Genomic DNA, 144,179 nt, shown 5'->3' with positions numbered 1-144,179 from the left:
GGGAGAGAATTTAAATAGAACATTAAAATCATTTAAACAAACCAAACAGTCTTGCACTCAGACACTTAGCCAGCTCTTACTCTGCAGCCTTGGTACAGGAACAATAGGACACCTCACATTCACGGTGGGTGTGCCTACCACTTTTGCCTTGTCATTGTGTCTTCATGTGTGTCATTCCCCCCAATAGTTAAACTGCAGGCTCAATTCCTAAAGCATCATAGACAGACTAAAACAAAACAAGAATCAAAACCATTTATAAAAGGAAAAATAGGAAGGTTTACTGAGTAGAACAAATGACTAAAAATAATTGGTTCATCAATTGTGTTGTTTTACACCCAAACAATTTATGTAATGTTATATGCTTTAATTTGGAAGAAAGAGAAAGGTCCTTCATGTTTCCAAGCTCACACAATAGAGAAAAGAAACAAAACAGGGCTGAAAGACAGAGTCATTGTGAAGGCTAATTTTGCCTGTGACTTCTCCCTATATAATGTGTTGCTGTATATTCTAACCCTTGACTGTGCCTAATGATCCTCATGGCTTTATTTAAAACAACAAAATGAAAATTTAAAACCTGCATGTTTGGATTCTACCAGACATTTTCTGATTTTAAACTTGTCAGAACCTCCAGAGCGCAGTATATTTAAGATTGCACAGGTTGGGACCCCCATTGCAAGGCTTCTACTAAAGAGGCCTCAGCTGCAGAATGCCAGTTCCCAGCGAGATCCCCCTATCAGTGTAGAAACATCCTGAGTCCAGCATTTGTCCCCCATCTCCAGGCCTTGGCTATAGGTGGGTCTGGGACCAATTCAGGTGAACACCCCCCTACACCTTTCCCGGGAACTCCCTGGGTTGGCCCTGATCTCACTGCCCTGTGTCCTGTCCCCATCTAGAGCGCTCTTGGAGCTCTGATACTCCCTCACCCACTCCCACTGAGAGCCTGCCCTCCCCCTACCCTGTGCCCTACCCTGCCCACTGTCCCACCTCTCTGGTTGAGCACTGGGACAGAGGGTGGAGCCAACAATCCAGCCACATTCTCAGAACTTCCTGGAGCTGCTCTGAGCACACTAGACCTGCCTATCCATGATGGACCACCCGTAATTTCCACCTGCCTGGTCTCTGACCCCCACCACTGGTCCTTTACTGGAGTTCTGGGCCCATCCCAGAGATCCACCTATCTTCGCAGGGCCTCTCTGAGTTCTTGCAGGCTGGATCACTGACCCCCATCACAGGGCCTCTGCCAAAGAGGACTCATCTGGAGAGTGCCAGGCCCAGGCTAGATCTACTTACCAGCTTAAGGAACATCCTGAATCCCAGCCTTCAAGATCTTTGACTCCCATCAGCAGTCCTCTGCTGAAACCTGATCTTTGACCACCATCACTGGATCCCTGCCTGTGGAGAGACCTGGTAGAGAGTTTGGCCCACCCAAAACTACAGACATCTAACCTCTGACCCACCTAATCCCACGGGAGAAGTACCATAGATGGAGGGAGAGACCCAACCAACACCTGATGGAAGAAGCTCTGGGAGGAAGGCAATACAAGAAAACACATAACAATAGAAAGAAAAGCATAACACCACCAGAATCTAGGGAATCTACATCAACTAGACTGGAACACAACAAAGCAGATGAAGCAGAAGAGAACAATTTAAACATTATCATCATAAAAATGATAGAGGCCCTCAAAGAAGATGTGAGAAAATACCTTAAAGAAATGGAAGAAAAAACAAACGAAAAATTGGAAGAAATGAACAAATTTCTTAAAGTACAGAAAGCCAAGACAAAACAATTAAACAGGTGAAGGAAACAGTTCATGACTTGAAAACTGAAATAGAGACAATAAAGAAAACACAAACTAAAGGAATGCTGGAAAAAGAAAAATTGGGCAAACGATCTGGAATGACAGACACAAGCATAACCAAAAAATTCAAGAGATGGAAGAGAGAATCTCAGGTGCGGAAGGTAAACTAAAGGAAATGGATTCATTGATCAAAGAAAATCATAAATCCAACAAATCCTTAACACAAAACACCCAGGAAATGTGGGACACCTTTAAAAGGCCAAACCTAAGAATAATAGGCAAAGAGGAGGTTAAGGAAGCCCAGCTCAAAGGTGCCAAAAACATATTCCACAAAATCATCAAGGAAAACTTTCCCAATCTGAAGAAGGACATGCCCATGAAAGTACAAGAAGCATACCGAACACCAAATAGACTGGACCAAAGAAAAAAGACCCCTTGATATATAATAATCAAAACACCAAACATACAGAATAAAGAAAGAATATTAAGAGCAGCGAAGGAAAAAGGACAGAAACATATAAAGGCAGACCAATCAAAATTACACCTAAATTCTCCATGGAAACCCTCAAGGCCAGAAGGTCTTGGATATATGTTCTACAAGTACAGAGTCCACGGATGCCAGCCCAGGCTGCTATACCAAGCAAAACTCTCAATCAATATAGATGGAGAAACATGATATATAATGACAAAGCCAGATTTTCCCAATACGTATCTACAAATCCAGCCCTACAGAAAGTTTTGGAAGGAAAACTCCAACCCAAGGAAGTTAAATACGCTCACAAAGACATAGGCAACAGATAATCCCAGTTCACCAGAAAACAAGGGTAAAGAAAATATATTCACAATACCACTGCCAACAACAAATCTAAAACAAATAAGCATTAACAATCAATGGTCCTTACTCTCCCTCAACATTAATGGTCTTAACTCGCCTATAAAAAGACATAGGCTAACAGAATGGATACAAAGACAGAATCCATCCTTCTGCTGCATACAAGAAACATATCTAAGCTTCAAAGATAGACATTACCTCAAGGTAAAGGGCTTGGAAAAGATCTTCCAATCAAATGGACCCAAGAAGCAAGCAGGTGTGGCTATCCTAATATCTAACAAGTTACACTTCAAAATTAATCAAAAGAAATGAAGATGGTCATTTCATATTCTTTGCAGGAGAAATCCATCAACACAAATCTGAATTCTGAACATCTATGCCCCCAATACAAAGGCACCCACATTTGTAAAAGAAATGCTACTAAAATACAAACCTCACATGAAACCTCACACACTTATAGTGGGAGAATTCAACACACCATTCTCACCACCTAACAGAAACTCAACAAAGAAACAAAAGAAGTAACAGAAGTTATGTCTCATCTGGGCTTAACAGACATCAATAGAACATTCCATCCAAACACAAAAGAATATCCCTTCTTCTCTGCTCCACATGGAACCTTCTCTAAAATCAACCACATACTAGGTGGCATAACAAACCTCAGTAGTTATAAAAGAATTGGAATAGTCCTCTGTATCTTATTAGACCACCATGCTTTAAAATTGGAATTCAACAACACAAATCGCAGAAAACCTGCAAACTCATGGAAAATGAACAATGTGCAATTGCCCCCCACCTAGGTCAAAGAAGAAATAAAGAAAGAAATTAAGGATTTCCTAGAATTCAACGAGAATGAGGACACAACATACCCGAACTTATAAGACATCATGAAAGCAGTGTTATGAGGGAAGTTCATTGCACTAAGTGTCATATAAAGAAAACAAAGGATAGCCACGTTAGAAAATTAATAGTGCAACTGAAAGCCATAGAACAAAAAGAAGCAAACTCACCCTTTAGGAGTAGATGCCAGGAAATAATCAATTTGAGGGCTGAAATCAACAAAATAGAAACCAGGAAAACAGTACAAAAAAATCAATGCAACAAAGGGTTGGTTTTTTGAGAAAATCAACAAGATAGACAAACCTTTATCCATATTAATAAAAAAGGAGAGAGAACATGCAAATTAACAAAATCAGAAGTGAAAAGGGGGACATAACAACGAACACAGAGGAAATCCAGACAATTTTCAGGTCATACTTTGAAAATCAGTATTCCACAAAAATTGAAAATTCAAGGGAAATGACAAATTTCTGGATAACTATCACTTACCAAAATTAAATCAAGAACAGACAAACAACTTAAATAGAACTATAACCTCTAAGGAAATAGAGGCAATCATCAAAAAGCCTTCAAACCAAAAAAAGTCCAGGGCCAGATGGCTTCAGTGCAGAATTCTACCATTAATTGAAGGAAGAGCTAATAAGAATACTCCTCAAATTTTTCCACATAATAGAACAGGAGTTTCATTGCCAAACTCTTTCTATGAGGCCACAATCACCATGGTATGCAAGCCTCACAGAGACACAACTAAGAAAGAAAACTACAGACCAATATCCCTGATGAACATCGATGCAAAAATACTCAATAAAATACTGGCAAACCGAATCCAAAAATACATCAGAGAAATCATCCACCATGACCAAGTAGGCTTCATCCCTGGTTTAACATGTGAAAATCTATCAACATGATCCACCATATAAACAAACTGAATAGAAAAATTACATCATCATCTACCTAGATGCTGAAAAACCTTTGAAAAAATTCAACTCGTTTTCAGGATAAAGATCTTGTAGAAGTCAGGGATAACAGGAACATACCTAAACACAGTAAGAGAAATATACAGTAAACCAATAGCCAACATCGAATGGAATGGAGAGAAGCTTAAGGCAATTCCTCTAAAATCAGGAACAAGACAAGGCTGCCCTCTCTCTCCATATCTCTTCAATATTGTACTTAAAATTCTAGCTAAAGCTGTAAGACAACAAAAGGAGATCAAGGGGATCCCAATTGGGAAGGAAGAAGTCAATCAGTCTCTATTTGCAAATGATATGATAGTTACATAAGCGTCCCAATAAACTCTACCAGGGAACACCTACAGCTGATAAACACCTTCAGCAAACTAGCAGAATGCAAGATAAACTCAAAAAAATCAGTAGCCCTACATTATTCAGACAACAAAGAGGCTGAGAAAGAAATCAGAGAAACATCACCCTTTACAATAGCCACAAGCAACATAAAGTATCTTGGGGTAACACTTACCAAACAAGTGAAAGACTTATATAATAAGAACTTTGTGACTTTAAAGAAAGAAATTATACAAGATACCAGAAAATGGAAAGCTCTCCCATGTTATTGGATAGGTAGGATAAACATAGTAAAAATGGTAATCTTGCCAAAACCAATCTACAGATTTAATGCAATCCCCATTAAAATCCCAGCACAATTCTTCACTGACTTTGAAAGGATAATAATCAACTCTATATGGGAAAACAAAAGACCCAGGATAGCCAAAACAACCCTGTACAATAAAAGAACTTCAAGAGGCATCTCCATCCCTGACTTTAAGCTGAAGTACAGAGCTGTAGTTCTGAAAACAGCCTGGTATTGGCACAAAAATAGACAGGTAGAATCGAAAATCCTGATATAAACCCACACACCTATGAACACCTGATTTTCGACAAAACAGCTAAAAGAATACAATGGGGGGAGGAAAGCATCTTCAACAAATTGTGCTGGCACAATTGGAGGATGGAGTGTAGAAGACTACAGATAGACCCATGTCTATCACCACTCACATAAGTCAAGTCCAAATGGATTGAAAACCTTGACATAAATCCAGCTACACTGATCCTCTTAGAAGAGAAAGTAGGAGTAACCTTGAACAAATTGGTATAGGAGACTGCTTCCTGAACATAACCCCAGTAGCACAGACACTGAGATCAACAATTAATAAATGGGACCTCCTCAAATTTAGAAGCTTCTGTAAGGCAAAGGACACAGTGTACAGGACCAAATGGCAGCCCACAGACTGGGAAATGGTTTTTACCAATCCTACATCTGACAAAGGGCTGATCTCCAAAATATACAAAGAACTAAAGAAACTAGTCAACACAACACCAAATAACCTTATTAAAAAATGGGGTACAGAACTGAAGAAAGGATTCTCAGTAGAGGAAATCAAAAAGGCTGAATGACACTTAAGAAAGTGCTCCACATCCTTAGCTATCAGGGAAATGCAAATCAAAACGACTTTGAGATAACATCTTACTCCTGCCAGAATGGCTAAAATTAGAAACACCAATGATGACTCATGTTGGAGAGGATGTGTAGAAAGGGGAATACTCCTCCACTGCTGATGGGAATGCAAACTCGTACAGCCATTTTGGAAATCAGTATGGCGGTTCCTCAGGAAAATGGTAATTAGTTTACCACAGGACCCGGCAATCCCCTCTTAGGCACATACCCAAATGATCCACATCCATGCAACAAACAAAGACATGTGCTCAACTATGTTCATAGCAGTATTATTTGTAATAGCAAGAACCTGGAAGCAACCTAGATGCCTCTCAACTGAAGAATGGATAAAGAAGATGTGGCACATCTACACAATGGAATACTCTCTGCAGAAAAAAATAATGGAATCTTGAAATTCGCAGGCAAGTAGATGGAACTCGAAGAAACCATCCTGAATGAGGTAACCCAGTCACAAAAAGAGGAACATGGTGTGTACTTGCTCATATATAGATTTTAGACCTAGATCAAAGGATCACCAGCCTATAATTCACACCACCAGAGGAACTAAGATACAAGGTGTATTCTAAGTTATTCCTATAAGGTCTCTCACAAAAGGGGGAAGGGGCAAGTCCCCCAGAGCACATGGGAAGTGGGAGGCAGTGAATGGAGAGAGAACTAGGAGAAAGAGATGGGGAGGAGAAGAAATCACATGTGACTAGGAATATTGAGTTAGGGTAGGAATAGAAGTCAGGAGAGAAACAGGGGGGAGGGAGAGAGGGAGGGAGAGAACATAAAAAAGGGAGCCATTATTGGTTTTAAGAGAAAACTGAACCTAAAGAAAGGTCTAGAGACTTACAACAGTAACTCCAACTAATAATTTGATTAACCCTTCCCTGATAGTTAGATCAACAACTAAGTTATACACTATCATGGAGCCCCCATCTAGTACCTGTTTGAAACAGAAGCAAACACCCATAACTAGAATACAGATGCAGAGAGAGAGGACAAGATCAGGTTGCAGAAACACATAAAGACAGTTGTCCTGAACAAGGAGGAGCTAATGGGCCCACCAGACTGATACCTGTGAATCCAGCATGGGACTGACTCAGACCCCTGAATATGGGTCTCAGCTAGAATGACTGAGTAGTCTAATGGACTTCAGTCAGTGGAATAAGGATGTATTCCTGGTGCACAAAAGGAGCTTGTGGACACATCCCCCATGGGGGGATACTCCCTTACTTAAAGACAGGAGAGAAGTCCTAGTCCCTACTTCAAATGACTTGACAGATTTACATGACCCCACCTGGATGGCATAGCCCTACATGTGGAATGGGTGGAGGGATGGGAGGGGAGGGTGGTCAGGGTGCATGTGAGGGGGAGAGAGGGTAGGAGGGATGGAGGGATCGAAGGAAGGAAGGAGCAAGAGGGAAGGAGGGAGGGAGGGAGGAAGAGGGAACTGGATTGGGTATGTAAAATAAGAAAAATAAATAAATAAATTTAAAAAAAGATTGCACAACTTGCCTCAAATGTGCCTTGTGCAGATGATCCCTGGCTGAGGACCAGCTGTCCTCCATTCTGCAGAAGAAATGCTGGCTTGGTGTCCTTCACACCTTCTCCCTCTTGTTTCAATCTACAGCTTAGCTGAAGGAGTAGAAGAACCCAAATGAGGTACCTCACCCAAAAGGAACTGGCAATAAAGTTACACACACTAAAACTGTAAACTGTAAACTCAACTCTCCTGAGACAAGGCCATCCAGAGCCCATCCTCAAGTTCCTTCACTGTCCCTAGCCATGTCCTTGTATGTGCATGAGTGCCCTGCCTCCCTTCTTTCTTCTTTTTTTTTTTTTTTTTTTTTTTTTTTTTGTCTTCAAGTGATTCCCAATTTACCCCTCATCTAGTGACAGACCTGTTTTTTTCCTCTCCATTCTCTATTTCTTCACTCTTTAGACAATGGGTTTTTGGTCAATTTTGGACTCTTATTTCTGCTTTTCAGGTTCTATTTCCTCCTGATCCATGAAAATTGGCATAGCTCTTACCCTGGTAACCACACCATCTCATTAATTTCTTAGCTATAAAAAGAGCTTCTGATTGACTCATCACATCTTTTCTCAAATGGCTACATCTTGGTTTACTGATAAAACATCATGAGTCATGTTCTCTTCTTAGCACAGTCATCTAGGATTTGGTTCTGGGGGGTCAAGATGGGCAAAATCTGACTACTTTAGAAGCATCTCTTTGGCATCTTGTATACCATATCTTATCATCTACTCTGTTTTTGAGTGATAGACAGACATTTAAATGGTTTATCTTCTATTTTTGCAACCCTAAGACTACAGTGCATTTTTAGATTACAAATAATATAGCTGTCAGTATAAATGCCATACTTTTTGTGTTCAACACATGCCTGTTTCATTGATATGTATACTTATATTCATTGTCTTTTCCCCTCGTTATCCTTCCTTCTCCATACCCTCTTTCTCTTGGCTCTTTTTTCCATAAGAGGTTTATTATGTTGGGGACTATATCAACTGTTATCACATGTCATATCAAAATTGAAAAGACATATTTAGTGCCACCAAGAGGCTCACAGTCTAGAAGGAAGGCATTAAAATAAAAATGTGCTTGTTTCTCAAGTGACTTTTCCTTCCTCTGTTTCAGTTTGCTTATTCCTTATTTCTTCCTTATTTTGGTACTATTTTTTCTTTCAGAGTGGAAAACATAAGAAGAAGATGCTGATGCTTCCTTTTGCCTTTTGTAAATGCTAAAACTCATTACACTAAGGTTTGTGTAGGCAAGAAATTGAGAGCAGAGGAGGTATGCCCCTGAAAAAATGATAGAAAAGAGAGTCTCTGACAGCTGAGGAAATTATGTGTTTGGTGTGTGTGGTATACTGGGAGGCATGGAGAGCTTGTCTTTTCTGGGAAGCTACCCAGGGAAATGAGCCATCTCAGAACAAATCACTGTGTACTATTCCCCAGAGGTTTCCACTCTCACCATTTTCCAGGAAAAAAAAAAAAAAAAAAAAAAAAACATAGTCCTTCTACCCAAGATTCAAGATTCTCATTTATGCTAGGGCATTTGTGAGGGCCATGAAATGATTGTCTAAGGAGTACATTTTACAGAGACATTAGGTTTCCCCAAAGCAACAAGTGAGAAGGATTTCTGTTGAGGAGTGGGATAGAATTTTATAGCTGCTGGGTAAGGAGGTGGGGATTACAAAGAAAATTTAGGTAAATGTAAAGGAGAAGACAAGTGTACCAGATCTTGTAAAAATAGGATGAACTATTGCTTGGATGTGGATCATTTGGGTATATGTCTAAGAGTGGGATTGCCAGGTCCTGTGGTAAACTGATTCCCATTTTCCTGAGAAACTGCCATACTCATCTTCAAAATGGCTGAACAAATTTGCATTCCCACCAGCAGTGTAGGAGTGTTCCCCTTTCTCCACATTCTCTTCAGCATAAGTTATAATTGGTGCTTCTAATTTTAGGCATTCTGGCAGGAGTAATATGGTATTCAGAGTGTTCAACTATGTTAATAGCAGCATTATTTGTGGTAGCCAGCAACCTAGATGCCCCTCAACTGAAGAATGGATAAAGATGTGGCACATCTACACAATGGAATACTACTCTGTGGGGAAAAAAAACAATGGAATCTTGAAATTCCCAGGCAAATGGATGGAAGTTGAAGAAACCATCCTGAATGAGGTAACCCAGTCACAAAAAGAGGTACATGGTAGGTACTTACTCATAAATGGATTTTAGACATAGTGCAAAGGATCACCAGCCTATAATTCACACCACCAGAAAAACTAGGATACAAGGAGGATTCTAAGAGATTTATACAAGGTCCCTCACAGAAGGGGAAATGAACAAGACCTCCTGAGCATATTGGGATGTGGGGGTGTATGTCAGTGAGTAGAGAGGAAGCCAGGAGAAAGAGAAGGGGAGGAGAGGATAACACGTGGGACTAGGAAGATTGAGTCAGGGGAGGAATAGATGAGAGAAAAAAGAGAGAGACAGATATCATAAAAGAGGAAGCCATTATAGGTTTGAAGAGAAAACTGACTCTAGATAAATGTCCAGAGACCTACAAGACTGACCCCAACTAACAATTTGAGCAACAATGGAAAGGCTACCATAAATGTCCTTCCCTGATAATGAGAACGACGACTAACTTATCCACCATCATGGAGTCCTCATCTAGTAACTGATAGAAACGGAAGCAGACACTAACAGCTAAACACTGAGCCAAACTGGAATCCAGATTCAGAGAGGGAGGACAAGATCAGGCTACAGAAACCCACAGAGACAGATGACCTGAACAAGGAGGAGCTAATGGACCCCCAGACTGATATCTGGGAATCAAGCATTGGACTGACTCAGACCTCCTGGACATGGGTCTCAGTTAGAAGGTCTGGGCATTCTAAGGAACCTCTGACAGTGGAACCAGGATGTATCCCTGGTGCAGAAAAGAACTTTGGGAGCACATTCCCCATGGAGGGATACTCCCTTAACCCAGAGGCAGAAGGGAGAGCCTAGTCCCTACTCCAAATGACTTAACAGATTTAGATGACCCCTCCAAGTAAACATCACACTACATGTAGAGTGGTGTGGGGGTGGGATGGAAGGGTGGTTGGGAGCATGGAGGTTGGAAGAGAGGGAGGGGAAGGTAACTGGGATCGATATGTAAAATAAGAAAAATAAATAAGTAAAACTAATAAAAAAATTAAAATGAACTGTTGTTTATGAACTCTGATATCCAAATTCTGACCCAAAATCTGAAAGTTTTCAATCCTGGCATGATGGCATAAAAGTCTGCCTGTGAAACTATCTGATATATATGATTAAAGACATCATATACTACATCAACCATGTGTATAAATAAGTTTATAATCAAACTTTGGTCCTATCTCTGAAATATCTCATTTTGTATAGACATATATTCAAACATCTGAAAAGTAGCCCATTCTGAAAGCATTTCCAGTCTGAAGAATTTATGTAAGGGCTGTTCAAATTGTTCATGCAAAGGACACAACTGAAATGCAATAATTTCTAACAATCCTCACTCTAATGTAGCCACCATCCCTGTGAGGCTGGGTAATGAAGTCTAACAGAAATGCTGGCTTCTAGTATGAACGTGTACAATGTTGCTATGGCATTGCACTTAAGGTAGCACCAGATACTAGAAAACATAAACTGAAGGGCCAAATGCTATGGGAGGCACTTTTGATGCTGCAGGAGAGAGGCTGTTGAGCCTTGAGGGTTGGGCCTTGTTGTCTCAAACTTTTTGTTGTCTGTCTAATTTACATCCTTTGGAATCTCACTTTGCTACTTCTTTCAAGAAATGAAGAGACTACTCTACCAATATTCTGGGTGGGTTGAATTTGTACATGGAAAGGGATTCATAATTTATTAAGTAGTCTGTTAAATATATATGTTATCATTAATTTACCTTTACAAAGTGTATTGTGTATGTTTTAAAATAGCCATGACAATGACTATTTTCTATAATGTATGAAAAATCATTCATATATGTACTATTGAATACAAAGACAGAGGTAGGCTCTGTGGATAAAGGATGAATAATCCAGAGAGAATAAGTACCATCTGGGAGCCTGTTATCACACAGATTTGCAAAAGTTGTGAGAAATGCTACCAATCTTAAGAACAGAATATTGAAGGCTATGAGGATTTTCCATCCAGAATATGTCATTTGTCATGAAAATAATTCTGAATTGGAGGAATCTGTTGTAAAATATTTTAAGGTGTGTGACTTTTGTTTATGCTGCATCTGTTTAATTCTGTGAAGCTGTGATGCTTTGCCTGTCTAAAACACCTGATGGTCCCAATAAAGAGCTGAATGACCAATAGTGAGGCAGGAGCAAGGATAGGTGGATAGGCAGAGCTGGCAGGCAGAGAGTATAAATAGAGGGGCAATGAGGAAAGAGGAAGAGCAAGAGAACAAAGGGAGGACATCAGGGGCCAGCCAGCCACAGAGTAAGAAGGAAAGTAAGATATGCAGACTAAGAAAGAGAAAAGCACAGAGGGCAAAGATAGATGGGATAATTTAGATTAAGAAAAGCCGGCATTAAACAAGCCAAGCTAAGGTGGGGTATTCATACCAATAAGCCTCACTGTTTGACTCATTTTGGAGCAGGGTGGTGGGTCCCCCAAAAGAGAAAAAAATATTCCTACAGGAACCTGAGCATCAACAGGGGCAGGAATGGTCCCAGCTCTCCCTTTTATTTGTAGCAAAACAGTGCATAACACCCCCACCCAAACCAGGTGAATACCTAGCTCTTTACCAACTATCCCAAGGAAAAGAGAGTGACTCTTTATCACCAAAGACAGGGGTTCTCTGCCAAAGCCTCTTGGCCCAAACTAGTCATTACTAAATAGCTTTTTCCTTTCACAGTATTCTAACACCTTTTCTTTCATTTCCCCAAGCTTACCATTTCCCAAAACCCAAACTTTCTTTTATTTCTTTGAACCTACATGCATGTAAATCCAAATAAAAACTGTGACCTCTTTTCCGTTAATCTGTCTTTTGATACCTGGATTTGTAAGGAGCTAGAGATAATGTTAGGAGCTAGAAAACATTGCCCCCTTGACAGACAGTATTTTGTGATACAATAAAAGCAGTGAGCTTGCTATTATACTGAGAGTAAGCTCAAGTCATGGAGATACTCCATGAGAAACAAAAAGTTAAGCAGTCCTAAAGGATGAACACAAGTCAATCTGATCTCTCTCTCTCTCGATCTCTCTCTCTCTCTCTCTCTCTCTCTCCCTCCCTCCCTCCCTCCCTCCACCCCCTCTCTTTGTGTGGGTGGGAGGTGGGTGGGTGAGTGGTAGGAAATACCAGTTAGAGATGCTATGTATATGTAGACATCTTTGAGGTAAGGAAACTTTTGATGTCCTAAAAGAACACAGAAATAACACTCATGTCTTCCCTAAGTGACTTTCTTGTTGAGGCATTTTTTTGAGGGTTAACATTTTAAGACCCTTACCAATGACAGTCAAAGCATGATTGCATACAGCACTTCAACACTAGCAAAGGCAAGGGAAATAAAAGCAAGCGATATAATATATGCCATGTAGATCAAATGTAGAATTTTGGACATGCCTTATATATGAAGTGCTACATTATGATGTGTATGGCATTAGAATAATTATGGTAGCTAGCTTTCATCTGGTTCAATACAAATCTTTCTACCAAGATCCATCCCTATATCTAGAATTCTTCTCCTTTCTCGATCATAAAAGTTAAAGTATCTAGCTGGGTGGTGGTGGTGCACACCTTTAATCCCAGCACTTGGGAGGCAGAGGCAGGTGGATCTCTGTGTGTTTGAGGATAGCCTAATCTACAAAGCTACACAGAGAAAACTTGTCTTGAAAAAAAAAAGTTAAAGAATCTATACTGTTTACAAACCTAATTTCTCTATTTGATTAGTTCACTGTACTTAGTGGTTCCCCTGCACATGCACAACTATGGACTATAGTCTAGTATCTTCATTGTTTTAATGATAAAAACATAAAATTATTGACTCTCATCATGTTACAACAAGTAATAGTCAAAACCAATGTGTATGTTGCATCTTATTTGGGAAAGATCCATGCATGTACATACAGGCTCCAAAGCACTGTCACCTGAATCACAAGCTCATGAAGACAAAGTATGAATCTAAAGTGATCAATGCCAGCCAAACAAAGCCAGCTCTCTCTGCTTTCTGCTGTACGAGATGCCATACTCTTTTATTACCTTCACTAAGGCATCTGAAATATGGCCACCAACCTCACTCACTCTCAAATGCTCATGCTTCTCTTCTATAGCTTTTGACTATCCTACTATCCTATGGTTTGGATGTTTTGCTTTTATTTTTTCTTTGTCTTTTTGTCTGGTAGAAATAGGCTTATAATTTATTTCTACTTGGTTTTGATTATTGCAATTATTAAAGACCCACAGCCAAAGATGAGTTTGAACAACAAAGTAAGATTTAATTAGATTATGGTCCAAACATAGTATAGACATTAAGACATACACAGACATATATATGGATCTATTTGAATAAAATGAACACTCAGAAGAGAAAAAGTAACAAATATTTATAAAAGAATATGGTTTGGTTCTTTCTTCCTTTTTTGGGGAGGGGTTACAGGCATAGAATTTAATTTTCCTCATTTACATTTGAACTAGACTTGGCAACTTGATTTCTAACATCAGTATTAAAATGGAAAAATAGCCACTTTACAATGGAGAAACTAGCAGTATTGTCTTAATTGCTGTGAACCTTGCTAGGATTAAAGCCTGTTGATATGAAGAACCTTCAGGTATGTGATGGGAATATGCTGAACACCTGTGATGTTCTTTCTCAAACGAACATCCCTGGTTTAGGCTTGAGAATAAAACAACAGAAAAAAATGCCCTTGGGAATCTCATAAAAGAAACCATCTTCAAAAGGCCAGTATTATTCAAACAAGGTAAGTCTGGAGTTTAGGCAGTAGTAACCATCAATGTCAGTTTCTTGGGTTTCAGAGATGTGGTGTAGAATATTTGTACACTGTGTGAAGATTATTACTGTGATTGGTTTAATGAAGAGCTGAATGACCAATAGCTAGGCAGGAGGTATAGGCAGACTTCCAGGCAGAAAGAAAGGAAGGAGGAGATGAATCGAGGTGCACAGGAGATACCAACAAGACATGGAGGGAGTTGGACATATAAAATGAAAGAGAGGTTAAAAAGCCATGAGGCAAAATGTAGATTGATATGAATGGGTTACTATAAGTTATAAGAGTTAGTGGGACATGCCTAACCTAAGGCTGAACTTTTATAATTAATAAGAAGTCTCTGTTATTTGGGAGCTGATGGTACAGAGAAGGACTTGTCATATAGATGTATGGTAATTAAGTTAGATGTTAATTGGGAGATCTAGGCCAAGCATGTTTCATTGTGATGTCTGCATGTTTTTTGTTGTTGTTGTTGTTTTTGTTTTTGTAAACCTAAAGTTGTTCCAATTTAAATGTATTTTAAATTAAAAAAAAAGATGTTCCTATTATTTCTAACAACCAGGTTTCTTATTAATAAAAGGTTTCACAAGATTATGCAGAATGTAGTATGTAAGTCTTGGCTGTTTGCATTATGTCAGGTACTGTATTAAGTCCTTATGTAACACTACTTCATGATTACAGTACAGAAGCTAAATATGATGCCTATTGCCAGTTAACACTTGACTGGCTAGATGTGCCACTACTGATAAATGCTACAAAACACAAGTCATACAGTTTTCTAAGAGACTGGGGAACTTTTAAAACTGTATCATTGAATGTTGAAAATCTAGAGTTTTTACTGTATAGCATATTCAATTGCAAAGAGAACCCATTTTCTATATTACTGTACTGTGTGTACTTACTATAAAAAGTGTTTTGGTGCCTGTGATTTCCATCAGTTCTCCCCCATCAGACCCTTGGTTTCTGATGCAGGAACTCAAATAATGGTGTATTATCTCCAGCAAGTGCTTCAGCCTGGTTCCCAGTTCAGGTCTGTTCTGTGCACAGAGGGGGCTCATTGTACACTACAGCACCCCCACAGAAGCTGTAGACGTTTGCTCCAGCAATGTGGGTCTGAATCAGTCACTCCTGATGTTGAATTTACATTTGAAAAAGTGGATTCCAAGTGTCAGGGAAGCAACTCTTAAAAGAGAAGCAGCCCAGAGAAATGTTGGCTTTCATTGTTATGAGCCTGATGGTGATAGTGTATTGTTTTGAAATTTAATATTTGGTTTAAGTATTTTCATCCTGAACAGATCCAAATCCAATTACTTAATTCAGTTATCTTTTATCTTTGGCTAAGCACTTTCAGAAAGGAAATAAAACACAAACACACACATTCAGAGAATTGGGGGAGGGGAGAATGAATTTACAGAAAAGACAAAACAGATCCATGTGTGTTCACACCTTATGTATTTCAGCTCCAGATTCCCCCAGCTCCCATCTTTTGTGAGCCTCTGATTGTGGTCCATGAATGTTTGCCAGATTCGCTATAACTGCAAGACTCTTCAAATACAACCCTGCTGTTCGCCTCACTGACTTGCAGGAGCTGTTTACACAACATGCAGATAAATAGAAAACCCATTCTGCTTATTTCCAGCAAACACATTAGCAAAACAGAAGCTAATGAGGGACACCAGCAAAGGAAGACAGTGTGTTTAAGAAAATGCTTTCAGCAGGAGAGGAAAGAAGCGTTGGCCTGTGGGACTGGCTGCAGCTTATCACTAATGCAGTCTCCCTCCAGCCTGGGACTTTGTCTTCCTCCCTCCCACTAGCTGCTCTTTCAAGCCTGATGGTTTGCTTTGTAGTCTTCCCTGCTCTGGAAGGGAGTGCAGAGGCAGAGCGGAGCTGGAGAGTTCATTAGGGGTATTTCACAGTCACTCAGATCCCAGGGCCTCTGTCTCATCTTCTCAGATCACACTGCTCATGGAGGGTCTTTCTTTATTTTGTTTCTTATCCCTGCACTGCCAGAAGTCTGCAAAGCCCAGCCTCCTGCCTGTCTCCATTCACACCAGTGGAATGCCAGCACAATTCAAAGTATGTCCCTTGCCCGTGGGCAGTCTTGGACTGCAAATCAGCTTATTGTATTTAAAAATTCAACATATTCTTGAAAATGTGGCATTGAAGATGAAAATTTTAATTCTAAGAAGCATGTTACAAAAAGAAAGGCTAAAATAAAGAGACAAGAGAGAAAGCAGGAAGGGAGAAGGGAACAAAGAGAAAACAGACAAACGACAAAAGAGATGGTCAGATAGAATAATGTCCAGGGAGCTGACTGGTGGGAACCAAATCTTGCTTAAGGATTTAATTGATTTCTATGCATTTGTTTCTTTTCAGAAAACTTTCCTCAAAGCCAATCAGCATTGCTAATGTATCAGTGCTGTCTCTTTAGCCTCAAGAAGTCAAGCTGAGCCAAGGGTTGTCAGAGCTTTGCAAATCAGGAGTCAGGACCCATTCCCCACCACAGGGCCCCTTCTCTCTCAGCCTTTCTGAATGTGGGCCCTGGATTATAGCACCTTCTTTTAATTAGCCCTCTACTTCAAACTTACTGCTTTCTGCCTGGTAAACCAATGAATGGCCAGTGATGCTTTTACCACTTATTTTCTGTGGTCAGAGACGGGCATTTGCAGTTTTCACACAAGCCGTCCGCTCAAAGAGCACATGATTAATACCATTTAATGAGAACTGTACATTTTTATGGATTCAGAGAGGGATTCATCTCATTTTCTACCGATGAAATGAAACTTCTGAGGCTCCCCAGGACATTTGAATGAAAAGTGAACTAAACTCTCTTCGTTGGAAACCTCTAAGTTTCCAATGCCTGGATAGAGCATTTGGTTCGTGGAATCTTCATTATATTCAATTCACACAGAGTCCAAGACGATCTCAGGGCAGGTGATGTAGAAGCTGGCTTAGCAGATCCTTCTCAAGAGAGCTTGTGAACGCCTCTTGGACAGCTGATTCCCTGCTGCAGTGATTGGCATTTGCACATCCAGTTGTATAGTTACTACAAGAATTCATGTGAGGACAGCCAAAAGTAAGGACATATGTATCTTTCCTTGATACTATAAAATCCGAAGAGTATTCATTCAACATCAGCATCACTGTAACTATGGTTAAGGGTTTTCTTTATCCCCAGGCCACTGGAGCAATTCTACAAATTTTAGATTGTCTGAGAACACTTGATGGCATCAAATTAACAAATCTTTACTCAGTCCCTACCAAAACCATGGCCATGACTGCAGGGATACCATCAAGTTCCTGGGAAGGGTTTCTTTAGAGTGTCAGTGCAGTGGTATCGATGCCCCCATTGTGTAAGGAATTGGGGAAAGTGCTGCAGAAATGTATGCCACTGTCTTTGACCTCATATCGTGTAGACCTGAAGTACAAAGACAGACATAAATAAGAATAAAATGAGACAATTACCTAAGAGCTGACCTTCAATACATGAAAATACATGTGCTACAGGCTTTGTCATCAAATGTTTGCAGAAGAGTTATTCTACAGCACCTTGGAGCAGTCAGTCCCCATTTCTGACAGTCTCTCTCCCCTGGAGCCAAATGTGTACTCACAGAGCCCACTGGCATCCTGCTGCAGTTTTAATATGCCAGCTTGCTTCGTTCCAGCCACTCTGCTTCTCTGTAATTGCCCCCTCACCTTACTTCTGCTTCAAAAGCCCGACTTAGACCCTAAGCTTTAACTCTGTGCATTTGCAATTCTGTTCGTTTTCTCCGAAGCCAAAGAAGCCAAATGTACTCACATTCTTATTCACCCAGTATTAATAAAAAGGGATGTCTGCACAGCAGGGAGTCACATTCCCATTTATCTCTGAGCAGAAATGTGAAGAATGGAATGGTCTGATGGTCATTATCTTAACCTTGTGTGACTGCAGACATTCTGAAGTCCTGGGAGAGACAAGTGGACCAGGAAATCCTCATTAAAGGTTTCTTTGAGCACCAGACTGTAGAGCAGGTCCCCAGTCCATTTCTTATATAGAACACTTTGCAATAAATAAATATAAGGTTATTTTGTAGTCAAGACAGTCGAGTCTCCTACCTCGAAGGACTGAGAGACTTACAAGTTCAGTGCTGTCGGTGGGAGTTACCGACTCCAGTATCCTGCTCTGAAATCCCTCCCACACTCCATCCCATTAAAGGGAAACATTAAAGGTCACCATGGTGCTCCTCTCCTGTGATATCCTACCCTTCCTGTGAGAGGAGGCAAGCCCTGCATAGCTGCTTCTAGTATGTCTTCACGGACGGGACTTTCATATTTTCTTTTCTGCAAACCAAATTCAAACAGAAGGGAAAGAAAAGGGATGTGTCTGTTGATAATATTCCCAACATGATTATAAATAATTCTGAGACTTTACTCTTGCAAGAAAAACCTCAAGAACAATGTGAGCAGCAATCACACACTTGCATGACTGGCAAGTATTTCTAACCAAACTGCAATAAATGGAAGATAGGCAGAGAATAGCCAAGTTCTCTCTCTCTCTCTCTCTCTCTCTCTCTCTCTCTCTCTCTCAAATGTCTAGTTACAGACTTACAAAATCTTTCCAGCATTTTTGGATCCGAATTTCAAAAATAAACAGCCTAGATTCTTTTTATACTAAAAATTCTAAAATAATAAGATGAGTCAAATTAATCTGGCTACTCATTCATTACTATGTATCTAAACTCAGCAGAAAAGGAAAGGGAAAGGGAAAGGGAAAGAGACACTGCCTTGCTCACCATCTCATATCCTGAAGAGCCTGGCAGCTAGCAAAAACAGCCACTGAACGCTGACCCTAAGGAGGGGCTAAGCATTGGGCCAGTGCAGGAAGGGTATGTGGCAACTTGCAAACATGGAGCAGAAAAGATGCTAGAAACTGCAGCATTGGAGGCACTGTTTATACAGCTTAAGAGATGTGAGAGGGTAGGCAGGGTAGGCAGGCACAGTTAGGGACCTTTGTTAAAATGCCAAAATAGCTGGTACTATGAGGGTACTTCTCATGGGAGTAATGCTGGCACTCTGGGTTACGATGCAGCTCTTTCTTGCTGTTGGAAGGGTTGTCTTCAGAGAACAGGGAGAAGTGGAGTCCCTGGTCTCTCTCCTGGCCTGCAGGGACTTTGTCTCTACCATCAGAGGACCTCCAGACTCTTCTGGTCATTGTAGGTCAGTAGATGCCTCAGTTTTCAGGCTACAAAGCTGGGCCAGGCTTCTCTGCTCTTTAGGAAATGTTGAAAGTTAAAGTCAAACTGAGAGAGGTTCCTCACATCAGAAAGCAGAACATAAAAGGAGATAATGAAAACAGGGACTTCAATAAACAAGAGAGGCCAGTATGTGTTTGTGTGTGTATGTGTGTATGAGTGTGTTTGTGTGAGTGTGTATGAATGTATGTGAGTGTGTGTTGGGAGTTGTTGAGTGCATAGTAAAAAGCAAGGTGAGAGAGATGCTAAATTTGTTTTAGACTAACTAAAGCAGGAGTGGCACATTCTATAGGCAGCTATAGCTTGGCTTCTGATGCCAGGACCTAGCAGAATGCCCAAAGCCCAGCCTTGTTGGAACTCTGCCTTGGGTCTCAGGGCACTGCTTTGCAGTAGTCAACATGAAGTGATGATTCCAGAACCACACAAAGTTCTGAATACCCTTGAACAATCCCACATTTCTCTGCTGTCTCTATCACAATGGGTCCAGAGTGGTGGGCAGGGAAAGTCTGGATGCTAAATGAAGTTCATAAAGAAGTTACACCTATTTGTTTCTATGTTTGTGTGTTACACAGGTGTTAGTATCACCTAGAGATTTTCTCCAAATGGAGTCTTGTACCTCAGTTCAACACAAACTGAGACACTAATGGCCACACTATGAAAAAGACAAGGTCATGGTTTTTGTTCAATGGTATATGAGAATTTTGATCCTGCCCCTTTATTCTCAGTCCCTGCTGTTATTGGGAGGCTTTCTAGAAAGCCACTAGCTCTGGTTTACTTAGAGTTGTTTGCCCTTGCTGCTAAGGAGTTGAAGGTGTGGTTAGGAGAGCAAGGTTGCAACTTGGATGTATAAACAATCAATAACATGCGGTAGCCATTGAAGTGATCACAGAACCATGCAGCCTCAAGCCAGCAACCCTGGGATATGAAATGTTTCAGAATATCCAATGGAAGAAATGGGGTGGGGTGGAAGCTTGTTCTTTACCTACAAAGATATAAGGAGGGAAGGAAATACAAACATGGGTGGCCTTAGTTTATCCAAGGCTCAAGACAAAACTCCTTCTTTCAGGAGTTTGCAGGGGCTGTCTGTTTATGCTCCTTGAGTCATTAGGTACTGTGAGCTATAGAGCAGCCATCAGCACTGCAGCCACTGTGTGGTGAAACTGCTAGAACCTTCTTGGTTGAAGTTTACCCTGATAGCTGGATGTTTCAATGTCTCTGAATAGCAAGACTGCTACTGATCATCTGTGGAGTTAAGTTTGGTGTGCAGATCCCTGGGCCTACTAGGAGCCATTTATCACACTTGTAAGCTGTTTCTCACACTCCCTCCTCAGAAGGGACCATTTGATAACAATTAGGACAACAATGGGAGCTTTGAATCCTGCAGTTGACCCACAGCGGCACATGTGGGACCTGAGCCTGGGGCTCCACACTGTCCAGAGGAATGTGGCCTTCTTATTTTCCATCCTCTGTACAATGTGGCAGGTCCACAGAGATGAGAGACACCAACGGAACAAGCCAATCAGCTGTCAGAGCTAGAAATTCAGTAACATTCCCCTAGAGATGAAAGCTATAGACAGAGATGGCCCACCCAGATGAAGGCTCTTGCCTTGCTTTAAGTTTTAAGTGGTCCATGAACCACTTAAATAGATGTTTTTCAAGAGACTACAATCAGGGACATAACATTTTCTTTTTTCTTTTCTTTTCTTTTTTTTCTGAAATAGGGTGAGGGGGAATTGATTAAAAGTAAAGTTTTCAATTAATGTATTTAAAAATTCTTTTTATTTAGCCAGGCATTGGTGGCATACACCTTTAATCCCAGCACTTGGGAGGCAGAGGCCTCTGTTAGTTCAAGGCCAGTCTGGTCTATAGGGCTAGTTCCAGGACAGTTTCCAAAGCACTACAAAGAAACCCTGTCCTCAAACACCAGATAAAAAGGAAAAATTATTTTTATTTTTAGAGTTTATATTTTTATGGAAATTCTTATTTTATTAAAACAGATTTTCATTTTAGGTATTTAAAGTAATATCCTTAATCATCAAGACAACTACAAATACTGAATAGTCGCCACCCAATTGTTGGTTGGCTGATGCCAGGATAATTCACATGGCCAAAGTGCAAGTCAGGTCAGTGGAGCTATTGAGCAATTGTCAAGTTTCCTGTTTACCTGGCTCTTTTGGCTCAGCAGCTGCTACCTGGCTAATGAGGTGGACTTGAAAAGCGTTTCTGTCTTTACTGCAGGAGACTGTATAGGATTTGCTTGACTGGTCAGCTTAATTTAGCTAAGCATCATATTTGCTCAACACATTGTGAAGAGCATGCACAGGTTACAAATGAGATGAGGGAGCCAAAGCTTGCTCAGCTTGTGTACCAGTTTCACGTCCTTGCCTTCTGTGATCCCTTCAGACTACCACAGCAGCTCTGTGCTTCTCTGGGAGAGATGCAGGACAGAATGTTGGAAACAGGCAGGCTGTGTTCCAGGGAGGGCAGAGGTTGTGAAGGGAGGAACTTGTCTGAGAGCACACTTCATGTGAGCCTAACTGTGTCCACCAATCACTCAGCTCATTGCCACCGTTGTGTAGGGGACAGGTCTGGTTTACCACATCTGGCAATAAAAGCACAGAGGTAGTACCCCTTAGAATAGGAACTCCCCTTATGACTTCCAGTTACATACATCAAACAAACTAAATCTTGTTCCTGCCTGGTTTCCAGAGATTCCTGGGGCTTATAAGACCCGCAAGCACTTCCTCCAGAAACGTGACCAATGGGTCAGCAAATGTGCATCACTTGTTCCTGTAAACAGTGTTTCTGTGTGCCAATTGAATTCCAAATGATAATGTTGGCAGTGCTCTTAAGGTCCCCTGCTATTTTAAAATGTAGTCATGGTCCTGAGACCTTCGTAGATTCCCCCTCAGTCAAGCTTTAGCCACACTCTTCTGATATTAGAAGCAGTATGCAGTTCCTCAAGAACACCTGATGAGAGATGAGAGGGGGCAAAACAACAAAGATGCTTGCTTTATTTATAGAGAAGCCAATATCCCCACTATGGTTTGAAAGTGTCACTCAAGTTCACACAGTGGAATTTGAATCCTCAGGGTAACCATGTTGGAAGATGAAGCTTAAGGAGGGATGTTAACTCACAAGGGCTCCTCTCATGGATGGTTTACTGTAATCATAGAGGTGGGTCAGTCAGTGTAATAGTGATTCGGCAGCATCTTGTTTCTCCTATATTTGCTGTCTTGCCATGTGATGTATGCTATAATGCTGTGAACAGGAAGATCATTGCTTGATAAAGCCTGATATATCACCCACTTCTCGGACTCTAGAATTTCAATGCTGAAAATTATTTCTGAATCTTCAGAAAAGGGAAAGGAGACTAAGTATTATCAGTCCTTGTTTTCCTGGTCCCTTTGTTTTACTATTCTATTTTCAATCATGGCTGGGCCATTAATCCTTTTGCTCAGGTCAGGGTTCTTACTACAGGATCTTGCCTGATCTACTGTCTACTTAACTATGTAAAACAGAGTGTAAACTCTATTAATATATAAACAATATAACTCCCTGTTTCATGATGACCTCATGATTTGACTCATTCACATAGAACCAATGAAGAATGTAACAGGCCCTCAGACCTTATCACAGCTAATGCCATGTTAAAGGCACCATTCTGACCTTAAAACCCAGCACATAGGCCTTTATACCTGCCAAATGGGAACAAATATCTCATACATCATAGACCTCATCCATGGCACTAGGATCCAGAAAAGTCCTCAATTGTACTAACCTTGCTTTTTGGCTTCTGCAGTTCTGCTCCTTGCTAACTGAAGTGTGCCAACCAGGATGAGGGTTTTGTGCATAAATGACAAGGAACTGTGGGTATCAGGGCTGCATGATTTGGGCAAGTTCCAGTACAGCTGTTGCTAGTAATAAAGACTTTCTCTTTGGTTTTAAGGATGTCTGTGTGGCATCTGGTAGGCTTACCTTGCAACAATAGCTCATTGTGAACCTGAGATGACAATGATATACTTCCTAATATGTACAGTCATCTTAACTGGTTAAAGTATCTGAAAGACACTAGAGGAAGTACATATAACAAATTATTTCTTATGAAGAAGCATCTTTTTCACTGAAATTTCTAAATTCCCTACTCTTGGTTTTATTCACAGGACCCTAAAGTCACCTGAAATCAACAAAGTTGGGAATGATGTCATCTTAGACTTCCCTTCAGGACGTTTAAGTTTGACTTTTCTTGCTTGAAAAGATTCCTTTCTTTTCTTTACCTTTTATTTACTTATTTATTTAGTTAGTTAGATAGTTGTGTGTGAAATTATGATTCAGTCCTTAGGGGGAAAAGGGAGGGATGAGATAAAAATGACCAAATGCATGCTCAAACTTACAAAAACTAGGTCAATACATCTAGATTAGAACTAGGAATCCTTCCAATATTTACATTGGATTTGCTTTCAAATGTTTGCCATCTTAATGGGTTGTAAATAAGTCAGGAAGAACACAGTGCTGGATCATTTTAAACATGAAAGATGCTAACATCTTAAGACAAGAACTGAGGGAATATGTAGGGACAAGCCAATTCTCAGTTTTTTTTTTTTTTTTTTTTTAAATGCATAAAGTGGCGCACACTTAATCTAATTTGGGTACATAAAAAGGGACTGCAGGCTTGCATTAGTGTCCCTGGCTTCTAGAGAGACAAGAGCTAGATGCTCCCAGGATGTTTAAATTCCTGAGCATACCACTTGTTTATATGTCTAGAAATTATTAGCATCAGAGCCTACTGAGATTGGGCTTCCTGAAAGCAGCAGGAGGAGGTGAGGGGAAAAGGGGAGGGGGAAAGGGAGGGGAAGAAATTCTTCTGTTGGAGTGATCAATTGAAGAATGGAAGTCAGTTGGACCATGGAGGACAAAGGGTGTTTTCAAATGTCCCTAAGATGGGAATCGCGACCATCCACACCGGATCTTTCATATTCTAATTTTTTTATCTAGAAATTTTATCCAAGTCAATGTTAGAAGCCACTGAAACTATAATTTCCTTTCATGTTGAGGCTGTCATACTTCATGCAGATGCATATAAGTTAGGGGAGCCTTGGTTGCATGAGTAACAAAGAGAAAATACAAAAATAAAAGTACAGAGATGTGAAGCAGTTTTGTATTCTATTCACAGATTTGCCACATCATTAGAAGTGACTTTTCAAATAATTATCAAGAGAGGAAAGTTCATGAAGTGAGAGTTGGACACTTTTTGTCCCCTGTGGACTCTGTGCTAACTACAAACTTCCTCACTTGGAACTATTGCTGGTAATAAAACGCCCAGTAGAAGTCACATTGAGTATTTGTGTTTATTAAATTTAACTTTTGTTTTTTTTTTGTAAGAATGAGTATATGTTGCATGTGTGCATGTTTGACCCGCATGTATTCCTGAGCACTGTTTGTGTGCAGTGTCCTTGGAGGCCAGAAGAAGAAATCAGATCACCTGGAACTTCAGTTACAGATGTTTGTAAACTGCGGTGAGGGTGCTAGGAATATAACAGAAGGTTCTGTATGAGAACAGGCAGGGTTCTTAACCACTGAGCCATCTCTCCAACACCAATGAAAACCATTTATTTTCTAAAGAAAATAAGCCTTGTGGAATATCTGTCACTGGAATGCTTGATGGCTGAGGTCTCTATTTTGCTACATATGTGAATGAATGTACTGCTTACATTTATTCCTGAAGGTTCACCTGAGGCAGGGTGAACTTATTCAAGTCAATAACTAGTATAATTTTTAATTCACTTTTCTGATGTAGAATGCGTGTAATTATCTCACTAGAAACAATCCTAATGATTAATGTTTTAGTGACTATTTTAGAGCCAAAAAGGTACATAAAACAACAATACATTCATACATATAGATGTATATTTTGTCTATTTACTTCATTTCAATAGTTTCTTTTTCAAAATATTATATGGTTCCCTTAGATATAGTATCTGAATCCTTTCACTGAATGATAGTGAACAGGAATATTGAATAAAAACGCAATAAGGGCAAATTTTTTGAATAATATTTTTATTTATTCTTTGGAAATTTCATGCATAAACAAAACATTTCGATCATCTCTTCCTTTTCCTTGCAATTCACTCTAGTACCCCAATATATCTCATTACCAATTTCATGCCAAGAAAGGCAAAATTTACATAATGATTTTTTTATCTTTTTCTAGGTACAGATAATGATTTGGAGTAACAAAGAGAAAATATAAAAATAAAAGTACAGAGATGTGAAGCAGTTTGTATTCTATTCACAGATTTGCCCCATCATTAGAAGTGATTTTTCAAATAACTTACTTGCTGATGAATATTCAGGTCTGTATTTTAAAATTTGGTACCATGGCACATTCAAATAAAAACTTCCTTGAAGCAGTCATTGTTTCACTAAGAATGTATGACCACCCTACACTCTGAGGACTGTGTAAACACCAGCTGTCTCTAAGTTCATCTGTTAAACCAAGCTACTTAGAGACAGGGACAAAGAGTCATTGCTTTTAAAGGATACACTGATTCTTACAAAAAGTATCCACAAACTTCCCAAGTGACAAGCTAATGCTGTTGTGTTTCAGTTTTTGTTTGTTTGTTTGTTTGTTTGTTTTTCTTTGTCCTTTAGCTAGAAAGTTTTTAGATGGAAAGGCATTATTGAAAGCATAAAAAGCCATTCTTCATTTGCTCCTTGCTAAATTTGCTCCTGGAGTAATTTAGTTAGACTAAAAACATGAAAACTTAAAATAAGATCATCTTTCAACAAGAGATAAATTTTCAACATGTTTCCCAAATGATTTTTAGTGTTGTATTCTTTCTGAAAAAAATCACATCATGACATCAGAACACCAGTGAAACAAAAAAGGTTCACAGAGGCATGCTCCCTTAGAAATCTGCTATTTGCTGATATCTACTTATCTATCTATCTATCTATCTATCTATCTATCTATCTATCTACCGATCAATCTCTATCGAGATAGTTACATAAATACAGATATAGATATACATCAATAGATGATATAAAAATATATCGATGATAGGCAGTTAAATAGGCATAGATATAGCTACTCCTTTCTTTCTAAAGTTTACCACAAGTTATTAAAATCTCAACATAATACGATTAAAACAACATACTACATACTACCTAGGAATTGATAATCAGTAATTGGTATTGATGGAGAACAAACTTTATTTCCTCACCATGTAGTGAATATGTCCTGTCTGACATTTTTTGGTGATAGAAAAGGAAAAAGTCACAAAACTTTGGGTGACAAGTAGACATGATTCCATGAGTAAAGAAAGGTTCCTGACATACCCAAGTGTAATTCCTGGACTCCTCAAGGAGGAAGAAGAGAACTGGCTTCTTCAATCTTTCCTCTGGTCTCTATATACATGCCATGAATGTGTGCAAATACATGCACATGTGAGCATAGACACACATTAAATATAAACAATTATTTTAAAATCACTTAAGACAAATCTCAATACAAAGGGACGCTGGAGATGAAAAGTTCCCAGAGTCCTGAGTTGACCTCCAAAAACCCTATCAGTTCGTGCTTTCTCCTGTAGGAAACATCCCATTTCAGGAACTGTGCTTTCTATCTTTTCCTCAAGATACAGCAAAGGCAAACACAAAGTGTGACGTTTGTGAGGAGAGGAAGTTTGGAGTCACATCAAAAAGGGAGCAGGAAATCTGTGTGTCTCTTCCCACAGTTTTCAAGACATGAATAAGGAGCAAGTGAATAAACTGCAGGTTTAGATGAAACAGAGGCCAATAATTATTGCTGTGCATGCAGAAATATAGAATCAATCTCTGTGGGGGGTTTGCATGGCTTTAACTGTTTTGCAATGACATCAAACATCCAATTTCCTCATTGAAATGACTGTATAGAGAAGCCAAAGAAGTAACTTTTGCTTTTTCCACTGAAAGGAAATGGTGAGACTTGCATTGTCTCTTGGGGGTGGGGGAGAGTTGATGGAGGTTAAGTGAAGGATACCAGTGTTTATCTTTACCTGCTTTTCTAGAACATTCTGCAGACAACAATGTCCTGTCTGCATGAAAGAATGAAAATAGCAACAAGTGCATCCTAAGAACAAACCACACACTCTTTCCATTGGCATTGTCGGCATTGACTCAGAAACATGTGGAATGTACTTTGGAGTATCCTTCCCTTTGTATGAGGAAACCTACTCAGTTTCATCATGGCCAAAGTCCCACAGGATCAGCCTTGAAATGGAGTCATAGTCACCACCCTACTCTGTACCTAGTGGTTTGCCCACGTCCCTCCCCCCAGGCTTATCTCTATAGTACATTGGAGATGGCCACTGGTGCAGCCTCACAGAGCACTTTTTCCAACACATGCTCTCCAGGGCATAGCTGCAGTCCCCAGCCAGGGATGTCTCCTCAATCTAAGTCAAAGAGTCAGCCTGCAGCCTTGTCCTGCTCCATGAAAGAATTGTGAACAGAGCTCAGTGTGTGAAGGATAGCATCAGCCCTGGGGCTGGCAGAAGGCGGGGAAGTGGTACCATTAGCAAATGGGAAACGTTCTCTGAAGCACAGAGAGAGCGTTTCTACAGCCAATTAGACATATCACCCTAAAGGGGAAACATATTTCCCTATTAAAGCCTGCCAGGATCCAATATTTCCCAATTAGTTCAAAGAACACAGCCACAGATGAGGGCGGCACTGTGCTCCATCCTTTGGAAGCCACATTATCAATGGTTAAAATGGCTTTGATTTTATGAATCAGTCTAATGCTGTATAAGAGTATGCATTTCCTTGAAAAAGCAAAGACCCATCAAATGGAACACTAAAGAGCAAGTCCTCCCACTGAAAACACACAGCAGGGCAGATGTTCAACACCAGTGTACCAAAATGGGCAAAATAATGAGCACAAATTGAAATGTCATAGTTTCAATTTGCCACACCTTTGACCTATATCCCACCCAAAGTGCTATGTAAAATCTCCTTTCTTTCACAAGAGAGGTTGCTGTGTTTAATAAATAAGACAAGACCCTGATTAAATATGAATGTCAGATGAAAAAGGAACAAGCTGTTTGTGTAAGTGTGTCTCAAGTAACTTGGATCACACTCAATTTGCTCCTCATTTGCATGAAACTCCATTTTAACTTGTGCATTTTTATCTGGCAGCATAACCTATGAAAGGTCAGGTCACAAAAGCACACTCATATAAATAATTAGCACTGCCTAAAACACATCCCACTTGGAATTTCTGACTTGGAAGGCAGATCACTAGAAGAGCTGTCACCTTCAGCTGCAGATTCCATCTAGAAGTTCTAAAGCAGTAGTTCTCTACCTATGGTTTTTGACCCCCTTAGAGGTCAAATGACCCTTTCACAGAGGTTGCCTAAGACATTGGGAAAGCACAGATATTTACATTACACTTCATATTAGTACCACAGCATGAGGAACTGTATTAAAGGGTCACACCATTAGGCAAGTAGAGAACTACTGCACTAGAGGCTTCATCTGGAGCAAGAAAGGAGCTGAAGACATGGGCACTGCTTCATGAAGAGAACATACTTCCTTCTCCTTTTCTAACTCCCCTCTATTTCCAACTCACCTCTTTTGCCAAGTAGCTAGCCGGTGTGGTATTGCTTCTTTTTGGTTAAAGTCTGTTTACAAAACACATGTTGAGCCAGATGGTGGTAGTGCACACCTTTAATGCCAGCACTTGGGAGGCAGAGGCAGGTGGATCTCTGTGAGTTCAAGGCCAGCCTGATCTACAGAGTTAATGCCAGAATGGGCTCCAAAGCTATACAGAGAAAACTTGTCTCAAAAAAGCAAAACAGAACAAAACAAAAACCAAACAACAACAAAAAACACCACATGTTGGTTTTAGGCAAGTGACATCAGATTTTCACAGAATATCCTGTAAATTATTTCCATACATAATAGTTTTAAGTGTGTGTATATGGGGGTTTCTCGTTTTCATAAACCCTTTATATCCTTCATGTGTTGAAGCTAGAAAACCTTGTCATCCTCAAAACCACCAAATTCTTTCATGTTACAGTTTCAGAGGAGTCTTGGGTCCAAGGATACTCTATGGTTGATTTGTATAATGATGCACAGCAGGACCTAGAGTAAGTCGTGGGATGATGGCTCTGGCCTTTCACTGCTGTGCCCTGCCTCCACTAGAGTCTTGTGTGACTACAAATTGACCACGATCTGCTTCATTAGTATTTTCAACACAGATGGGCCTCCTATCTTTTCTGTCATTTCACTGGGCATCCATGATAACTACAGTAGTGCAGGCTGTGTTGACAGCCTTACTTAAGCAGGACAATGTGGGGAACAGATTCAAATAGACTTCTAGGTCTCTCCAATTTCTGTCTTGACTTTTTACTCAGGATGAGTTCTTAGGTAATTTCTCTTGGAACATCCCTTTCTCATTTGGGAAATTGGGATGATGATGGTACCTATCTCCAATGATGACTGTGACAATGTCATAAAATGCATAGGCAGAGTTTGCAGCACAAGGTCCAGCATGAAATAAGCCCTTGGTGACTATCCCCAGCCATAAAAGAAGAATGAGTTGCTGTTTTCCCTGCTCTTGGATTTCAACTACAAGCCACACACTCAGTTGTCTCTACTTGGAAAGAAATATTTCAAGCATTTCCTGTTAGAGGAAGATACAATATTCCATGAAATAAACAGATGATCTGGGCCAATTATCTTACAAAGACTGCAAAACAAGCCTGTTCTTCTTGCTCAGGACTCAAGTTCAGTTTGTTCAGCAGTCTCCAGCAGTGGTGAGGGGAGTTAGAGCACATAGTGTGTATGCATGCCCTCTCTTTCTTTCCTGCCTCTCTAAAATATTCAAATGTGCCTGGGCTATTTAAACAACTGTATCCAATTATACTAGTGAGTCAATTAATGATGATTAAATGCTTCAGAAGCAAAGGTACAGCAGGATTTCTCCCTTACGCTGTCTCATTTGTATTCTCCAACCTTCTCTCACTAATCTACACCCTCAGTTTTTGGTGTCTTTTAGTCACTCTCTGACTTTAGAAAAAAGAATCATATTCTCTTTATACACTGGATAAGCCACCAAGGGACAAAATGAACTTTCTCTATAATCCTTCCCTATACACCCATTAAACTTTTCCTTTCCTAGGACAGCTCATCAGTTGTGGAATTAGTGAAAATAAATTCAAGTATTTCAGTAGAAAGTTTGCTGGACTGATGGCCAGCGGAATCTAGGCAATGCTTTCTCTGGGCCTTGGCTCCAGTCTCCAGTGGTGGGGAGAAAAGGAAATCTCGGCCCATTAGACAGCAGAGTCTTCTGAATTTTTACTCTCCTTTGAAGTGGGATTGTTTGGGAGAATTTTAAGCCATGTGAGTCAGAGAGAGAAACCTAAATGTCCCAAATTCTCTGGGCTTCAGGGATCACTCATTTATTTAATAGCAACTGACGTGGAATGAACCCTGTCTTGTATTGCAATGGCTGAACAGCTTTCCCCTTCTGTTTCTACAAATCCTGTGGAATGTGGACATGTGGGAGAAATCCACCCAGCAGTGAGGCCTGGTGTTCCCTCTTTGATCTGCTTCTCTGACTGACTTCCCTAGGTACTCTATGTTTGGTAATCACACCCTGAACTGTAGTCATCTTACCTTACTTATAAGGTCAGAAACCAAAGGTCAAAGCAAAATCTTCTCTAGTTTCCTCAAACAACAACAGCAAGGTGTTTTTTAAAATTTTACTAGGAATGGTACAATCAGAATTGAATTGCTAATATGAACTAAACAGGTTGTTTTGTTTTGTTTGTTTTTGTTTTTCAAGACAGGGTTTCTCTGTATTGCTTTGGAGCCTGTCCTGGAACTTGCTCTGTAGACCAGGCCTGCCTCTGCCTCCCAAGTGCTGGAATTAAAGGTGTGTGCCACCAACCCTGTTGAATTTTTAAAAAATTCAACATATAAAATCACAACTCAGTATCCAACCCAATACACTTTCCAAAAAGACGTGTTGTCCTGTCCATTACAAGTCTCTCTATACAAGTCTATATGCCAAGACCCAAGTTTCAGCTCCTTTCCCAAGTCTATGAGTTTGACAGAAGTGCATCAGCCAGGTAGTCCCCAAAGCCAGCTGGATGAGCTGAGCTGTGGAATGAAAGGACATGTGTGTCAATCAGGGGAGAGATTGATGTGAATTTATTATTATTATTATTATTATTATTATTATTATTATTATTATTATTATTATTATTTTGGCCAGAGGAATCCTAGAATATGTTGGCCACTGGGTGATGTTCAGATCCAGACAACAAAATCTTCCAGAATCTCCTTCTTGAGTGCATTTTACTGGAGGGGGTGATTTTTTCTCTCAGGTTAGCTCTCACCTCAAGAGCTGTTCATTCACTCATTCACTCAGTTTGCTTCCTCCTGCTTCCCCCCATGAAAAGGAAACAGCCATGTAAAGTGAATGTGAAGGCATGCACATAGGTGGAAGGTGGATGGAGATGGAGTAAGAATACGGAGAAAGAAGAAAATCATTCAGCTAAAGAACCAACACAAATAAGGTTTCCCGGTGCATTTCATAGGGATGCAAAGAAACAGCAGCCCAATCCAACCCAACCACCCAAGCCACCAACAGATAGACTGCCAGGGATATCAGGTAGTGTAGTGAGATATTTACCTTGTCTCCTTCTGTGGCACTGACCACGCCCATTGGGGGTGGAGCCATGGGCGGGAGTGACCTGTGGAAGGAGGTCTGAGGAAGAGTGGGGAACAGGAATGCTCTCTTGCTGGTGAGACTGGGACAGGAGAGGGACTGGGACAGGAGAGCTTCCGAACACTTGCTGGTGTTCAGCTGTCTAAGTTGTAAGTTATTTCTCCCTGAATAAACATCTATTCGGCCTATTTGTTTAACCTGATCCTTATTTAACTGCAATAAGGTAGAAAGTAGAGAAAGGTGAGACTGGGCATGACAGGGGCTTCCTTTGGAGACATTTATTATTAAGGCTCAACCTTGAGTATCATCTTCCCCTAAGTATTAAGCAAAATTACCAATGAAGGGGGGGGGGAATATTGGGTTATGGTGTTTCATATATTACTCTGAAGAGATAGTAAATTGGCAAAAGTAGAAGTGAAGAGACAGTCACTAAGTCGTACTGGTGAAGGATGATGGGTCAAAAGCAGCAGATGAAAAATGTGAAAGGCTCAGGGTTAGGTGTGAATAGCAGCCAGAAGAAGACTGGGTGACACCTAGGCTTCAAAGAGCCTTCTGCCATCTTGAAAGTGGCCTGGGTGCTGGTGGTGTGGAAACCCCTGTGCAGAAGCTAGTTCAATGGTGTGCTGCAACTGCCTACCCCTGGTTCAATGGTGTGCCACATCTGCCCACCCCTCATGCTCTTTATACCCCATGGACCACATTAAAAGAAAATGTTAAAGCCTCGTTTGTACCTTGGCAACAGCACAGGGATCTGCAACTGTTTTTCAGCGAGGAAAACGTAGGTGAAAAGGGAAGCATGGGGAGTCAGGTGACCTGTTTTGGTGTGTGAACACCAAGGTTCCTGAGTCATCCAGGGGCCACATCACGTGCACAGCTGTGTTTGTGCATCTGGGCCATACAGGGGAGACCTAAGGATTAATGTTAGGGACTCTTTTCACTTTTAGAGTTTTAGGGCTGCTTCCTGAGAGAAATCAAATAGGAAGAAATAAACATACCTTCTAAAACAACAAATTGTAGGAAGTTGAACAGGTTTATAAAATCTTAAGAAGTTTTTACACAAGCTGATTTTAGTTTCTGTGGAAATTCCAAAGGTCCAACGCTAACCAGAAGGGCTATTGCACTTTCACTCAATGTAATACAGTCTGTTTTTCTGGCAGAAGAGAAAAAAATACCCATAAGGAGCTTAAATTTTTAAAGATTTATTATTTTTAATTAACCATACATCTGTGATCTGTGTTTCTCTCCCACCATCCCCCACTGTGTGTGTGTGTGTGTGTGTGTGTGTGTGTGTGTGAGAGAGAGAGAGAGAGAGAGAGAGAGAGAGAGAGAGAGAGAGAGAGAGAGAAATCCCTTGGAAGCAAGAGGAGTTGTATTTCTTGGAGCTGGATGGGCAGATGGTTGTGAGCCACCCAACACAGGTACTTCGAATAAACTCCAATCCTCTCAAAGTGTAGTACACTCTCTTAGAGCCTTCTCTCCAGACCCAAGGATCTTTGTGAATTTATTTTTGTTTTGGTTTTGTTTTTCTGTTTTAGTTTTAGGGTTTTCTTTTTTGTTTGTTTTTGAGAGTTTCTCTGTGTAACACTGGCTGTCCTAGAACTTACTCTGTAGACCAGATAGGCCTCAAACTCAGAGATCTGCCTGTCTCTGCCTCCCGAGAGCTGGGATTAAATGTGTATGCCACCAAACCCAGAAGATCTTTGTTTTTAGAGTCATAATTAACTCAGAATTTATCACTCTACTTTTCAGAAGGTAATACTACCAGGCACAATAACTATATCAGTACTCCTGCTTGTGACATTGAAGAACTAGATGAAATGCAGAACAGGACTATGCCTTACAAACTTTTGGAAAAGTAACTAGGAAAAACATTCAATCAAAATGTTCTAGGATCTAAATGGTGTACTCAATTATAATAACAGTTGCCAACCAATAGTAATTTATGCACCTACATATTCCATGTTGGTACTTTTAAAAATGGACATGGAAAGATTACCCCTGGAAGCATTTTTATAGCTTATTGAAATGCACCCAGGTTAAAACTGTGATTTAAAATTATATTGCAGATGATTAAAACAAAAAAAAATCATCTTTTATTAATTGTAGGAACCCATTTTCCTTTAAATTATATCATCAACGAATTTCTGATTATGTAATTCTTTGTGTCACTGTGCTTTTCAAGACATGGGAACTTCAAATGATACATCAAAAATGAAAATATATACATTCTCTCTCTCTCCCTCTCTTTTTCACATGCATGCACGCACACACGTGCATGTGCGCGCACACACACACAGGCACACCTTTTGCTATTGGTATGCATATGCAATATTGAGAGATAATATTTACATGAAGAATAGTTAAGAACTACAGCCCTGCTAGGAATCCGTTGATGCAGAAATGCATTCAGACACCGATTTGCCACCCACTGAACAGAGTACACAGACAATCTGTGGACTATTATAATTATTTCAGAATGAGTTGACAGCAAACTGTGTGGAGAGTCAATCACAACATTTTAGCTGCCTCTGAGTTCATCATGGTGAGATATACACAGTCATTTCTGCAGCTCTGGAAGAATAATTTTCTGGCCCATCACCATCCAGTTTACACCAAGCCACTAGAGATATGAAAACATTTTTGAGACTCCTATATCCCAATAAATTATACAAATTATCTGTCAAAGACAAGTTTGATTTAGTAGGCACAAGTGCCAGACACCACACCCAGGGGAGCAAACTAAAACCACTGATAGAAAATGCAGGAAGACTGTAGAGCACAAATTCAATAGGAAAAGATACAAAGTCCCTATGACAGCATCCAGTGCATGTGACAGTCACTTCCTTGTGTACACACATTGTGTACATGCTTTTAAGAGCCTGGCCAGAGTCCTTTAGAGAAAAGGGTAAGAATAACATAGCTTGGAGATATGGAAGATAGCTTGTGGGGCAAGGGATGTAACAACAACAACAAAAAGAGAGGTTATTGACATTTTCTTTCTAAATAGTTATTCAAGACTGTAAGCACAGGGAAAAAAACATCCAGACTCAGTGTATTGGCAGCAGGCAGAAGAGTCAGCTGTATAGAAAGCAGCTGTAGAGTAGGATGGACCAAACAAATGAATGGGGCTGCAGAGCCAGGCTCAATACACATTCCGATAGGACCTTTTATGCAAGATTATTTTGAGGATTGAGTTCATTCCGGCAAAGCATATGAAATGATGTTTGTAAAGTCAGTAGGTCCTTAACAAATTTCAGAAATTCTTCTTTGGAGACAACGAGAAAACTTAGCTTAATAACTAACTTTCCTCTGAACAACGTATTTCATGTTTTGAAAGGTAGCAATAAGCAATTGTCAAGTATGTCCATGAGTTCCCTAGCTACACTTTTATGTTTTATTGAAATTAAGGCTGGCTGTGTGCTCCAAGACAGCTCAGTTTCTTTTCTACTCACAAACCTTAAATAAAAATCTTGTTGTTTTTTTTTCCTCTGAGAGCCAGGAACCGATTCTAGAGACACAAATATTTATCATATTAATTTCTTTTTCTTTTACATATCATATGCCAAACTATCTATGATCTATAAGGTATAGGTTACAGGCTATATATGTAATCTATTAAATCTTTCCCTTGGGCCCTTCCTCTCTGGCATAGAATCCATCCAAGGCAGAGTGTTGAGGACGAAGAATGAGAAATGGTGGGCTATACTGACATCCAATGTGCAGTGTAAAAGCCCTCTTCCCATGCCTGTCTCACTTCATGGTAGAACACTTTCTGATTTCTCCAGTCTGTCATAGTTAGAGCACAAAAAAGTAAGCCAAATGTGCAAGATAATCATTTCAATTGTCAAGTTCTGTTTCTTAGTGTTTTAATAAATTGGAAAAAGATCTGCTTCCTATTGTACTAAAGATGTTCTTCGGTGGTTCCCCAAAAAAGGAAGTGAGATGCACTGACGACCTATTATGTCATCCCACAGCTGTGCTCTGCTTACATAACTTGGTCCCCATACAACAGTCACCCACCTAGCTGGAACTGACTCACACTGCCATCTTCCTTCTGCTGGTTCTAAAACTTCAAATGATGTAGACTTTGTGATTAAGAAATTTTGCCCATTTAGGTATTGAATCTATTTCATAATAAAATAGTAATTTTCAGTTATGAAAAGCTTACTTCTGGGGCTAGAGAGAAGCCTCAGTGACTAAGAGAATTTGGTCTCCCAAAAGACTTGGGTTTGATTTCCAGTACCTCTGTGACAGCTCACAACCATCTGTCTACAGCTGCAGTCCCTGGGGATCCAACAACTTCTTCTGGTCTCAGTGGTCACTGCATGCATACAGTGGTTATACATACATACATGTAGGCAATACATTCATGTGTGTAATAAATAAATACAATCTAAAAACTCCCACCAAACTCATTTCTATAAGGCAGAAACAAAAATAGAAATATAAGTAGAAACTTCTTTGTAGATACTGTTTTTGCTCTGTCAATCTGAATGTGCCTTCCCACCCTGTCAGAAAGGCAAAAGGTTTCTCTTTGTCACCATTTACCTATTGCAGGTAATGAAGGTCATAAATCACATATTTAGCATTTTTTTTCAAGGAAAATCATAGCAAAGAACTAGTCAGAGGGGGAGTAAATGAATATTCTGTGCTGGATGGAAACACTTTCTCTGTTCTTACATTATACACACAATACTGGCTGCATGTTGGGTCTGAAGTGGTTTCTAAAGACTTGCTGCTCTCCAACTTGGAGGGAGGGAACCTTAGGGAGTTGAATCCTTGTATATATATTCTTAAAAGTTCTCTGTCTGTCTGTCTATCTCCTTAGACACTAAAATCTAAGCAGCTTTATTCCCAATACAGAGCCCATCTCAAATCAACAGGGCCAAGCAACCTCAGTGAAACCCTCAGAATAAATGAATTTTTATTACTTTTAGGCTGTTTTGTCACAAAACCAGGAAATTTACCAACATAGTACTTGAAATTTAAAACATGGTAACTATCAGACTTACTTAAGATTTGGTCATGTAAAACTCTTACAAGTAATAAATTTATACTGAGGACATGTTTTGATTTTGCAAAGTAAAACGATTTCCCTTGGGTTTTCTAGCTTGTGCTGTCTACTGATAAAGACCACTCATATTTCTGAACATGTGCATTCACTCATGCATTAATTTATTCATCAGGCATATTGTCTACCTGGACCTGGCACTGTAGTGGAAGTTGGAACTGCAGAAGGGAATGGGGTAGAGTATAACATTTTCCCACTGGGAGCTGGCATCCTGGCTCCTGAAACAGCTTAGAACTCGGCAGGCAACACAATGATTCCTCCACAATTGGGTCTTGTGAAGAATAGCCATGGTGAAAAGCATAGACACATGTCTTATGTGTCTCCACATATTTACAATGAAAAAATTATCTATAATAGGCACTTCTGTCATTTACTGAACACCTACTAGGCTTTCGATCACCAGGTAACATTTTATTTATGATACCTTCCTTCTTTAATTGTGGAATCTGATGAATCATATGATAATTATTACCACTGTACTTATATATGTGCAATATGTTTTACCCAAACTCAACAGCTCTTAAACGAGGATGGATGTAATATAGGTCTAGGATCCAAGTCTGGGCCACACATTATTACAAGATGCTCAATAAACTGTAGCTGATGCAAGACATCATTGCAACATAAAACATTTCTAGGAAATAAAACCCATCCAGAGCAAAGGCTGCTGAGATATTAAAAAAAAATATGTAAATATTTAAACATTCACTCTTAGCAATCTGACTTCAACATTACAAAATTAACATTTGCAAAGAAGCTCAGGGTGGTGCTCTAGGGTCTTACTCAGACATGTGATCATAATGCATACCACATGGAAAGATTGGGTGGCCCAAAGAGAAAGAGAACATCCTTCAGAGGATGAAAAGAGGATGCAACATTCCTGTGTGCTGTCTCACTTTGGCTTTCGCAGTCAGCTACATTATTGCATGGCGTATTTCGAAATATCCAAAGATCATTTGATTACAGAATTGTTTTCTCCATCTTTTTGCAGGCAACTCCCAGTCATATAGTTAATGAAGCTCATTCTCTGTCCCCAAGTAAAGAAAGGATAGAAATAGCCTTAACCAGTGGAGATCAGTGATGCAAAAGAGGACAGGGCAGCTGTGGAACAAGTGACAGGTGCCTCATGTGTGTGTGTTAGTAATAGCAGGATGCCCCCCACAGAGATGCATTCCTCAAGAGGTCAGAATAGTCACAGCCTGATGAGCTTTGCTTTATTTGGGAATTATATGAATTTGTGCTGAGAACATCTATTGTGTCTATTTTAATTAAGCTTCTAGATGAAGTCAGGTAAAATTTGAAACAGCTTAAAAACAAAACTGGCAAATTGAGTACAAGAACAGATCAGAGAAATCATCCACCATGAGTAAGTAGGCTTCATCCCGGGGATTCAGGGATGGTTCAACCTATGGAAATCTTTCAATGTAATCCACCATATAAATAAACTGAAAAAGAAAAAAACCACATGATCATGTCACTAGGTTCTGAAAAAGCCTTTGACAAAATCCAGCACCCCTTCATTATTAAGGTATTGGGGAGATCAGGGATAATAGGAACATACCTAAACACAATAAAACCAATATACAGTAAACCAACAGCCAACATCAAACCAAATGGAGAGAAACTCAATACAATTCCTCTAAAATCAGGAACAAGACAAGGCTACCCACTCTCTCCATCTCTCTTCAATGTTGTACTTGAAGTTCTAGCTAGAACAATAAGAAAACAAAAGATCAAGGGGATATAAATTGGAAAGGAAAGTCAAACTCTTACTATTTGTAGATGATATGATAGTTTACATAAGTGTCCCAAAAAACTCTACCAGAGAACTCCTACAGCTGACGAACACTTCCAACAAAGTTGCAGGGTACAAGATTAACTAAAAAAAAAATCAAATCAATAGCCCTATTATATATAGACGATAAAGGGGCTAAGAAAGAATTAAGAGAAGCATCACCTTTTACAATAGCCACAAACAACATAAAATACCTTGGGGTAATGCTAACCAAATAAGTGAAAGACTTTGAGTCTTTAAAGAAAGAAATTAAATAAAATACCAAAAAATGGAAAGATTTCCCATGCTCTTCAATAGGTAGGATCAGCATTGTAAAAATGGCCAATCTTGCCAAAAGCAATATACAGATTCAATGAAATCCCCACCAAAGTCCCAGCATAGTTTTTCACAGATCTTGAAAGAACAATATTCAATATTATATGGAAAAACAAAATATCCAGGATACCCAAAACAACCCTGTACAATAAAGGAACTTCCAGAGGCATCAGCATCCCCGACTTTAAGCTCTGTTATAGAGCTATAGTCCTGAAAACAGCCTGGTATTGGCACAAAAACAGACAGGAAGTCCAATGGAATTGAATTGAAAACCCTGATATTAACCCACACATCTACAAACACTTGATTTTTGACAATGAAACTAAACAAATAAAGCATCTTCAACAAATGGTACTGGCACAATTGGATGATGGTGTCTAGAAGACTGCAAATAGATCCATATCTATCGCCACACACAACACTTAAGTTTTAAGTGGATCAAAGACTTCATCATAAATCTAGACACACTGAAGGTCTTAGAAGAGAAAGTGGCAGGTACGCTTGAACAAATTGTTACTGTTATATCCGCATTGGAAATCAGTATGGCGGTTCCTCAGAAAAATGGGAATAGACCAACGTATTACCAGCCTAAAAGCCACACCACTAGAAAAGCTAGGAAACAAGGATTCTAAGAGAGACATACATTGTCCCTTAGAGAAGGGGAAAGGGACAAGATCTGCTGAGCAAATTGGGAGTATTGGGGCAGGGGATGGGGTTAGGAGTAAGAGAAGGGAAGAGGAGGAGGGGAGAGGAGGGCATGAGGGAGCAGAAAGATTGGGTCAGGGAAAAAACATAGGAGAGCAAGAGAAAAGATATCAAATAGAGGGAGCCATTATAGGTTTTAAGAGAAACCTGGCACTAGGGAAATGTCCAGAGATCTACAAGGATGACCCCAACTAACAATCTAAGCAATAGTGGAGAGGCTATCTTAAATGCCCTCCCACAATGATGAGATTGGTGACTACCATATATGCATGCTAGAGCCTTCATCTAGTAGCTGATGGAAGCAGAAACAGACACCCACAGCTAAACACTGAGGCAAACTCTTGGAATCCAGTTGCAGAGAGGAAAGAGTGATGAGCAAATGGGTCATAACCAGGCTGGAGAAACCCACAGAAACTGCTGACCTGAAGAAGGGGGAGCTCATAGACTCCAGTCTATAGCTGGGAATCCAACATATGACCTACCCAGATTCCCTGAATGTGGTGTTAATTGATAGTACTGGGCAGTCTACAGGGCCCTCTGGTAGTGGATCAGTATTTATTTCCAGTATATGAATGGACATAGAGGGATACTCCCTCAGCCTAGACATATGGAGCAGGGCCTGGGCCCTGCTCCAAATGATATGACAGACTTTGAAGACTCCCCATGGAAGGCCTCACCCTTCCTTGTTAGTAGAAAGGGGATGGGGTGGGGGTTAGTGAGGGAAACTGGGATTGATATGTAAAAGAAGCTTGTTTCTAATTTAAATTTTAAAAATTGTATATATAAAAAATGTGTCTTATGTATTAGATTCCTTTCCAGAGCACCCAGAGAAGGGTCTATCCAGCCTTGCTCTGGGTTCTTCATGTAGTTCCTTGTCCTTGCTGCCCTGGAGTCCTGCAGGAGAGGGAGGCCCAACATCCTCACAGCAGAAGTCTACACAGTTGGTAGTCCCTGACTTCAAGGAGAAGCAGTATACTTTCAGTATCTATAGTGTGGAAGAAACAGTACTTCCGTTTACATCAAATACTGAAGGGGTCAGAGGAGAGGCTTCTATTGTGATCTTGTGCTACTGGACTGGCAGGTGAAGTCAGTATCGTTTCCTGCAGATGCTCTGCAGATGTTCCCAGCAGCATGGAAACCGCTCCTGTTGCAGGACTCCTCTCTCTGAAACCAGACCCAGTCTTCTGAAAGCTGTGTCTTCTGTGGAAACAGATATAAAGGTTTGAACATTTGCCCCTGACAGAGAAGTCTTATGTCAACAAGCTCAACATTGTTCTGTGTAACAGATTTCCCCTGTGCTGTGTGGGCATTGCCAATCCCAGCTCACTGAGTAGAGCCGATGTTCAGAAGTTTGCCTTAGTTTTTCACATGTATGCCATTATCTTCTAGGAACAACCAGAGGAAGTTGTACACAATCTCTGCTTCTACAGAGACCGCAAAGAAATCAGAGGACAAGCAAGATCTGCAGGAGAACAAGCTGTGCTCCAGCAGTGGGGTGATCGATCATCTGCCCAGCTCCTGAGTTCACTGTCACCTAGCCTGATGCAGCAGGGGGGCTCTATGCATGTTGAGAAGTTTCTGTCTGCAGATTGGAGGACTTCAGAGCCACTAAGACCTTTCTGCATCTCCCATGCTCAGTCATGATTGGGTAGAAATGACCACTGAGCTCTAGCTGTTCCTCCACAGACTCTTAAGCAAAATGCAAATGTGGCTGAGGCTGGGTGATGAACAAAAGAGGGTTATGTGGGGGCACTTGAGCATGAAGGGGGGGGGAGACTATAAGCATCAAAACCAAAGAGGATTCTATAGATCCTGGTTACAATGCAAACATCAAAGTTGCTTTTTATCAGAAAGACTGAAGCTTCCATCCATCCAATGACTGCAGAGTGCAGATATCAAGAGCTACAACCAAAATGTGTGCTTATATCTACACAATGCTGAGGTGTGGGGAATCTCTGGCCTCTTAGCTTTTCTTTTACCTTCACCCACTAAATCTACAAGGCTGTGTGATGGCAACAATGAGGTTGGACGAAGCAGATGCTTTTTCCTTCATCTTATCTAGAAGGTGGGAGGATGCTGTGCAAGTTGTTATCTTCTCTTTGAACTCTCCAAGATGCCCATAGGAGCCCTGAACTTTCTCACAGGTGCCCTGTGGAGAGTTCACCTTTGGCCCTGTCTCAGATAGAATACCAAAGGCAATGCAAGCCAAGAATGCACACCTGTACACAGTGGTCTGGCTTTTCTCCTCTCTAAATCCAAGAAACAAGCCTGCGAGTTAGCTTTTCACTGACTGACACAAGACAACTGTTGGAGGTGTGTAAGATCTCTTCAATGGGAGCAGCAGAGAAGAGCAGAACCTGCCAATAACATTTACTTTTGCACTTCTGGTAGCTACCACCATATCTAGCTTACCAATATTTAAGCTGAGCTTTGGAGAGGTCTGAAGACCCACTGACTCATACAACTAAAGAGGTATCACAATTCAAACCCTGTTCTGTGGGCCCATGTCACACAAGCTCGGCTCTGTTCTGTGTACCCATGCCATTCAACCTTGATCTGACTTGCTCCGTGGTCATCTGCTCTACTCGGGAGCTCACAATGAGGGGACAGGGACTTCAGAAGATGTGAGCAACAGCAGTGGCTCCTTGATTAATATTCCATCCACCCACCTGTTATAGTGTTATGACTAGAGCCCAGGCTAGCTAGTCCTTTGTCCTGGACAGACTCAGAGCACCTAGTGTGCTTTAGATAAAAAGTATCCCTAAAATTAGAACATTTAATAAATTTCATTTTGTTTTTTATTTAATAGCTACATGTCCTAAAAATGGCAGTTAAATGACATCAGGAAATATTTTTATCTTAATTGAATAAAGATCACAGATGCTGAGGTACATGATCCGGAGGCTTCATTCCACCCAGGATACAGAGATTTCTCATGGATCATAAGGACCGTGACATGAAGTCTTGGGTATCATGCTGTCATGATGAGTATGGCTTAGTAATCAACCACTCCAGAGTAGGTCTGTCTGCTTCTTGGCTTCCAGAGGCTGTGGAGCACATTTCTGGACAAATACTCAGTTTCACCTATCGCTTTTTTTCTGAAAAGGCACAAAACTGGCTCAAATCTAACATATTGACTCATGTTGAGGGAAAGTGCTGAGACAGCTGATCTGATGATCCTCCCAAATCTGCTTGTTACCTGCTGGGAGTTTCTGAATCATGCCACGAAAAACAAAGTCATGCCAGGAGTGTCTCAGATAAGGTGTCAAAAGTGTCTGACTTAATTGTTAGCATGAGGATTTAAGATGCTGTTTTTCTGGTTGCTAACAACTTCCATTGATTCTGGAGCATTTCCATTCATGTTTAGCAGAAAGAGTGTCAGTATTTATAGCCTTATCACTGGGAAGAGAAGCATTTGCAATTTGCACTTTCAATTTTGACTCTTAGCCTTCTTTATTTTTTTTTTCTTAAACACCCTTCAAATGGGTGTCAGACTGCAACTCAATGACAGCCTCACAACTGGTCATATGTAACACTTCCTATCCCCACCCACAATCATTCCAGAAAGACCCCTAATCCTGTGTTAATAGAAATTTAAATTGACAAGCCCTGAACTACACTGTAGTTGGAGCACCATGGTGTGTGTGATATGTGTGATGTGATGTGTGTGTGTGTGTCTGCAAGCTGTCACTGGTATGGTACCCCATGATGTGTGTTGTGTGGATGTATGTGTATGTATCATGTATGTCTGCACCTTCCCACATAGATGTTCATTGACATATTATTTATAGTGGATTTAAAATAGATATAACCAATTCATAAATAGATTATATGAAGTTTATGAAAATATATCAGAAATAGGGGGATAAATATTATGTGAAATATAACTCTTTTACTATAAACAAAAATACAGCAAAAGGAGAGATGCAATGCCATCCCCACTAGAAAATGTGTAGGAAACCAGTAGGCTCCTAGACAGAGGGGAAAGCTGAGAGGTATAGTGAGAGGGGAGAAGAATATACTTTGTATTATATCTGTTGACATTTTCTAACTTAACACATTATTAATTGCACTTTATATAAGAAAGCAACAGGGCTATCTGAACAGGGACATTATAATCTCGCTCTTGATTCTGTGAGTGTTTTCACAAATAGTAATGTGTTTACTGTTACATTGAAATATGTATTGCCATCTTCATTCTTTCTTTCACAAGTTAGGAATCACACTTAATTTTTTTCTACACATTATATAATCAAAACCTGACAGATTAAAAGAGAAACCACCTACAATCCAGGAAATATCCCCCAGCCCCAGGCATATTCAAGAAACCCCAGTTAAACTCAGTAGGTTGCTTTGTAAAAGGACATGAAAGTAGATTGGGAAAGTGTTCAGAGGAAGGACTTCAGAGGGAGTAGAAGGGGGACATGGGAATAATGGAGGGGTGTGAGCATGACATAGATACATCACATGCACCTATGAATTTGTCAAAATACAAATGAAAATTACTTTGATAAAGCAATTAGGACCCTCTCATGTTTTTGTGTTCCCAGGGATTCAATAAACAAGCACCTTACCAGTGACCCACGTTCCCAGCACAGGAGAAGAACTAATGCTTGCTCTCAGTAAGTCCCTCTGCTTGTTCCTATACAGGATATAACAATAAGTAAGTGTAAAAGGGAAGTGCTATCAGGTGAAGACAACAAAATAAATGTTTACAAGATAGGCTGAAACACAAAAAGGGCAAAGAAAACCAGAAGTAAAATCAATTTGATGATGTGCATCAAGCAGAAAAGTTCTTTAAAGATTAAAAAAACAAAAAACAAAACAAAAAAATATAAAATTGAAGCAAAATTCTAAATAACTTTATAGCTATTAAACAAATTGAATGACTAATTAAAACCATAGACAATCACCAGATGCCTGTTAAAAGTGTTGACATATGGAAACTGGCAATAGCTAGAATAGTCCAGCTGTAACAGATCTAGGGACATCAGTATGAGTTCATGTTTAGATTAATAAGGATGCATATAGTTTTATATGGAAAAATATCAGGAGGCTATACATTGCCTTGGTAGGAGGATACCCATATCTGTATAAACCACTTATCAAAATCTCTTACATTACAGCTCATAAAATTATATGAACAAATTAATTAGATCATAGATCTGGAAGAGTTTTAATTTATAATGGTAGAAAAATAAGAATATAAATCTTTGTATCCCTAGAGAAAACAGAGAATTTTAGACAAAATACAATACATGAATATATTTGTCGTCTCTTTGACAAATACCCGGGATAAATACAGAAAGAGTGGTTTTTTTTTGGCATACATTTTTAAGGGTTTGAGTCCTTCATGCCAGGAAGAGGCAGAAAGAACAGATCACATAAGGCCAGTCAGGAATTAGAGGGAGCTTGATGGCCCTGCTGACTGTGTTTCCTTCTTATATTCTCCCTGGATCCCCAGCCTATTGGATGTAGTTACTCATGTTCAGGGTGGGTCTGAGTTAATCCTTCCTGGAAATGCCGTGTACACATAGTCAGCAATGTACTTTCTCATCTCCTCAGTGATTCTCAAACCTGCCAAGTTGAACATAAGGTTAAGCTGCATAGAGTGCAAAAACTTTAGATTTCAATAATTGATCCTTTTTTATTGAATTATAGTTTTTTCTCTTTGAAAAGCTCAATTGTAAAAGTGAAAAGGAAAGTATAAAATCAGAGAAAATATTTGCAATATGTAGAGCCAAAATAAGACCTTACTAAAACATACAAAAATGTAACACAAGTCAATAATATGACAAACAGCTTACTTAATAAATGAGCAAAATATTTGAAAATAGCAAACTAGAAAATGGGCTATTAGGTAATAGGTACATGAAAAAGTGCTGTTTAATAACATAAGCCATCTTAGCAAAATATTGAAACCACAAAAAGCTATTACTGCATACCCGTGAAAATATCAGACCTTAAAATGACTGCCAGTATCAGTGGTTGGAGATCTGAGACAATTCCATACTGTTTCATTAGGAAGATAAAATGTTTTGGAAACATGTAACAAGTATGTAACTTTAAGCTACAAACATTTAACTCAGGTATGTGATCCACAAAGATGAAAACGTAAGTCCCTACATAAACTTGTGCACAAATGTTTCTGAAAGCATTTTCATGGTAGTCAAAATGGGGATGAATTTCAAAACTATTATGTTGATTGAAAGAAACAAAATGACACATTCTATATTCTTTCAGTTGTATGCAAGTTAGAAAATAAAGGCAAGAAGCAGACCAGGAGTTGGCTGGTGTCAGATGTTCAATGTAGGATGGATTGTGTGGGTGCCTTAGTTAGGGTTTTTTATTGCTGTGAGACCATAACCATGGTACCTCTTACAAAGAAAACACTTAGCTGAGGGGTCTTGCTTACAGTTCAGAGGTTCAGGTCACCATGGCAGGGAGCATGGTGGCATGCAGGCCAATCTGCTGGAGTTGAGAGTTCAACATCTTGACTCAGAGACAACAGGAAATCCACTGACTGTCAAACTGAGTGAATCTTGAGAAAAAGACCTCAAAGGCTGCCCAACAGAAGGTGTAGCCCAGATTAAATGGGAGCCCTCTAGATTAGGTCTAGATTATAGACCTGTGTCATCCAACCTCCTCCAACAAGATCACACTTCCTCAACAAGGCCATATCTTCTAATTGTGCCATTCCCTATGAACTTATAAGGGCCAAATACATTCAGATTACTACAAGGGGCAAGATGAATTAGGGGAATTTGGGGCTATTCTGTAGCACACTCACAGTGGCGGTTTTGTGGATGTATATCATTTTTATAGTTTTAGTGATGGGATTTGAATGCAGCTTAGTGGTAGGGTACTTGTCTAACAGGTACAAGGCACTTGCTTCACTTCCAAGGACAGAGACAGAAGCCCTTAGATAGTTTCATTAATTCAGTTGATGCCATTTATTGTCTATAAGGTGATAAGGTTGCTGCTTATGTTTTAGACTGAAGTCATCAAGAATTGAAGGGAGTATCCACTGGAGTTGGAATTGGATAGGAACTGAGTATGAGAGCTAGCTTGCCAGTCTCAAGAAGAGAGAAAGAGAAGGGTATTTTAGGTGTTAGTTGAGAGATGTGGTACCCTACCAGACCCAGCTTGATGTCACCCAAGGCCCTGCCATCCCTGATAAGGGTATAGTCTGTTTTCATTGTATCCCCTGCTCCTTGCCGTCCTCAGCTCTTGCTGTTCTGGTTTCCTCACAACCTCATTATGAACCTGAGGGTCACACTCATCTTGCAGTCCTGCCTGGCAAAGGGTAATGTCTATTGAGCATATGCTAAACTAATGCCCCCTAGGGACACCTCAAAGTCACCTAATACCTCTATCTGCATATCTCTCTCATTTGAGATTCCTGAGCTTTGGCAGAGCACCCTGGTAGTGAGTGAACTCCCTCTTCCTACTCTCCCTCTCCCCACTTATAGCAGGAGCACTGTGTCAGCTGAAGGATAAGAGGGGGCTCGGTCATATACCTCTGGACTCAGTTTCTACAACCTTGTAGTGCTCCTTCCATTAACTGTTCAGCCAGCTTAACCAAGTCATGGGGGAATGCAGATAGTGCTGTTAGCTAAGGGAAAATGTTGAACAGAGAAGATGACCTTTCATCTCGAACAAAAGAAAACACAGATTTTTGTTACATAAATACTAGGATGTGACCCACACAGAATCAAGGTGCCTGTAAGGACAAATGGCTTCTTTCTATACTTTTTGTCTTTATCTCAGAGTTCGACAAAGAACTTACTTACAAAATAGGGAATTCAGATACACCCATCTGACTTCATCAGAACCCTGACTTATTTCTTTTAATGACTTACCTGTCTGTAAGGCAACACAACAGACTCCAAAAACTTCTTACAGCTAATGTGTTAGGTTGAGTGGTGACTGTTTTACTGTTCCTTCCATGTGGAATATATTAAAATATTATACAATCCCCAAATTATATAGCATATGTTGTAATTACTTCACCAGCAATAATTTTCTCCCCCTTTCTTCCCTTGATGAAGGCTATAGTGGTTTGAAGACTGTGACCCCAAAACAATGTGGTGAAGTTCCAATCTCCAGACACTCAAATGGTACCTCATTTGGAATTAGGGCTTCATAGTGGTCACTTAAGAATCTTGGGACAAATCACATGGCACCTGATGTGAATCCTAAGTTAATCATCGGCTGGTGTCTTTAAAGGGGACATGAAGCCCATCACACAGCACGCAAGGCTGTGTGAAAAGACAGAGAGAAGAATGAGTAAGCTTCAAGCAAATGAAAACCAGAAGCACCCCTACATACACTTCATGGCCCCACAGCTTAAAGAAGCCAGGCAATGATTTTTCTCTTGAGTTTCCAGAAGGCATGTGGACCAGTTGTCCCTTGCTTCTACATCAGACCTTCAGAGCTGTGATAAAATACATTCCTGTTGTTTTCACCCACCCAATCTATGGTCATTTGTTATAGCAATTATTAGGATACTAGATATGATGATGAGTCCTACACACCCCTTGATCACCACCATTTTTTAATTCAAACCCTGTCACAAAACCGTGTCAGAGATGAGGGGCAAAAATAAGAGTCATGAAATTTGTATAAGACTAGCCTAAGGTAAAAGCACAAGACTGATATCATGTAGGAAGTAAAACAAAAGCTGAAGTACTCCAGCAGAACAACATTTCTAGAAAGAAGTCTAGCTGTTTTATTGTAAGGCTGAAGTTGTGCACATCCTCTGGAAGATACAGCTTCAGCAAAGGAGAAGAACTGCTACATGTTGACAAATGCAGGGGCCTTTCTAAAACATCACTGCTATCAATATCACACAAGCTGGATAATAATATGTGAAATGTTCTATACTCTACAAATAGAATGCTGTTCTTCTCTGCATATTCATAAAAAATAACCTCTATGAGGAATGAACCGAATGACCTTTCAAACATAGTATTGAACCAAAGACACCATTATATATAAAAAAAAAATATGACTCAAATCATGTAAAACTTGAAAGTAGTACTCAAAAGTAAGACATAATATTTGGAGATGAATGCAAATCTATAAACCAGATTAAGAATATGATTACTATAGAACTCAAGATAATATTTAATAAAAGGGAGGAAGGAGTTATAACTGTGCAGCTTTTGCAGGGCTGGGAGTGTTGGGCTTATAGGGCTAAAATAATGTTGGGTGTGTGTGTGTGTGTGTGTGTGTGTGTGTGTGTGTACTCTATACTCATGTCCATACTGTGTGTGTGTATATATATTCTATAATCATGTTGGTAGAATGTGTGGCTGCTCTATAATCACATTGGTTGTGTGTGTTTACTGTATAATCATCTTGGTAGTGTATGTGTGTGTGTGTGTGTGTGTGTGTGTGTGTGTGTGTGTGTGTACTTTATAATCACATTGGAAGTGTGTATGTGTGTGTACTCTATAATATTGGTGGTAGTGTATGTGTATACGTATTTTATATAGGTGTGCACATGCGTGCACATAAGTTTGGTATCAGTTTGATTTTCCTCAGTTGCTTTCTGCTTTATATTTGAGAGAGGTTTTCTCACTAAACCTGGAGCATACCAAGTGAAGCTAGGTTGGCTGGCCACTGAGCATCAAGAATCTACCCATCTAACTTCCACAGGTCTGGGGGACAATGGATGCATCTCATGTTCAACTTCCCCTCACCCCCAGGTTCCAGGAGTCCAAACCAGGTCCTTATGCTAGCATGGCAAGCACTTTACCCATGGAGCTATCTGCCCATCCCTGGTAGCATTCTTTTAGTAAGTAGTGTAGTTGTTTCATGAATTTTTGTATTTTTACTGAATGCTCATTCATTATATGCTTTTTGTATTGAAAATTTCAGTATTTTTAGAAATTAAAATATTTAAAGGGTTAAGGCCAAAAAAAATAACAGAACAAAAAACAAAAAAGAATAGCAGAAGACTGAGAAATATGACAAGCTCAAATCCATGTTGAGGGAACATGTGCTTTCCTATTGTTCTGTCCATTTTCTTTCCTGCTCTGGCTTCAAGTCAGTCCTCTCTATTCATACTCAAGGCTCTATCTACCAAAATCCAAGACTCCAGAAAAGAGCAACATATGATGAAAAAGCTCAACACATCCTAAGTATTGCTTTTGGGGACATGGTGCTCAGCTGTGTCAGAGCTTCATTGCTCCAGCACTGCTCACCAGTGACTGAGATTGGCTGTGGATTGGTAGAAATGTAGGAAGGAGCCACCTAACAGGCAACAGCCCATCATTGCCCAAGCTTTCCACACGGCCTCATTTGGGCTTCATCCAAGCCCCATGAGAGAGCACCATTGCTTCTATTTCATGTGAGTGAGCTTGTTCACCAAAGACACAGATGATCAGGTACATTTCCTTCCAGGAACTCTGTGACCTTTAGTGGAGTTCTGCTGCAACCTTACTGTTGTCAATACAGGTAAGAGAGGAGGCAGTCTTGAGGATATCTTAGACTCAGGTTGTTATGACATGGCCTGGAAACCATGGCTCGGGGCTTAGGGGGGGGAGCTGTGGAGGGTGTAGACATGGCTTAAGCACATCTGAGACTGTTTGTTTTTGTCAGGCTTCTACCTAAACTATAATCCACAGACCACATCAATATTGTAGTAGTTTACACTGGTCAGCAAAGCTTTCTGTTTATCTTCCAAGTGGTTGATATCCCATCTCTCCATCCAGTCTAAACACTTACACACCCCCCAGCTAAAACCTCAGCTCTCTAGTCACTCAAAGAAATGAATCATTTAGCAAATCACTTCAGATAAACAGGCATGATCAGAGCTCTGTTAGGATTCATGCTGGAGAAAGTATACAGGCCCTGGCTGCTTCATATCACTGCCCTGCCTGCCAATAAACCAGCCATTTATAATATTGCTTCTGCCAAGAATTCCCCAGACCCCTGTGTGGTTTCAACAGAGGATATATTAAAAGACTGAATAAATATCATTGTGTTATCCCCGCTCCTGTCCTCAAAGCTTTTGCAAACGTGCAAGTTATTTTTTTTATGATCTCAATGAATGTAGAAATTGATTAAATTCATCTCCAGTACTGATATTTTGAGTTTAGGTAAAATTTAATTATTAAATGCCTTAATAATATAATTTTGACATTATAGAGGAAATAAAATGAAGGATTTAGGTAGCATCAGCATAGGTGGGTTCTTCCTGCTGTGTCTTGTTGAGTTTCTCAGACTGTGAGCTACAGATCTAAGCCAATGAGTTACAAGTCATGCAGAAAACATGGATGCCCCTGAACCTAAGGTGATATGTTGCAACATCACTAGTGGTTGCTATGCTTTCTCCAATATATGCATGCCCATGATAATATTTAACTTATAAGCCAGGCACACTAACAAATGAATGGTAACAATAGACTTTCCTCATAGTGAAGTAGCAAAAGAGGAAAATGGACTCAATCCTTGTAAATGGGAGCTGGGCTTTAGTGTAACCTCCTCCCTACTCTAGGACAGGTCTGGCCACCTGGATGTTTCTAAAAGCATTTAGGTCACCTCCTTCTTCACCACCCATATTCTCTGTAAGCTATCTTCATAGTAAAATTGCTTAATTCACATCAATAAAAAAATGTCTCCAGTCTCCATCACCATCCTTTCACAAGTGGATGCCTTTAGAACATTCTCTTACCTGTTTTGAAGAATTGGAAAGCCCTACAGGTAGAGTTTATTTTTTACTAAGTTAGAACAGTTCATGTTTCACTTAATACATTAAGGGGGGAATTTTATAGCTGATTGTTAGAAGTCTGGTAGAATTGAAGAAAAGACCATGGAGAGATGATTTCCCCTGGGAGTAAGATCTAGTATGTATCGTAAGTACTTGACTGGCAATGTAATGGTAGTTACTTTGTTCCATTTTGATGCTGTGCAGCTATGTGCTAGTGAGCTGACTCTGATAGCAGAAAACCCAAGAAAATAAAGATAGTAAATCAAGAGCCTGAACTCTTAAGTCAATGACTGTAGGAAGAGTATAACTATTTTCTGATCAGAAGGAACTCTTTACTGTAACTCACTGGGAGCTGGGAGCTTTAACTTCCCAGTTTGTAAAGTGAATATAGTAACTGTCTTTTCTCCTTTGGGTGACTGTGGCTCAAGGAGGCCTTAGGACAGACTTTACAGGAAGCCTGCCACTTAACAATTGCTCAGTAAAAGTTTCAATCAATGGTAATACTCACAATATTTCCTATATCATATGTCCATTTGCAAATTAAATATGAAGTTTCCTAGGATAGAGGATTTGTGAAAATATCTCCTGCTAGAGTGCTAATTAAATTTTCTTCCCTTTATGCCAGTTACTGCTCATAGTTATCTTCAGTCCCACAGTTCCATGTCTCAGTAGAGGAAACTATATTCTCTGAAAAATTCATAAAGAAATAAAATGTGGGAATATTTCTTTACACTTTCTTTTGTCCGTGGATTCTTGAATATACCTGCAAATGGGTTAAAACTGCTTTAATGAATATACCTTTATACTGTATATTTTTGTAATTTTGATCATAATAAAAGGGTCTCTAAATAGACGTGCACTATTCAAAGAAATTTCTTTTATTTTCCTTTTGTGTCTCTTTCTTTTTAAGATGTTAAGGGGTAAGTGAAGGAATATGTGTGGCGTATATGCAAAGGCATCTCCGTTTCCAATCAGCAGGGACCTTTCCCAAGGGAGATGAAACAGAGACACAAGAAATCATGTGGCTATTTTGGGTTTGCTTATTTCCAAAAAAAGTCTTTTCCAATTAACCACAGAATATTTTAAAGATAATTTATTGTAGAAAGATTGGGCTAAGTCAATGAAGTGTAGCTGTCTTCATGGGAATTGTGTGATGATTAAAAGGGCAGAATGTTGTCTTAAAATAGCATAAGACACCCAAGGTAGCTAGCCCCAGCCTACCTGCCCATTATCAGCATCTGAAGTGCTTAAAACCTGCCCAGATCTCTATCCCACAGCAGAGACTGGCATTAATTAGTCAGCGCTGTGACTCAAAAGGTGGCATTAGGATGAAACACTCAAGGTGTTTCTAGACTGAAGCAGTGCTTAAAACTATGTGACAGATATAATTTTTGACCTCTCTTCAAGAAGTATGATTCTACTTAAGACACTATACCTTTTAACTGCATTGACTTACATTTTGGTGTGGGTGTGTGTGTGTGCATGTGAGTGTGTGTGAATGTGAGTGTTTGTGAATGTGAAGGACAGGGCTAGAGGTTGACCTTGGCTATCTTTCTTTATCTTGTTTCACCATGAACTCAAGGGATCATCTACCATTGTTTCTCTGCATTGGAATCATAGGTGTGCTTCAATGAGCCTTGCACAGCATGCATATTACCAACTGAGCCATCTTCCTAGCCCCCTATAAAATCTTTAAAAATATGTTAAATGATTTAATCATTGATAGGCTCATTATTCCATTCCCTTCTCTTCCTGTCTCATATCTAGCAATAAAATGATTAAAAGCCAGACTCACAGAGAAATCACATCTTGGAATAAAAAAGTGGAAAAAAAGCTAGAGCCATTTGAAAATCTGCTTTGTTGGAGACAGCTTTCATCCCAATGAAAAGGAATTTCTTCTTGAGAAAGGAAACGTGCTCACCAAGTGCCCAAGCATAATAGTGGACACTTGGGGATGTGTTAATTGTGAAAATTGAGCATTAAGAAAGGATTGTGCGGGCTTTATTTAAATCTCTGTTGATGCTCATTTGGTTGGTGATAAAAGCAAGATCCCAGGTTGTCCTATTAGCTTTAGCTCCATCTCTGCCTTCCCCACTAAGCCCCAAGGAACTATTACTTGAAGCCAGTTTTGTTATGACACCGCAAGGAACCAGGCTCGCCCTGTTCGTAGACTATGCCAAAAGTTGGAAGAGTCCCAGTGGAGTGAATCTGATTCCAATTTAGGGATGAAAGTACGATCCCCCCTGCCAGGTTTAAATTGAGAGCATATTACTCATTCTTAAGCTAATTTCTCAGCTTGCAGAATCATTCAGCACATATGTGCAGTGTATGTCCTCTCGTTTTCCTCCCTGGGGACCCTGACCTTGATGGACTAGTTGTAACTGGAAGGAAAAGTTAATCAGTGAGAATCCTAGTTAAACACTTCAGTTATGTAAGAAAATAATGAATTAAAATGAAAAGAGGGATCTTAGAGAAGAAATGAGAGAAGTGATTCAGACATGTTTCTTGTCACTCTTTTCTATGTGTCAAGTCCTTCTCAAAGCATGTGGAGTGAAAAGAGACATGAGTGTAGTACACCAGTGAGAATATTACAACAAGAGCCATGGGAAACTGTGCTGTCCTGTGGGTGCATACAAGTGTTACACACAGACCTCTGTCTAACTTCATTATTTTGTAGGCTTTCAAGCCCCCATCAAGCCTTTCTTTGTTTTTAGGGTGTGTGTGTGTGTGTGTGTGTGTGTGTGAGTGTGTGTATGTGTGTGTGTGTGTGTGTGTGTGTGTGTGTATGCATGCATCTCTGTGTGTGTATCTTTGTCTGTACATGAACACATGTTCATGTTCACACAAGTTTGTGGAGGCCAGAGATTGATGGCAGTGATCTTCTTCCTCAACTACTCTCTGCCTTGCTTGTTGAGACAAGGTCTCTCAGTAAACTAGATCTTACAGATTCAGTTAGAATGGGTGTTTTCAAGTCCCAGAGAGTCTCTGGCCTCTATGTATAAGCACTGACATTGCAGGTACATGTTGCCACACTCTGCATTTTACATGAGTGTAGTGATCAGAACCCTAAACCTCATGTTTGTGAGCAAAACTTTGCCAAATAAGCCACATACTCAGTTCTGTGTGTGTGTGTGTCTCTTTAAGATCAGCAATTAAGAAAAATATATAATATGCAAATCTAAGAAAAATATATAACTACATATATACATGTATACACTACACATACATGTATAATGTGGTATATAAGTAAAGCTGAAAATGGTGGTGCATGAGGTCACCTGAATGTCTTTATGTTCTGCAGTCTATGGTCTTTCCTTCTTTCTATAACAAAAAACAATTCCCAGGCCTCCACCCTACGTGTCTACTGAAAGAGTCCTGAGAAGCATGTTTCTGTACTTTCATCCCTCTCTCCTTGCCCCCACTCTATAGCTGGCCCTCTGAATATCACCCTTTTTTCTGACATTATTTCTGTAAGTATGACACAAGTTGATCCCCATTTGCTAAACTATTATTAGTCTATATTGCTGCACCCAAGGCTGCAAGCCTTAGTGCAACTTGCATCTGGGCATAGCAAGAGGATGACAACACTTCAAGTAAAAGAGGAGAGTTAAATGAAATATCAGGCATTGCTGTGTAGACATTTGGGAAGCATTCCTTATCCTCGCTTCTCAGGATCTGGCCTAGCTGGGATTTCCTCTCTGTTAACCAAGAATGTAACCTCCCCCTAGCATTCTTTCTTCACAAATCCCTCCCCATGCTTTGTACCTCAACTATAGCAATACTGATTTCAATTTATGCAGGCTGCTATTTCATTATATAAACACACTAATCCCTGCTGCAATCCTGCATGTTTGGCTTAACCTAATCCCCCCAAACACAAACTTTTTTTCATTCTTCCCACACTTCAGTCTCCTTGTAATGTCCTAGTTTTCCTCTTCATCATATCTATGACTGGGAACTACTTTTCTGGCCATTTATATCTGTCAGAGTCCCTAACATAGCATGCCAATCAGTGGTCCACAGCCAGCCTAGCTTCAAAATAGTCGACCCCCCATCAGTAAAACTGTTGAGTGGGCAGTTTTGACCTTTGATGCTACTCAATTCGGGTGAAATTATTCTTTCCTTCAGAAATGATGTTCCTTTTTCTTTTCTCTGCTGCCTTCTATTATTAAGCTGATGGACAATTACAGAGAGAGGGGTAAGAGAAGGCATGAGATAAATTGTCAAGTCTCCCAGAAGCATTACATCCTAGCCAAGAATGCACATAGCAAGGGTGTCGCCGGCTGTGGACATCAATCATCTAGCCAGGGAGAACATGTCTTTGAGGTGGAAGGGCTTTCCAACTTCCTGGAATCCTGCAGCATCACAAAATTTCTCTGCCATTTTTCTCTAAGCTGCCTTCCTCATAGAATCTCTCAGTATGGCAGAGGATTAGAATGGATGAGATGCAGAGCCATGCCTTCCCCTCAAAGCCCAGCATTCTGGTTTAACAGCTTGAGTTTGCTTTTTTTTTTTTTTTTTTTTAATTGTCTGTCCAAATACAGTCCAGGTCTGACTTCCTATTCAGTGCTCAATAGATACCCAAGTATCCAGGTTTCCAATAAACAAACCAGAAAACAAAAAAACAAAAGACCTGTTTTGGGGCTTAAAAGTTAAGTAGAGGGAACTGGGGGAGATGATAGCTCAGAATGGAAAGTGCCTGAGTTCAGTCTCTAGCTTCATGTGGCAGAAAAGGCAAACGTGGTGGTACACACTGTAATCCCAGGAGTGGAGGAGCAATGACAAGAGGATCCCTGAGCTTCCCTGGCCAGTCAGCCCAGAAAAATTGGCAAGTCTTAAGTCACAGTAAGTGATCCTCAAACATAAGGCAGATAGCTCCTGGAGAATGAGCCTGGAATTTACTGTACTCCCTGTCTACACACATGGGGAAGGAGGAGGTACCCCGCATACATAAAAAACACACTCAATACAAGAAAGTCAATTAGCTTGTTTTAGTATAGTGCCTGGTCAATATTCATTGAGCAACATTTGACATATGGTTAGGATTAGGAGTTTGAATCAGGTCTACAGTTCAGCTTGGATACTAAACAGGTGACCCAGGGCATGTGACTTATATATCTGCCTCGGTTTCCTCAGCTATCAATTGAGATAGCAAAGCCTCATGGGTTTGACACAGAAAAGAATGACATAGTTTCTGCTTATCCTTGAGACAGACAGCAACATTGTACTTATGATGCTTCATGTCTGTTTGCACCGAGATGTCTGTACCATAGAAGCAGATGGCAGGAGACTGGAGGGAAAGTGAAATTCAGAATACAAGGCAAAGATCTGTGAATAAGTTTCACAACCTGGGAACTCCCAGATTATATGAAACTATAAACTGCAAAAGAAGGCGAGGAGAGGGACCACATATAAAAAGTTTTGTTTAGAAAGAATCAAGAACCGTAACTGTTGTACTTTTAAAACATTTCTTTTGCTTTGTGTGGTTGCATTGTACAGTTCTGTTTTCACTTAACACACTGGCTTTTGTCTTTCAGGTGAGACAGGACTTCAGTCTAATGCATTTGAGACCGGATATGCCTTATTTGGAACCGGAGAACACTTGGAAGGGAGATTTGAGTCAAGTCTCCACAGTCACTGAAGCTGAAAATAGGTGGTCAATGTCTATGAGCAGGGCAGGTGGGGCCTCTGTCAAATGGAGTTACCAGAGACAGGCAGACGGTCAGAGCAGCAGAAGCTGGAGGGCACTGTCAATATGTCAAAAAAGTCACATGCAAGCACCCAATGAAGAGATACATCAGTTGTGGGAAGAGGACAGGGCTGTCAGCTTCTGTCTTCAGTCTGGGGAGGAAGCAAGTATGCTAAGGGAAGTGGGCAGATGTTTCCAGATTTGCTGGTCTCAAAGGCCATTCAACAAAACCCTTTCCAAGTCTCTAGCCTCTTCCCTGGTTCACTCACTACCTTTGCTCCAGACTCTGGATCAGGACTGGCTAGCAAGCTGTTAGTTGGATTGGGAAGGACTCTGCAGGAAAACATGTGTGTGTGAGTGAGTGAGTGAGTGAGTGAGTGTGTGTGTGTGTGTGTGTATGTGTGTGTGTGTGATATTTGAAGGGGTATTTATTTTAAGGAATTGCCTTATTGTGATAAAGGAGTCTGGAAGCATGCAGGCTGGTAGACTGGAGACCCAGGGAAGAACTACTTGTCTTTCAAGGAAATCCCTTTTTGTTCTATGAAGTCCTTCAACTGATTGGATAGGGCTTGCTACATTATGGAAGGTAATTTGCTTTCTTTCATATCTAAAATGAAATCTACACAGGAAAGATCCAGGATCTTGTTTGCTCAAAATCTAGGTACTCTGGCATCACCAAGTTGACTCATAAGCATAAGATTGCAGGTGGCTTTAAGAAAAGACATGAACCAGGGGTTAAGAGTGCAGCCATACATTTCTTTCCTACTTCAGTATGCAGGCAAGGAATGGTAGAGGGCATGGGGGTTGAAGTGAGACCACTTGGTAAGTGTGGTTCTTGTATGGAAGGTCTTCTAATTTTATACATTAAAGTATCTGCATAACCTTGAAGACATAGGATCCACCTTGATAAGCAGAAGATATTAACCTTTCTAAAGCGTAATAAAATACCCCCTAAAACTTGATTACTCCATAAGTACTCAATAAGCTATACCACTTCAAGTACTTAGCACCTAGGTAGCATTCAGCAGATACCCATTGCTACTTCTACATACAGACCCATGTGAAATTCACCATTGTCAGAACAGAATAGAAAATGCACACCCTTATACAATATGCTTGACTACACATAGATTTAACCTGACATGGTAGCAGGTATGACGTTGTCATACTTAGGAGGTAGAAAAATGCATTTTTTAGTCATATTTAATTATTTTTTAAAGTTAATGAAGGTACTTCATGTTTTGGTATTTCACGTAAGTGCACCCCTGCACTTCACTCTGTGGCAGACATGTATGAAGTTAAAAGCTTGAACACACTGATATGATGGAAACATCTGCTTTGTTGGTATTTAACATCATCTATAAGCCATGTGCGCCATTGATTCTTAGGGAAGCAATGGGGTTGCTCAGTGGAAGCAGGAAGGTGTAATTAATGAATCCCTTTAGTGTCCCTGGTCTGCTTTTCACTCTCCCCATTTCTGTCTCTCTTACCAAAAAACTTGCATCCTCTGCCACTCTAGATCTTAGAAAACACAGGTGCATCTGAAAGTTAGGAAGCCCCAGTCAGGAACCCAGTTAACTTTAGGCAATCCTGATAATTCTTATGTCCTTCTCTCCACTTTGCAAGCATCCTTTTAGAAGATGCCTTCACAATTGAAGATTAAAGAAAATAAGAATAAACTTGATGTTAAGATAGAAGGGTATAAAGCATCTGCATTCTGGCAGAAATTGTCTTTATTACACAGAAAGTTCTACGTAGGCCTTGGTTACATGATAACCTCTTTCTCCCCTTATTTTTTAAAAAGTCTTGTCTGCTCAGTTTAGTGTGTGTTTGTGAGAAAGAGTGTGGGTATACATGCATGCATGTATGTGTTCTTTAAAGAAATTTAGCATTGAGTTATATGGTATTTTACTTTTTTCAGTTCCTTTAAAAGTACTAGCCAGTCTCAACCAAATGAAATATGTTGGAATTCATGTAACTCTACCCCCCAAAATAAATTACCATAGTGGACTGCTGCTTAAAAACAGAAATGGGCTTGGGATGGCAATGTACTAAATCTTACTTTGTGTGAGCAATAATGAGAAGAACTTGGCTCCATCCTTTGGCACCAAGCTACATGTTAAATAATTTGTGGTTGAGATTTAAACAAGATTCACATTGGAAAGTCCAGCTGTTTAGGGGACCTTTTTCTCCTTCCATCAAAAAACTTTGAGCAGAAAACTCTGCCAAGTTTTTGAAAGTGGCAACAAAAGAAGATAACTGTCACCCTTGAGATTCCAGTGCTGTGTAAATCAGAAGGCTTTCCAGCCAGGAGATGGAATTCACCAGAATTCACCAGGACATAGTTTTTTGCTCTAGCAAATGTCTCCTTTTCGAAATTAAATTTGTAATCCTGTGCTCACATAAAGCAGCAGAAAAATGTCCCATAGATTTTCTATTGATTAAAGTAGCTGGCATCTTTTGACAACTTGTGGATTTTGTTAAATTTCTGCAAAGCATTTATAATGACAGTTAAAAAATAGTATTTCATCCCCGCTATGTCATAAATCATGATCAATTGGTATTTCTTGAACATTCCTTGAGGAGCTATTGTAAATATTAATAACATTGGGTAACTTTGCTGTGAAGGTGTGTGCAGATACAAAATAAAAAATGTTTAAGAAAGAAAAATGTCTACTCAAAAGAGAATCATCTCAATTCCCTTTCCCTTTAAAGTTCACTGTGGATGGCAGCAAATTGGTGGCTGTGATTGTTAGCCTTGTCTGTGTTTCTTTTAAATGGGGAGATCACCCTGGCATAGTATCTGAGATGTTTCCTCCTCCCCTATCTTAAAGAATCTCAACTAACTCACTGAAAGTTGATGAATGCCAGGTGTGGCCAAAGTACTGAGAATTGGAAACATGAGACCGCGGCGAAGCCAGCCAAGTTCTCCTTGCCAGAATGCACAGGGCTACCCAATTAGATTGTCAGGAAGGGAATATACTCTGAAGCAGAACAGTAGGACCTCAGAGGACAAGAGGGACATTCTTCTCAGTCCTCTCTGTGGGGATACAGCCCATGAGTTGGCTTCCCTCACAATGGTTCTCAACCTTCCCAACACTGTGACCCTTTAGTACAGTCTCACATGTTATGATGACCCCAGTCATAAAATTATTTTTGCTGCTTCTTAACTGTAATTTTGCCACTGTTAGGAATTGTAATGTAAATATTCAATATGCACGATATCGGATATGGGCCATGACCCACAGGTTGAGAACTTCTGCTCCAGGGGCAATACAGAGCATCAAACAGTACACAGAGGATGGTGGATAAGGAAATGGCAGCTTTCTAGTCACATCTACAAGGTCACGATCCTTCAGGACACCTCTGTCTTTCTTCACTGCCAGTCATGATACCTCTGAGAAACATCAGTCCCGCAGCAATTTGTTATGAAACCCATTATCCTGCTGATTTCAACCAGCAAGAGAATACTTAACAATTTATGTGATATATGAAAATGCAACGCCTTGCTCATTTTAACCATGTCTCTGATTGGAACGGAGCATGTTGAACTGCTGTGGTGGTTTGGGGAGCTGATTCCAGCACACAGAGCCAGGAGCAAGCACCTTTTTTTATACAGATGATAAATAAATATGGAATGAGACTTTGGGGCCAAATTGGAATTGGTATCATTTAATTTCTTCTTATGTTTCTAGCCAATTAAATGAATGGGTGCCTGTGGTAATTAAACTCACTTTGATAATTAGACACTGAGGATTCTTAGATTACTGAACATTAATGAATATTTCCCCGATATGGTCCCTGTGCCCTAGTGCTGCCAAATGAGATTTCCCTTTAGTCTTAAAATTTACAGCTTTTCAAAAATTCCAAATTTAGAAACAGAAACATGAAGGAGATAACGTGATTCTGTTGCAATGTTTTAAGTCTATACAGTTGATGACATTTTAATGTAAATCATTTCATTATGAAAAGGCCATAAGTAAACTTACTCCCATGGAAATTAGAAGCCACATTCAGTGTGGAAATTAAAACTATATTCATGGAAGAGTCTTCTGATTTTCTGCAGCTGCAAACAAATGAACACTGTGTAGAAGCCCACTGTTGGGTGGAAGAAATTGAGGCAAAGAGAACTCAAGTACCTGGACCTTCCTATGGTGTGCCTGTGGAGAAATACAAAGTATACACCAAGATCATACTTTTGCAATAGGTAAGCCACACCAAGTACTCTTACCTGAAAGCTATGTTGTCTTTTATTTTCCTTGAGAATATTGTGCTACCATTTGGAACTTGGTTCACAGATTTACTATACAAACTACCAACCCAAAAAATGCTTAATGCAAACATGTACTGTAAACACTGGATATCTGAAAGAATCATTTCTAGGGTTGGCCTTACATATAGTTATGTATTTCAAATACTTTCAATATATAAGTAGTTCAAATGTTTACTTGTAATTGCCAACCAAATCCTTGTACAGTCTTTAGTAGGGGTTGATTAGCCTTTCTTAAACATTCTAGGAGCTGAATATTTGTGCCTTCTTGGAACTCAGATGGTATATGGCTAATTCATATACTAGCAGGACAGTATTGGGTAGTATCTTTAAGAGGTGAGTAATTAATAAGAATGAAACACTCATGAATGGGATCAGTGTCCTTTTAGAAAAAAGGGGGGTCCTCATAGTTCTGCTAGTCTCTAATTTTGGACTTCCTAGCTTCTAGAACTGTAAGAAAAAAACTTCTGTTATTTTTAATTCCTCAGTCCATGTAATTGGTAATAACAAAATGATATTAAAGTCCTTAACTAACTCTGACATATTTTAACTTCATTACAATTGGGTGCTGGCATGGTGATATGTAGAATCTGCATTTGATTTTTATGGCACAAAATCATGTGGTGTATTAGAACTAATGCAATGTGTAGACAATACTCCATTATACTAAATAAAGCAGGGTACTCTGGCTGGGTGGTGGTGGCACAAACCTTTAATCCAAGAACTTGGGAAGCAGAGGCAAGAGGATCTCTGTGAGTTTGAGGCCAGCCTGATCTACAGAACTAGTGCCAGGACAGGCTCCAAAGCTACATGGAGAAACTCTGTCTTGAGAAGAAGAAGAGGAGGAAGAGGAAGAAGAGGTAGAAAGAAAGCAGGGATAGGCTGAACCGATACCATTTCAGCACAATTTTGAGAGAACATCCTGAGCCTTCTCATGATAATTATATCATACCCATAAATTATGAATAGTGGAAGCTAGAGAGATGATTCGGTGGCTGAAAGCACATACCCACTCTTGGAGGTGACTGGGGTTAATTCTCAGCACTCACACTGGGCATCTCACAATCACCTTCAACTTCTGCTCCAGGGGATCCAATGCCCCTTTCTGGATTCCACAGGCACACGGATATCCATGCACATGTTGTATACCCAGAAAACACAATCAAATGTTTTTAATCTTTAACAAATATATGGATAAAGATCTTGTTAAACAAGGTAAACTAAGAGAAAAAGACCATAGTACATCTCCTGGTATATAGGAATAAGTTTAATTTTCTCTCTTTCTTTTCTTCTATCACAGAAAAGTAAGGAATGCTTATCTTTTCTATGTGCTCAAATTTGTCCCTAAATAAAATGATAAAATACAAGTTATGATTAGTGAGAAGATGAAGACAGAGCTGCTCTTAGGTTTTAGATGTTTTTCATGTTCTTTCCCATATTGAGATATTCTCCTTTCCTGTTATTTTAACCATACTTCCCCCACCCATAGATGTGTTTCTCCAAGGAAAATTTATGTTTAAATCCCATTGATCAAAATTTCATTCATCTAGCAACATTAATGGCCAATCATATGGCAATTGAAAGTCAAGTTTTTTACTGATGAAAAAGAGCACATAGCATGTCACATGATACTATTTGCCTCAAGGAGATGCTAATAATCTTCAATATGAGAGCTATTGATAGCTCATATTGTAAACACATTTCAAAGCTGAAAATAAATGAATTGATTGATTGTAAAATATGAGAATAAGCAAGGGTTGAGTCATGGTTTTAAGGTCTGAGAAATAAGATGAAAAATTCATGTTTGCAAGGTTGGAGAATATGGGTTTTATCGTGGACTAGGTTGGACACCATTTTAAGCTTGTACTTTGAAGTATATATTACTCATGGAAGAAGCAATGCCACAAGTCAAGTGATGTACAAGTTCAGAGGTACACTTGGGACTGACAAATTGAGATAAGAACTCTCAAGGGATAGAAAAGCTTCATTGGTTGGAGATCTGAGGGATAAAGAGACCAATAAGAGCTACTGAGGGAAAAGGGGGTGTAGAGAATTGAATGGGAGTGTGGAATGTTTGCTGTGAAAGCAATATTTTAGTGTTTTCAGTGAGACATGAAGAAAAGCAGCAGCTAAAAGGAGTTGGGAAAGGTGAGGCTCTGAAGCCTTAAAGTTAGAGAATAATGACCATGATGATCCACTATAGTCTACCACTAAAATCCTGAAGCCCCATTGTTAATAGCATGGTCCCCATTTTGGTTCCATAGGGAGGGGGAAGAACTTTCAGTATATGGGGCAAATGGGAGGACTTCAGGTCATCAGAAGCATCCACTTCTTCTTGTCTTGACTTTCCTTGGTAAATCAAGATTTTCCTTCACTATGCACTCCTACTGTGTCCTTCCACAAGCCTGACAAGGCCACTTAATCATCTATTGAGAACTCCCAAGTCAAGCATTTCCCTTCATAATCATGTTGGTAAGAGAACCAACACATGGGGTGTGGTAGCTTAATCCTGAGGAACAAGAGAGTTTATAGGAAAGAAAAATAGTGTCATTGGGGAAACTCTTAATTTTGGAATGAGTTACAGAAAGGTCAGTTAAAAACAAAAATCAATGATAATAGAGAGAAAACAATAACCAAGGAAGAATATATATTAAATAAGAGTATGAATTAGGTCACCCATATTCAAATTGCACATCACCTATTTCTACCTTTCTGACCTGAAATGAGATACTCAACACTGAGGAGATTGATATGTCCATTTGTAAAATGGGTATAACATTGGTAACAGCATTACTTGAGATTTGCATGGATTGATGTTTGGAAGATATCTGCAGTGATACCAGTTCATAAGGAGGCAGTATCATCAAAATCAGAACTAAAGTAGAAAGTAAGCTGGCAAAGTGCCAGGACACGAGCAGTTCCAAACATATAGAGAGATGAATGCCCAAAGGGATCAATGAAGCCTGAGCACTTGCCTGCCAATGACAGATGCTGTAAGATGCCATCTGCAATCAGAAGGCCCCAAAGCTAGAATGTTTCATAGAGGCCAAGTGAAAGTACCCAGCTCTGAGTACTGAGCATGTAAATTGAAGATGCTCGAAGAGGAGAGCTGGCCAGAGAGAGGGAACAGCAGCCATTAGCTAAGCTCTGTGTTTGCAATCCCTCCTGCCATCTCTAGTACCTGAAAGGAGAGCAAGAAAACCACCACCTTAGGACAATGGTGGAGAACCACTTCCTCTGGGAGCAAGAAAGGAAGGAAAGTAAGAGAAGGAAATCAGAAAAGAAGCCTTCCTTTTGGAGACAGTTTGTCTCTCAGGTCAGCCAGGAGAAAGCACATTTTTGTTCACAGTGCTCTGAACACCCCTGAGACTAGGGCTTAACAAAAATGTCAGCACAGCCTTTCTCTCCACTCTGGCAGAGATGGTAGTGCACAGCAAGGAAAGGACTGCCGGAGAGATCTTCTATAAGGCAACGAGAAGGGGATACAAAACCAAGAAAGAAAGTAAAGTCGACAAAACTATCAAGCCAGCCCAAATTCAATCCTACTCTTGAATAGATGAAATCAGATCATGCTAAAAGTGCAGCTTATTCTTTCTAATGAGTCAATGTAACATGTGAGATCAGATTACCTCAAAAATTAGATGTAGGGGTAAGGAGATGGCTCCTAGAGTAAAGACACTTACTGCACAGCTTGATAGCCTGAGCTCAGTCTAGGACACACATAGTAAAAGGAAAGAAACAACTCCAACTCCAGCAAGTTGTTCTCTGACCTCTACATATGTGTCTTGGCACACATGCCCCCCCACAGTTAATCAATCAATCAGTCAATCAACCAAGGAATTAAAAGAAAGGGAGAATGGAAATGCTACAATAACAGGTTACTATTTAAATAAAGCTTCCACAGTCGTAAGTAGAGTCAACATTTCCAAAGAAAGAGTTTATGAACTTACTGTAAGGGCAGTAGGAAATTCTATTAACCAAAATGGGGGGGGAAAGTATCTAAAAAGCAAAACATGCAATAGTATCAGACAATTTCAAAGAGCAGTAGCATGTGTACCAATGAACCTCCACAAGAAGGATAAAATGGAACAGAAACAATATTTCAATATTTGATAAAAGGTTTTTTTTTGCAAAATTAGTGACTAACAAGAAATCATAAATACAAAATGGCCACAGAACTTCAAGCAGGATAGATGCGCACACACACACACACACACACACACACACACACACACGAACTTGAACATGCAATTAAAATGTTGGAATATGAATTTAGAAAATGTTCAATATCCACCAGCAAAAAGAAGATAGAAATCACAAAAAAATAGGGATGGGAACTAAAATAGACCTCCTAGCAGAAACTGTCCCAACAGAAATTAAATGTGATATTCTCTATGAATCCTAGGTCAGTTGGCTTCATTAGGCAGTCTGTCAAGCAGCAATTTCATAGCTAGAAAGAAATAGATTGAAAGAGAAATAAAAATAGTCTCATGAAAACAGTGTGGAAACAATTTATTTCTCTGTCAAGTGATGGGAAGTTCTTTAGGCAGGAGAAATTAAACACCAATCAGAAACTTGGATCTACAAAAATGAATTGAAGATGGACAAGATAATAAATCATGTAATGCCAGTACTAAAGAGGCTGAGGCAGGAAGGTCATGAACCTGAAGCCAGCCTGGGCTGCCAGGTAATACTCTCAGAAATAAAAAGTAAATATCAACAATAAAGAAAGAGAACACAGGAAAGAAGATCAGGAGGAAGGGAAACAAAGAGGGAGAGAAGCAAGGAGGGAAGGAAGCAAAGAGGGAGGGAACTGAGGTTATTAAAAGCGAGATAAAATTTGATGTGTAAACAGTTTGTGTGTAAAATAAAATAGGTGACCAAAATAGTTAAAGGATTTGCTTTGTCCTATTGGACCCACTGTTCCACTGCTCTGGGTGAGCATTGGACCAGAGTGTTGATTCAACAATCCCTCTACCTCTGGGGAATTTCCTGGGTCTTCTCTGAGCACACTGGACCCGCCTATCCACGCAATACCACCCTGAAGCCACTTTCACCTGATTTTTGGACCCCATCCCCAGTCCACTACTGAGGTGAGTATGGGACCAGTTCAGGCTGAATTCCCCCCACAACCTTCCTGGGAACTCCCTGGGTTAGATCTACATCTCGTTTCCCCCTATATCCTGGCCCTGGATAGTACAGTCCTGGAACTCTGCTCCATACAGCACCCAGAGCCTGCCCTCCTCTCACCATTTGTCCTGCCGGTCCACTGCTCCTCTGCTCCAGGTGAGCATTGGACTAAAGTGTGGGTACAACAACCCTTCCACGTCCCCCTTCCACGTGGGACTGCTCTGAGCACACTGGACCAGCCTATCCACATGAGAGCAACCTGAGGCTGCACTCTCCTTAACTTTGGACCCCATCACCAGCCCTCTGCCAGAGGAGAGATCTCCAAGAGAGCTTGGATCATCCAGAGTTACAGACATCAAACTCCTGACCCACCTATGCCCACCAAAAGAGTAGGGAAGAGAGACAGAGACTCCACCTTCACCCACTGAAAGAAGTGATGGGAAGACAGCAATACAAGAAAACACCCAACAATAAAAAGGCAAGCATGACACCACCAGAATCTAGGGACTCTACAACAACTAGACCTGAACACACCAAAGCAAATTAAGCAGAAGAGAACAACTTAAAAAATAATTTTATAAAAATGATAGAGGCCCTCAAAGATGGTATGAGAAAATCCCTTAAAGAAATGGAAGCAAAAAAGCAAAAACAAACAAAAATTGGAAAAAATAGAAGAAAAGACCAAGCCCCCCCCCCCAAAAAAAATGCAAGAAATGAACAAATCTCTTAAAGAAAGTATGGAAAGCCAAGAAAAAAAATCAAACAGATGAAGAAAAAAAATTCAAACAGTTCAAGACCTGAAAACTGAAATAGAGACAATAAAGAAAACACAAACTGAGGTAAGGCTGGAAGTAGAAAAACTGGGCAAACAATCAGGAACTACAGATGCAAGCATAATCAACAGATTATAAGAGATCAAAGAGAGAATCTCAGGCAATGAAGATAAACTAGAGGAAAAAGATTCATCGACCAAAGAAAATCTTAAATCCAACAAGTCCTTAACACCAAACCTCCAGGAAATATGGGACACCGTGAAAAGGCCAAACCTAAGAATAATAGGTATAGAATAGGGCAAAGAAGCTCAGCTTAAAGGTGCATAAAATATTTTCAACAAAATAATAGAAGAAAACTTTCCCAATCTGAAGAAGGGCATGCCTTTAAAAGTACTAGAAGTATACTGACAATGAAAAAGACTGGACCAAAGAAAAAAGACCCCTCGTCAAATAATAATCAAAACACCTAACATACAGAATAAAGAAAAAATACTAAGAGCAGCAAAGGAAAAAGGCCAGGTAACATAAAAAGTCAGCCTATCAAAATTACACCTGACTTCTCCATGGATACTCTCAACACCAGAAGGTCTTGGACAGATGCTCTATCCTAGTATACCCAGTGAGACTCTCAATTACTATAGACAGAGAAAACAAGATATTCAATGACAAAGCCAAATTTCCACAATACATATCCACAAATCCAGCGCTACAGAAAGATCTGGAAGGCAAACTCCAACCCAAGGAAGTTAACTACACTCACAAAGACATAGGCAATAGATAATCCCTCTTTACCAAATCCCAAAAGAAAAATCAGGGCAAATATACTCAGAATACCACCTCCAACAACAAATATAAAACAAACAAGCATTAACAATCAGTGGTCCTTACTTTCCCTCAACATTAATGGTCTTAACTTGCCTATAAGAAGACACAGGCTAACAGAGTGGATACGAAGACAGAATCCATCCTTCTGCTGCATACAAGAAACATATCTAAGCTTCAAAGATGACATTACCTCAGGGTAAAGGGTTGGGAAAAGATCTTCCAATCAAATGGACCCAAGAATCAAGTAGATGTAGTTATCTTAATATCTAACAAATTAGACTTCAAACCAAAATCAATCAAAATAGATGAAAAAGGTCATTTCGTATTCATCCCAGGAGAAACCATTAGACCAAAGTCTCATTCTGAAAATCTATGCCGCCAATACAAAGGCACCCACATTTGTAAAAGAAACTCTACTTAAACTCAAAGCTCACATAAAACCTCACACACTCATAGTGGGAAATTTCAACATACCACTCTCACCACTAGACAGGACCACCAGACAGAAACTTAACAAAGAAACAAAAGAACTAACAGAAGTTATGTCCCAGTTGAGTTTAACAGACTTCTATAGAACATTCCATCCAAACACAAAAGAATATACCTTTTTCTCAGCTCCACATGGAACCTTCTCTAAAATTGACGACATATTAGGCAACATAACAAATCTCAACAGATATGAAAAAATTGGAATAGTCCCCTGTATCTTATCAGATCATCATGCTTTAAAGTTAGAATTCAACAACAGCACAATTTGCAAAAACCCTACAAACTCATGGAAACTGAACAATGTGCAATTGCATCATTCCTTGGTCACGGAAGAAATAAAGAAAAAAAAATAAGGCTTTCCTAGAATTCAATGAAAATGAAGACACAACATACCTGAATTCATGGGACACTTTGAAAGCAATGTTACGAGGAAAATTCATTGCACTAAGTGCCCATATGAAGAAGATGGAGGATAGACACATTAGAGAATTAACAGCACAACTGAAATCCCTAGAACAAAAAAAAAAAAAAAAAAAAAAAAAAAAAACAAAACAAAACAAAACAAAAAAAAAACAAAAACTCACCCTGCGGTAGTAGATGCCAGGAAATAACCAAATTGAGGGCTGAAATCAATAAAGTAGAAACTAGGTAAACAATACAAAGAATAAAGAATCAATGCAAACAAAGAGTTGGTTTTTCAAGAAAATCAACAAGATAGACAAATCTTTATCCAAACTAACGAAATATCAGAGAGAGAATATGCAAATCAACAAAATCAGAAATGAAAAGAGGGATATAACAAAGGATGCTGAGGAAATTAAGAGAATTTTCAGGTCATATTTTGAAAACCTGCACTCCACAAAATTAGAAAATTCAAAGGAAATGGAATTTCTGGATAACTATCACTTACCAAAATTAAATCAAGGACAGATAAGCAACTTAAATAGACCTATAACCCCTAATGAAATAGAAGCAGTCATCAAAAGCCTCCCAACCAAAAATAAAATGCCCAGGGCTAGATGACTTCAGTGGAGAATTCTACCAGAAATTAAAAGAAGAGCTAATACCAATACTTCTTAACTTGTTCTACACAATAAAAGCAGCAGGTTCATTATCAAACTCTTCTTATAAAGCTACAAATACCTTGGTACCCAAGCCACACAAGACACATCTTAGAAAGAGAACTACAGACCAATATCCGTCACGAACATTGAGGCAAAAATACTCAAGAAAATACTGGCAAATCGAATCCAAGAAAACATCAGAGAAATCATTCACCATGACCAAGTAAGCTTCATCCCACAGATGCAGGGATGGTTCAACATATGAAAATCTATCAATGTAATCTAACATATAAACGAACTAAAAAGAAAAACCATGTGATCATCTCACTAGATAATGAAAAAGGCTTTGACAAAATCCAACTCCCTTTCATGATAAAGGTGTTGGAGAGATCAAGGATAACAAGAACATAATAATAACAATAAACATAATAAAAGCAATGTGTAGTAAGGCAACAGCCAACATTAAACTGAATGGAGAGAAGATTAAGGCTATTCCTAAGTCTAAATGGATCAAAGACCTCAACATAAATCCAGCCACACTGAACCTCTTAGAATAGAAAGTGGAAGGAACCCTTGAACAAATTGGTACAGGAGATGGCTTCTTGAACATAACACCACTAGGACAGAAACTGAGATCGCCAATCAATATATGGGACTCCTCAAACTGAGAAGCTTCTATAAGGCAAAGGACACAGTCCACAAAACCAAGTGGGAGCCCAAAGACTTGGAAAAGATCTTCGCCAACCTCATATCTGACAGAAGGCCGATCTCCAAAATATACAAAGAACTCAAGAAACTAGTCAACAAAAACACCAAATAACCCTATTTAAAAATGGGGTACAGATCTGAACAGAGAATTCTCAATAGAGGAATCCAAAATGGCTGAAAGACACTTAAGAAAGTGTTGAACATCCTTAGTCATCAGAGAAATGCAAATCAAAAGAACTCTGAGATACCATCTTACTCCTGTCAGTATGGCTAAAATTAGAAACACAGGTGATAGCTTATAATGGAGAGGATATGGAGAAAGGGGAACACTCCTCCACTGCTGGTGGGAGTGCAAACTTGTACAGCCATTTGGAGATCAGTATGGCAGTTCCTCAGGAAAATGAGAGTCACTTTACCACAGGACCCAGCAATCCCACTCAGGCATATACCCAAATGATCCACATCCATGCAACAAAGACATCTGTTCAACTATGTTCATAGCAACATTATTTATAATAGCAAGAACCTGGAAGCAACCTAGATGCCCCTCAACTGAAGAATGGATAAAGAAGATGTGGCACATTTACACAATTGAAAACTATTCAGCATTAAAAAAAACAAAACAAACAAACAACAACAACAACAAAAAACAAAAAAACAATGGCATCTTGAAATTCACAGTAAATTAGATGGAACTTGAAGAAACTATCCTGAGTGAGGTAATTCAGTCACCAAAAGAGGAATATGGTATGTACTCACTCATATATGGACTTTAGACATAGAATCACCAGCCTATAATTCACACAGCCAGAGAAACTATGATACAAAGAAGAACCTAAGAGATTTATACAAGGTTCTTCACAGAAGGGGAAAGGAACAAGATCTTCTGAGCTTATTGGGAGTGGTGGGGGAGAGTGAGTGGAGAGGGAGTTAGGAGAAAGAGAAGGGGAGGAGAGAGAACATGTGGGACTAGGAAGATTTAGTCAGATGAATAGATGAGAGAGAGAAAAAAAAGATATCATAATAGAGGGAGCCATTATAGGTTTAAGAGAAAACTGACCAGAGACCAACACTGAGAAATAGTGAAAAGGCTACCTTAAATGCCCTTCCCTGATAATGAGATTGATAACTAACTTATATGCCACCATAGAGCCCTCCTCTAGTAGTTGGTGGAAATAGAAGTAGACACCCGCAGCTAATCACTGAGCTGAAGTCCTGGAATCAAGCTGCAGAGAGGGAGGAGTGATAAGAAAAGGGGTCAATACCAGGCTACAAAAACCCACAGAGACAGCTGACCTGAACAAGGGGAGCTCATGGCCCCCAGACTGATAGCTCGGAAACCAGCATTGGACTAACTCAGACCCCTTGAAAATGGGTCTCAGAAGGCCTGGGCAGTCTAAGGGACCTCTGAAAGTGGAACCAGGATGTATCCCTGGTGCATGAAAGGACTTTGGGAACATATTCCTCATGGAGGGATACTCCCTTAGCCTAGAGGCAGGAGGCATGGCCTAGTCTGTACTCCAAATGACTTGACAGATTTTGATGATCCCTCCTGGAAGGCATCAACCTCCCTGTGGAGTGGGGGGATGGGGTGTGTGATGGAAGGGTTATTGGAAGAGTGAGGGAACTGGGATCGATATGAAATAGAAGAAAAAATTATATAAAAGAGAATAAAAAATAATATTTTTGAAAAAAATAGATAAATGATTTGTCGGTAACAGTAGGTGCATTTTCCCCAGTCATTTACATACATACCAAGCAGAATAACATCTTTTAGTAGTCAATTCAGACCAATTTAGAATATGTATTATAAATCATAGAAGAATTGCCTATATAAAAGGAGATATACATTTTTAACACAGCATAGAACATAAAATGAAATTATGAAGCCAATAAAGACAGAAATGAGAAATGAGTAGCAACAAATGTAAAGATAAGAATAGCTAGGAATATGTTTGATTTTTAGATACTTTAAGTAATAATAATATGAACATAACCACTCTAAATATGAATAGTCTAAACACACCAGTTTAAAGATAAAAATTATTATTGAATAAAAGACCAGATCAAAATTTGTGCCTCCCTGAGTCTGGAGAGATGGCTCAGCAGTTACAAGCACTTGCCTCTCTTCCAGAGGACCTGGCTTTGATTCTGGGCACCCACACAGTACTTCACAACTGTCGGTAACTCCAGTTACAGGGATTGGATGGCCTCTGCTGGTCTCTGTGGACAGGAGGCATGCATGAGGTACACAGACATGTATGTAAACAAAGGACACATGAAATAAAGACTGTGCTACTAATAGAAATTAATTTAAATATGGCAATATAAATGTTCATCTCCAAATATTTTAAATGTAATAATATAAACATCATCTACATATCTAAAAAGTTTAAAAATTTAGAATATCAATAATGTGGTTGATTATCTTCCATGGGTCTGCACAGGAAATGATATCACAGCAACCTATAAGACATTGTTATTCTTCCCTGCTCAGAGACTAGGAAATTGTAGTTTTGAAAATGCCCAGTGATTTCTGGTTAATAAAAGGCAAAACTGGAACAAACATGTAGACTGTGTGATTAGAAATGCCACACAGTGTCTCATTGTTCAGAACTGCCACTTCAGATAGCTTGTGGTTACAATTTCAATGCCCTTGAGTCTATTGATAGAGAATGATTTTGCAATAGTTTCCAGTTCTTAGTAATTAGGAGAACAGGTCTGTTTTATTATGGAAAAGTAGATGAGTGCTTGCTTAGCAAAGCCCCAACTTGGATTAATTATATTCTCACATACCAGCATTTTATATTCTATAATAACATATTTATAACTTTTTAACTATCTGAGTTTCCCTTACACCAATGATCTTAATGTCTTATGTGCTTACATTTTCTAAACATTAACTATATTACAATATTTATTTTGCTTCATTATTAATTCTCTTCTGTTTTGAAAGTAAATATTGGCTAGTGTATGCCATACTGTGACAATACCCAAGTTTCTCTAAACATATGTATCAGGTTTTTAAACACTTTATCTATTACTTGTATACATTTAAATCCATTAAGCTTTATAAAATAATTCATGAAAAGATGATTCCAAGAACTGGAAATAAGTTTATGGAAAAGTTAAAATACGCCAAAAAAATTTAATAAGAAAATTAAAAGCCAATAAACTAATAAGATGTTTTTTCTTCATATGTAAGTTATAAATTTTATATTTTGGAGTTTTTAAGTGTGATTGACTCTACAGTAAACATAGAACACAAGCTTGTATTTCTTACTTAATAGTCACAAGTGTACAGTTGGATAGGAAAACTGCAAATTCATTTTTTAGCTGAAGAGAAATCCAAAAGTGGCCATAAAGCATTAGGCCAATTAATATAGTAAAAACAATAAGGTGTGTTTGGAACAAGCTGATTTTAATAGCGCATCAACAGTGCCAGTTGTAGCAAGAGCTGGGTGTCGACTAGAGCTGGAAATGCTAAGCACTAATACTCCAATTGGAAGAAAGTGGAAAAGGCCCAGAGGAAAATGTGCTGACTAGCAATAAGCATGTCTTCCTACAGTGGGTCAGAGAGCACCCTGCCCTTGAACTTTCCTAGCTCCCCAAACAAATCCTCCAAGTGAGTCCAGTATTCACTTGAAAAAGTACATTCTTAGCCATGTTTTCTGTCCCCAGAAGCTACGATGGTGTTGTGTAAAATCTATTAGAAAGAATAATGAACCGGGGGTAAAGAAGAGTAGACATAAGTGAATTTCTTTGTAGCTCAGATGGCTAACTAATGAGCTTTGCTTTCAGGCCGTATGATAGAAACAAATGTTGCATGTATGTTTATTTTGATTTCCACAGTAGTATGAGTGATTCCTACCCAAACCCAAGTTCTCCCACTGATGGGTGGTGAAAATCCTTTTACATGTATTTATATTTAACAATGTATTGTCTCATATTCTTCAGGTGTGCATCATTTTTCAGATGCTAGAAATCACTTTAGAAATACTTATTCATATAGCTATTTTCAGAAGTAGGTTTTAAACTATGAGCATTTTACAGGAGTAGATAGTAAGCGTTAGAAAGTAGAATATTTCCCTGGCAATTCCTGAGTAATTACTTGGTGAGCTTGGCTTTGAGTCTGCATGTTCCTACATCTCATTCTCAAGGGAACAATCCCTCTAGGGCCCTATCTGCTCACGAGGTTCTGAAACAGTATGAATCTCAGCACACAGTATTTTATTGTGTCAGAATTTATTATGAATTAAAACATTAAACTATTTTAGGAAATTTAAATATCAAACCACTTAAAATAATTTCATCTGAAAAGCAACATTCTCAAGGTCAAGGTGAAGTTTGCTTTGTCCATCCAACAATATTTACTTAGACTTGACTTTCTCCTAGCCAACTCTGCATAGAGGCCAGGGAAAGACTACTGAAAGTGAGTCCCTACTGTCAAAATGGCTGCAGTCCTGAGGTCAATAACCTTGGAACTTTGTGTGTTTAAAGATGCTTCAGGAGGACTTCTCGGAGCAACTCTGAACAAAGGAGACCTGCCTATCCACGTGGGACCACCCGTAATTTCCACCTGCTTGGTCTCTGACCCCACCTCCAGTCTTCTGCTGGAGTCCCGGGCCCCTCACAGAGATCCACCTATCTCTGCAGGTCCACTCTGAGTTCCTGCTGCCAGGAAGATCCCAGACCCCCGAAAAAGGCCTCAGCTGGAGAGTCCCAGTTTCCAGTGAGCTCCCACTATCTTGCAAAAACTTCCCAAGTTTCAGCTCAGCCTTTGTCCTCTTCAAACCAACCATTGGCTAGAGTTGAGTCTGGGCCCAATTGGAGTGGCCTCTCCCCTACGACCTCTCCCCACCCCCACCACACACCCCGAACGCCCTGGGGTGGGCCCCTGATCCCACTGCTCCTGTGACCTGTCCCCATCGAGAGCTCCCTTGGAGCTCTGATACACCCCCACCCATCCCCACCACAAGCCTGCCCCTCCTACCCTGCTCCCTACCCCACCCACTGTCCTGCCACTCTGGTTCAGCACTGGGACAGAGGGTGGAGCCAACAGTCCACCCTAATTCATAGACTTCTCCGAGCAACTCTGAACAAAGGAGACCTGACTATCCATGCTGGACCACCTGTAATTTCCACCTGCTTGGTCTCTGACCCCACCTCCAGTCCTCTGCTGGAGTCCCGGGCCCCTAACAGAGAACCAACTATCTCTGCAGGTCCACTCTGAGTTCCCTCAGGCAAGATACTTGACCCCCAAAGCAGGGCCTCTGCTAAAGAAAGAGGCCTCAGCTGGAGAGTCCCAGTTTCCAGTGAGATCCCACTATCCTGCAGAAACTTCCCAAGTTTCAGCTCAGCCTTTGTCCTCTTCCGCCAGCCATTGCCTAGAGCCATTGGCTAGTGGCATCTTCTACTAGATCCTCAGACCAGGCCCCATCCCTGTGTCCCTGTCTGCAGAGAGACCTCCTATAGAACTTGGACCACCCAAAGCTACAGATATTGAATCTCTGACCCACAAAAGCCCATTGGGGAGTACCATAGAGAGAGGGGGAGACCGTACCAATACCTACTAGAAGAAGCTATGGGAAGACGGCAATACAAGAAAACACCTAACAGCAGAAAGACAAGCATGACACCACCAGAATCTAGGGAATCTACAACAACTAGAACAGAACACAACAACAAAGCATTGGAAGCAGAAGGGAACGACTTAAAAATTACCATCATAAAAATGATAGAGGCCCTCAAAGAAGATGTGAGAAAAATCCCTTAAAGAAATGGAGGAAAAAACAAGCAAAAAAGTGGAAGAAATGAACAAAGTCCTTAAGGAAAGCAAAGAAAGTACAGAAAGCCAAGAAAAAAACAATTAAGCACGTGAAGGAAACAGTTCAAGACTTGAAAACTGAATAGAGAAAATAAAGGCAACACAAACCAAAGAAATGCTGGAAATAGAAGAACCGGGCAAAAAATTGGAACTACAGACATGAGCATAACCAACAGAATTCAAGAGATAGAAGAGAGAATCTCAGGCGCAGAAGATAAACTAGAAGAAATAGATTCATCAACCAAAGAAAATCATAAATCCAACAAATCCTTAACACAAAACATCCAGGAAATGTGGGACACCTTGAAAAGGCCAAACATAAGAATAATAGTCATAAAGAAAGGTGAGGAAGCCCAGCTCAAAAGTGCCAAAAACATATTCAACAAAATCATCGAGGAAAAATTTCCAAACCTGAAGAAGGACATGCTCATGACAGTACAAGAAGCATACCGAACCTCAAATAGGCTGGACCAAAGAAAAAGGACCCCTCGACATATAATAATCAAAACACCTAGCATAAAAATAATAAAGAATATTAAGAGCAGCGAAGTTAAAAGGACAGGTAACATATAAATATAGACCAATCAAAATTAACCATGACTTCTCCATGGAAACCCTCAAGGCTAGAAGGTCCTGGATAGATGTTCTACAAGTATTAAGAAAACACAAATGCCAGCCTAGGCTACTATATCCAGCAAAACTCTAAACCACTATAGATGGAGAAAACAAGATATTTAGTGACAAATCCAGATTTTCCCAATATGTATCTACAAATCCAGCCCTACAGAAATTATTGGAAGGAAAACTCCAACCCAAGGAAGGTAACTATGACCACAAAAATGTAGGCAACAGATAATCCAACTACACCAAAAACTAAGGATAAAGCAGAACTAATATATTTACAACACCACTGCCAACAACAAACCTAAATCAAATAAGCATCAAAAATCAATGGTACTTATTCACCCTCAACATTAATGGTCTTAACTCACCTATAAAAAGACACAGGCTAACAGAATGGATACGAAGACAGAATCCATCCTTCTGCTGCATACAAGAAACACATCTAAGCTTCAAAGACAGACATTACCTCAGGGTAAATGATTGGGAAAAGATTTTGCAATCAAATGGAACCAAGAAGCAAGCAGGCATGGCTATCCTAATATCTAACAAGTTAGACTTCAAACCAAAAGTAATCAAAAGAGATGAAGACAGTCATTTCATATTCATCGCAGGAGAAATCCATCAACACAAAGTCTCAGTTCTGAACATCTATGCCCCTAATACAAAGGCACCCACATTCGTAAAAGAAACACTACTAAAATTCAAAGCTCATATAAAACCTCACACACTTATAGTGGGAGACTTCAATACACCACTCTCAATACTAGACAGGACCACCAGACAGAAACTCAACAAAGAAACAAAAGAACTAATAGAAGTTATGTCTCAACTGGGGTTAACAGACATCTAAAGAACATTCTATCCAAACACAAAAGAATATAACTTCTTCTCTGCTCGACATGGAACCTTCTCTAAAATCAACGACATACTAGGTGGCATAACAAACCTCAACAGATACAAAAGAATAGGAATAGTCCCCTGTACCTTATCAGGCCACCATGATTTAAAATTAGAATTCAACAACAACACAAATAGCAGAAAACCTACAAACTCATGGAAACTGAACAATATGCAATTGCACCACACCTGGGTCAAAGAAGAAATAAAGAAAGAAATTAAGGACTTTCTAATAGTCATCAAGAATGAGGACACAACATACCTGAACTTATGGGACACCTTGAAAGCAGTGCTACGAGGGAAGTTCATTGCACTAAGTGCCCATATGAAGAAAACAGAGGATAGTCACATAAGGGAATTAACAGCTCAACTGAAAGCCTGAGAACAGAGAGAAGCAAACTTACCCCATAGGAGTAGATGCCAGGAAATAATCAACTTGAGGGGTGAAATCAAAAAAATAGAAACCAGGGAAACAATACAAAAAATTCAATGCAATGAAGAGTTGGTTTTTTGAGAAAATCAACAAGATAACAGACCTTTATCCAAATTAACAAAAAAGCAGAGAAAGAACATGCAAATTAACGAAATCAGAAACGAAAAGGGGAACATAACAAAGGACACAGAACAAATCCAGACAATTTTCAGGTCATACTTTGAAAATCTGTATTCCACAAAAATTGAAAATTCAAAGGAAATGGACAAATTTCTGGATAACTATTACTTACCAAAATTAAATCAAGAACAGACAAACAATTTAAATAGACCTATAACCCGCAATGAAATAGACACAGTCATCGAAAGCCTTCCAACCAAAAAAAGTCCAGGGCCAGATGGATTCAGTGCAGAATTCTACCAGACATTCAAGAAGAACTAATACCACTACTCCTCAAACTGTTCCACAAAATAGAAACAGAAGGTTCATTGCCAAACTCTTTCTATGAGGCCACAATACCCTTGGTACCCAAGCCTCACAAAGACACAACGAAGGAAGAAAACTACAGACCAATATCCCTGATGAACATCGATGCAAAAATACTCAATAAAATGCTGGCAAACGGAATTCAAGAATACATCAGAGAAATCATCTACCATGACCAAGTAGTCTTCATCCCTGGAATGCAGGGATGGTTTAACATACTAAAATCTATCAATGTGATCCACCATATAAACAAACTGAAAAAGAAAAACCATATGATTATCTCCCTAGATGCTGAAAAAGCCTTTTACAAAATCCAACACCCTTTCATGATAAAGGTCTTGGAGTAGTCAGGTATAACAGGAACATACCTAAACATAATAAGAGCAATATACAGCAAACCAACTGCCAACATCAAACTGAATGGAGAGAAACTTAAGCCAATTCCTCTAAAATCAGGAACAAGACAAGGCTGCTCTCTCTCTCCATATCTCCTCAATATCATACTAGAAGTTCTAGCTAATGCTATAAGACAAAAAAATGGAGATCATGGGGATCCAAATTGGAAAGGAAGAAGTCAAACTGTCTCTATTTTCAGATGATATGATAGTTTGCATAACAGACCCAATAACTCTACCAGGGAACTCCTACAGCTGATAAACACCTTCAGCAAACTAGCAGGATACAAGATAAACTCAAAAAATGTCAGTAGCCCTACTTTTTACAGACGACAAAGAGACAGAGAAAGAATTCAAAGAAATATCACCCTTTACAATATCCACAAACAACGTAAAGTATCTTGGTGCAACGCTTACCAAACAAGTAAAAAACCTATATAAGAAGAACTTTGTGGCTCTAAAGAAAGAAATGAAAGAAGATACCAGAAAATGGAAAGATCACCCATGTTCTTGGATAGGTAGGATAAACATAGTAAAAATGACAATCTTGCTAAAACCAATCTACAGATTCAATGCAATCCCCATTAAAATCCCAGCACAATTCTTCACCAACCTTGAAAGGAAAATAATCAACTTTATATGGAAAAACAAAAGACCCTATACAATAAAAGAACTTCAGGAGGCATCACCATTCCTGACTTTAAGCTCTACTACAGACCTATAGTTCTGAAAACAGCCTGGTATCGGCATAAAAATAGACAGGTAGACCAATGGAATCGAATTGAAAATCCTGATATAAACCCACACACCTATGAACACCTGATTTTCGACAAAACAGCTAAAATTATACAATGGGGCAAAGACAGCATCTCCAACTAATGATGCTGGAACAATTGGATGAGGGTTTGTAGAAGACTGCAGATAGACCCATGTTTGTCGCCATGCACAAAACTCAAGTCCAAATGGATCAAAGACCTCAACATCAATCCAGCCACATTGAACCTCTTAGAAGAGAAAGTAGAAGGTACCCTTGAACAAATTGGTATAGGAGACTGCTTCCTGAACATAACTCCAGGGGTACAGACACTGAGAGCAACAATTAATAAATGGGACCTCTTCAAACTTAGAAGCTTCTGTAAAGCAAAGGACACAGTGGACAAGACCAAATGGCAGCCCACAGACTGGGAAAAGATTTTCACCAATCCTATATCCAATAAATGGCTGATCTACAAATTATACAAAGAACTCAAGAAGATTGAACCCAGTTAAGAATAGAAGACAGGAGAGAGAGAGAGAGAGAGAGAGAGAGAGAGAGAGAGAGAGAGAGAGAGAGAAAGAGAGAGAGAGAGAGAAGAGAAAGAGAACATAAAAGAGGGAGCCAATATTGGTTTGAAGATAAAATTGAACACAAAGAAAGGTCTAGAGAACTACAAGACTGCCGCCAACTAACAATTTGAGCTTCTGTGGAAAGGCTACCACAAATGCCCTTCCCGGATTGTGAGAACAACAACTAACTTATCCATGGAGCCCTCAACTAATGCCTGTTGGAAACAGGAGCACACACCCATACATAAACACTGAGTCGAAGTAGAACCCAGATGCAGATGGAGAGGACAAGACCAGGCTGCAGAAACACATAGAGATAGCTTACCTGAACAAGGAGGAGTTAATGGACCACCAGACTGATAGCTGGGAAGCCATCATGGGACTGACTCAGGACCGCTGAATATGGGTCTCAGCCAGAAGGACTGAGCAGTCTAAGAGACCTCAGACAGTGGAGCCAGGATGTATCCCTGATGCACAAATGGACCTTGGGAACACATCCCCCATGGAGGGATAACTGCCATAACATAGAAACAGGAGAGAAGCCCTAGTCCCTACTTCACGTGACCTGTCAGATCAACTTGACCCCAACTGATGGTATTCCCTTACATATGGAATTGGGGTGGGTGGATGGGAGGGGAGGGTGGTTAGGGTGCATGTGAGAGGGCAGAGAGGGTAAAAGTGAGGGAGGGAGGGAATGAGGGAGGGAGGTAGGAAGGGGAAGAGAGTGAACTGGGATCGACATTTAAAATAATAAATTAAATAAAAAAAAAATGCTTTGACTCCAAAATTTAAGTTCAAGGACAAGTTACTGGGGGAAAAGATTTCTATTTGTTTCCACAGAAAATGAAAAGCTGTGGATTCCTTCTAGACTAATGTGGTTTGATCAAGCCAGACTAGCTGAAACAGAGTACCAGGTGATCCTACATTCAAAACAGCTAGACAAACAGCCTTGCAGACTACAGCCAGGATTTCTGTATTTTCTTAGAATCCCCCATGACAGCGCCCCTTACCAGCAGGAATTAGTTTGGAAAGAACGACGCCCAAATTCCCAAATATTGTCTGTAAATGTTTGTTTTCATTTAAATGGACTTGGTTATATAAAATAAATAAATAAACAAACCAAATAATTTTTTTAAAAAAAGATGCTTCAGGAGCCTTAATGAGGGGAGATGGACAGTAAGGAAAGACATCACAGAAAGAATACACATGAAATGAGATTTAGTATCTATGAATCAATAAGAACTAATGTTTATGATGTGAAGCCATTGCATGCAATGTGGACACAAGGGAAGAATACTGAAGCAGGATGCAAGGATACAACATTCATAAACATTTCAATTGGCCATTGAGACACATAGACCTTGACAATGGCAAATATCTTGAAAATGTCTAAAGAGCAGGTCAGGATTGATCCAGTTTTCAGAATATCAGTAGCTTCTGCATTAGCTCTGATATATCCTAGGTACCTGAGCCCTAGAAGTATGAAAGAAGGTGAAAAGAATCAGAATGAATAATGCTTACCTGTGAAAAAGAATGGGATAGAGAAGATAAATAAAGACAATGCATCAGAGCTTGGCTAAAAACCAGTGTGACAAAATAAAAGGAAAATTAACAAAGCAGGAAAACATTGCTTACATATTATGTGTCCCCAATTAAATAAGAAATATAACATGGTTAGATACTAGTCAATATGCCTACTAGACATAATATTCAATAGAGATAAATTCATTGCAGCAGATATATGAAAGACATAATAATAATTCCTTAGAGTTATCAGAAGATAAACATGTTCATGACTTAACTGTGAAAGAGTGACAAGGAGACACATAGAGACCAGAAGGCTAACTGCACCAGAAGCCAAGCTTGGGGAATTTGAAAATAGGGAAATCCCAGCAATGCCTAGGGCAACAGAAAGACTATGAGCTGTGAAATGCTGATGGATGTTACAATTTAGTCTCTGATGACCTCAGGAAAGAAAATGTGGTTAAGAATTAGTAGTAGACTTTTGGCTATGTTTACCTGATGAAAAATAGTAGAAGTAGTGATAACAAGTGCTGTGGAATAATCCTTCTGAACACTGTGAAGGCTTGATGCTGTCATTGTTAATAGAAAGCTGATTGGCAGATAGCTAGGCAAGATTTTGAGGGTCAAGAGAATGATAGGGAGAAGAAGGACAGAGTCTTGAGGAGGCGCCACAAGACTCAGAGTGAGCAGTATGGGCAGCACATAGATGAAGTAAATAAGCCTCGGGGCAGCACATAGGTTAATAGAAGTAGATTAATTTAAGTTATAGGAACTGGTCAGGAACGAGCCTAAACTACTGACTGAGCACTTATAATTAATATTATGTCTCTGCCTGGTTATTTGGGGTGTGGCTCCCAGAACAGAAAAATCTGCCTATAAGCAGGATCAGATTTCTTTCTGGAGGAGATACTAGTCAACAGAAAACTGAGGACCTGTGGCAAGAATTACAAACATAATTTGTTCCTTGTTCTTTGAACCATTTTGTTGTCTGTTGAAAGTTATGAGAAAAAAAACATGCTAATGATTGCATGCAAGTTTCTCCTCAAAAGTTTTGTGTACAGGCTAAAATTTGTTAAAGTGGATTGGAAAGCAAAAGGAAAAGAAGGCACAGGACTGACTATTACTAGAGTAGTAGTAAGAGCAAGTGGATGGATATTTTTCATATGGCATGCATCAAGATCAATGACCTGAAGGAAGATGTCCCTAAAATATGTAAGTCCTAAATAACCTAGCACAGTTGTCCCAAACTTCTATCTCCAAACTGGTCTGTGACAAGTTGTTCAGTTAAAAGTTACTTTAAGAATCTGGTTGTACAGTTTGGCCATTGATTTGCTTGTGTATCATTAGAACCTAGGCACATGAAGCCAGTCTCTGATGAAGCTGGCCCTTCACCTCTGATGGTAGCTAGTCCTCATATGTGTGTTTCCAGTTTCTTCATGATACCCTCATGAATTGGATTCTATGTCCTCTCACTTACTTCTGGCTAGCCTTGTGCCTTTATTTGCTAGGATCCCCTCTCCACTCTTGTGTTCAGGTGAACACAAAAAAAGTGCCTCCACAATCATTATCATTCTGTTGGAGAATTTTACTTCCAGAAAATACATCACTTTTGCTGTGACTAACAAAGATGTCTAACATGCACTTGTTTTAGTTTCAAAACAGTGAAATGCCTTAACTTTTCATGCTCACAGCCACACACACGTACATACCCCCACTGCCACCTGTCATCTTCTGATTCAGGAACCAGATACCACCTCTTACATGGGACACAATACAAACAGAATGATGGGTGCTACCTGGCTCTCAGCCTACCAAATGCCTGAAATGGAAGGCTGTGGATCAGGACAGAGTGAGGGTAGCTGTGAATCAGTATACTGAGTTCATGGAAAGACATCAGTTTTCTGATGGAAACCGATATCCAGTGTATGTGACAAAACTCAAATCAAGCAAAACACAATTTGCCCAAGGCAGAAACATCATTTATATAACTTATATGATGTTCTTTGGAGTATTCCTGACACAAGTAAATGCATGCACTCATTTCAGTCACAAGCACTCTGTCTTGTACAACAAGTTCTACAGATTATGAGCTCTAGAGAAATGGGAGTATGCATAACGTCTCAATGGTGTGAGTTTGCATAGGTTTGTCTCCATTAAATCCACAGGCTTATGTTATGCTTAGAAATACATCATAGAGATTAGAGAAGAATTTATTTTGCCAGTTTCAGTAATAGTAGCCTTTTTCCTTCAAAATTCCTTAGTCATTTCATTAGAATTTTATAGATCAAGATTTGATTTTAAAGATCAGTGGCTGCTACTGCATTCCAATAAGCTCACTAAGAAAATCACCCCCAAAAGTGGTACTGACAAAAAGTGTACACTGTGGGCCAGATAATTCACATTTGACTTACAATGATTTGACTTGTTTATTAGAAAACATCAGTTCATATCTTGAAGTGTTTGTTGCCAACATTATGAACCACTGTGTGGGAGAGAAGTGGGTTGAAGTGGACGTGTGGAGGGGTGGGGGCTGAGATGCACACCTGTGTAAGAGGGCAAAGTCATTCTTGGGTGGTTTGGAGCACACATTTGTAAGGTAAATGGAATATGGCTGGAGCATCAATCACTTTGAGAATTGCTAAAGACTTGCCCCAATGATGAAGATATACTTGGAGATAGATGCTTCTAGCAGGTCTGCAGCTTGTCAAGCAGTGACAGAATCAGAAAAAAAAAATATAAGAACGTTACACATATCTGCAGATTGAGCCCAGAGATTGATTCTTTTCTGGTGCTGCTATTTGAACAAGAGGAAAAATTATTCTGGATGAAAAGCTGCACAGAAATATCTCCAGCACATCTCTAGCCACTTTTTCCTCTTGGGCATGCTGTTATAGCAACACTTGGTGGTGGCCCAATGTTTCCGTAATTATGAGGAATTTTTGTTTATTTGCATCTGTATTTGATATGACTTCTTTTTCATCAGCAATCACCAGCATTCCATTTTTTCGCTGCTTCCTGTCTCTGCAGCACACATTCTTATTAATGATGGGGAATATTTCCGCCAATCTCCTCCCATCTTCCACAAGTCACCCTTGATTCACATATGCTGAGCAGTAGCAGAATGAAGGACTTCATAAGCAAAGATCAGCTTAGCTTCAACCTTTAAGGATAACTTCAGAAAGATAATGTTCTAACTCTTCTGACCAGGAAGAATCTTACAAATAATCCTCTCCAAACTTCTCTGAACCAATTTCATAAATAAGGAAACCTTCACATAGTTAAGTGACTTGTCTAGTGAAACTGACAACTAAATCTAACTGATGCTTTGCTGGATTAAAGCATTCTTAGCGCTAGAGAGAGTGCTCAGCAGTTAACAACAGGCAGAAAATGAGAGTATCACTCCCACTCCCACACCAAGTTGCTCACAGCCTCCTGTAACTCCATGCCTCTGTCTTTCCCATCCATACCCACATATGTGCATACCCACAAAGATATATGACTACCTTCTATTCCTAACCAGGCTCAATCTTCCTGGTCGCACATGTTTTCCTTTCCTCCCCCTCATATTCTTCTACTTCTCTCTCCATTCGCTGCCCCCCCCCACTTCACCTGAGCTCTGGGGGACTTGTCCCTGCCCAGTTCTGTGAGGGACTTTATATGACTCTCTTAGAATACACCTTGTATCCTAGTTCCTCTGGTGGTGTGAATTATAGGCTGGTGATCCTTTGATCTAGGTCAAAAATCCATATATGAGTGAGTACATACTGTGTTCCTCTTTTTTGTGACTGGGTTACCTCATTCAGGATGGTTTCTTCAAGTGCCATCCACTTGCCTGCGAATTTCAAAATACCATTATTTTTTTCTGCAGAGTAGTATTCCATTGTGTAGATGTGCCACATCTTCATTAACCATTCTTCAACTGAGGGGCATCTAGGTTGCTTCCAGGTTCTTGCTATTACAAATAGTGCTGCTATGAACATAGTTGAACAGATGTCTTTGTTGCATTGATGTGAATCCTTTGGGTATATGCCTAAGAGGGGGATTGCCGGGTCCTGTGGTAAACTAATTCCCATTTTCCTGAGGAACCGCCATACTGATCTCCAAAATGGCTGTATGAGTTTGCACTCCCACCAGCAGTGGAGGAGTGTTCCACTTTCTCCACTTCCTCTCCAACATACATCATCACTGGTGTTTCTAATTTTAGCCATTCTGGCAGGGGTAAGATAGTATCTCAAAGTTTTGATTTGCATTTCCCTGATAGCTAAGGATGTGGAGCATTTTCTTAAGTGTCTTTCAGCCTTTTTGATTTCCTCTATTGAGAATTCTTTCTTCATTTCTGTGTCCCATTTTTTAATAGGGTTATTTGGTGTTTTGTTGACTAGTTTCTTGAGTTCTTTGTATATTTTGGAGATCAGCCCTTTGTCGGATATAGGATTGGTGAAAATCTTTTCCCATTCTGTGGGCTGCCGTTTGGTCTTGTCCACTGTGTCCTTTGCCTTACAGAAGCTACTAAGTTTGAAGAGGTCCCATTTATTAATTGTTTCTTTCACTGTCTGTGCCCCTGGAGTTATGTTCAAGAAGCGGTCTCCTATACCAATTTGTTCAAAGGTACCTTCTACTTTCTCTTCTAAGAGGTTCAATGTGGCTGGATTGATGTTGAGGTCTTTGATCCATTTGGACTTGAGTTTTGTGCATGGCGACAGACATGGGTCTACTGCAATCTTCTACACACCCTCATCCAATTGTGCCAGCACCATTTGTTGAAGATGCTGTCCTCGCCCCATTGTTAGAGAGAGACAGAGACAGAGACAGAGAGAGAACATAAAAGAGGGAGCCAATATTGGTTTGAAGATAAAATTGAACACAAAGAAAGGTCGAGAGAACTATAAGACTGCTCCCAACTAACAAGTTGAGCTTCCGTGGAAAGGCTATCATAAATGCCCTTCCCGGAGAGTGAGATCAACAACTAACTTGTCCATGGAGCCCTCAACTAATGCCTGTTGAAAACAGGATCAAACACCCATACATAAACACTGAGTCGAACTAGAACCCAGATGCAGATGGAGAGGACAAGACCATGAGGCAGAAACACATAGAGACAGCTTACCTGAACAAGGAGGAGCTAACGGCCACTAGACTGATAGCTGGGAAGCCAGCATGGGACTGACTCAGGCCTCCCTTATTATGGGTCTCAGCCAGAAGGACTGAGCAGTCTAAGAGACCTCAGACAGTGGAGCCAGGATGTATCCCTGGTGCACAAAAGGACTTTGCGAACACATCCCCCATGGAGGGATAACTGCTTTAATCTAGAGACAGGAGAGAAGCCCTAGTCCCTACTTCACAGGACCTGTCAGATCTATATGACCCCAACTGGATGGCATTCCCCTACATATGGAATTGGGGTGGGGGATGGGAGGGGAGGGTGTTTAGAGTGCATGTGAGAGGGCAGAGAGGGTAAAAATGGAAAGAAGGAGCGAGGGAGGGCTGGGGGGAGGGAGGGAGGGAGAGAGGGAGGGAGGGAGAGGGAACTGGGATCGACATGTAAAATAATATATTAAACTAAAAAACAAAAAATGCTTTGACTCCAAAATTTAAGTTGAAGGACAAGTTACTGGGGAAAAGGATTTCTATTTTTCTTTCCACAGAAAATGAAAAGATGTGGATTTCTTCCAGACTAATGTGGTTTGATCACGCCAGACCGCCTGAAACAGAGTACAAGCTGATCCTACATTCAAAACAGCTGGACAAAACAGCCCTACAGACTACAGCCAGGATATCTGAATCTTCTTTGAATCCCCCAAGACAGCGCCCCTTACCAGCAGGAAGTACTTTGGAAAGAACGACACCCAAATTCCCAAATATTGTGTATAAATGTTTGTTTTCATTTAATTGGACTGTTATATAAAATTAAATAAAATTAAAAAAAAGATATATGACTAAAACCAAAATCATATGTAAAACATCCCTATAGTTAATTACCCTCCACAGCTCTTTTGGGGACTGTTTCTGTGTTTCTAGTTCTCTCCCACATTCACATCATCCTATTCCCATCCGTGATCTTGTCAACCAACTCAGAACTGCCTAGACATCCCATACTGATGTAGCCCAAAGGGTGTTACTTGTGATGTACTCTACTTCTTATGCAAGCAATCATTCCTTCACGGAAGTCTTGCTGACTCCCAGTGTGATCGGCCCTGTAGCCTCATACTACTGACAGCAGTAGTGACTAAGCTAAGCATTTACCCATTGGTAGATTTCTCTCTCATCACTCTGTGAGTACTGGAGGACAAAAATGGTGGCTTTTGATCTTTGTATGCCTAGCAAGTATGTGAAACAAACTAGCATCTCAACAAAGTATAGTTTCTATTTCTAAAATAGAGAAGAAAATCTTAGTATTCTTTCCTATCCCTGTCCTTGAAGGAGGCTAACCTTTCACTCTGGGTCACAAAGGACAGGTTAAATCCTAGCTTTTCTTTAAATGCATGTCTGCAGGTAAATGACACAGCTCCTTGCTACAGCCCCCTCATCATCTAGATGGTGGGGCTCAAATTCCAACTCCTTCCAATGACATGGATATAAATGAACTAACGTATACTTAAAGCTGCCGGCACATACCAGGGCTCAATGGATATAGGTATTATATTTCGGGTTTAATTGTTATATCAGCTTTACACTTTTGTAAACTTTTGCAACTTTACAAAAAGTCACAACCATGGATGAAAAACATACTAAGTGTTCCTTCATTTGATTGACAGCTGTACTCGAATACTTAATGGAATTCTTATTTTATTTTCTATGTTTATTTCCTGTATTTGTGTGTGCATGTGTATGTGTGTGTGTATTTGGGTGCATTTGTGTGTGTGTGTGCATGTGTGAGTGCCTGTGTGTGTGTGTGTGTGTGTAAGAGAAAGAGAGAGAGAGAGTGTGTGTGAACACATGGCCATATCTTGTATGTAGAGGTGTAGAGGTCAGATGACCACTTACGGCCAATTCTTTTCTTCCACCATGTAAGCTCCAGGGTTTAAACTCTGGGTCTAAGGATTGTTAACCACTGACTCTACTGGCTGACCCATTTCACTGTCCCTTACTTAATATTCTTAAATAGAATTCTTGTTAAGACTATTAACATTTAAAAAAGCATTCTTAGTTACTAAGTGTTTTTATTTTTAATAACACATTTAATTATTGTAAATATTTAGAACAAGGAGTGAGTAATAGTGGGAAATTACACCATTAGGTGAAATTTACAAATAAAAATAACTCATGTGTTTTGATTTGTTCATATATGCATGGATATTGTCATTTTCAGTGTTGTAAGCATTGGAGCAGATGCTACCAGCTCTCATTGTACTCTGCCCTACCTATAAGACCTTGGATTTATTTAGCATTTTGTTATGGAAAGATACAGTGGGTTTGGTTTTAGTTCATGTAGACACATGATTATATTCTTGCTAATAATACATAAGCAGAGTCTTGGGAAAGGCCCATGGAGAAGTTTTACAACAGGGCTGGCCTTGGCTTTGCTGCAGCAGGTACATTCCCTTTAACACCTCGCCTCTGTACTCTTCAGGGACATGCTCCCTGCACCTTAGTCTTGCAGTCCTATCAGGAAGGCCACAGGAAGGAAAAAAATGCCTAGGATTTTAGTTATATTTTTCATGTCTCATACCAGCCCTGGAATTCTTACCACCCACAGAGTTTGACACTTAAGGAAAACACATCATTAAGTTGAAGCCATTGTTTATGGGAAAATCTGTTATTGATGGTGAATTCAATTTCAAATGAAATAAATACACACAAAATTATTGTCAGCGCACCATTAATAGGAATGAATAAATCAATTTGTTTTGTCAGATACTGCTATTAACTGTGTTTGGCTCTTAGTCCACAAAGAGTTTGGGAATTCTCTATTATTGGATATATTGTATAATGTTTGTATCTCTTCCAGTTATAAAAACTAGATTAAATTGAAGGTTTTAATCTTGAAATTGTTCTTCATTCCTTCTAGAGAAAAAAGATTGATTATTGGATCCAGAGGGATAAAATATACAAAAACCTGAAAGGCAAGAGTGTCTGAATCATTAACAATAGAGAACTTAGGTGACATTTAAACTCTGAGTCATTCTCAAAGCCTTAACATATTTCAGATCTTTTGTATGAAAACATGATTCATATTGAGTAGCAAATTCATTAGTGAAGGGACTATGGAATTAGCAGGATGGAGACAAGGATTCCACATTTAGACTGACTTACATGGATTTTTGCAATGCAGACCCCAATATTTCATGAAATACTGAAGGGTGATCAATTGAAGGATTCAGTTTTTATCATCTACAGAAATTTAAATTGATTTTAGTGTAATGTTAACTACAAATCTGTAAAATGTTGAGTTTTTAAAAAATATAAACCCTAAAAGGAATATGCCACTTTAAGAAAAGTAATGATTTAGTGTAACTTTTAAGTCTACGGGAACTAAGCCAAGGACTGGCCACTGAATCTTAACCCACAGCACTCAAATCACTCTTTTGCATTGATAAAGATATCATGTATCATGTTATATAACCATCCCTCCCAAAGGGATGAATTTCCATGGAGAAAAAGTAGAAATTAGGAGGAAAATAGTGTCATTTGTTCTTTGGGGCTATATATCATTTTCTACCTTCCCTCTGGCCTTCTGGCACCCTTGCATTTCAAATTCCTTCAATAGGCGTAACCTCCATAACAGAGCCTTCAGATGGCAACACATGCGTCTTCGTATTTGCTTTGGCAGACTTCACATTTCTTAACAAGACTGGAGTAACACATGAAAATCAATAAAAAATATAGTTGCTTGTGAGAGACTGTAGACTTTCCTATTCAGGGATCGTGTTCCACATCCGGGAAAAAAAAATTCCATGGGTTTTATGTCTCCTGTGGTTGGTCAGTGCAGTTATTGGAGCAAGCAGACAAAGAGAATTTACACACTGCACATGCCAGTATGCTCAGGTGCTAATTTTCTTTGCAAAAGAATAAATCACAGCCCCTCTAGATATTCCAAAGAAAGCCAAGCATTCCTTGGGACTGAGTTGGTTTTACTGTTTTCTCCTGCATACCTCTCATTTGCAGCACCTCTTTCTCTGACATTGCCCCCCCTCCAGAAATCAGCATCCAGTACCATGGTATATATGCACCCTCAAGTAGGTATATATATACATTGATTTGGGGTTCTCTGACAAGGAACTATACTTCAAACCCTGTGCTTCAAGCCAAATAAGGCAGAGAAAGAAGTTAGTAGGTGTGTGTAGATGGCCTGGAATCCATTCTGGATTTTTCTCAGGACGCATTTTTACATTTTGACATCACTGCTTATACTGTTAAGAAACAATATGGATTGTGGTGTTAAGGTTCCTTCCTCATACAGAGGGTTTCTTTTCCCACTCAAGACTCCCAGCTTATTCATGATTCAGCTCCACAATATATGTACTAAACTTTTAAACATTTCTCATAGCCTAAAGTAGCATGTCATTTGAACAAACTCCTAGACTGGAATCCACTGAACCACTGTAGCTCTTATGTCCAAGTAAATGCTGTCTCTCATTTCCATGTTAATAGCAGATATGGCACATATTTGTTCCTTGACCATCTGATTGTAAGTCATTCAGCCAGAAATGCGCATGCTAAATAGATTTCACTTTGTGGTATCAACCACTGGCCATTGTTAGCATATGGAGGATTGGATTAACATACAGATGTTCAGTCACAATAGCATCAGAGTACCCAATGGCAATCATTTTTAAAATGAAGTTGTTATGTTCTTGAGAGGTTGTAAGCACTTGAATGGTACAAGGACTTTTATTTTGGCATGTAAATAAGTAAAAGAAATGTTTATGCTCACCAGAAAGACTAGAAAAGTCAAAGCAATTTAGCAGGGTGGTACCTTTGCTGTTCGTTCTATTGCTGTGATAAAATACCCTGGTAAAAACAACACAAGAAAGAAAGGATTGATTTTAGCCCATCATTCAAGCCCAGTGACAAGGAAAACAAGGCAGCAGGAGCTTGAGGCAGTTGTTCATATCCTATTCTGTCTCTCCTCTTTTTCCATTCATGCAGTTCAGGATCCCACTCAAGGAACAGTCTACAGTGTGTGGGTCTTCTCACCTTAATTAAAGTCAAGATAAGTCACAGCAAGAGTGATCATAGCCATCCTCCAAGTAAGTCTAGATTTGTTCAAATTGACAAATAGCAGAAAGCATGTCACATTTCTGGGCATCTCTTTAAATCAGCTTGCAGTAGAATCTTAGTCAATAGAGAGGATTGGTTCTGTGAGCTGGAGTGCATTTCCATGAAAGGTGGCTCTATGTTCCTAACCTATGCATTAGGGTCTTGGAAAATAGAAAGTCAAGGACAATTTTAAGTGAAGCAGATGGAGCATTGTCCCCCCTCCCTTCACTCAGGCCTTCTCATCCTAGAGTCTTTTTCTTATAGTAGTTGAGTTCACCTTTTCCAGTTACTGACATAAAAAAAAATCCTGACTCACAGTTTTTATATGATGTGTTACTATTACTTGGTCTGATTCTTACATAGGATTCACCCCTTGTTATCTTCTGGTATGTTTCCCTAATGCTTACTTTGGTATACATAGTTCATTCTGAGACCCTGTGATACTGATATTTTCTTATTTAAAATAATCAACGCTTAGAATGTTGCATTCTTATAGGATTCAAAAGGCCTGTTCCCTTCACACAGTGAGAGGATGGGAACACATGCATATTCTGCTTTCTTTCCATTCATTTCCTGATGTCCGCTATGTTTTTTTTTCTAGATACCTTAACATATTGAAAAAGTACATTTAAATATCCATTACTTGATTTATGTGCCTAGTCAATATGAAAGACATGAAATCTCACTTCATTACATACCTTTCTATCTTCAAGCATATATTAACCATATCATTTATAGGTTCCTAAAGTTCTAAAAATTTTGAAGTAAAATGGTAATTACTATAACATTTAAGTTTAGTCATTGTTAATGTTCACACAAATGGACTGTTTGAAGGCAGCCCTTTCTTTAGGATGTCTTTCTCCCTCAGTTTTATCAGTCAGAGCCAAGAGCTGATTCCACAAGTGGTCTTCTCCCACAGAACTTATCATTGTAAGAAAGTGGTGAGTCTATCGGAGGCTCACTACACTTGTAGAGGCCTTGCTTTGTTTGGATTATTTCAACCATAAGGAAGAAAGCTTAAAGTACTCTGATATATGTTGTTTTCCTTCATAATTAAAGATTGGGATGTGGACACCTTCAGACCAACTATTGGTCAAGCAGAAAACTTGCACTTTTCTCTGGATCTGTGCCAAGTTCAGAACACCACCACCAACCCCTGCCATCAGGCTGGCTAGTCCCAGGATTTTCTGAGACAGCTGCCATATTTCTAAGTGCCACATGCAGTTAGCATTCAGAGACACCAAAGGGGGTTACCATTGTCTATGTTCCTTTTTAAAAGTTTTCTAGAAGTATCCATTTTCTAGAAGTGTGTCACTTCTCAATCTCAATGTAGGTCGAATAATTCAAATAATGACAATGGACTATGACGAATCATAATTAACCTTGAAGTTCATGGCCACTTCACATTAGCACAAAACAGAGGCTGTGCTGGCACATAATAAATCAGGGGCAGGGATGTACCCAGAGATGGAATGGTAAAAGGAATGAGTGTGGAGGAAACAATCAAGAGTCTGGGCTGCCTCAGATACTGCCATACCCTCCAGAGCATGTGTCTGCCTGTGGCACTGTCCTGTTGGGTTTGGCCGTTCCTATTTCAACTGTGTGATATGTGATTGTAGCCATTTCCTGGCTTCAATCAGGGCAGTGTCTTTTTCTGTCTTCTTTCACTCATTTTGGTGGGCTTCAAGGACAATAGTAGGAATAATAGCTTATTCTGATGCTTGCTCAAGCTGCTGGTGGATGAAGAGGATAGTATTGTCTGAGAGAGAATCAATTGGCAAAGCAGTGAAGAAAAGGTTTGCCACATGCCAGAATGCAGATGACAGACAGATGAAGTCTTGCACTATTGAAAATACTTCCTTCATTTGGCATTCTCCACTCCTTTCCTTTAAATCTCAGAGAGATGAAAACGTTGGAACCCTGAGAGACCGAGTAGGTCAAATTATTTTATCCCTTTGGCTTCCTGTCAAAATAATATTTTTTTAAAAAAAAAATTGAATGTTTCCTATGTTTTTATACTGCTTTAGGTTTTCCAAAGAGTGGGAATTTTTGTTCAAGTAGTCTTGTATCTCTAGAATTGCCTGACTGCTGATAGGAGGGAACAAAAACAAATTTGTCACATAGTCCACATCTGGTGCTCCATAGGGATATGCAGGTAAGGGTCTTGGCAAGGAGACCATTTGTTTATGCTTTTCATAATCTTTCTGGGTCAGAGATTGGAGGCTGATAGTGAAGTCTCCTCACATGGTTTCCTTGGCCTCATCCTATTAAACTGTACTCTGGGGAGACCCACTAGACCTTAAGCAAAGGGACAAGTCCCTCTCTAAATAGAGTAGAGGACATACATCAAATAAACAGGCTCTCCAAACAAAGAGTTCTTTTGCTTTCCTCTCAATGCAAACAAGGTGGGTATTGCAAAAGGTTCATTGACCCTTGGCCGTCTTGCTTCAGAGCTGTGACGCCAATCTCAGTGTGCTCTTCTCCTGCAATGGCATGGTGAAGGTCATGTGTAAAAAGATATCTGCTGACATCTGCCCACACAGAAACATATTGTAAGGGCACCAGGATACTAGGAATGAGGGTAGAACATGTTACTGTTCACATATTAATCTTAATATCTATTTTATGAGGTTAAACAACACCCAGGTTATATGTTCATATTTAAGAAATTGCTCAAGCCTAAGACAATACAGTTCAACCTCCAGTGCTTCTAAAAAGGCCTCTGCTAGAGTAAACTGATTATGTACACAATCCACCCTTGAGACAAAGGTAACAATTTCATTGTGAAGATGGTCATGGCACAGAAGAATGACTCTGAGCACATTAGGGGTAATTAAGCCCAAGCCAACATGACCAAATCACCAGATACTTTCAAACGTCTGTCACACAACTCTGAAGGAGTTCATGGACCCTGTGATTGACATGATTAAAAAAATAATTCAACCTAAAGGAACCTCAGAACATCTTTGTTGTGACTGGACCATGGAATGCAATAGCAAGCCAGCCAGATGGGAAAGCTGTAGCAACATAGACATGCTGTGCAAAACACATACAGGAATTTGCTACATTAGTTAATTTAATTAAACTCTCTGGTCATTACACACACACACACACACACACACACACACACACACACACACACACACAAAGCCTGTGGAGTATCATTTTCCTAACAACTAAACATTTTGTAAATAGAATAAATACTCTTCCCATATTTTCTTTATTCAGAAATTGCTTTCTGAAAAAGATTTCCTTTTTTGTTTGTTTGCTTGTTTTTCAAGACAGAATTTTTCTCTGTGTAGCTTTGGAGCCTGTCCTGGCACTTTCTCTGTAGACCAGGCTGGCCTCAAGCTCACAGAGATATGCCTGTCTCTGCCCCCCAAGTGCTGGATTAAAGCCGTGAATAACTACTGCCTAGCTAAATTTTATTTCTTAACATGTGTGTATGTGGGCCTCTGTGTGTGCTCACATGCATGTGTCTCTTTGGTTGTGCATGTCTATAGTTACCCAAAGGCCGGAAAAGGGCATCAGATCCTTCAGAGCTGGAGGTACAGGCCTTTGCAGGATGCCTGGCTTTGTGGGTGCTGGGATCTGGGCTTCAGTTCTCAAATCTGTGCAGTGAGCATCTGCACAACTGAGCCAGTTCTCCAGGACCCAGAAGTTATTCTGGTCATGGAATTTCCATGTTCAACAATCTTCCCTTCATTTGCATAAGGGAATTTGTTAATGTTTTAGGGGCACTTTGTGATTTAGATAAGGCCTTTAGAGGGAAGAGGAGTACATTAACCACTGTGAGTGATTGATCGATTTTGAAGCTCTTACATCATTCTAGTCCCTAAAGAGTAATCAGCAGAAACCACCGATTTTAACATCTGCCAACATAGCTTCCTGAGAAATTACCCTTAGGTTGATAAGAAAGTAACATTTTCCTTAGCAAGAAAGCAGTAGACTTCAAATTTGTGAATTTCCTGGATAATTATCTCCTATTTCCCATATAGATCTGTACATGCAAACAAAGCTAAAAGAACCACATGTGTTTAAAGGTCTCAAAAAGTAAAAGAGTTCCTGTTTCTATGGTTCCTGTCTCCATGACACCTAGTTCTAAAAACATACTTATGACCCAGAGGGTCTTCCACCTCTAATTTATGTTGCTGCCACTATACATGCATTATGTAATTTCAGCCTGACATCTTGTTTTAATTGTACCTTTTAAAATAGTATTTCTTCACAGTGTGCTCCATGTGAAATGAGAATAATATTCTATCTGTGACATGGTTCTTTCTAAACCCCCAACTTAAAATAAGCCCACCCATCTCTTTTGTATAAATGACATCCGGCCAAGGCAAGACACAACTCTCTTGTGACTTGGCACTTGTTCTGGGTACATGATCCTCCATAGAGAGCAGAGCTAGCTACAACAGTCCTCATTACCACACATCACTCTGATTTTTCCTGCAGTTAAGCACAAATCCATCTTTCCTGTTCTCTGTGCATATGTGTTTGTGAGCCATGGTTAGGAATATGTGTGAAAGTAAACACTGACTAGTGGAAATGCGGTCAGGTAACACATCCCCATAAATGAAGCGTTCAGTAGGAGGATTTAAGGGGAATGGTAGTAGCAACCGTGCTAGTATGATTGAAGATGAACTCGTTTGCTTACTCTGAAACTAAAACTAAAACTGATTACAATCCTGGAATATGATTAAAAAGAAAAATTCAGTTATCAAACTCCCAGCAACATCTTGATTACTTTCCCCCTGGAGATTGTCATGGCCTCTAGTGGGTTTTGTTTCATTTGTTTGCTTGTTCCTCATGATTGCCAAAAGAAGAAAGGAAGGCCCAAGCTTACATAGCTAGTTTATGCTGCGGACTGGCCAATGACACAAACACAAACAGAAGCTGTGTGGCTGCTGGTTCTGTTTTTAACCAGTGTATGTGCCAATTAGAATCATGAGAGTCGTGATGCAAGTGATGGAGAGAGGAAAGGTGGCGAAGAAAAGCAACCCTGGGAAAATGTGCAGGCCTGGAGCACTGACCTCTCATATTTAGCCACTTGTCCCATCCCCAAAACATTCATTTAGGCCTGTACAAAGTTCACATTTTCTGCCATTGGTCCCACTGGATCTTTCTTCTTACAGTTGATTTTCTATAGCCCAGACCTAGTCACCTCAGAAAACTCAGATCGTCTCAAATGTGTTCCTTTTTCTCTTTTGTTGTCGAGTCAGGGTTTCTCTCCACTCAGGGCAGCCTTAAACCTGCTATACAGCACAGAATGACCTTCCTGCTGACCCTCCACCCACCTCCTCAGTGTTAGCCCTGAAATGTGTCATCCTGGTACAAATGCTTGTCTTGAAGACAGAAAGGAAGAAGACACTTGGTGGTTTGCCATAAGATAAATACAATTTTGCAAATTTGATTCCATTTTCAGGCCCTTGAGATGTGTAAGATCCAAACACTATAAAACAACAGTCACATTTATCTGAAAAGAGGGAAAGACTCTGGTTTTAATCAAATATAAGGTAAGCTAAGGAAGTCATTCTGGAGGGCGACTGGGAACTCTATTGGGCAGGCTGAGATGAGCAATCCATTGCCTGTCTGTAAAGTCTGAGAATCAGAAAGAGGCATTTCTTCTGATGCTAAGACTTTGTCTTAGCTGCTTCTGTTTCTTTATCCCCTGGGTCCTGTTCCCACCTGTGTTGATTTGTCGTCGTGTCATTGCCTGGGAAGGGCTGCACCACTGGCTATATCCAAAGACATTAATTTATATTGTGTTGTTGAAAACTCACAATAATCCCACAAGGTAGGTTCTGGTATCATAATAACCTTAAAAAATAAAAATGAATTGAAGAAAATGATTTATCCAAGGTCATTTTGTCTGTGTACTAATGCCCATGAATGTATCAAGCAAGCAATGCTTCTTTTCACTGTGTTGATGTCTATGTCTCTCAAAATATTGGACTTTAGGGTACCTTTTAAAAATTTATGTACTGATATTGTCTACCCACAGTTCTTGAGAAAATTGTCTTAGATTAACATATACTGCAATTCACTTCAGAGAGAAATGGACTGTCATAAGAAAAAATATTTCATGTGACTAAAATATGTCCACAAATCTGAGCACACATTCACACCGATAGGCCATATGTTGTGGCTGTTCAAACAAAACATGCATTAGCATGGCTGAGGGGTCCTAAAATATTAACTTTCATGAGCCTTCATGTCAAGCTGTTTAAAAACATCTAGAATTATGGAAATGTGATTACATGACACTTTACTCAGATGGCACTTCCTATCTACAATATCTTGTCCTAAACCCTTACTTAAGTTAATCCAGTTATGCTCCTACTCATCTTGAGATACAATCTGTTGAAAACCTTATTTTTGCAGATGAGGTATCCCAGCAAGGGGCAATAGAGACAAGAACCTTTGGCTGCAGAGCAGAACTAATGAAACCCCAGAGGTACCATGACACTCTTCCCATGATGGTCATGCCTGCAGACAGTGGACACTGCAGATTGAAAATCAAAAAATCTCTACAAATGCATTTGGCTGTATTTGACTTGCTTTTCCAGTTGCCTGTGAACACATCCTAAGATCTCAGTAAAGGAAAAGCATGGTGTGCCTGATCCAAGAGGGAGCCCTTTTCCAAGGGCTGACTACTATGTGATAAAATCAAGAAGAAGAAGGTGAAGTCATTTCGAACACTTCTAATACACTAAGAACCACAATTCCCACAGCATACCTGAGTTGCTGCCAGCTTTGTTGGGGTCTGAGGTTTTGCTTTGTTCTCCCGTTTGTTTATTCTTTTGCTTGTGCTTTGTGTGACTAGTTTTGGCTGCTTTGATACAATTACCTAGATCTCTGCTCCTCCAGTTTGTAGAATGGTAACAGCAGCAGTCCCTGCTTGACAGAAACAGAGAAATCTGCCCAGGCCCTTTCCCAGGCCTATGGATTTAGGATTTAGATTCTGGAGGCTCTGACTTGATGCCCAGGGTCCCCACATTCACCCCTGAAAAGCTGTGTTCATAAAAGCCATGCTGGAATCCTAGGTAGATGAGAAAACTTTTACAAACTGGGAGAAAGTCTGCTCGCCTGCAGGGTGGGGAGGCACAGGAAGAATGAGGAAGAAGAAATGGCCCCTCCATGGACATACAAGAATGTCTGAGCCAGGTGTTGTAGTGCACACTGTTGATCCAAGAGCTCTGTGAGTCTACAGAGATAGTTCCAGGACAGCTACGGGTTGAGAAACCAAAAATCAAACCAACCAACCAAAGGAAAACAAAACAACAACAACAACAACAAGAAAAAGAATGCCTGGGTTAATGACATAAACCAGGTGTCATAAAATATCCGAAATGTTAGTGGAGAGTAGTAGCCATTATTGTCTACAAAATGGTTTGCAAATTAAATCTCAAGTCCTCTAAATTAGCTGAAGTTCCCTTCCCATTTAACACATGAGAAAAGTGAGACATGGTGAGAAAAACAATAGTTGCCATGGTGTTCTAGTACACAAAGCTAGAGGTGGGATGCAGAGCAGGCTGCTTCAATTGATAAGAACGCTGTCTATGGTGTGCTTCTGGTGTCGGGAGGCCTTTGTGTCAACATAAAGACAGTGAATTTCAGTGTCCTGCCATGAGGAAGTTTATAGTGGAACTGAGCAGAGGAGGTAAGCCTGTGCAAAAAAAAAAAAAAAAAAAAAAAAAAAAAAAAAAAAAAAAAAAACAAAGGAGCATCAGGCTTGCCATGATTATCAGTGACAAAGACAGCCATATTTGTCAAGGAGATATGAGATATGAGTCATGTTAGTCATTTGAGAATGCTTTGAGACAGGGTGGACCTCATGATAAGACCAAGAAATCCTTACACCTCACATAAGTGTCACTGCTGAGTTAATATTGCAATGGTATGACTAAACTTTGCTCTTATGTCCTAGAAAGGCCTGTTTTATTTCTACTTCCAAGAAAGATTGCATTTGCACAAGGATTCCATGCACAAAATAATGATTATTTTACTTTTACCCTTAATTAGGATGGGCTAGAGAGGAATGTGGTACTTGAGGAGACAACAAGGAACAGGATACTGAGAGGATAAATATCTAATGCCTCAGGAAAAGTTAATTGCCTTAGGAATCAAGGATGTGTGTTGATCTATCACATACATGGAAAATTCAAAATTAGAGATGTTCGTTAAATGTGATACTTACTAAGAAAACCGGGCGAATGTGTTCAGTATTTGGCTGAATTCAAACCAGTCCCAGTTGGAATCTCTTCCTTTACTGACTTGTCATTTGTGGTGTGGGAACCTCAGAGTGAACATGTTTGAAGAGACAGCAGAGTAATTGTCTGTGGTGAGCCCCGAGACCTATTTACTGTTAACCTCTTGGTGTCATGGGCACAATGAAAAGATGCCACACCGCCTGATTCCTGAGGAATATGCGCTTGTAGGACTTTCTATGTGGCTATTCTCATTCCTATTTTGGGATCATTGGAATTCAGAGTTCTTAAACATCAGTCCTGAAAAAGAAAACCCATGAGCAAGGGAGCTAGGGAAAAAGCTACAGCCAGTCATCACTGAGGTTGAAGTTCTGGTGCCAAGCAAGTTATTTCTCTTTTAATGTAGCAAATCTTTTCCTATACTTCTCATGCCCAAGACCTGCTAAGACTGCCTAGATGACAGGGTTGCTGTGAAAATTAAATTGGAAACAGTTTATTGCCCTGCCTGGGGTCACAAAGAATGAAGAAGGACAGACACATATGTACAGAAAAGCTGGGATAGCTCTGATGAACACACACCACTATAGAGAGGCCAGAACTCAGTGTGTTTATTTTATACATCTAAATCTAGAGAAGAACATGGGCTTATTGCATTCAGTTAAAGCAGGGGGTTGGTTTAGCTAACTCACTAGGAAGTATCTATGGGGAGCAATCCCCAGCTCTAAACATCCAGGAAGAGGAAGTTGTGACACATCCTATCTGTATACACTGTCAACATCCACAGGTTCCATCATTTTCATGATCATGACTGGGGAAGGCTTTATTATTCCTATGCATCTGAGGCTTTGGGGTCCTTAACATGGCAGTGCTCATGTCAAACAAAATTTATTCAGGACTTCATCTGCTGTCTATGAATTTTAAAACTGTTCATGTCACTGGCTAAATCATACTGATTCCTGAATAAGTTTGAATAGAACTACTATGTTAATGTAAATTATTACAGGTACACTTTCACAACTTCATTATAAACCTCAATTATTTTTAAATTGAAGTAACCCTAGGAATCTACCTAAAATTATTTAGCATGCACAGTCAAGTCTCATTGCTATGTAAAGTTTATGGCAGATCCCCTTTTCCAAACTTACCACTGCCAACTTAAATTTTTCTGTGTACAGGAATTTTACTGGATTAAACATCATTCCAATAACAACAATAACGTCATATTTTTATATATCTTAGGAAAACATTTTTCACATTCATTAAGTCTAAGTGAATTATTGATAGTAAGCTTAAAATTTTCTGTTTTATGGAGATTTGGGGATATAAAAATATTTTTAATGAATTTAGTCTGGATCAGCAACTGAAGTAAAACAATTAAAATGTCCAATTTGGGGGATTCTTGGTAGCTTTCCAGCATACCCCATGCTTTTATAATCAAGCTGTAACATGATAGCACTTTTTTTTTCATTATTCATGAGATTCCAGTACATTCAATTTGAAGCAATTATTATCTGTGACACAATATAATCAAAAGGCTACTGCGATTTGTTGAAGCATTCTTTGTTTGCCAAGATTATTAATAAAGTTATGCAGGGAGCACATACAGTACTGCTTGGCACTCAGCAGCTGGCTCGGGCAATGGGAAAATAAATCAGCATTCTCCATGCTTGTATTTTTCAATTTTCCTGCCAGTGTGTGTATTGGAGAACATTTTGTATTAAATAGCATTAATTGCCTTAATTGGCTTATGGCTAACAAGCCCACCGTACTGTTGTATAGTAAAATTCATTGGGTTTATTGGATGTTTGGGGAAGCTTTTTCCTCTAAATCTTCAGTGGTTCAGTTGTAATACACAGAGCTAAGGTGCAGTGGGTGCATGGCATGGGAACTGTGGAACAGCAGGGAAGGGTCAGGGTGAGATGTCCCCTCAGGCTAGCCCAGGGTCTAACTCTTAACACATTCATGATAACTAAACAATGTAAGAGACCAGGGGGTACATAGCAGCTAGTCTTGACTGACTTCGGGTCCAACATATGAACAAGAAAAAGTTCTCATTTAGTCTTGGGACAGCTGTGTCTGTGACTTGTAGAGCTGTGTTTTTAAGTGCTTAACAACCAAAGTAATAGCTCCTATAAATATAAGATGCCCTTTCATATAATCATAGCCCAAACACCACACACACACACACACACACACACACACACACACACACACACACCTCCTGCCATTAGTTTAACTGTGTCTTTTTATTTGATACATTTTTTTGTTTTAAATGAGATAAGGTAGTCCCAAAGGATATCCCTCTGCTATTCAGTAGGGTTAAATGAATGCCATAGCCAACTTCCTGTGTTAGTTCTTCCAGATTATGGAGCCAGAAGTTCTACAGAAAGAGGCTAGCCTATGAAAATGAACACATCCTCTTACATATTCTGTACACAGACTGCCCATATAGAGTTTAAATTGCTGAAACAGAGCACACCTGAAGATGGTATGTTACTACCCTAGCTACTGCCTGGGAGGTGCTGGCACTCAAGCCGGGAAAGGTGCTTGTTCTTTGCCTCAGTCTACACACATCTTGGAAATACTCAAAGACAGTTGCAGAAATAAACTCCACCAAAGGAAGCCATGAACCCTGAAACCAGACAAATAAGTGATAGGACAGGGTGCTGTGCCGGACAACTGCTGATGGTCCTATCAAACCAGAAGTGTCTGGCCACTTCCTGCTCATACATTGTAAACAGTGAGAAAGCCCTACCAGGACAAGAAAGACAAAAGGAGAGTGACATGGAAATGGCAATCCAATAGAGACTTCATGGTATTTTTTCAAGCTAAAGGGTTAGTAACGACAGTGGCTCTTTTATGTTGAAGTTTTCATATAGTTAATGTAAAATGTAAGAGAATTTCCTTTCAATTTCAGATAAGTCATCTTTTTGCTATGCCCTTCATGGTGGATCAGTGGGAAAAGTGTGAACAGACACCACCTTTTGTGGGAAACTAGTTTAATGTAGTTTCATTATATTTCTTTTTTAGCCCTTTGCTTACTGTGGTAAATGAAATACCTTTGTATAATATAAATGTAATCAACTATTTTATTTTATTTATTTGATAAAAAAATCTATGCATCAGTCACTGTCTCCCAGGCATTCAAATAATGAGGCATCCCCTGCCTCAGGGAGGTCCACACTTTAAAAAGAAAGGTACTCTGGGTTACCATCCTATCTCTGACTGAAAACACCATGTACATAGACAGACAGATACACAGACAGGGATATTCTAAAGAAAAGCAAGACGTGAGTTGATTGATGACAACTAATCCACTAACCAGCAAAGTCACCAGAACTCAGACTCTCTTTTGGAAGATTTACTGAGGTTCACTGTGCTGGGCCCCACCTCAGAGATGCGGATTCATGGTGTCATGTCTTCATTACTTGCCAGTTATGTACCCTGAGGTCCCTGTCTAGGTTGTGTTCCTAACAACAACGAAGCAACATCTACTGTACAAATATCAACATGAGAGCTGGACAAACTTCAGGTTTTGAGGTCATATCTCTCCTGAAGGCACAAATTGTTTATTTATTTTATTGTCCAGATGCCTGATATGACTTGAATACTTTTTTTTTTCTACCAGTGACGCAGCCTTGACAAGAGATATATGTATCTCTTCCTAAGCAGTAAAAGTTACTGAGTTATTTTTAAAAGCATTAAGGTACATACCAAAAGGAATGTTTATAGCCAAGGTTTTATACAACTGGTACAATATCTATTATGAGCATTGAGCTCTTCTAAACTAGCAAGAGGAAATGTACGACTGAAAATATTGAAAACCCAAATGTTTGGGAAATGAAAACTTTAAAAAAATGCATTAATTCTACATTTGCTAAACAGTATGGTTTTATATTGAATCAATCAATGTAAACTACCTCCTTCCTTCTTAGTTGTTACAACTGATGTTTACTTAATCTAAATATGATTCTAGTCACCAAAAATTATTAAATCTTCCAAAATAATATGAGTTGATATTTGAACCCATCACAAGACAATCCTAAGGAGACCAAATTAAAACATTATTTTTAAAGTTGGTTCCTTGAGAGTTTTGAGTAATGTGTTTTGATCACATCAACATCCCGACTCGTCCCTTCATATTTACCCATCCAACTTTCTGATTTCTCTTTTAGTCCTTAACGTCATTGTGTGATGCTCAAATGTCCTTGGCTATGTAGAAGTACCCAGAGAGTTTTGTACTTACCAGGGGCTGTACTATTAGAGAAAATGGTTACTTCTTCTCTCTCTCACTCCCAGCAGCTGACAATTGCCAATAGCATCATAGCTTCTGGCAGGATTTTGTGCTCAACTCTCCTCTCTATGCTGGTATTTGCTCTGGTTTGAGCTAGCACAGATTTTGTATATGCTGTTGAAACTGCTGAGAGGTCATGTGAGTAGCTGTCCTGATGTTTTCAAAAGATAATTATTTTCTTACAGTCATCCACTGACATGAATGTAAGAAAAAAAAAAAAAAGGTATCTACTTGGAGTCAGATGCTGCTTAAGGGACTGTGTCTGCTACTTCACTTTAAATATATTACTGCAAAGAAAGCCAATAAGAATGCTCTATCCTTTCATAATTTTGTGCCCCTCTCTTTGTGACTGCTATGTTTTGAATGTATACATCTGTGTGTTGAATCTGACATCGGTGTGTTGAAATTGCATTCCAAATGTGATGCCATTTTATGAAGAGCCTTTGAGAAGTGATTCTTTAATGGGAGTGAAGCTACCATGAGTTATGAGTTGTTTTCCTGCCAGCCTGGTCCTATAGCCTCATTAGCCACAAAGAACACACAGAGATGCTGTATTAGTTATAAAGCTGTTGGCCTGTAACTAGCATTACTTATTGGCTAGCTCTGTCTTCAATATTAAACCATTTCTATCAATCCAAGTATCTCCAAGTGATCTTATCTTACTGGAGAGAGGGTCCGGAGTTCTCCTCTCTTGGTTCTACATGTTGAATCTCCTCCTGCCTCCTCTGAATCCTTCTTGTCTCCTAGTCCTGCCTATATTGCTATCCTTTTGGCCAACAGTGCTTTATTCATTAACCAATAAAAGAAACATACTTACAGAATGACATCTCCCATCATCTCCTCTTCTGTCTAAAATAAAAAGAAGGGGTTTAACCTTAACATAGCAAAATATATAACAAAACAGTTATAAGAACCACAGTTAACAATATTTAGTTCATTAACATTTAGCAAGATTTAAAGAAAACATTTTATCATCTATCCTATCTTTGTGAGTCTAAATTCTTATATGTAACTTATCTTTAAACTAACTAAGGAAAACTATAACCATAATTATCTGTCTCCAACTCCTTCAAAGACCACAGAAGGACAATATATAAACTCGAGAAATGACAGAGACATCTTGCTACCTGAATGTTCCATCTTCAGCCTATAGGCCATAGTGTGTCTGGAAGACTCTTCAGCAAAGCAGGGAACTTTGAACTGTTCACCTGTATTAGCAGTTTGTCAGTCACTTTTTTCTGTGTCCTGCAGACTGTCTGGCAGACTCTTCCATGAAGCAGAAACCCTGTATCAATGTTCATCTTGTATCAACAGCCACTTTCCTGTGGGTCCTGCATGTCCAGTTTATACAACATGAAGTCAAACAGTCCAGACAAGAGCAGTATCTTGCCCGAATAGCCAGTCTTGCCATATTGAAGTAAACTCCATAATGAATTTCTTCAATGTCCATTGTCCTTTTTGACTCAGGTGGTGTTGTCAGGAGAAGTTATATCTCACTGTCAAGAAAAACTCTAAACCATTTTAAAGACCATATTCTGTAGGTCTTTGAAATGTTTGAAGAATATTTATCCATCTATATAGAAAACTTATCTAGCTTAACTCTAAGTTCTGACTATTATAGGTAACTATCTATAATCTCTACTAAATTATACATTACAATTTTAAATGAGCTATATAAACACAGTATCTTAGCAAGACGAGAAATATACATATCATAAATTAACCTTAAATTTGTATCAATAAATGAAAATAAAATCCAAAACAAAGTATTCATTTCTATACCATAGTCCCCTTTTCACCTTTAAAAAGAGATTGGTTGTGATCATTAACAATTTATAACCAACCCCAATTAAATGAAAAGAAACATTTGTAAACAATAGTTGGGAATTTTGGAGTTGTTCTTTCCAAACTGCTTCTTGCTAGTAGGAGGCACTGTCACAGTGATCCTAAGAAGATGCAGAAATCCAGGCCAGTCTGAAAGGCTGCCTTGTCCCAACTGTTTTGAATGTTGGATCACCTAGGACACTGCTTTAGGTGGTCTTGCTTGATCAAACCATGTTAGTCTGGAAGGAATCCATAGCTTTCCATTTTCTGTGGAAACAAAACTAGAAATCCTTTTCCCCAGTAACCTGTCCTTAGATTTAAATTCTGGAGTCAAAGCACTTTTAAAATATATAAATTGGATTAGTCCAGCAGCATTTCTTTTAACAGTTGTTGCTATTTCCTCAGCAGTCAAACAATACAAAGACAACAGAATAGCATACAGTATCCAGAATCTTTTTGTGCTTTCCATCTTTACTTGACTTTTTTGTTATTTTATTTCTTTTTCTTTTAATTTTTTATTTTTTAAGACAGGGTTTCTCTGTATAACTTTGGCTGCCCTGGAATTCACTCCATACACCAGGTTTACTTTGAAATCACAGAGATCTGCTTGCCTCTACCTTCCGAGTATACCCAGCTACTCTCTCCAGCTGCTCATTGATAGCAGTGCTTCTTAAAAGCCCATGTGGGTTTTTTTTTTTATTGCCACTTATGCTGAGTCAGGAAATCTCCCTTAAAGGAGCCATGCAAGTCTCTGCTTGTCTCTAGCAAAACAGAGTCCGAACTGAGAAAAATGCTGTTACTAAGGAGCCTTGAATGTCTCTGTTCTTTTGTTTCTAAAACTCTATTTTAAGCTTTTGTCAAGTTCTAAGTAAAAATTCTTGGGTTCACATTGCGGCAAAATTTTGTTAGGAACATGGTTTTCTACCAGCCTGGTCCCATTGCCAAGCCATCCCCAAATAACACACGGAGACACTGCAATAGATATAAAGCTTTTGGACTGTTACTAGCATTATTTATTGGCTAGCTCTGTCATTTCTATTCATCTAAGTATTGCCACATGCTCTATCTTACTGGATAGAGGAGTTCTATTCTCTTAGTCCTACATGTTGAATTTCCTCCTATCTCCTCTGAATCCTCCTTGTCTTCTAGTTCTGCCTATCTTACTTTCCTATTGGCCAACAGTGCTTTATTCATTAACCAATACGAGAAACATATTTACAGAATGACATCTCCCATCATCCTTGCCTTGTCCACCATGAAAGAACACAAGAAAATGCTATCTATGGGGCTGGAGAAATGACTCAGAGGTTAAGAGCACTGGATGCTCTTCTAGAGGTATTATGTTCAATTCCCAGCAACCAGATGATGGGTCACAACCATCTATAAGGAGACCTGGTATACTCTTCTGGTATGCAGGTATACATGCAGGTAGAACACTGTATACACAATAAATACATAATAAATAAATAAATAAAATCTTTTTAAAAAAAAAAAGAAAATGCTATCTATGGAGCAGGACATCAGTCTTCCCCAGAACTGGGCAAGGCTGGCACTTGACTTTGGCCTCAATAATGAGAAATAAATGCTCTTTGTGTGTTCCATAACCTATGCCAGTTTGTTGTAGGAGCCAGACAGATTAAGATAGTGACTCTAAAATCACTTTCTTCAGCTTAAACCCCTTCCAGAAAGTCTGGTACCCACTATGGAAAGATCTATAGATACTCAATGGCACTAAGACTCCACATAACTCACTTCCTGTTAGACTTTGACCATGGATCCCTCAGGCCAGACTATCTTGCATTCAGGGAGCAACTCTCAGTGGGACCATGTTACATTACACTGTGTGGTCTCCGCAGGGCACAGGCCAGACCTCTGTTGGAAAAATTCCCTCCTATACCACCTTTGATTACTTAACCTATCAGAGCTTCACCTGCATATCTATACTCAAACCTTATTTTGTCAGGACAGATTTGTCAGACCATTCAGATTTGAGGACTAGACATACAAGCAAAAGCATTTAAGAGCCAATCATAGGCTGGGATTGCACAACATGATAATCCTTCCTGGAATTAATAGCTACTTACAAGCAGTGGATTTTTGTTTGTTTGTTTTGTTTTGTTCTTTACTTGTGAGGTCTGCAATTTGTTCAGTATTGTGCTAGAATCATGCTGAATGTGAAGTCTCATATAATAAGCAAATAAAATGATCTCAATTTCCAAGGAGAGAACAGGATTGTTACACACTGTCAGTGTTGATTATATATGGATTATATATGGTCTGGCACTCTCTAGTGAAAGGTGTACTATGTTTCTTCTCACATAGATCTTGCCAGAAAACAAGGTTAGTTCTTTCTTCTCAGTGTTTGACCTTACACTGAACTTAACAAAAATATTACACACAATAAAAGTCTTACTAACATTTTTAAATGGTGTGAAACTTATATGATGCCTAAGGAGTATTTTGATATTTTGTTAAATCATTAGTGCAGTATAAAACATGAACTTTGTTAGGAAAAGATGACCATGACTTATTAAAATAACAAGAAACAATTTAAGACTTACAACCTAAATTTCTTTCAGTAAAAACAAACAAACAACAAACCTCCAAATCGAATCTGACACTGAATGTTTAAAGAAACCACTGCTAACATATTCAGGAAATATCTGAATCTGGGACATCTCCCTTCCTCCCACCTAAGCCATGGCATGGCATTCAATCCCACTATTGTCATTGCTGTGTGTTCGTGTCCATGATGTAACTGAACCAGTCAAATGTAGTCTACTACCTAAAGAAGTAATTTTAGTTCAATGTTCTAGCTGAGGCCTAAGGAAATCCTATACTCTATACATTCTTCAGCTTGTAAGCCACATCCAGGTTTCCTTGAAATCCTTAATATTTTAGTGGATAGTCAGTTGCTTAAAGAAACAGAAAACTAAAGGAAAAGAAATGAAAAAAAAAAAAAAGATAAAATTTCAACCAAGAACTTAAAATCTGGAGACCATAATAAACATTCAGAGGAAGACTAAAAACCAAAATATGTTGGTGTTCCTGGAATGAATCAAAACCTGTAGTTTGTCTAGAAATTCCTATGAACTAGATAATGTGCTGCTTCTTTTCTATAATCAAAACAAATAATGTTTAAACATAAATAGATGTGAAATTTTTGGAAATTTCCTTTTAATAAAGCTTTCTATCAATTCCTTTTAAGCCTGCTGTGTAACCACTGCCCAAAATGCAATATTTCAGAAAACATTTCATTTTAAAGGGCTCCATAACAGCTAATAAAGATAAGTCCATATGGCATCATATTGTAATAAATTTTCTCATAGAAATTAATTAGATGTGTGAATGTGTAAATGCTAACATTTATTTACATCCCAGGCTAAATGTTCAAAGAGGTGTATGTTAAGCATACAATTAGAAGCAATGATGCATTAAATTGGCCTCACCAAGAAAGTGTATTAATTTTAACAGTGTTATGGAAGCTCCTTGGAAAATCCAAGATAAGATTTTCTTTGCTCCATTGCCTGCATTTGAGGCTTCTTTGCCACCTAAGCCAGTTTTTGTTTCCTTTTTACATAAAGGTTGATGGAAAACTGAGGTGCAAAGGGCATTTTCTCTTTCACGTAAGATTGTCCAGTGCTCTCATTAACCTATGAACTTTGATCCCTGTACCCTTGCCTCCTTTTGAATTGCACTGTGCAAACAGTATCTAGCAACTAATTAAGTACAGCCATAGCCCTTCTTATCTAGAGAGGGAAGTCCTCACTGCTGGAAACCTTCAGTGACTATGTTCTTAAAAGTCTTGCTGTTCTTAAACTATAAGAAACAATAACAGGAGCAGGTCTGCAGCAAAGAGACCACACCTCCTTACCAGGCACACTAAGTGGCAGATCTGCTTCTCCTCGATGGGGCCAGAGGACCATAAACCAGTGGCAGAGATGGAGACTTCCTATCTAGATCAAAGAGCATTCTTAAGGATCTGCTAGACTTACTTGTAGTTTGTGGTTGGGCTGCCTCTCAATTTGAGCAGTTTATTACTCAAATGATGTCTTATTTCAAGCAATGGATAAACAGATCAAGACAAAGATTATCATTTACTGAGTTCTAACCCAGTGTGAGATATCTGGCTAGAGCAATGCTAGTGTTGCTCAACAGAGTTTTCTTGCAAATGCTGTGTATGATAGATTTTTATTTACATATTTACAGCTGATTTGGAAGCAATGTCTATCTAGTGTGCCAATTAGAGGATACTAAATATTTGGGAGATTTATCTTTATAACCCAATAACTGGTTGATTATATCCAAGTTCTTTGCTAATTTTGCATAACAAAATCATTTAGCTTCTAAGGTAAGTTTCACATGAACACAGTATAGTGGGTGAGAGGCCTTGGATAATAACACTGTTGTATATTGTGGCAGTCAAAGAAAATATGCAATTGGGACAAACATTTTGTATTGCCATAGATTTTAAAATTTACTATAGAGACTTTCTATAGTAAAACCACTGCCCTCAGACTTGTATTTTAAAAGCACAATGGAAAGGAAAAGAATGACATTTTGACTGAAAATTTGAGGTTATGTTTCTTTGTTTGCAAATGTAATTATGCGATAAAGCTATTAAAAACCATTCTCCAGTTGCAATCCCATGCAGTCAGTAATATAAAATTTAAAACCAAAGAGAAATTACTAATTTCAGGTCAAACTACATTTGTTTAGTAAACATTGTAGCATTCAAACACTGAAGAGGAATTGAAGCTAGACAGTGTCTTAGTTAGTGTTCTATTGCTGTTAAGAGACACCATGACCAAGACAATTTTTATAAAAAAAAAAAAAAAAACCACACACACACAAAACAAAACTTTTAATTGCAGGCTTCCTTATAAATTTCAGGCTTTTAAAGTTTGAGTCCATGATCACCATGGATATAAGCAGACAGGCGTGATACTAGAACAGAAACTCTACCTCCTGATCTGCTGGCAGAGAGAAAGAGAGATAGACTAGGTCTAGCATGAGCATGGGCTTTTGAAACCCTAAAGCCCGTCCCTAAGGACACATCTCCTCCAAGGCCATGTCTATCCCAACAAGGCAACACCCACTCCAACTAGGCAACAAATCCTTTCTAAACTTTTCTACTAGCTAGGGATGAAACATTCAAACACATGCACCTATGGGGGATGTTCTCATTCAAACCACCATAGGCAGTTGAGTATATTGTGTAAGGTTTTCTCTTGTTTTATTTGTGCATATGAGATTTAAAAGTCATGGCACATTCTCCAACCCACTCCTATAAACCTGTTCATATAAAGACATGGTTTGTGGCTGGGGTTATAACTTACTTGATAGACTAATTGTCTAGAGGTCAGAAGATTCTGGGCTCCATCTCTGTCACTATATAAGCAAGTGGTTTATACCTATAAATTCCAGAACCTTGAAGATGGAGGCAGGAGAAAAAAAAAAAAAAAACTCAGAGTAATCTTTGTCTACATAATTAAGCTTAAGACCATCCAGGGATACATGAGTTCCTGTCTTACATTAAACAAATGCCAAACAAACAGATTAAAAGTAAAACGGTTGTTATCTGCCAGTAAAATCAAATCCATAAGTCTACAGAGATTTCCCAGATCAATCCATCTTTTCCTTACTGTTAGATGCAACACACTAATATGATCTATGTTATTGTCATTGAAATCAATTTTCTACATTTCAAATTTTTATTTATTTTTGGGAACACTGTCTGGGGGATCATGCATCATGGAGCATCTGTGGAGGTCAGAGAATAACTAGTGAAAGTTTTTTTTCTTTCTCCTTGGGCCACATGGGCCCAGGGATAGAAATCCTGATGTTAAGCTTGACAACATGAGCCATTACCCACTTTGTGATCCCACCTGACCTTGTCATGGATGCTTTTTTGGCACTTCTCACTTCCTTTAGTCATCACCCATTTTTTTATTTAATTTTATATAACAGTCCAATTAAATGAAAACAAGCATTTATACACAATATTTGGGAATTTGGGCGTCTTTCTTTCCAAACTACTTCCTGCTGGTAAGGGGCGCTGTCTTGGGGGATTCTAAGAAGATTCAGATATCCTGGCTGTAGTCTGTAGGGCTGTTTTGTCCAGCTGTTTTGAATGTAGGATCAGCTTGTACTCTGTTTCAGGCAGTCTGGCGGTCATCACCCATTTTACATGATCCAATTTCAAGCCTTTCATTTGCCCTTGGAGTATTGAAGTAGGTGACTGCATGTGACACCTTGAAAACACCTTGGAAACAATGAGAGGAAAATCTAGTCACCATGAGAAAAGGAAAGAGTGCAACTTCAAGGATCTTAACTGACCTGATTAGAAGTTCATAGGTCTCAGCTCTATGGCCTCTGAGTTATCAAGTCTGGGTATCCTGGGAATGTGAAACTCAATCATATTTCCAGCTAAAGCTGGGAGCGAGGGTACACTGAACCCTTCTCCCAAGGTCACCAGCAAACTTGTCTCTGTGGCTGGGATTCCAGGTATTAGAAAGGCACGGCCAGCATCTTACAGCTTACTTAGCATTATTCCTGCCACATAGTGAAATAAAAATGTATTCCAATCCTGCATTTGTTTGTAATGCTGCAAATTTTAGGACTGCTTACTATTAATAAATACAAGTGGAGAGAGATAAAGAAGAGGCTTTTTAGTGTGCTTATTTTTTGTGTGATCAATGTGATTTGATTAGTCCACAAATTTCTATTCTTCTAAGCATTAACCTTGATTATTTCTTTTGTTTTCATCCCTTATTGTAAATATCCAATATCTAATAAATGGAAAATAAAATCTTGACCTAAGGATATAACTCATATGTAGAGTACTTGCTTAGCCTTCTTGAAGCCCTGCACCACACACACAACACACACACACACACACACACACACACACACACACAAATTTAAAACCTAATACAAAAGCATAACTAGATGTTGTGGCTTGAAGAAATCTTAGGATCATCTGAGCAAATCTGCTTACAGATAAAAAGCTTGGCTGACATAAAAACTATTTAGCTGAGTGCATCGAGGCCACTCAGGACAAACTACTAACTGTATAACTTTCCCTTCTATTACTTAACAATACTTAGATTAAATAATAACATATCAAAGGGTATGGCAATGGCCTGACCTCAGAATGTCAAGAGTGTTAGGTGATGACAGTTGTCTTCTGTAGGAGCCAGTCACTGGGAAGACAGGCAAGTGACACAGAATCAGTGGTTCTAATCATTGGGGTCATAGTCTAGAACTGGGGAGAGCACTCCACCTGTTACTAGAAGGGATGTTGAGTGAATTTGAGAGCAAAGATACAGACAGGGAAAGAAGGCCATTTGTTTCTTCTGGCCGATATTACAGAGAAAGCCCCCTTTTTTTGACTACTAGTCACCATATATACTCTGAGTTCTTATTTGAACTTCTGTTGATAAGTAATTATCCTGCTTTCCTCCCAGGTTGCAGAAAATGACATTGTGGTCTCTGCCATCTGTGTATGCAGATGATAGGAGGGTGAAAAGCATGCAAGGGTAGGAAGGTCACCTCTTCCAGTTCAACTCCACCACGGCTCCTCAACCTCAACTAAAAGACAATCCTTTCACTATCAGTTTCCATTGTCTTCCACTGGGAGACCTTTATCTTGAGAGAAAGTACAGTGTGTTTCATGAATAATGATTAGCTATTCTGTGAAGTTCTCTACAAGCACTTCCATAGGTAAGTAGCTCAACCATACTCATTGCTGCTGTATTCACTACAGTCAGGAAATTGAAACAGCTTTGATTTCTATCAACTGACAAATGGATAATGAAAATGTGGCACATTTACACAATGGAATTCTATTTGTCTGTAAAGAAAAATGATATGAAATTTACAGATAAATGAATGGATGAATGGAACTAGAGATAATCAGAGTGAGGTAACCATGTTTTTATTTATTATATTTTTGTTTTTGTTTTGTTTTTCATGAGAACCCTGAATTTTAATCTTTATACAAAATGTTTAAATTTTAGTACCCACAGAAGTCAGAAAACTAGAAAGATGCCTGGGCATGTGGGGAAGATTTAGAGGAAAGAAATATGGTAGGACATAGGTGGGAAAGGGGAATAGTGGCTTAAAAAGGGTTAAGTAGTATGGGAGTAGAAGGGCAGGGAAGCATAGAGGAGAGGGTATGAGGAGTGATGACTAACATTAAGACCATTGACAAAAATACCTGGGAGAGGCCATTATCTACCAGTATAGTGTAACTCTGGAAGTCCATGAATGTTATGTGAGTAACCATCTCTTTCCACTTGGATTTAAGGCCTACTCCACATAATGAAACTCATGCCTAGACCTTTCAGTTGTACTGAGGACCAATGGCTGGAGAGTAGGCCCTAGGGAAGGACCTACTATTTTTATTATGCTACATTAACATAGTATTAAACTGCTTCCTAAGTAGTTGTTATTGTACTCATAGACTAGAGTATCAATCCTTACAGAGAGCTTCCTTTAGATCCACAATCAATCAGTATGCTGAGAAAAAAGAGAATGAAAATTACTTATCCCCTGAACTATATTTATATCACACCTCCTTCTAAGGCTCTAGGATCATTTCCAAAGAGGAGGCCGAGAAGTTTTAAGAGCCAATGATAGTGGAGGACTGACTTGTAATAGTATTTTGTGGTCACAACAGAGATGTTGTACATACGGACAGACAGTGGCTATTACTGTATACATAACCCCTGTACTTGATCAAGTCAGCCACAATCCAACAAGAATCCACAATACAATCACTGAGTTGCCCCCCTGCTTAAAAGCTGCTGGAAATACCTTCTAGGGAAAAGAGGATATCTGTGTCCTCAGGGATTTGACATTTGATAAGCTACCCATGGGCCATTGGCATGTTCCACACTCATGCATGTATTAACAGCATTAAGTGGACATGGTGAGCTTAAATAAGAATACAAGAAGTTGGTAGAGAAAAGTGGTAGTGGGAAAACAGAATGAGTAGGAGGAGAGGGAATTGGGGTGGTTTTGATCAAAATGTGTTATAAACATGTCTAAAATGTTTCAGTAATAAACTTTCAAAAAGAATTCTTTAGCTTCTAAGATTACATGAGATTTGGCATGTTCAGTGTGGTGTGTTCACTGAGGGTAGACTGGGGGTAAGTGGGGATAGAAACAGGAGGGATCCGGATGGGGGATGAAAGAAGAGATGGCTGGAATTGGGGGGCATGGCAGGGGACATACAGAAATCCAATGCACTAGAAACTCCCTGGAATCTGTGAGAGTGTCTTAGCTAGGACTCTTAGTAATGGAGGATATGGATCCTGAACCAGTCATCCTTTGTAACCAGGCAAAGCTCTCAGTAGTAGAACTTGGACATCAACCTAGCCACAAAACGTTTGAATTATAATTTGTCCTACTTATAAGATGTGCTAGAGTAATGGTGGCTCAGAACACATGGGAGTGGCCAACCAATGTCTATTCCAACTCGAGGCCATTCGATATCTGATACAGGATGGCCAGGAACCAAAATCAGGACAGCCCAGTAACCCAAGTCAGAACCAAACAACTAGCAGAGGAAGAAAAAAAAAGTCATTGAAATGACTCCTAAAGATATTCTTCTAAACTCATAGATAGGTGCCTATTCAAATTGTCATCAGAGAGCTGTCATCCAACAATTGATGGGAATAGATTCAGAATGGCTAAATACTAGGTGGAGCCAGGGGAACATCACAAAAGAGGGCAAGGGAGGACTGTAGGAGCCAGAGGGGTCAAGGACAGCAGGAGAGCATGGTTCATAAAGTTAACTAATCAGGACTCACAGACACTGAAGTAACAAACATGGACCCTGAATGGGTCAGAACTATGTCCTCTGCATATACAGAGTGGTTGTGTAGGATGATGTTCATATAGAACTCCTAACAGTGGGAGCATGGGTGTCTTTGACTCTTTTGCCTGTGCTTGGGACCCTTTTCCTCCTGGGTTTCCTGGTCCAGCCCTGATATAAGGGGCTGTGCCTAGTCTTTTTAGATCTTGATATGCTTTGTTTGGTTTATACACAGGGGAGGCCTGATTTTTTTGGGGGGGAATGGAGAAGTGAATATTTGAAGGGGGTACTGGGAGGACTGTATGGAGGGGAACTGCAGAAGGGATATAATGTATGAGAGAAGAATATAATAATAATAATAATAATAAATTTCTTAGTATCTTTTCAGAGATTCCCAGCAACACTCTATTGGTAAGTTGGCTTTCCTCATAACACTTTTGCTGTTAAAGTTATTTTTCAGTACCTATAAGAATTCTTCATATTATGGTACAGAAAGGAAATTAGGCAAAACAAAATCAAAACATCAGTGGAGCAAAAAGAGTCATCTGTGTTTTGATCTCCTTTTTCTGTTTTTTTTTTTTTTTTTTTTTTTTTTTTACTATTTTAATTTATTGCTAAGGCTGGCTAAAACAGAGTGGTGACAGTTCTGAAGATGTTCTTGTCATTTTTTTTTTACATCTAGGGTAATATTACAGATGGCAAAGACTGTAAGGAGTAAGGTTTTCCCTGCCGGCCTAGACCCACTGTGGTGCCAGCCCCAAATAACACACCGAGACTCTATATTTGATATAATGCTGTTGGCCAGTTACTTGTTTCTTATTGGCTAGCTCTGTCTTAAGTATTAACCCATTTCTATTAATCTAAGTATTTCCATGTGGTCTCATCTTAATGGACCTCTGATTTCCCTAGTCTCTCCATGCTGACTCCTCCCTACTACTTCCTCGAATCCTCCTTGTCTCCTAGTCCCACCTATCTTGCTTTCCTATTGGTCAACAATGCTTTATTCATTAACCAGTATGAGAAACATATTTACAGAATGACATCTCCCATCAAAAGACTATATCTGAAGATGACTGAGTATATATTGAGGAGTCTATCAAATTGGATAAGGGAAAAACTGAAGGGACTGTGTGGAATGGACACTTGTATCCCTACAAAATCCATCCATTGAAGTCTCAGCACTTACTGTGATAGTCTTTGGGAGGGGGGGCCTTTGGGAAATAAGTAGGATCTGTTTAGTGTGTGAGGGCAGCCATTCCTGCTGCCATTCATGCCCCTAGAGGGATGGAAAAGCAGAACACCACCATTTGCTCTTTGACATAGGAAGGTAGGTAAGGAAAACCCACATCAGACACCAAGTCCATTAATATCTTAACCGTTACTTCTCAGCCTCTATACCTATAACATGTTATTTAAACACCTCATGTTTGGGACTTTAGATACGGCAGCCCAAGATGGTTTGTAAAAAGAAAGAGCTTGAAAGTCTTGGATGAGATCATTCTAAGAATTGACATTATTTCTCCATTAAATGCAGAGGAATTATAAGCAGGAGTTTGGGATAGATTGTAAGAAGAATATGTTGGGCAGTGCAAAGATGCATATGAAAGCAAAGAAATGATTATTAAATCTCAAGAGTGGAACTCTCAAGAGGAGAAAAAGAAGTAGGGCACAGTGCAGCCTACAGACCAGATGGGGCCTCAGTGCCAGCACATCCTACTTTATGACCAGAATGACTGGGCGCTTGTCTTACAGCTACTGAAGAATGCACATACTTCTACGATGCCTTTATGTATACGTTACATTTCACATTATTGAAGCTAGATAGCAGTGATTAGGTAGATTACATGTACTCTCTGTCTGAAATCCTAAAGGATTTGACTAAATTAGGCTTGCAGTAATGAGGGGGAAATAGCATGCCATTCAGTAGTGCATTTCCAAAATCTATAAGGGCCTTGGTTTCTTCTTTGTCTTTTACCTGGAAGACTGAATTTCTTGGGCTCTCTTTTTAAAATCTTGTAATATACTTATTAGGTTTCATTTATTAGGAACATACTTAGTATGTTCCTAGGTTTTCAGAAATTAAAACGAATAAATAAACAAACAAACAAAAAGTGTTTACTTGTTTTATTTTGAAAGTAAAATATTTTAAATTTTTTAAATTGTTTTCAGGGTGGATATGTGTTATACCATATATGTTTATAGCAATAGAAGAATGTAAAGAGAGTAAGAGAAGGGAGACATGAAGAAAGGAAGGAAGAGATGGAGGAAGTTAAAGCAGAGTTCGTGGATGCCTGTATTATGGCAGTAGATGCACTTTGCAAGGACCATGGGGGGGCATTTGATTTTTACAAAGCAAGAGAAAGATTTGGGTTGTAGAGCTCCCTTTGACTCTACTGCACCCAATTATGGTGCTGATGTTGGCAGTTTTCAGGCAGTGCAGGAAGCAATAGAGCCCGGTTCTGGTGATGAGGACATCTTCCAATTAGTGTAGCCTTGGGAGCCTCTCTGGAGCAATTCCTGGCTTCTGGAAAAGTTTTCATTTTTCCCTAGTCATTAGAAATTGAGATGTGGACTCCACAGGGTGTTCTCTTTTTCCTCTTTGGAAGAAAGCAGGTATTATATTAATAGAAATATATATGTGAATAGATCTTTTCTTATGCTGATATATCACCTGGCTCCAGGAAGAACATAAAACCACACCTTACTGGGGGATGGTGAAAGAGACTTTTGAAACCAGAAGAAATTGTATGATGTGTCATTAAACCTGATTTCTTTTTAAGAATTCTCTCACTGGTAATTATTCTTATTATGTAGGTGGACAGTCTCTTCATATAGATAAAGACCTTTGCAGCTGTTCTCATCCTAGGCCTCGCATCTGATGCACACTTTGTAATTAGTGTGGATGTAGAGCCCCACATTTGCAGCCAGCCTCCCTTTCTGTCGGATCAGTTTTGAATCTGGGCTGTGTTCAGCTGCGGAGGGCTGATAAGCATTTATGAAATCTCTGTACATGACAAACAGCACTTTAATCTCGTCTTTCAATTTCCAGTGCACTCATTACACAGATTCAGCTCAAAGAACCTTGATGCATGAAAATTAGCCTTCCTGCATGTGCTACAATCTCTTTTAACCTTTTTCTAACATTCTCTGATGCTCTAGGCCATTTGTCCCAGGAAAATGTCAGCAGTGGTATACTTATAAAATGGAAAAAATTTATCCCCAAGGTCCATAGATACTATAGTTGAGTTGAATATTAGCTATTTGTTTTCATTGAGAATGAGGGAAATGATATCTTCAATTTTAACATAACCTAATTTTCAAAAAACAAACATCATTACATAGTAATAAATTATTTTTCTGTGTAATGCTTCCATATTCAGAATCTTTAGATGAGCTTGTCTTCTTTGACAGGACTTGTTCATTTAAATCTCAAGCCAATTAGCAGCAATTCCAATCTGTTATGTAAGCATTAGCTTGTTCATCTCTGTATGTAATGTGTCTGCAAGCAACTTTCAAGAGATGAAATTCTTCAAGTGTCAAATGACTTTCCTTAAAATGTGCTTAGGTCTTTATTTGCACGATACCCTGGGCTCTGATTTTGAATTTTCTAGAGATGGGATGGGGCTGAGGGGAGATGTATATTAGCTGTGGAAAGAGTCAAAGGACCAGTAACTGAGTGGTTCCTTCTTTAATGAAGCAAGAATTAATTTCATCTTTTGTGTGTCTCCACATAATCTTCCTCAAACATGAATTGTGGGAGTTGAGGACAAAAAATGGCCAAGGCTTTTGCCCTGCCTAGGTTATGAAAAATAAAGTGCATCTGAAATACTCAAATTTAAAAAATACTTTATATAGAAATAAATTGTTATAATTGAAGCCACAATATTAATAGAAGGTGAGCTTATATGATGGATTCTCTCATCTTGGGCAGGAAACACTTCAAAACTGACAGAAGGGTTTTCCTGCAGTTGACAGAAGGGCAACTTTCCACACCTACATACATGCTCCTAGCTCAGGAAGGCACTGCATAGAGTGAGCCCCCTAGAGTATTCAGCTCTCCAGGTTTGAGTTTGAAGCCTGGCTTCCCACACCTCACCCATCCCTTTTTCATTGTGAGATTTGGAATGGTAATCATGCTTTGTGTTTTAGGTGAAGGATTAGGCAAATGAACTGCAAGATGCCTCATGAAAACAAAAGAATAATAATTATATGATAACTTTTATTTTCCAGAGAGCTCACTAAGATCCACCCAGGGGCTTTGCTAAATGTGAAGTGTAATGAAGAAGACAATTATCTAGTTGGAAGATATGTCTGTTTTCTTGAATAGAGTAGAGAGGTTTAAATATGAAAAGGGAAAAGTTGGAGTATCACAGTTTTCTATGCAGGGATAAATTCAGTTTCCTGGCTTCCTTGACTCTGGGAGTCTGAACCTGAGAAGGTGGAAAAAGACCTTACAAGATATTAGTGGGGTGGGATTGCTGTATTTTCCTATCTCTCAAATCTTTCTGGGTTTTCTCCTTCTAAGGAACCATCTTAAGGTTACTACCCAGTTTGTAGGAGATGCATTCCTAGGGATTTTTAAGTGAATAATTATATTTAAAATTCAATATCTAATATGAAGTCACTATTTATGCAGTATTCTAAAGGGTAAGGGGATATGTGGATCTCATCTCTATGTCATTAAACATAAGCAATAGAAAATTTCTTGTAGTGTAGTTTACTTTTTGTAATTCTCTTGTATTAGTGATCCATGTGAAAGAAAAGACTAAATATTTCCTACCTGAAAACAAAAATGGAACCGTATTTCTCGTTTCTGTCCTTTCTTACCAAGGAACACTCAACAATTTGTCATTAGTATTGTGCTAGTTGTATGATAAGTTAGATCGCTGTGTTTATCTCTCATCTAATACAAGCTTCAGGCTACTATACTGACACATAGGATCTACTCTTGGGGATTCTAAAGTAGTTTATAGGTCACTGTGGATTATCTGGACCATTCCTTGGTGTAGTCCATGACTGATCTGTAAGTTCTTTTCTCAGGGCACAGGTGGCTTATTCATGGGATGGTGAAGCCCTTAGTGGTTAGAATACCATCTTTAACTCATTCTCTCTTTATTCTTCATTGAGTCTCCTTTGTTCCTATGTTGTGCTGCATTGTGGATATATTAAAAAGATAATGGAGATCTGGGAAGAAAGCTTGATGGATGATTACAGTACTCAGCAAGAAAATGTGAAGACTGGAGTTTAGATCCCCCAAACCCCTGTTAAAATTGAGCATATGTAACCAGTGTCTGTAATCTCAGCATTCAGGAGGCAGAGGCAGTGAACCCAGAGCAAGCTGGCCAGCTACACTGGACATAATCAGTGAGTTCTGTGAAAGAACCTACCATACTAAATAAATGAGAACTTAATGAATTAATGAAGGAAGATACTCAAAGGCAAACTTCCACATGCATGTGCACATGTTCATGAATAGCCACACACAAAACAGATGTGAGCACACATTCAAACAAATACACACATGCGCATACACACATACACACACACACACACACAGAGAGAGAGAGAGAGAGAGAGAGAGAGAGAGAGAGAAGAGAGAGAGAGTTAGAGAGAGACGCACAACACACAGAAAAAGAAAGAAAAGACAAATAGTCCAGATGTCATTTGCTTAAGAACCTCTGAGTCTAAAGAGGGCAAATAGAAACACAAATTTAACTATGGCAAAGCAAGGTATATATCATAGGATAGCTTGTCTCAAAGTGGATTCCATAGACTTCCAAATCCATTCTTCAAAGGTCTGTTAGTTTTGCTCAAAGAAAACCCACTATTGATTCTCAGAGTGGCTGTCTCCTACTCAAGGCATCATAGCCATAGTGCTGACATTTTAGAAAGAGGATATACTCACAACATTTTTGTGAAAACACACACGTGTTAATGAATACATTAATTATCTGCTGCACAGTGTAAGATGCCTGCCATATCCTATTCTAGTCATATAGCATTTGAATTATTACCACTGTGGCCCAGATCAAACCATAATTGGAGCTTCTTTGTAGTAAGTGTCATATAATCAAACAGGACTTCAAATCTGGTCAACTTTCTAAAATCAAGAGAACCACAGAAATCTCTCAATTAAGGGGGTGTCAAAGCAAGGCCCCTGTGCCTTATATAAGAAAGCCACTTTGAGACAACCAGTCTGATAGTGTTTAGGTTTTCTCTGTCCTTAGGCCTTTTCTGCAACTAGGAGCTCTAGATGTCATTCACTAGAAACAGGTTCTGTTTTGGAAGATGAGTTGTTGCCCAAGGCTAGAACCACAAATAAAGTCCTTTTTAAAAATTAGATGTGTGTAATTTTATCTTTGGATAGAGGAAAATGCACTGAGGACTTATGTATGACAGGCAGAAGTTATGTCCTTCACCTCACTCAGAATGTACTCTCATCAACTTATTTGTCTTTCTTCAGGAATGCCAAAGCTCAGAATTCTTCTCATTCCAATCTAAATTCAACACATTCCATGTGTTGATAGCGACTAGCTAAGAAGTCTAAGGTATAGGTTTAAGGTCTCCGAAGGATTCAACACTGCCTCAAACCTCCATTTTCATCAGAAAAACTCTTTTAATGGATAGCCTATTGAGACTGTTTTCTAATACTATGTTATTATAGAAACAGTCAGTGGCTTAACTTCAGATATGTTGCATTTCTTTTGAGGATGAGATTGGATTGGTGAATAAAATCTTAGTTCTTTTCCAGTATAATAGCTGAAGGAAAGAATTGGCTGCTGGAGTCCGTGTGAAAACTATGGGCTGCACAAGAAAAATACCCTGCTGCCAGGGACAGAAAGGAGCAAATCAAAGCAGGGCACAGGGCAGAGACCTTAGCCCCTGGGGAGTATCCTTGTTTTCGATGGCTTGGTCAGGTAACCAGGAAAAGCATGGCTATACTCAAAGGGGCTCCTCACACAGCTGCCAACATTCAACTCAGCAACAGATGGGTAGCAGAGCTCAAGAGCAATGGGACGGAGCATCAATAAGGCAAGGCAGGCCTGTTCCTACAGTGCAGAACAATGCAGGAGAGATTGGATTAAAGTCTTATTTGAATTACATAAACATTCAAATTTCTTCAATCTTTCTTTAAAACCCAGCTTTGGATGACCAGGGCAATGATGCCTTCCCAGCCTTCTTAGGACTCTTGTCCCTTAACTGCTTCATTTCCCCCTGACTCCTCACTCAGATCAACCTTTACTTCTTGGACCATTAGAAAATGTTCAGTCCTTACCTGGGTAGTAGCTTGTGTCATGATTTTAAGGTTTTCAGAGGTACTATGTAGAGAAGCTCTCAAAACTCTAAACTGCACTCTACAAATGTGTGAGTATTATTATTATTTAGCTATGTAACTCTTCTCTACCCCTTCCTGTCCTTCAAACTGAAATCCCTATGAGAACATGATGGTTTCTTCTTCACCACTTAGCCTGTGCTTTGTATCCACCTAGTCACTTCATGCAAAGGCTTTAATACTAACACAGTCAACAGGGTGACAGACTTAGTGATGGTGATGATGTTGGAGTGCCCAGGAACACCCTATAGCAAGCTAACAAATAACTCTGAATCTGATTTGGTTATTCCTGTACAGGAGAAAGATTGAAACCAGTGATCACCATTTCATGATCTCTTGATGACAAGCCTATTGGGTCTAGTAGGCCTGCTGGGTCAGCATTCTGCTCTGAGTATGTGGGGCTCTGTGGTTTCCTCACACAAGAGAAATGTAAGGTTGCACTCTGAGAATCCTCAATGGAGTTCTCAGCTACACTTCCTATGAAGTACCCTGGTTGCTGCCTTCTGGTGCAATTAACAATTCATTGTCAGAAAACTGCAGGATCAGTTCACAGAACTGATGTAAGAAAAGAATCAATACCAAAAGAAAAACCTGCAATGAAGAGGTGTCCCACTGCAAAAGGGAACAAATGTGTCCAATTTATCCCTGGAATCTGGAACAAGAAAAGTGGAAATTTATCCTTCACATTCTATAATTCTGTTGCTCTGCTGGAATCTGTAAACAGCTTGGACAGTTTTCTACAGTTCAGTAGTGCAATGGGAGAAGTTTTCTAGTTAAAACTATAAAATAGCCCCCCTACATTAAACAAAACGAACATTAAAACACGGAGCTCATTTTGAATTAGTTAACTATTCTTGGGCATAGAGCCTGTCTGCCCTGGAGTATGCTTGATCTACCAGTGACACTCCACTGGACAAAGCTGATTTTCCCTTTACCAACAGCTATCAGTTGCAAGTAGCTTCTTGGTTAGGAGTGGGACTCTGTATCCCCTTCATCCTCTCAGTGCTAGAACCCCATTTGGCTTGAGTGTGTACAGGTCTTGAGGTTTTGCTTGGCTTTTTTTTTTTCTTTTGTCTGTTTTTGTTTTACTTTTTGTTCTTGTGAGTTTTTCTTCTTTTTTTTCTTTTTTAAAAGAGAAGATGAGCAAAAGAATATGAAGGTGAGTGAATAGAGTTATGAGGAGAATCTGGAAGGAGTTGGGGGAGAGCACAAACATGATCAAAATATATGAAAAGTGTTCATAAAATAAAAAAATGCATAAGAAGAAAAAATAATTTTCTCTATGCTCATAAAATGACAACCAATTTCATGTTTGGCTTATAAAAGACCTGAGAAAATTTAGTTGATGCATGATTCTGTTAGCTGTCACCATTTTCCCCTGGTCATCTATGGAAGGCATCCCCATAGAGTCCTTTCAGATTGCTATGCTATTATTTACTTGGAGTGATACAGACAAATCCTACAGCTCTTAGTACATTGTTGGATATAGCTGTGCCCACTGGGTTTCTCCCTAGAAGCTGTGGAATGTCAATCCAAAGCTCTCTGGAAATGTGCTTTGAGAAGAGTGAGAAGGAAAGGCTAAAGCTCCTGTGCTGAGGAGCAGTTTGCTGTGTCTACCCCATTGGCTATGCATTTATTCAATGTCTGCTGCATGGGTGAAACTGTGTGACATAAAATGCAACCAACGAATGTTGTTCTATATTTATTTTAGATTTATTTTCATGCATTCCAGAGCCATTTGCCCCAGGGCTGGGAGAAGAATCTATGAGCCTATTAGGTGAGCACCATGGGGATTGAGTGGGCATATATGGACACACACATGCTCTGGCCTCAGAGCCCTATGCCCTAGGCAGGGAGAAGAAATCATGAGCCTGCCCCAATAATGGTGATCAAATACATGACAGAGAGAGGGAGAGAGAGATAGAGAGAGATAGAGACACAGACACAAAGAGAGACAGAGACAGAGATAGAAGCAGACAGAGAGAGATAGGAACAGAGAGGACAGAATGTTTTATGTCCTCGAGAGAAAGAAAGGTAGATCTGGAGAGGCAAAGGTAATGTGGGAGGCCAGCTTGCCACCAGAGCCATTGTGATGTCAGTCCTGGACTGCTGCCAGGAGCAACATCTGGGTCCATGACTCTGTCATAGCCGAAGTCTGTTTTGGTTTTCTTGGCTCCTGTTACCACCAAAGGCTGTGCAGATGCCTGGAGTCTGGTCAGACTGAGGTCATGTTGGTATTCAAGGGTCATGCTGCCAGAGACATATAGATCTGTGTACCCTATGCTATCACCCAGGGCCAGGGTGACACCAAGGCCCAAGCTGTGGCCTTGAGTCATGCCTGGGTCCATAGCCATACTTCAACCACAGTCTGTGTTGATATCCATCACTCTTGGTACCATTGAAGGCCATGTTGATACCTGAGGTGGGGGCTGACACCTAGGTCCTTGATGTTGTCTGAGGTCACCTTACAGCCAGGTGATGCTGATCTGAGTGGTCCATGCAGCCACCTGGGGCTATGGTGATATCTGGGCCTGAGATGAGGAACATGTCTGGGTCAATAGTCCTACCCAAACCAGGGTCTGTGTTGATGTCAATGGCTTGCATTGCCACCGAAGGCCATAGATACCCAGCTTCTAGGCTACCACCTGAGATCATGTGGGGAACAAGCCACTGCCTGGGCCATACTGACTTGAGATTCTTGGGCTGCCACTCATGGCCATGGTGTTATCCAAGCCCAGGCTGCTATCAAGGGCCATGTCTGGGTTGGTAGGCCCTGACACAGCCAGTGTCTGCATGGGTGCCTGTGGCTCCAGTTACCACTGAAGGCAGTTAAGGGTCTGGACCAAGACCTGAGTTCATGTTGATGCAAAAGCCATATAGATCAGGATGGCCTGCACTGGAGCCATGTTGATGGCTAAGGTCTGGGTTGCAGCCATGAGCCATGTCTGTGTCCTTAAGCCATGTGTAGGTCTGTGAATCTACTACAGTTAAGGTCCATGGCTGGTGTTACGATCAAAGGTCACATGACTGTCCTGGGTCTGAGTTGCCACCTGGGGCCATGTTGGAGTCTGAGACTTTGATGCTGCTGCTCCCATAATGATCTGAGAGGCCTGTGCTGCTTTCTAGGGCCATGGCAACAGCTGGGCTCAACTGCTGCTGCTGTCCATGTCCCTGTCTGTGATCCTACCACAGATGGTGTCTGTGTTGATGTCCATTGCCATTGTTACCACAGGGGCCCTTGTGAACCATGTGTTTTGTGTTTTAATTTTTTTGTCTTATTTTTATTATTTCTTTTATAGTTTCCCTTTTGGGATGGACTGATGGGAGATGTCATTCTGTAAATATGTTTTTCTTATTGGTTAAAGAATAAAGCAATGTTGGCCAATAGGAAAAGAAGATAGGTGGGACTAGGAGACAAGGAGGATTTGAGGAAGTAGTAGGGAGGAGTTAACATGTAGAGACTTGAGAGAAAAGAGGTCTGGGCCCTCTCTCCCTTAAGATGAGACCACGTGGAACTACTTAGATTAATAGAAATGGGTTAATATTTAAGATAGAGCTAGCCAATAAGAAATGCTAGAAACAGGCCAACAGAATTATATCTAATACAGTGTCTCTGTGTGTTATTTGGAGCTGGCGAGGCTATGGAACCAGACCAGCAAGGGAAACTACTCTTAACAAAATGGTGCCCAATATGGCTAATAAAAACTTCCACTTAAAACTTAACAAAAGCTTTAAAAACAGTTTTAGAAACAAGGCTTCTTGATACCAGCATTTTTTCTCAGTTGAACTCTGTTTTGCTAGAGACAAGCAGAAATTTTCATGGCTCCTTTAAGGAAGGTTTCCTGACTCAGCATAGCGGCAAAAAAACCAGAAGGTTTTTTTAAAAAAGAGCTCTGCCAACAACTGAATGGTGTGTATGAGAGCTGGCAATGGCAATGACCACATCTCCAAGCCAGCAGCATGCTGCTGGATGGCAGCATAGACCAAGGCAGTGAGCACAGCTCTCAGTTCTGGCAGTAAAAGTACCCCCACCATCTTGGATAGACTTTGGCTAATACAGCTATGTCTTTCATTTTAGCAATGTTGTTTACCAGATAAAAGACTCATGGCCAGAAAAAGATAAAGATTTACAGTAAAGACAGATTCAGGTGAAGAAAAACCACTAAAGGTTTACAGTGTGTTTTAAAATATACATATGCTTGAAAGAGAAAAAAAAAGCATAAAATGTTTTTTAAAAGAATAATAATAAGACAGATAATAGCTGAGCTTGGTGGCACACACCTTTAATTCCAGCAATCGGGAAACAGAGGCAAGCAGATGTCTGTGATTTCAAAGTAAACCTGGTATACAGAGTTAATTCTAGGACAGAGTTACACAGAGAACCCTAGAAATAGAGTAATATAAAAGCCACACAAAGTTGAAAAGCACACAAACCATCTGGATATTATATGATATGTCTTTAAATTGCTCAATTGCTAAGGAAGAAAGAATACAATACTCTTGATTATCAATACTGATAAATTAATCCAATTTATATAGTTTAAAAATGCTTTGACATCCAAATTTAAGTCTAAGGACAGGTTACTGGGGGAAAAGAATTTCTATTTTTGTTTCCACAGAAAATGAAAAGCTGTGGATTCCTTCCAGACTAACATGGTTTGATCAAGCAAGACCCCCTGAAGCAGTGTCCCAGGTGATCCAACATTCAAAACAGCTGGGACAAAGCAGCCTTGCAGATCACAGGATTTCTGTGTCTTCTTAGGATCCCCATGACAGTTCCCCTACCAGCAAGAAGCAATTTGGAAAGAATGACACCCAAATCCCAAATATTGTTTATAAATGTTTGTTTAAATTTAATGGTTAATAATCACAACCAATCTCTTTTTAAAGGTAAAAAGGGGATTATGGTATAAAAATATATACTTTGTTTTGGAATGGATTTTCATTTATTGATACAAATTTAAGGTCAGTTTGTGATATGTATATTTCTCCTCTTGTTTAGGTATTGTGTTTATATAGCTCATTTAGAAATGTAATGTATAATTTAGTACAGATTATACATAACTACCTATGAAAGTTAAAACTTAGAATTAAGTTAGTTAGGTTTCCAAGATGTATTTAAGATGGATTTGAGATGGATAGGCATTCTTCAAACTTTTCAAAGACCTACAGAATATGGCATTTAAAACAGTGTAGGGTTTTTTTTTTTGACAGTGAGACATAACTGCTCCTGGCAACATCACCTGTGTCAGAAAGGAAGATGGACATCGAAGAAACTTGTAATGGAGTTTACTTCCATTATGGCAAAGCTAGGTCTTTTCTGGACGATTTGACTTTATGCTGTATTAACTGGACATGCAGGACACAGAAAAGTGACTGCTGATACAAGATGAACATTGTTACAGGGTTCCTGCTTCATGGACAAGTCTGACAGAAAGTCTGTAGGACAGAGAAAAATGACTGACAAACTGCCAATGCAGATGGACAGTTTAAAGTTTCCTGCTTTGCTGAGAAGTCTGCCAGACACACTATGGCCTATAGGGTGAAGATGAAACAAACTAGGAGAAAAGGAGGATTCGGGAAAGAGTAGGGAGGAGTCACCATGTACAGACTTGAGAAAACAGGGGTCTGGGTCCTCTCTCCAGTAAGATGAGATCATGTGGAAATACTTAGATTAGTAGAAATGGGTTAATATTTAAGACAGAGCTAGTAATAGGCCAACAGCTTTATATATGTTAATGAAAAATATTTGTACTATCTACCTTCTTAACTCCTTCATTTAGAGCATAGGTAGGTATATCATCTATATACTTCACATATGTTGGAACATTTTAATATGGGTTGCTAGGAATAATTCAATCCTTTATCAAGTATTTATTGATCACATACTATTTTGCCAGGTCTGGACTAGATGTCAGAAAACAAACAGACAATGTTTCAGGCATGAGGAGATAAGTTATGCGGATTTTTTTTTAAAAAAACAAATATTACTTATGCTTTGGGGACATTAAGTACTATAATATGTTAAAGGAACTCAAGCAAGAAAAACTAACATTCCAGGGGACATTCTGTGGCTCTAGCTGGCTGCACTGGCCTAGTAAAGCCACTTTTAAGGGAGTGACAGTGACAGTGACAGAAGGGAGTGACAGAAGCAACTGTCAGGAGCTGGGGGAACAGCTCCCAGTTAGTAAGACTGAAGAGTATCAGCCATAGAAGAGTGTGTGGGGCTATGGTTCTGAGGAGCTGGCAAGTGCTAAGCCACGTAGGACCTGGATTCAACATGGTGAAAGCATTTTTATAACTTTGAACACTGTAAAATAAAATCACACAGTGAAGGAGGCTGCTCAGGTGGTAAATTTGAAAATAATATGTCTGGTTCTAAAGGTACCAGTAAAGATGAAATTTCAGTAAACATTGCAGGAGAAGTAAGTTACAATGACATAATAAGTATGGAGTAGGAACCACATGATCTGCTAAAGATCAGATTTTGATCCTAGCCACTAGAGAAGTAAGAATTACACTTACTCAGGCTGAGGAAAACAGTATCATGAGGTCAAGCATGGTGGCTGCATCTGTAGGTCAGCTTTTCAGGAGGCTGAGGCAGGACAATGATTTAAGGTCAGAAGTTTGAGACCCTTGGGCAGCACTAAGAAACCTGTCTCAAAACAAAATAACAAGAAGAGAATTACAGAGTGTATATTAGGTAAGAGAGCTGAAGAGAACTGAGACTTAATCTCTGTCCAGGGATGCTGTGACATGCTTGTAATCATAGCACCTGGAAGACAGAAGCAAGAAAACTGAAATTCCAAAGCCAGCCTGGAATGCAAATGGAGACCTTATGTTTGTTTTTGTTTTGTTTAATTTTGAGTTTTGTTTGCTGTGGTGGTTTATTTCTGGCTTTGCAAGTTTGCATCAACCAGAGAGTTCCAACTGGAAGAAGCAAATAAGCCATTAAATGAGCCTGGATTTGAGCTATGACATTGGTGTCAGAAAGAATGGCTGGTATCAACACAGATCCCATTTTCAAATCCATGAGAGTTTGTGGTCATACAGGAAGAGATATCTAGAGAGCGAAGCCTGGGGAATGCCAACATCTAGACTTGAGGAAGACAATGAAGAGAGAGAAAATCAAAGTTTCTGAAAAGAATATGTCTCAGGTGTACTGAATGCCCAGAACTGTTAAGAAATCAGGTAGGAAAAAGACAAAAACCTGAAATCTAGTGGTTTTAACCTTCCTAATGCTAAGAGCCTTTAATACAGTAACAGTTCCACATGCTGATGACCCCCAACCATAAAATTACTTTCATTGCTACTTCTTAGCTGTAATTTTGCTACTGTATCAAATCATAATGTAAATGTCTGATGTATAACCCCTGTGAAAATGTTTTTTGACCTGAATAGGGAATGTGACCCACAGGTTGAGAACTGCTAAATCTGAGCATTCAATAGGGTGAGGCAAAGAAAGTCTTGATCCAAGGTTTGCCTGGCTAAAGTATGTGGCTGTTTACAAAAAAATAGAACGCCAGGATAAAATAAGCTGTATCCTTTTTATGAAGGGAAACATAAGCTTGATTTGAAGATGAATGAATAAAGAATAGGAAGATGTAAGTAGAAATAACAAACACATTCAGAACACTTTTCAAGGCAAAGAAGTTGAGAGATACAGGTGTGATGATATATTATTCATGATTTATTAAACCTTGCCTGAGGATTCAGAAAGCAAAGTCAGCCTCAAGCTATAGAGATCAGGCAGTGGTGATACACACCTTTAATCCAAGCAGCCATACAGCTAGATGGTGGTGGTACACACATTTAATCCTAGGGCTCAGGATTAAGAGGGAGATGGACCTCTGTTAGTTCAAGGCCACACTGACTATACACACACACACACACACACACACACAACACCCCTCACACAAAGGTGATCTCAGCATTTGGGATCACATACCTTCAATACCAGCACTAGGGATGTGAAGATAGGAGGATTTGGCTGGGCAGAGAAAGGAATAAAAGGAGGAGGAGACAGGAATTCAGAGCCTTTTTTCCTCTGAGGATCTGTGGAGACAAGATTATCAATTCAGTTATACAGAGGTAAGATCTACTGGCTTGGCTGCTTTGCATCTCTGATTTTTCAGCTCGAAGCTTAAATTGCAATATTTGTCTCTGGGTCTTTTATTTGTCGTGCTACATATAGCAATAACAGAGTTTGGATACAAGGCCATTTGTCTGTTTCAAATGAGAGATGTTGTGCTCAGGGTGGTGGAAGAGATCTCCCAAAATAAGAGAAAGTGATGATGACAAATTAAAAAGAAATCCCTTTGTCTAAACAAAGCCTCATAGAAAGGGCAAGTAGGGCTTTGGAGCTTCGGGGAGGGTGTGTCCAATAAAACCAGAAAGTTTTGACTGGTGGTAAAGGTAGGAAAGGCACAGCAGATAGAAACAGGGATTCTGATGGCCTGCTGATGGCTCAGTAGCAAAGGATGATGCAACACCCTCTCCAACCAAAAACAACTTCTCTGTAAACAGTAGTTGTGAGACATGAATATCTACTAACTGGTCACCTGTATCAGGCTTTTTCTTTTGGGCCACCAACAAGCTCCCAAATCATGACATAGATACTTCTTAGTTATGAATGCTCTGTCTAACTTAGGCTCCTTTCTGGCTAACTCTTTTTAACTAATTAACCTGTTTCTCTTTATCTTTTCTTTGGGGATTTTTTACTTTTCTTCCTTATGTATATCTTACTTTCATTGCTTCTCAAGTCTGGCTGGCTGGTGGCTCCTTGCCTGGCCCTTGGTGTATCCCTCTCTTTCTTCTGGTTCACCTCCTCTTCCTCCTTCTCCAGCTGCTTTTTCTCCTTCCTCCTCCTCTTTCTTCTTCGCCTTCTGCCTAGATTTCTCTTCCTACTTATTCTCTGTGCCTGCCAGCCCTGCCTATCCACCTCCTGCCTAGCTATTGGCCATTCAGTTTTTTATTAGACGAATCAGGTGCTTTAGGCAATCAAGGGGAAAGAGCAACACATCTTTTCATAATTAAATAAATGCAGCAGAAACAAATGTAATACACCTTTTTAAACAGTTAAAGTAATCTTCCACAGCATAAACAAATGTAGCACATCTTTGCCTAGTTAAAATAATATTCCACAATAGTCACTGCGTGGGGTGTGGGCAAAAAGTCAATGTAGAGAGGAAGAAAGAGCAGTAGGGTCATAATAGTGGGATGGTTCTTAGTGAGGCTGTGGGAGTCAACATTCAACTCTGGACACAAGTGTTAGCAATGACTGTCATTGTGGGAGCTGGGAACAGATTTTGAGTTCTTCAAAGCGCAAAGGGAATAATCCATGTTGCTGCTATCTATATCACTAGAATTTAAATTTTCTATTGAATCTATCATGATGGAATAAACTGGTGGAAGAAAAAAAAACAGTTTTAAAATAGAAAGCCAAGGAGAATTGATCTGCTTTAAATACATGTGAAAATCACACCAAATGACATTGATTTTTTTTAAACAAGGAACCCCTTTGTTGTCAGAGACACATTTCAAGGCTTGCACATTTTGATATTTTTTTTTAAATGGGGCAACTGTCAATTTGAATTACTCCAACCTGCTTTGCATAATAATTTACATATTTATCCACCAAGAATGTCCTGATAAATGACTATATCCCATGAGAGATGAAAAGGCTTGATTCTAAGTCACACTTGCATTCTTGAATAGCAAGCCCTCTTTTCCAGAAGCAAAATTGGAGCATTGAGAAAGACAATGAGCCAGGTCAGTTGTTTGTCACTGATTTTTTTTTTTTAGTGTAAAATTTCATTATGCAAAATTGCTCAGGACCATTTTCATCTGTATCATGCCAGTTAAAGCCATTTCTTTGTTTTTCAGTGGTGAAGAATACTCCTTCCCTAAACAACATGAACACAAATGAGCTTTCATTGGCTTCCCATGAAGGATGCTGAGCTAGTCATGCAGGAAAAAAAATATTGCACTTTCTGGTAGTTATTTATTCAATGTTAATTGGTATCTTGTAGTCCTCAAATACAAGATTTGGTTTTGGTACTCAAGCATATATTGAGAGTTGCCCAGGGTTTTTCCATGGTTCCTTTCCAAAGACATCATGTTTTTCTTTTATTTTTAATCTCAATCATAAACTTGGCTGAGGTAAACATAAAAGTTGTGCATTCTTTGCTTTGGATTTCTGTTTCTCTGTGATTGAGGCATGCCCCTGAAGAAGCCAGAACAAGATCCATCAAACAGCTCTGCAATGTCTTCTGGTGTGTTTCTAAACCATCTAGAATTCTCAGCTTCTCCCAACATAACACAACCTGGAATCCCCAAAGCATGGCCACCTGTGGACTAGAAACTACTGTCATCCAGAGCTTAGACATAATAATGAGAATTGGAGACACTGAGGGCTTCGGTGGCAAACATGAAAAGCTTCTGCCCATACTTGTGTTGAGAGTTGAATGCCAATCACAACTGCTCACTGTGGCTCCTCTGAGGACAGACATGGTTCAGCTTCTCTTTCCTTCTATGCACTAATATTTTTCCCTACGCCCACTGCTAAGCATCCTTCAGTCAGTCACTTATCCCTTCATGAGTTGGACAGCATTTGTATGGTTTTGGAACTAAATTTCATAGAGCTGGAAGGCCCTGGGATGAATCACTTCTGGGAAGTGTTTCTTCAGAATAACTTGGAACCATCCCATCTGACTTTGCTTTTCCCACAGCGCATCTCTACTCCTCTTCTGCTTATAGCATTAGGATTCTGACATGGATTTTCTTTTTACAATGTGTTCTGCTTTGGTAAAACTAAAAGTTGGAAGGAAAAATCACAGGAATTTCCCACACCAACACAAATGGGCATGCTTGTCAATGATTTTTCTTATGCTGAACTTTTTTAAAACAATATACAAGAGTCTGTAACTCAATTTTGGAGATCTGAATGAATTGCAGAGCAGGTTGGACACACATGGTCTTTTCTGGTTCAATACTAACTGCCACGAACAGTCAGCCTAGGAGTGGGGAGTAATCATTGATTCCCCATCAGCAGTGAGGCAAACCATCTCTGAGTATCTTCACAGGAACTGAGCAGTGCACAATCCCTTCCCTGTGGTCACTTTGGGGTGTGTTGTGTGGCTTTCACTTTAGTACAGCGCTAAGGGCACAAATGGGAATTTGTGTTTTCCTTGACAAAACATAAACCACAGTTAAATGAGAGCTCATTTACAATGTCTCCCCACTCACCTTGTGAGTCACAAATAGAATGATAAATGACACTTCAAGTCTCCAAACAGCCCAAGCATAAATCAGAGAAGAAAAACCACAAAGCAAGGTCGTTTTTCCCTTCTGTGATGGAGTAGGCTCACAGGACCCCTGCTGTCTTCTGTGCAGGGGAGTGTCTGCTTCAATCCACCTTTTCCAGAACCTCCTAATGACATGATAGAGCCAGGTGAAAGGTAAAAATTGCAGAATGCCTGGGCCTCTGACACCCAGGGAACCTTTTAAATCTAGTTGTTGTCTAGCTTTTGCTCTTTCAGGAATTATTTTCCTATTGTCGTGTATTATTATTTCCAGTTAGCATACAGTATAATGAACTTGTTATGAAATTTCCGCATATTTATAGCTTTGCTTTTCTTTGGGAATCAAAGCAGACATTTGCTCCTTAGCAGTGACTCACGAAGGATGGGCCAGCACAGCATGATTTTGCCCAGTGTGTCCCCCTCCACTCCTTCCAGGGACAGCTTAGCTGGTTGTTGTGCAAATCATCTTTAAGCATGATCCCAAGCCAACATTCTGGCTTTTCTATAGAAAATGGAATTCGTTTCAATCCTTTGTGTGTCCACAGTCAGCCAAGCTCCTCAAGGCCTCCTTGGGTAAGGGTGAGTGGGAACAGAGCCCTTTCATTTGACTTGGCAAGTAACAGTGTCTAAAACAAGCTGGACCTTCCTGCCTGATGGTGCCACATGGAAATAAATGTTGTCTTTCTCTGCTGTAGCACTCACACAGTCGGGTATGTGTTGTAAAGCAGGGGAAATTATCCAACGGCTGTAATTATAGTGACTCATTGACACAAATGCTGAGAGGCAGATGTAGCATAAATAATGAGGAAACACAAAGAACACTCTTCATTATCCGTCCCAAGCCTTCTAGTCCTCATCACATAAGAAGGCCACAGAGGCCAATGGGAAGAGCCCTGTTTCTCCAAGGCAGCTTGATTATTCACTCACCTGGAGAAAGTATGAGTATCAGAGTCCAGATCTACTAGACTAAAGCCAAAAGCAAACAAGAGCCTTGCTCTAAGGTTGCAAACTATGTGGCATCAAATTCAAGCTGCCATATGGATGGAATAAACAGGGAATGTTTAGGGAATGTGCCAAAGCCCTAGAGCAAGGGGGAAACCCACATGAAAACATGACTCCAAAGAAGCTGGGTTGAGCTATGGACAGTCACAAGTCAGTCACCCCAATGGCAATGATGGTTGGCAATGATAGTGGTAGGGAAACTTGAAGTCAGCTCAAGACACCCCAAGACCAAGTTCTTAGCACAAAGGAGATGTATTTGCCCTGGGAAAACAGGCAGGGATATGCGACAAAGACAGAAGGTAGATGAAAAAAGGAGAAAAGTAAGGGAATAAGGGAGAAAGGTTAAAGTGGGCAAGGGAGGAGGAAGGGGTATTTGTCCTGACAGATGGGGCAGGGTGGGGGGGGGGGTGACAAAGGACTGCCTCTGAATAGAGAGGGATGGGTCAGACCCATAGGACAATGATGGTTTATAAAGGTAAAAGGGTAAACCCTGTGTTAGAAGAATGTTTGTTAGGCGAGTCAAAAGGGGCTTTTGATTGTTGTACTTCAACACTTTGATAGCTTGAACCTTGGTAGTCAGCCTTAGGAAGAGGAAGTTGCCAAATAAGGGATAAAGTGGTAGCTTTATGAATGTAATCTAAGTTTTTAGTTTGGTTTTGTTTGTTTTAAGAAGAAACATTTCTTTTATTAAAATGTCAATATATCAATATATTTCAAACATATGGAAAACTAGGAAGTTGTAATCAACTTACTTGTATATGCCTCTTAGGCTTAAACACAAGTTTATATAATATGCATTATACCGAGTTTCTTTTATTCCTTTTTAAAATTTAAATTAGAAACAATCTTATTTTACATATCAATTCCATTTCCATCTCCCTCCCATTCTGCCATGCCCCCACCCAACCTCATGCCTTCCCTCTTCTGCTTCGTAGAAAGGGTGAGGCTTTCTATGGGGGATCATCAAAGTCTGTCATATTGTTCAGGGCAGGGTCTAGGCCTCCCTCAAATGTTTAGGCTGAGAAATATCACTCTATGGAGAATGGGCTCCCAATGTCCATTCATACACTGGGTATAAATGCTGTTCCATTACCAGGGGCCCCATAGACTACCCAGGTCTCCTAATTGACATCCACGTGTAGTGGACCAGGTCCTCTCCTTTGCTGGTTTTCAAACTGTCAGTCTGGGATCCATGAGCTCCCCCTTGTTCAGATCAGCTGTTTCTGTAGGCTTCCCCAGAATAGTCCTTGCTCATCATTCCTCCCTCTCTCTACAACAGGACTCCAGGAATTCGGTCCAGTACTTAGCTGTGGATCTCTGTTTCTGCTTCCATCAGCTACTGGATGAAGGTTCTTTGATGGCATATAAAGGTAGCCATCAATTTCATTACAGGAGATGGGCATTTAAGATAGCCTCTCCCATATTGTTTAGATTCTAAGTTGGGGGTCATCCTAGTATATATCTGGATATTTCCCTAGTGCCAAATGTCTCCTTGAACCCATAATGGTTCCCTCTATTAATCTCTTTTCTTGCATTCCTTTATTCTTCCTCTGACTCAATCTTCCTGGTCTTTCATATCTTCCTCCCTCCTCTTTTCTTTCTTTTAACTCCCTCTCCCCTCCCCCCCATGCTCCCAATTTTCTCAGGAGATCTTGTCCAGGAGACCATGTATGGTCTCTTAGGGTCCTACTTGTTTCCTAGTTTGCTCTGTCTAATATCCATATATGAGTGAGGACATATTATGTTTGTCCTTTTGTGACTGGATTACCTCACTCAGGTTGGTTTCTTCTAATTCTGTCCATTTGCCTGTGAGTTTCAAGATTCCATTGTTTTTTTTTTTCCCACTGAGTAACACTCCCTTGTGTGTACATTTTCTTTATCCATCCTTCACTTGAGGGGCATCTAGCTTGCTTCCAGTTTCTGGCTATTACAAATAATGCTACTATGAACATAATTGAATAGAAGTCCTTGAAAGACCTGTATAATAAGAACTTTGAATCTTAAAAATTAATTAAAGAAGATACCAGAAAAATGGAAAGATTTCCCATGCTCTTGGATAGGTAAGATCAATATAGTAAAAATGGCAATCTTGCCAAAAGCAATCTACAGATTCAATGCGGTCCCCATCAAAATACCAGCACAATTCTTCACAGAACTTGAAAGAAAAATACTCAGTTTTATATAGAAAAACAAAAGACGCAGGATAGCCAAAATAATCCCATACAATAAAGGAACTTCAGGGAGCATCACCATCCCTGACTTCAAGCTCTATTATAAACCTATAGTCCTGAAAATAGCTTGGTATTGGCACAAAAATAGACAGGAATGCCAATAGAATTGAATAGAAAAACCTGAAATCAACCCACATACCTATGAACACTTGATTTTTGACAGAATCTAAAATTATACAATGGAAAAAAGAAAGCATCTTCAACAAATGGTGCTGGTATAACTGGATGCTGACTTGTAGAAGACTGCAGATGGAACCATATCTATCACCATGCACAAAACTTAAGTCCAAATAGATGAAAGACCTTAACATAAATCCAGCCACACTAAACCTCTTAGAAGAGAAAGTAGGAGGTTCCCTTGAAGGAACTCGGATCAACAATTAATAAATGGGACCTCCTGAAACTGAGAAGCTTCTGTAAGGCAAAAAGAAAAACAGTCAACAAGGCAAAACAGCAGCCCACAGAATGGGAAAAGATATTCAAATTTCCAAACTATACAAAGAATTCAAGAAGCTAGTCACAAAAACACCAAACAAACCAGTTAAACAGTGTGATACAGAACTAGAGAATTCTCAATAGAGGAATCCAAAATGGCTGAAAGACACTTGAGAAATGGCTCATCATCCTTAGCCATCAGGGAAATGCAAATCAAAACAACTCTGAGATACCATCTTGCTCCTATCAGAATGGCTAAAATCAAAACCACCTAGGACAGTTTATGCTGGAGAGGATACGGGGAAAAGGGAATACTCCTCCACTGCTGGTGGGAGTGCAAACTTGTACAGTCACTTTGGAAATCAATATGGCCATTCCTCAGGAAATTGAGAATAAGCAATTACACTCTTAGGCAAATACCCAAAGGATGCACATTTTAACAGTTTTTAGAAAGGAGAGGGAATGAGGGAGAAGGGCAAGGCCCATCCTAGAGCCATATTTACCATGCTTGGGCTGGCTAGAATCCCTTCAATGGTAACAACACAAAAGAACATAGTGGCTTTGAAGTCAGACACACCTGGATGAAGTTAGGGTGTTCTTGTGCTCCTAGGACAGATGACCATCTCTCATTTCAAGCAATGGAACTAGTAGCCTTATTTAACTGTTGTCATGAGAATAAAGAGACAATGGGCATTAACATTCCAGGTGGGTATGGGCTGAGAGGCACTCTAGGGAGAAGACTCCCTTATTCTCTTTATTTTTTTTTCTCCTAGCCCGGTGTCTTGTCTTCCTACCAGAGACACACACCATCCATATCAAGGAAGTGCAGTTTCTATTGAGTGAGTACACTGACAGCTAAAATGTTAGGCTGGTAAAATGTTAGGCTAGTGCCAATATAAGTCCTACCTTATTATTTAGTAAGTAAATAAACAATCACTAGTGGACATGTTATGATAGAATAACTGGTACAGTAAATAATAAAAATGTAAAACTTGCCATTTTCCTAAGAGAAATGTGCAAATTTTAAATTTTCAGTAATTTGCACTGGTATTGGTTAGCATTATATCCACTTTGATCAAAATACCTAAGAGGACAACCTGAAGAAGAAAAGATGTAGTTTCACTCACAATTGTAGAGGGTTCAGGAAGAAGGTGTGATAGGAAACAGAGAGTAAAAGAACAATGGCTTACCACTGCCTTTCTCTTCTCTCCCCAGTCCAGCCCCAGCCCCATGGGAGGTACCACCCACAATTAGGATGGGTCATCCCACCTCAGTCCACCCATCTAGAGCATCTTTCACACACATGCCCGAAGTGTCTCCTAAGTGATTCTAGAGCCTATCAAGTTGACAGTCAATAATAACCATTTCAGGTATATACTCCATTTTGAAGGCCATTGTAGCCTTCACAGTTACATTTTCATGTTGACATTGCATGTGCATCTGCATCACTTTTCAATGTCAAGCTGGCATCCTGGGTGGACTAGTGTGTGATAGAACCATTGGATTCCACAGTCGTATACCATTTCTGCATCTCCTTCACTGTAAAGTGAGCTCTTCTTTTTGAGATAATATAATATAGGAACCTATGAGAACAGACTAAAGAATCTCTAAATGTGGGCCACAAGCATTAGCTAAGATCTTGTCGAGAGGAGAGACAAATATGTGTTAATCTCTGTAAGGATTGATTGCTGCCCTGAGGTAGGGTGAAAGGAGTTCAATGTAATCAACTTACCACAAATTAGCTGATTGCTCTTCTTGACGGATGGGTCTATAATGGAGGTTCAGCATCATTGGTCTTTGCTGTTGCAGAAACTGGATGAGCCTTGGTAAGAGGTAGTGTATAGTAGTACCTGTGAGTGGTCTCCTTTATTGCTATAATGGGCTCTTCTACTTATAATCTTGCTGTTCAAAGACAGAGTCTGTAGAGTAACTCACTACCTCATTCTGCCTACTAATATTCTACCTCTGCTTTTACAGATGGTCTTCAGCAGGTATGCATATCTGGAACAATGATGCTCAGCATTCATACCTGTTTCCCTAAGTATATCTATACTTAACCGGACTGCAAAATGCCTTCTCTTTAAATTTATCATTTTTCTATCATCTTGGTGTCTTTCAAGACACCAAGAAGTCATATATTTTCTTACCTAGACCACTTATTTTTTTCCCTATAAAATAATGGACAAGATTCCCTACTGAAAACTATATACTCTGCATGTTTCTCTATTGTTCCCTTTTAGCTCCTTCTCTGAGTAAAGTAGTATGGTGGTTTGAAAGAGAATGACCTCAACAAGTTCATATATTTAAATGCTTATTCTGTAGGTGATAGAACTGTTGTGGAAGGAATAGGAGATGTGGCCTTGTTCAGATGAGGTGTGTCACTATCGGTGTCAAAAGCCCATACCAGGCCCATTCTGGATCTTCCTGTTGCTCATGGATCAGGATGAACGTAAGATCTTAGCCAATGCTCCAGCACCATGCCTGCTGTCATGCTCTTGCCATGATGATCATGGGCTAACCTTCTGAAACTATAAGTAATCCCCAATTAAATACTTCCTTTTATAAGTTACCTTAAGCAGGGTGTCTCTTCAAAGCAATAGGACAGAACAGGACACTAACTGAGACAGATAGCATGGTTTGGAGGCAGTTCATTAATAGCTCTCACTCACCAAACTATCTTAACCCAAGTTTAATTTTTTCCTCCTTTGGGAAATGCTCATGTGGAAATCCCTACATGGCCTTTGTGTGTCCTGAGAATGAGGCACTACTGTGTGATTTTTCCTAACACTTTAACAAATGTCTATTCACCCCATATGGGCCACCACCAACAGATCGAAACCATATTTTCATCTATGTCTTGTTTAGACAACCAATGCATTTATTGCAGTTACTTACATGATATGGATGAGGAGTTACATAGAGAGGTGTGAATGACCCAAAGGCAGCTGCATCAAGAAAAATCCCATAATCACGTAGCTGAAAACTCATAAAAGGCTATTTATTCCCCTCCATGAATGCATTTTGTCCAGGCAAATAAAATCTGACTGATTTTCTTCTGATGCTTATGTGTCACAAACTGACTGTAGTTGTTTTTCTTCTTGTCACTTCATTGTTTCAAGAAACCCAAGTCTTATATGATCAACACCCATGCTTGACCTTAGAACACAGTCATGGAGAGAGCTATAACTGAGTTTTAGAGCTGGCACCTCCCTAGCGAAAGACAAGGATGAATGGGTTATTTCCTAAAGCTTTGACGTCTTAGATGGCAATGATTCCAAAGGTCTATAGAGCATCAAACCCAGACTTTTTTTTTCCTATCTAAGCATCAGAATGCTGCACTTTCCTAACCATGTTTTGACTCAGTTTAGCAGAATTGCTAAATTTGAAGCCACACAATTCTCTAGTGTTTTGCATCTAATTAAATCCTGTGCTTTAAGGTCAACTGATGGGAGATGTCATTCTGTATGTTTCTCATACTGGTTAATGAATAAAGCACTGTTGGCCAATAGGAAAGGAAGATAGAAGGGACTAGGAGATGAGGAGAAGAGAGGAAGTAGTAAGGAGGAGTCTATATGGAGAGACTGGGGAGACGAGACACTGGCCCCTTTCCCCAGTAAGAAGACCATGTAAGACCACGTGGATATACATAGAAATGGGTTAATAATTAAGACGGAGCTAGCCGATAAGAAACTAGTACCTGGCCAATAGCATTATATCAAGTACAGAGTCTCTGTGTGTTAATTGGGGCTGGCACGGCAGCAGAACAGACCAGTGGTGGAAGGAAAAATCTTACTCGTTACAATCAACTTTTCCAATCTTCTGCATATGTAGAATAGAAGGCCTCTTTCTGTGATACTAGAGAGGCCCTTTGATTTATACCTTTACTGTTAATTATTTTTCACTTATCATCTTTCTCCAATTGATTACCAATTTGATTCCATGATCCTTACAAATGCCCTATATATTGAACCAATACTCCATTTTCTTCAGTCCATGTAGTATTTGAGCTTCAATAACACCATCACAACATACACAAGCTCACAGTGGTGGAACTTACGTATATGACAGATGATCAGGTCCCAAGTTCTATTTCCCACTTCACTTCTGAGGAGGAACTTGACACTGGATGTTTTAAATCAGAGGCCCTGGACAGGAGTCTCAAAATGAATTCTGAAATATGCTTGCACTGTTGTTCTGAATGACCATGGGCTGTCCCAGGCATACCTTTTGTGATCTATCTCTGTTACCCCAAAGGGACTCAAAACTGAGTAGTTAACAATTAAGATCCCCAGTAGCTGAGTGAATCTGTGGTTCATCCTTGTAGTGCTAACTGCAGATTCATTCTCAAATTTTGAATTTCTTCTTCCCCTATTAAGATTTGTGTAAGCAGGAGGATTCACACAGTCCACTTACATTTGTGTTTGTGCATAACACATACCATATGTGTGTATGCACACACACCACACATACACACAAGAGAGAGAGAGAGAGAGAGAGAGAGAGAGAGAGAGAGAGAGAGAGAGAGAGGTGGGGAGAAATACAGAGAGAGAGACAGTAATAAAGATAACTTTCCTGCTGCCTGCTTCCATCTGCATCTCCCCATAGGCATTTAATTCACTGTCCTTTCAGTTGAGTATCCTTATTTTAACCTTGTCAGTCTTCCTTAATATTATTAGAATACTTAATCAGTGAAAACGAAAATTTTATTCAGAGTTTTTAGGTTCATGATTGGGTGTCCACATTAAGTTTCCATTTTAATTTAAATAGATTTTTTCATGTGCTGAGTTTGCACATCTTAGGCATGTGTTATGCTACTGAGCCATACTACTGTCCCACTGGGCTATTGTGAATGAAGTTGTTATAAATATTTATGTATGAGCTTTTATGTGAACACAGATTTTCACTTCTCAATATTTATGCCCATGGGGGAGTTGCTGGACTGCACTTAGTCCCAAGTTTAATTTTTAAAGGAACTGATTCTTCAGGATAGTGATATATTTTTAATTTCTAGAAACAATAATACTGTTTTCTGTACTATCATTACCATTCTGTGGAATGTCTCAGTCCATAAACA

This window comes from Phodopus roborovskii, unplaced genomic scaffold (assembly GCF_943737965.1).
Source record: "Phodopus roborovskii unplaced genomic scaffold, PHOROB, whole genome shotgun sequence".
Lineage (NCBI taxonomy): Eukaryota > Metazoa > Chordata > Mammalia > Rodentia > Cricetidae > Phodopus > Phodopus roborovskii.
Note: the sequence above shows the minus strand (reverse complement) of the source record.